Source organism: Brassica rapa, chromosome A08 (genome assembly GCF_000309985.2).
Source record: "Brassica rapa cultivar Chiifu-401-42 chromosome A08, CAAS_Brap_v3.01, whole genome shotgun sequence".
Taxonomy (NCBI): Eukaryota; Viridiplantae; Streptophyta; class Magnoliopsida; order Brassicales; family Brassicaceae; genus Brassica; species Brassica rapa.
Genome location: NC_024802.2, coordinates 2,577,047 through 2,686,371, shown reverse-complemented (window position 1 = coordinate 2,686,371; position 109,325 = coordinate 2,577,047). Strand labels below are relative to the sequence as shown.

The following is a 109,325-nucleotide window of genomic DNA, read 5'->3' as shown; positions in this document are numbered from 1 at the left end:
TACCCAACCATCTCAAACAGCGTGAAGCCCAAAGCCTCTATTCCAATAAACAGTAACAAGTTCACTGGAACAAATTTAAAAATTTGTCGCACCATCTCGATCCTTAAATCCATCTAAACCCACTAACCCAATATCTTATGCAAACCTGGAACATAAAACCATCTCCTTCCTCCCCAACCCACTGAAACCCGTAGCATAAAGACTAATATTAAGCTCCATAGTGTCCCAGCAGGAGAATGCAAACAAGTCAAATTAATATACCACAAATATATAATCTGCTGCAGAGGCATTCTCAACCGAGAACCGATGCAATCCTGACAGGCCCCACCTAGACCACTTTTATTCCAAAGCATAACCACTGTTCCATAATCATTGACCCAACCTCCATTAGGAAACCTGAGAACCGTATCCTCGGACCACCACGTTCCATAGAAAAAATTCTCACACAATATTATTATAACTCCAATCTACTTCCTATGAACCTTGCACACGAATGTATAGATGATATGCTTACAAAAAATATACTTATGAATATACGTGATATCACTCATATTACCCTAAGAAGTGATTTTACCCTCTCAAATAAAAGGTTCAATTGTAGTACTTAGTGATCGAATCCGCAGAGAGCTAGGGCACACAATAGACTATAGAAATCAAAATTAAACTAGGCAAACAGTTTAAAAAGCAGTAAATGAATGAAAGCAAGGTGAACAAAGTAGTTGTTCGATTGGTTGATTGAGGTTGTAAACAATTAGAAAAAATAACTATACCTAGGGATTTCTCAATCAAGAGATTCAAAACTACAATTCAAGGATGCTAATGGTTTACAGATTCAATTCTAGAACTTGATTTTAATAAGTAAGCAATCCATCTTTCGCATGCAATTGCTAATCAGATATCTAAGTCAAGTCTCAGCTGTCACTTATTGACTTGGAGCGAGCGTCGATCGATGCTATGGCCTGAGCGTCGATCGATGCTTCCTCAGACAAGCATTAACGACCTAATTGATTAAGTTCAACTAGATTCCTAGACCAACTCTCGTATGCGCCTAGGTATCTAATCCACCAGAGTTCGGGTTCCGTTAATTGATTGCACTTTCGTACCTCTCAACTATCCTATGATTCTAGAATTCAAACAATTAGTCAAATTGTCCTGCTATTCTAACTATTCAAGATTCTAGTATTACAAATCATCCTGGTGTAGAGATCTATAGATAATCTATCAATCCTAATTTATTATCAGTTTGACATTATATAGCTCATGAAATCCCTAAACCTAACAAGATGATTACTCATACATAGAATCATTAACACAAATCATAGTCTAACTAATATAATAGATAAAGAAATGAATGATAAAACCAATGGAGTTCCAATCAATCTCTGAAGGAGAATTGATATTCTCTCCAAACCTAAGAAAAAACAATAGAATAGGATAATAGAAAGAGTGTAGCCGTAAAAATGGCTTAGAAATACATAAATAGGATTTATGGTCGTCCATGGGTATTTGGTAACTTTGTGTGGCTTCTAGGCTTCAATCGGTCTTGAAATATGCTTGGCCCACGTTCTGGCATCACTTTCGATCGATGGAAATGTTGTTTCATCGATCAACATTCATGCATCTCCTCGACATCTTCCTCTTGCGAGGTAGACTGACCACTCTTCAGTAAAACGGGCATAACTTCTGCTACAGGATGATGATTGACCTCAAACCAGCGGCATTAGAAATCTAACTCAAATATAAGGTCTCCATCCATAGATAAACATCTGACGCATCTGTGCAGTTCTACACCTCAAAAGGCTCCAAAATCACTGTATTTCTCCAGAACGTACCTGAAACTGTAAATACTCTAAAAAGACTCCAAAACATAATAATAGATATCTTAAAACACTTATATACCATGGTTGAAAGTGGGTAAAATCCATGGTATATCAACTCCCCCAAACTTACTCTTTTGCTTGTCCTCAAGAGAAACATGCGAACAGTCTTTCTGAAAAAGGTTTGAAAACAGCAGGGACTCACATGATTTAAAACTTAGAATTATCACCTCTACAATATTGCAATCCACATCTAAGAAGTCATAATCACAAAAGCACATTATACCATATCCTAGCTTACCAACAAAATTCACCTAGCCAACAACTAAGCAAATCCTGTCTCACATTCCCCTCTACCGACCACATTTCTTAACATAAAAAAATGCAGGCTTTACCTTGGGAGTATCGATCACATGATGCAAGAATTTTCAAACAAGTATCTGGATTTGTAGGTAAAAGTTAGTTCATATATTTTCTCTCTACTAATTTCTCTCTTTAGTCAAAGTCTGTTTCTATTGCAGAATCATTGACCAAAATTGGACAGACTTCCATGAATCAAGCCTTAATGGTGGTTGCCACCAAGTTATATTCACTTCTTTTTGACATATATCCAAAAATTCATGTGAATCGAACCTTGATGATTGCCGCCACCAAGTCCCGTTTGAATTCTTTTTGTTGGAATCCTTATGAACCAAGCCTTAATGGTTGTAGCCACCAAATCTTGTTCGGATTCCACCTAACTAACACCTATTATATATATATATATAATATATATATATATATATTATATATATAATATTTTTTTTTTTCTTTTTTTTCCTTTCTTTTTCGTTTTTTTAACAAATATCTCTTCCTATAAATCTAGGGTCGAAATAAAGAGAGAAAATGTGATAAATCTATACAAGGTTTTACCTTCCAGACTTGTTTGAAGAATCCGATCCCATGCATACCAAGCTCCAAAACAAGCAGTTGTGTCAAGTTTAGTGTTGGAGGTCAGCTTTGGTTCCTTTAAACAATCTCAGCAAGTGTAAAAAGTTGACAGGTTGATCCACTTTAGTATTTTTAGTACTATCTGCAATCAGTAAGTCTAGAATAGTGCTAAAGAGTGGTTAGATAACAAGCAAAAATCTAATAAGTTCATTATCCCCTTCTTGACTCAATAAAAATTTTTTGAAAACATTTGATAAGACTCACAATAAACTAAGTATCAGTAAAGCTCCCCCTGATTTAAATTACACTGTCCCCAGTGTATATCTAGTCGGAGTTATAGTGATAAATAAATCGTAAGTACACAATTTAACAAGTTAGAATGATATACCTGACCAGATTAAGTGTTGATCGATGGAAAGGAGTTACCATCGGGCGCTGCAGGTAATGTATTGTCGAGCGATATCGACATGCTCTCATCGATCGATATGCTAGGAAATCGTACTCAGATCTCTTTTTTGTTTTTAATATTCTAAATAGCTAACTAAACACAATATTAGTATAACTTCCCCCAGACTTAAACAACACTATCTCCAGTGTTATACAATCTAAGATCGGTGGAGAAATAAAACATAAGGACGATATTTAACAAGGAAAATCGGTATACCTGACTTTGATGTGAGTGTCGACTAACACAATTAATTGGCGATCAATACTCTTGAAGCTCTGTCGATCGACAGTTAAGTGGCGAACGTTCGATGCTAGTGATGCTATGTCGATCAATGCTAGTGATACTCTGTCGATCGATGTTGCGCAGCCATCATTGATCATCGTGCAAACTCGTCTTCCTCTTATCTATATCCTTTTTTCTAACATAAATAAAACACTAAAAGTCAGTAAATAATAACATCAATTAATTTTTTTGATGAACAGTATCCTGCTACTGTAGCTTTGCTACAATAATGCGCTACAGTGATGCAGCTACAGTATCATTCGTCGGTTCTGCTACAGTTTTGATCGATTTCTTTGCCAAAATGTCGATCGACGTTTCCGCTACAATGTCGATCACTGCTACAGTGATTTCGTTACTGTTTACTTTTTTTTTTACCTGCGTAAAAAATAAAAACAAAAATCAGTAACAATTTAACATAAACTAAGTGAAATTACCTAATAGTGGGTTGCCTCCCACTCAACGCTTTGTTGTAGTCATTTAGCTTGACTTTGGAGATTTGATTTAGTCCGGATGAGGATGTGTACTTGCTCCAAAAACAAGTCTCAGTGTCTCTCTTCCTCATTTTGTTGATGCAGTTGAGAAAAGCTCTTGCAGAAACTTCTTCTTTCTCTCTCAGCTCTGGATCACATAGCACTCTATCTTTGGTAAAAGGTTCAGAATCTCCTTTGCAGCGCACTCTATACTCAAGACTACCCTCTTGACATGGCAAAGGAACTGCTGATGGGGAATATGCATTTGCATTCATGTTATTTTTCTTCTTTCTATTCTTGGTCCTTCCTCCAGACTTAGACTTTTCATCCTCGCGCTGTTCTGATAGTCGGAGGGTGTCGACCGATGCTGAAGGCTTTGTGTCGATCGATTCTGAAGACTGAGAGTCGTCTGATGCTGAAGGTTTAATGTCGATCGATTTTTATGACTGGATGTCGACCGATGCTGCAATTCTAATGTCGACCGACACTGATTCTGGTATTGCGGGCACGCGATTGGAATCAACTGTAGGTCCTGGATCTTCAAACTTCTCTATGCGTGAAATAAGCTCCTCACTTTTCTTCTTTTCCATGGGATCATAGAAGACAGTTTCATCAACATTAGTCATACACATCTTATTTCTCTTAAGATCATAAATTACCCTACTGTAGCCATAAAGGCTGTTCCAAAAATAAGTGGAGATGTCTTGCCTGATTTGATATCCATAGCATGAAAGTCCACAGGGATAATGCATTCCCTTATCTCCACCATAATATTCTTGATCATGCCTACTGAGTTTACTCGGGAGCTATCTACGAAAGTGAAACTATCTTTAGAAGGTTCCATATTCAGTCTTAATAGCTTAGCAGTGTCTATGGCCATGATGCTGACTGAAGATCCAATATCTCAAAGGGGTTTGGTAAATGGTGGCTATGTATAGAACATGAAATCATAAACTTTCCAGGATCTTGTTCCTTTTTCAGTGTCCTCTTGGGTTTACGGCTGACCTTGTTGAATAGGAGCTCAATATCCTTATCAATCTCTCTGCTCTCAATTTATTTCTTATTGTTTTAAAAAAGATTTTTCTAAGCTTCTTGAATCTTTGTTCGCCATTTTTATATATTACTAGATCGTCTTTCCGCGCTACGCGCGGATAATTGTTCTATAAAATTTCAGTTGAATATGTTATGTGAATATAAGATATTGTAGAACCATTTTCAATTTAAAAACTTATTTTGAATTATAATGGTAGCATATAAAAGCACTTTCAGTGAAGATTCTAAGCTTAGAATTGTATATTATATGTATATATTATACTAATATTTAATTGTAGGATTATTACCTTTACAGAAAATACAAATCAAATGATCAGAAATAAATATTTTGAGTTACACTTTTTGTAAAATTAAGAACCTATAATTAAATATGAATATATTTATACACATATACGTATTTTGAGAAATCTAAGTCTAGAATTCCTATTGGAGATACTCTAAGATAGATGAAATATTTTGTTTGTATACATGCTTGAATAAAAAATCAAATTATTACAAACATATGTATAAAAGATTTTTTTTCCAATAACACGCTTATAAATATCATTCTAAGTTCACGTCATCAGTTTGAAATTAATATCTGAATTTTGTTTTTAAGACTGAAACCATTTTGAATATGTTTGGTTTTGCCGTATTGACTTTAGTAAAACAAAAAAAAAATAATGTAAAATTAATTATAAGCACAATTCTCTTAAATATTTTTGAAGTTTTTTTTTACCAACAGAGTTCCAAAGAGGAAATGTTCAAAATAGATTTAATTAAGGAGGCAAAAGATCATTTTACATTTTTCCCTCACTTGCTCTATAGATATATAAATATAAATAATTATTTTATTTTTATAGTTCTTAAATTATATGTTTTCTAATTTGAATATTTATAAATTTAAATTTTCTTTTTGAAAGGCGAAATGATTTTTTAATTTTTTAATTTTTAATTCTAAATATTTATTTATTTATTTAAAAAGATAATCTCATCTCCAAAATTCATCCCTCAAATCTAGACTCTAAATTTATATTAGTTAACGCTAACAGTATAAATATCTATTTACTCTTTAATAAAACAAATAATAGGATGATTTCTAATCGTGTTATTCATTGGAAACTATTTTGGTGAGAATATTAAAAAGATCAAGCCATACCTCTTTGCCATAAATAACAGATCAAGCCCTATGTGAATCTTTCTTTTTGCAGGATTCGAAGCTGTAGATGGAGCCAAGCAACCCCTTTTTTCTTATCCATGGAACTGGTGGTCGATTCAGTTGGAGCTTTGGTTGTGATTTTGCTGGATTCTTAGACATGGAAGCTACCAGAGGAGATTTGGATTCGGAGGAGAGATGAAACCTCTGCAGCAGCGAGAAAACCTGTTTTGATCAAAACAAATAAACCAGAGTCGAAATTTTTTAATTTGTTTCATACCCTAAAGGCCTGAAAGTTGAGGTGAATATTGTTTAGCTGTTATCGACAAACTTTGGACCTGCATAGAAACTGACCATATAAGAAGCAAAGAGGACAAAGAAAGAAACTATTTGAAATCGATACCACTGAATATGTTGTTTCAAAGGACCTTCACATTGGTTCGTATATATTTTCATCCCTTTCTCCTCTGGAAAAAATGAAGCAAACGTTCTTATGCTCTGGACGGCATCGTTCGATGCATCACTCGCATCCTCGTACGTTATCTGCTAATACCTTTCAATATTTTTCATCAAAGAAAACACATAAAGTTTTGTATCGGAACTATCTCTAGAAAAGGACAAATCAGATATTTGCTTTTGTTACCTTTGCATTTGCATTCAAGTCAGCCATGTATATATGAACGTTAAGCTTGTTTAGCAAAAGCATCGCTAGATCGGTAAAAGATAACCAAACTGAGTAAGGGTAAATGATGATGATAACCTTAATCCACAGAGAGGACGCGTGATCGTCACCAATCCCTATAATCAAATCGTAGCTGTTCCAAGCTCTGCTGTTTCCGACACTCTGCCTCCTGTTGCTGGTTCTCTCAGCGAGTACTTCATTGTTCCTGAATTTTAAGCCATGCTTGAGAATTTATTTGAGACTGATTCCAACAGATATGAAACGCCTCCAGCTCGGAGAGATGCTGTTGAGGCTTTGGCTAATGTAAAAATCCAAAGGTCACTCTCTATTTCTCAGATGAGTTTGAAGCGTTGGAAACCCTAAATCTCCCGTTATTATTTTTTTTTTTACTAACCCATTCATAAATCCCAAAACACGTAAACAAAAAAAAATTATGAAATTCAGGGATTTAGAATATAAAGCCATACCTCTTTGCCATAAATAACAGATCAAGCCCTATGAGGATCTTTCTTTTTGCAGGATTCAAAGCTGTAGATGGAGTCAAGCAACCCCTTTTTTCTTATCCATGGAACTGGTGGTCGATTCAGTTGGAGCTTTAGTGGTGATTTTGCTGGATTTGGAACTTAACATGTTTATTGAAGATGAGAATTTAATTGTAAGCTATATGAAGAGATTGAAACTCTTGTCTTTCTGGTTTGTGTAGGCAGCGAAGAAGTTTAGCTACGTTTCATTTTTTTTCAAAGAAATATGATGTGGATTTTACAAAATGACATGGCAATTTAATAACATATGATTAGTTGATTTAATTGGCTGAGGTGGATAGCCTAAGAAACTTTTATTAGTCCCTTTTAGTATATAATAATAATATATATATATTAGGCCTTTAATCATTAGTAACATCGTGATGTCGTGTAAGACATAAATCAGAGAAGAACAAAAATATTGGCCGATTTGATGCCAAGCTCATTTATATTTCAAATTAATTCATTGAGCCTTTTTAATATTGGGAAAATTTGGAGAAATACACTTATATAAGATTTTAATTTGAAAATTACACTATCATTTAAGTTTTTTGAAAAATACACTTTGGTATATATGAGTTTACTAAAGTAGCCCAGAATATTTAATATTATTATCATATTTATTATCATAATTTATTTAAGAAAATATTACCCTTAGACATACTTCTAAGCCTCCCCATTACACTTTGACATACTTACAGCATGTGAGGTACTTCTAAGCAATGAAAAGTCACCAATACCCTTTGTATTCTAAATCGAGCAAACTAGGACCGGTCATTATCTATTTACTTTTCTCCTTTTTTTCATAATTAAGCACTTTCTTTTTCATTATTTTGCCAAAGCTAATTTTCTCCAAAACTCTAATTTCTTGAACTCATCAAACCGATTGAATTCTCCATTTCCAATTGAGTAGTCTATGTTCTCCTTCTTCCTCAATCAAATCCACCATCAATTATACTGTTTCTCTTCGACATCAATCACGATACGAAACCAGTCGCGTCTACTTGATTGTGTCATAGTCCGGCGAAGATTTGCGGTTGCCAAACCGAATCAATATCTGGCTTCTTCCCCAAAATGACAGGTTTTAACTTTCTTTAATTGTCACAATTTCAGATCTATTACTATGTTGTAAACCCTAAATCTCATCTAATTTCCACTCTACCTTCATGTGGCCGTAGATAACAGCGACACTTCCCGCCGAGATTCCAATCTACCCGAACGACTCTTTGCTACTGACAGATATCCCAGGAGAAGATTGAACATCTACTCCAAACCAAAAAGCATTTGTTGCCTTACACATCTTCTCCAATTTTTGTATTTTTCTCTACTTTTGATGTCTCAAATTCTAAATCTAACTGTTCTTAAATCTCACATCTACTTGAACGGCTCTTCATCACTAACAGGTATCCAAGGAAACAATAGAAGATCTACTTCAGACCCAACATCCTCTATCTCCTTAGGAATGTTCTACGTAACTTTAACCACACGGTTTCTAACCATGACCACACGATCTCTGGCCACGACCACACACTCTCTAGCCATGACCTCAACACTTCTAACTCTGCCCACATCACTACCTCTCTTGACCACACCAAACCTGCATACAAAATTATGTCGTCAACCATTAATCTCTTGACCACACCTTATCCAGAACAAAACGTGTGTGTGTGTTCGAACACTAGCAAGAAGAAACGCATAATACTTACTAACCTCAGCCCTCAGATTTCTCTTTATTATCTTTAATCCAACGGCTATTACGAAAGTCCACCACTCAATAAAGTTACCAATTAATTGCAACAAGAGAACTCTAACTAGTGTTTACCTTTTATAAACTTGGTCGTAACTATTAATACTCACAGGGGTATGATGGGAATCTCAACTCAACACAGAAGGCCAAAAGTACACCACCAGCATAAAGTACCTTAAAGTGTTATATACCCAGCCCAAAGTATGTCTACATGTAATGCTCTCTTTATCTTATATATTAAAACAGAAGTCACAACCTTGATTCATGTGTGATTTTTTTTAAAATGGACCTAATGGACCTATTACTAGAAATTCATGTTACATTTAATATCTAATCCTATCATTTAAATTTTGGGCTTACCAAAAATTTTTATTGGGCTATCAATAATTGGATTTAAACAATAGATGATCCATTGGATTTATAAATATTATAAATTAAATAAATATAATTTAATGTTGTAATACTATACCTCTATATGTTAAATATTTAAATATTTGTTGATGTTAACTTTTAAAATTATAAAGATTTTTTTTTTAATAACAAAAATTATAGTATCTAACAATGATTAATCTTTACTACCTTAAACCAATGAAAATAAATTTTAAACTATATAGTTTATTTTAAAAATTAAAAAAAAAAACTAAAATTTAATTATTTACTCGATAAGATAAATCTATGAAGCGAAAAGTTTAATTCAAAAAAAAAACATTCTAAATTTGGGAAATGTTACAATATCTTTGAATATGACGATAAAATAATATTTTACTAATCTTTATATATATAGTTACGATTTTAATAATGAAATAATAATCCGATAAATATATATATAGAAGAAGATACAAATACATGTGAAAGTTTGAAACAATCTATTCAATGAAAAAATATACAGTAAACTTATTGTATTTTAAAATTTGATAGACACATATATATTATAATATATACCAATTTATAATTGAAAATAAATTATTTATATAAAAATAAATGAAAATAAAAGCCCGCGCGGTTGCGCGGGTTAAGATCTAGTTTAATATTTAAATTAACAGTTTCAACAATAATAAGATATGTTTTTTAAAAGGAAATCTTTATAATATCTATACAATATCTTAAATTTTGAACTGCTTGGAAAAAAACAGGCGACATGTCTTCTTCTCTTCTTTCCGTGCAAGCCATTTTTCTCTAGTTTGATACTTTATTCTTTCTATACCTAAGTGTATTTTGATGGTTTTGTGTGTTCTAGACCTTTGTCTTCGGATTTGGTTTTGATTGTCTAGGTATTGGTAATTTTTTTAGTTTTGATTTTGTAATAAATTTGATTATTTTCACTTCTCACCAAAATAACACTTTCGTTCACCACCACTCTGTAATGCACACTGGTGAAAAATAGAGATTCCAAATAAAAACACTCTAGCAAGAAGTTGATAATGTTCGAAGCTCTGTAATGCACACTTTTCACCTTTGCATCAATACCTGATAATGTTCGAAGCTCATTATCACATACCAACAAAATATCATTCAACACACAAAGAAGCAAGAATCATGTGAGTTTTATTTTGTTTTTGAATTGCACACACTTGATAAACTTTGATGCATGAAAGAGACAGAGAGCTAACATGCCACAAAGCTTTTGAAACAATGGAAAAGAATGGGACGCGGGTTCGAGTTGAGGTAGTGTGTGTTTTAAGTTACAAAAAAAAAATTCTGGAAAAGAAAAGAGAGAGAGAGAGAGAGAGAGAGAGAGAGAGAGAGAGAGAGAGAGAGAGAGAGAGAGAGAGAGAGAGAGAGAGAGAGAGAGAGAGAGAGAGAGAGAGAGAGAGAGAGAGAGAGAGAGAGAGAGAGAGAGAGAGAGAGAGAGAGAGAGAGAGAGAGAGAGAGAGAGAGAGAGAGAGAGAGAGAGAGAGAGAGAGAGAGAGAGAGCTAAGGTTCTAATAATAATCTTATTTTAACTTCGAATTTATATTTTTAATTATTAAAATATATAATCTTGATGAAAATGTCTTTTCACATTTAAAAAAGTGTAGTTTTCAAAAAATAAAAAAAAAAATATTTTTTTTTTCAAATTTCAAACTATTTATAGAGTATTATTCAAATTGTCCCTTTATATTTCACAAATATTATTATTTTAAATTATTTATTTTTATCCTTGTAATTTTATGTCTCACAAATATTTCACATGTAAAAAAATTTAAATTCAATCAGTTTTAGTTCATAACTAAAAATGGGACACGAAACTCTATCTTAATTTGGTTTCCATTCTATATTTGTCATTTTACATCAAAGACAAAAGGAGTGAAAACAAAATCCAAACCGGAGGAGACTAAAAAAAAAAAAGAAATCTAAAAACAATATCCAAACTGAAGCTCAAATGTTACAAAATTATGGGATTCTAAAAACTTCATTCTAAGACTTACTCCACAATCATTTCATGTCCCTATGTGTAGTAGATACGTCAAATCTCGAAGGTAGAAGCAATTCCTGCAACAATACATTTCATTAGTAATCCATCACGTTGTTTCAATCATCAAGAGCAAATGCTGTCTTTAGTTCTTACATGTGTTTCTCATGTATCCAAAACGGCGTTTTCCTCCACTCAACATTTCCCAACTCGAGCAGCTCATATGAACAACCCGTCCTTCTCTTGTAGATCTTAGGCACATTCCACTGCTTCTACCATAATTAAAAATTTCACCGATTGTTCTCGACTTCTCTCCTATGCTTCCTCCTCCATAGTTCCCATTGAACCCTCCATTTAATTCAGCTTTTAATAAGTAACTCATACCACCATTATTCACCCTATAGTTGATTTTGGTTGACAGAACCATTGAGGCTACTGTCACTTTTGTTCAATGACGTGTCATCATCTCTTGAAACTGCCTTATTTGCTTCTGCTCGCACACACCGCTAAGATTAACAATTCTTAAACACTACAAATTTGCCATAGTAGTACCACTATTTCATAATGAATCTGAAATCATGCACTGGCAGAAATGTAGCATTGCAAATTAGAACCACATGATTCGGAGTTAGTTGTACTGTGTAACATTCGACTGCTATATTAGTACTGATAGATGAAGCGACAAAGAAACTGCTGCAAGAGCCAACAGACATAAAGCACTATAGAAGACTCTAAAGCAAGTTGCTTTAAGCAACCAACTTTGAGCAATACGTGTTGATTTATTATTCAAACAGATATTTTCTTTCTCTTCACTGAAACAAAAAAGCTCGTTTTTAAAGAAATAATCATGGAATCGTCCGGAGATTGTCAAACTTACATTCAAATCGGAAAATAAAACTTGGGAGTTAGCCATTTCTTAGAAAATAAGTTTATTTTGTTGTTCGAACATATTGATAAGATGATTCGGAGAGGAGGAGTGCTGACCTTTTTATACCCGCAGATACACCGCCTCACATGAAGAATCTGGAAGCGTTTTGGTGACGAAGACGAAGATCAGATGTGGCGATGAACCCTAAATTATATTCTTCGCGTAAAGGATAATTACGGTTCACTCTATTGGACTGGCCGTCTGGTATAACCATCAAAACATAAGCCTCGATTCTATATTTTATCATCCAAAAGGACCAAAACAAACTGAATTAAGGAATAATTACCTATTTAAACAAAACATTTTTGGTTTTAAGTGGATTCCGGACATCCCTATCCAAATTATAAAACATCTAAAATAATCGATCCAAACTAAATCAAATATCTGAGTCCTGATAATAAAATAGAGTAAAATTGTAGTGAGTTGACATTATACTTCCTATATTTTGTAAATATAATCATTTATTTATTTTCAAAACAAAAAATTATTTTACATTTTTAATCTTATATATTAAAAAAGAAGTAACAACATTGATTCATGTGTGATTTTTTTAAAAATGGACCTAATGGACCTATTCATAAAAATTCATATTACATTTTAGTTTAGACTAATAATAAATATAATTTTTAAAATATTTTAATCATAATATCTTTTGATATCTTTTCATTTTAAATATAAATATATTTTTTTTTAAATTCTAACAAATCTGTTTAAAAAGATTTTTACAAGATCTTCATTTTTCGAAATTATATTTCAATATTTTTGCTAATTTCGAAATTAGTTTAAAATATTATTATACATTAATATATTCAGTTATATAAAATTAAAAATTAAAAAAATCTATAATATTTTATTTATTATATAATCATAATCAATCATATTAAAATAAAATTATTATATTGAGCTAAATATAATAAAATTGTATTAAATTTATATATTTATATATTTTATTTTCGTAATTATAAAATATTTATGTTCAAAAATAAAATTTAATATGTTGGTAAGATGGGTTAACATTATCAAACTATATAATACATGTATAAAAATTAACATGTATTTCTTTAAAGTTAATAATATAAAATCTTTGTAACTACTTTAATCATAATATTTTTTCATTTTAAATATAATATATATTTATATATTATATTTTAAAAATTCTGATAAATCTGTGTAAAATTATTTAAACAATAACTTAATGTATTTTAAGTTATCGTTTAAAAATGAAAATAAATAAATTATATCCTATTTTATCTACTTTATAGTCATGATCATGTTAAAATATAATTATTATGCTAAAATAAATATGATAAAATTATATTCAATTAATAAATTTATAAATTTTATTTTCATAAATATAAACTATTTATTTAAATATAATATGATGATTAACAGCTTAAAATTAACAAACAATATAATACATGTCTAAAAATTAACATATCTTAGACTTTTATATATACAATAATAAATTATCTAAAATGAATAAGCATAAAAATATTGGTAAAAAAAATCCAGTTTTGAAAGACGGATCAGAATTTAGCATAAATTAAATACAAAATAATTTTTAAATATATTTTATCATTAATATATTAATTTACTTAATAACTAAATGCAAATACAATAATATAAATATATAATAAGAAGTGTTATACATACGATTTAAACAATTAATTAATTATAACATGTAAATTATAAAATTACTGTATTTGAAATAGTTATATAAATATTTAAGTATATGATTAACATTAAAAATATATACCACTTATGTTCTAAAACAATAATTTATACACAGAAAAGTGAAAACAAACACCCGTGCGGTTGCACGGGTCAAAATCTAGTGTAACTTTAATTATTAAGTTTATCTTTTACTCTTTCGGTTTCAAAAGAGTGATATTTTATCATTGTTTCTTGTTACACAAATAGTGTCATTTAAGAATTTTAATGAAATTTATACTTATTTTAAGATTAATAGTTAGAAAATATATTAATTTTATATATAATTTTATTTATCTCAGATAATACTGGTTAAATATGTGTAAATAAAAATACATAAATGTATTTCAGTAGTTTTAAAAAACAATTATAGGATAGCTTCTTTTATTATTTTCATCAAAACCAAAAAAACAAAAAAATGCCTAAAAGAAGTTTCATTAAAGAGTAAATATACATTTATACTAATAATTTAATTAATCAAAACTTAAGAGTTAGAGTTAAGAGATGATTTTAGAGGTGATTTTAAAATTCGAAATAATAAATAAATATTTAAAATTTAAAATTTAAAAATAGTTTCAAAATTCATTTTCAAATTCAACAAAACAAATTTAAAATTTTTTGAATTAGAGTGTTAAAAAAATAAATTAAAAAGTTTGAATTAAAAAACATATAATTCGAAACTGTATTAATATTATTTTTTATTATTAATTAATTTATATATATATATATATATATAAAGCAGAGAGTAGGATTTTTTTTAGTTTTTTTTATAAAATATCTTTTGGTCATTATCTCCTTGAAATTCTTTTGGTCAATTTTTTTTTAAAAACAAACGAAGAAATACATTCTGAATAATCAAAAGATTATTATTTAATTTTTTAGTGATATTATTAAAAAAAATTATTAGCTAATCGTGTATTTAAACAAAGAAATTTTAGTATATTTTGTAATATTTAATTTGTCTAAAATATGTCAAAATGGAATTCTATACATGAGTAATATATTAATTATTACATTTGAGCTTTGAAAGACTTGGTCTTAGGCCAAAAAAAAAAAAAAAAAGACTTGGTCTTAGGCTCAACAAAATTTTCACTGGGATTTTATGTGATTTGTTAGATACGAGTTTGGAGGACTGATCCTTCTCACAATCGGAAGTCCCTCACAATCTCTCGCTGGATTACAACGTGAAGTGCATCTACTTACTAATTCAGTTTCTTAACGTTGTTCTCAAACCTTTTTGACGTCAGGAAGCAAACCTTCGGCTTCGGAGAGACCTTTCAAGGATTGTAGTGTTTACCAAAAACGTTTGCAGATTCGAGCTGGTGCTTGGATGAATTGGTGGAGATCATGAGGTGCAGAGTGGAACGAGGGCTATGTTGGAATTGTGTGAGTCCATGTCCAACTCTTTATTATCTGATGAGTACAATATTGTCCACTTTGGGCTTAGGAGACTGGCCCGCATGGATTTACTTTTGGTTTCCATTCCAAAAGGTCTCGTACTATTAGAGTTGGACATCTCTTTATATATTAGATACTCTTTGTCTAATTATCCAATATGGGACTTGAATTGACATCTCTCATTCTCCCCCTCAAGCCAAGGACCACACACCTTGTGTCCTTATCTCTAGCGAATCACCTCGCTGCCTTGTCGCATCTTCGACATTCGACACTCTTAGTCGCAAGGTTACTTTGAGTTGCTTTGAGAATGTTCTTCCCACAATTCCAGGATCTTCTGACTAATCTCTGCCGAACCTCCCTTTCCACCTTGAAGGGTCCCATTCTTACTCGAAGGGTATTTTGGTCTTCTTGCAGATTTCTCGTCAACCTCTCTGATACCAATTGTTGGGATTTATTACGTCCCATGTCCAACTCTATATTCTCTGATACCAATTGTTGGAATTGTGTGAGCCCATGTCCAACTCTTTATTATCCGATGAGTACGATATTGTCCACTTTGGACCTAGGAGGCTGGCCCGCATTGATTTACTTTTGGTTTCTATCCCAAAAGGCTTCGTACTATTAGAGTTTGACATCTCTTTATATATTAGACACTCCTTGTCTAATTATCCAATGTGGAACTTGGATTGACATCTCTCAGGCTAGTCGTCTCAGGCTAGTCGTGATATCTATTTTGTTGTTGAATTTGGAGTCAGAGGAAGTGATCATGGTAGGGCTGGGGTCCATCTTTAGTTGGTAAGACTACCATCGGACGAGCTCTGTTTAGTCATCTCTACTGGCAGTTCCAAGGCAGCATTTTCATTGATAAGACTTAGGAGAATTTAATTTACAACGGCCAAGTCAGACGACTATAACACGCATTTGTGCTTGCAAACACAGTTTCTGGCTGAGGTTTTGGACCAAATCGGACATAAAGATACATTTATATTGGTGCGGTCGAAGAAAGGTTAGGGCATAAGAGAGTTCTTGTCGTTTTTGATGATGTGGATGATCAAGTCCTCTTAAATGGATTGGTGGGGAAAACTACATGGTATGGTCCTAGAAGTAGAATTGTTGTGATTTCAAAAGATAGGGAGCTTATAAGGACCCGCCGAATTAATTTTGATCGCATTTATGAGGTGGGTTCCCCGTCTGAAGAGCTAACTTTCCAGATGTTCTGTCGTCATACTTCTTGATGTGAACAGTGAGTTTCTACTTATTCATCATTTAATTGAGCATGTCCATCTTTGGTCTTTGTTTAAATTTATGATTTTCCCCTCCTAATATTTTTCAGGGTACTAAAAGTGTTTTGGGCATATTTTCGAACTTGTCTTAAATCAAGGATATGTTTTCCATTAGTAAAAAACACATTCGAGGAGATGAAAAACCCTTCGGTTTCTAACGGGGTCTTACGGGAGGATGTAGAAGTTATACTACCTTTACTAGGTTAAGACATATTTAATACATAAAATAATTTTATATAGTTCATCCCGTGCCTTGCGAACATATAAATCAATTTTATTAATCTAAAAAATATTTTTTTAATATTTGATAGGATATGTAATTAAATTTAAATGATGCTAACATACATAGTATATTTTAGTATATTTTAAATATTAATGTCTATTAAATGATGATTTCTACTCATATAGTCGTTTTGATCATTTGTATCATTTATAGAAAAAAAATTTACTGATAACAAAATTTTCATTGTGGGATTAATAGCTCTTAATAGTTTTAGTAATTTATCATTTAAAAAAAATAAGTTGTCAATGTTCGTTCAAAACTTTTATCAAAAAAATTGTTCAAAATAAATTTTGAAACTTAAATATTATATTTTATATGTTTTATAGTTTAATTTAAAATGATATATATATATATATATATATATATATATATATATATATATATATATATATATATATATATATATATATATATATATATATATTAATCTTAATAATTAATTAAATTAGATTTTTTGCTTATATGATTTTGTAATCATTTGTATTTTGTCATAACAAAAATTTTAAACCAAGGATCATAAAATTTGAATGTGATACTTTTAACAGTTTTAGTAATTTATAGTCGTTTGTAAAAATTTAAAATATAACATATACAGAAAAATCTAAATTGTTATTATATAGTAATTGTGGTTGTTAATTTATTTAATAGTTTAAAATTAAACAAATATAATAGAAGATACACTAATTTTTATCTAATATGCATTATTCAAATCATTAATTGTCATATATACTTTAGTCATATTAGACAATTCCGTAAATTTTATTTAAGGAAATAATAAAGTACATTAATGCTGAATTTATTGTTAGTTTAATAAAAACGTATTATATAATTAAATGGACCAGCATATTTTTCTAATGATTCTAAGAATCATCTTAGTGATGACATGTGGCTACAAAAAGAAGTTGCAATGCTTCTCAAATAATATACAGGGGATAGGGTGGTGAAGACCATATGTGACACCAATTTAGATTACTAGAATGGTGGGGTTACTCAATGAGATGCATGCCTTCCAACTTTCGTCCAGAAAATCTTGTTCAACTTAAGTCAATAAATCATGTAATGTCGAACACAATCAAACATATGAAAAACCACTTGAGATTTTTTATTACAGTTTCTTTGAAGTTTCTAAAGCAAATAAAATTTTAAATTATCTATATTTTATTTTATTTTATTTTCTTACTAGTATTAGACAATACACATAACAATGTGAATAAGCTGAATAGTTAACTGAACTTTAGTTATGATCCAGTTATTATATTAGCTTGTTATTTCTTTTTCATGAGAAGAAAATTTTAACCTATAAATAAACTATTAAAATTTGAGATGACAAATAATAATAATTAAAATATTTATTTTAAAAATCAGATGTTCTAACAGTCAAGTGTTTACTTATGATATTTGAAATAATGTTTTTCAGTTCTGAAATTTTTGAAAATAATCAAGACGCTCGAATTATTTACAAGAGAACTATGTTGTAAAGACAACAAGCTCTTGAAAAATTAGGACTATTTTGGAAAAATCGATGTGTAAAATTATTTGATGATTTTTTTCTTGAGATGCATCTTTTTATGTTTTAAGTGGACATCTTTTTAAAATAATCTAGACATTTGTTTCTCTTTTAGACTTGTTCATGTTTATTTCTAATTTATATATTTTTTGCTTACTTTATATTCTTGTTAGATTTTCTTACTTAATGGATTAATCTTAATATAATGAGCAAGAGCCGCACTTATTTTTTTATATCGTTATAATTTTATCGAATGTCTCGAAAATACCATATTTGTTACTAACAAAACAAAAAATAGAGGTAAAACTTGGAATTTCTTTTCAGAATTTGTATTGATAAGAATACAAATAATATATCTTATGAAAGAAAATTAAGATGACAAGCCGATATTATTTTATTCAGAATAGAGGCAATACATTATGATTATATAGAGCAAGCATAAGATGTACTGCATTGCAATATTTAAAGTCACGCTTGAGTTACGGTGTAGCTCTAGACTAATAATGTATGATCACTTCAATATTAATCATCAAACTACCGGATAAAAAGCATACTGAGCCACACCACACATTCCTTCAGGCCACTCCACCATTCTACGGATCCTCATGTAACCTTTCTCACCCCAATTCTCACCCCAAGAGTTTTTAACCAACCAGTACTTGATCCCATCCTCCGTCACCCCGTACCCAACGAGCGCCACTGAATGATTCACATCGATCCCACAGTCCCGCGCATCGAACACCCCCTCTTTGTAATGCCTGAAACTGTCTGTCCTCGCATCAATGTCCACCGAGACAGGCTGTCTCAATACAGCATCGAGCAACGCATTCTCGTTGTTAAATGGGACCCTTTCGTACCCTTTTATCATTATGGCGGGTCTGGCGTCGGAACGGCACTGCCCTGATTTTGCTTGGTATGGGTATTCTGAATCTGAAGATATACCACCGTTTTTTATCATGTAGTCGAAAGCTTGATCAATCCTTCCCGCGTTACAACCATTTGTGCAATCTACAAGTTGTTGTTCCGACAGTGATACGAGGTTGTTGCCAGATATTTTTGTTAAGCCCTCCACCGCTGCTACAGATGAGAATGCCCAACAACTTCCTGCACATAGATATCGATTAGTTCATTTTGATGAAACAGATTACCTAAACAGATAACCCTAACTTGGGGACTAAGTTTTGTATGCAGAATTTATTATTTTTAAAACTGACAAATAATATAGGTATAACTTGGAATATCAGGGCGTATAAAGACTATAATAAATAATCAAAGCAAGCTTACCACATGATCTTTGATTTTTGACAGGCGTTACAGCTCCTTCGATTCTCCAGTCTTTGACAAATAAAAGTTCACTAAAGTTCAATTTCCTAGATGACATCGTTTGATCAACTACTTCGGGTAGTGAAGTAACGTTTATGCCCTGGAGACCACCGGTGTAGGTGGCAAGAAACTCTTCTTTAGTCATATCGGTGAACTCGTTGACACCAAGTTTATAGCTTTGGTTCCCCATATTATTGAAGTTCTCGATAAATATCAAGTTTTTCTTGAACACTTTCAACCTCATCTCTTTCTCGAAGTCATCCTTGTAAACTTTAGAGAACTGAATCATCCATTTCTGGTGGTAATCAAAAATGGGTTGGCCATTCAAAGTGACATGAGATGTGACTTGAAAGATCTTTAAATTAATGGAAATAATGGTTAGAGCCACTAACACAAACCATACTGACACCATTTTAGATTTGTTGTATAATGTGTACAAGGTTTATGTTGTTATGTGGTGAAGAGTAGTTCTATAAATAGCCAGTGCCGGCTCTGGACATGTGCGGATTATGCTTTTTGCACAAAGTTCCATCTTTTGTTGTAATTTTTTTTTTGAGATTTTATATTTTAATATTTTGGAGTTTTGATTTTAGACCCTAAATTTTTCATTTGTATAAGAAAAGATCTCTAAAAAATTTAGTTGTGCATAAGGTCTAAATATGTTTTGGGCCGGGCATGTATATAGTTGTTAACTATATGTAAAGAAAATGGAAGCTGGTGATGATGTCATAGTTTACATTACTTTGCTTAATTATCTTCAGAGAAACAACTTTTTTTTTGAAAAACAACTTATTTTTTTCTTTGCTATCAATGTATATGACTAATATATAATATTTCATCACAATTTCGTTTTTCCAAATAAATAGAAAAATTAAGCTATATTTTATAAATTAGTGTCTGCTGGTGGGTTTTGAGGAAACAAATAAACTGGATAATATTATATATTTTTTATTTTCAGCAGTATAATGAAAGATAAAATATGTATATACCACCTTGAGAAGAAATCATATTTCACTCCAAATAAAGACAAAGAAAAAAGAAATCTATGTTGAACAAAATTAAGAAATAAATCTATATTAGACCAAAAAAAAGAAATTTATGTTGACCAAAAAAGTCTCTATTGACCCAAAAAAGTATACGTTGACCAAAAAAAAAAAGGGAAAGAAATCCATATTAAAAAAAACTGTATTAATCTTTTCTCTATTTTATGTATAATGTGTACAAGGCTTATGTCATGCTGTGGTGACGAATATAATGTCAGCAGTATAATGGAAAACAAAATAAGCATGTACCACCTTAAGAGGAAACCATATTTCACTCGAAATAAACATAAAGAAAAAAGAAATCTATGTTGACCAAATAATTAAGAAATAAATCAATGTTGACCATAAAAAAATCTATGTTGACTAAAAAAAAGAAAGAAATCTATATTGACCAAAAAAAAAGTCTATATTGACCATAAAAAGTCATGAAGAAAGAAATCTATGTTAACCAAAAAAAATTGTATTAATGTTTTCTCTGTTTTTGGTGACATTGATACACAACATCAATTTCATGTATGCCACATTTATTTTCATGTTTGTATATATAAATACTTGTTTTACATAATTAGTATATATTCTTAAGGTTACTTATATATTTAAATGTTTATATAATTATTTTAAATAGAATATTTTATAATTTTCATGCTGTAAATTAATTAATTATTCCACATCATCACATATATATGTTGCCTCTTATTATATATCTTTAAAAATTATTTTATATTTAATTTGTTATGATCTTGACCCGTAATTCAAAGTGCTATATTTTCTATATCAGTTTTTTATGTTTATTCATTTAAGATCAAAATTATTATTATTATTATTATATATATAGATATATGAAATTTTAAGATAAGTTAATTTTATACATGAATTATATAGTTTACTAATGTTAACCCGTTCTACAAACATATTATATTTTTAGCATAAATTTTTAATATTTATGAAAATAAATTATACTAACTTATCAATTTAAAATAATTTTATCATATTTATTTAAATACAATGGTTTTCTTTTAAAATGATAGACATTATTATAAAATAGATAAAATATGATGTTTTTTCATTCTATAAGGATAACGGAATATATATATATATATATAAATATTAATGTATAATAACATTAATTTCATTACTAATTACGAAATTAGTGAAAATATTTATATACAATTTTTGACAATTAAAATATTGTTAATTATATTTTTCAATAGATTTGTTATAATTTTAATATATATATATATATATAACTAAAGATATCAAAACATATTATGATTTAAGTAGTTAAAAATGATTATCTATTATTAGCATTAAAAATACATTTAATAAAAATTCTGCATGATAGTCTAAATAAAAATATCACACATGAAAGAATTCATGACTTCTATTTTAATAGATAAAGTTGTTATAATTATATAAATGTATATAATATATTATTTACAATTTTAATTATTAGACCTTTATAATCTATATTAAAATGTATTTACATAACAATATAAATCCACTATATTGATTTCTATAAAAATTATAGTAAAATGTTTTATATAGTTTATAAATACATAATTGATAAAAAGAAACCGATGAAATATTATATACTCTTTCTATAAACTTTTTCATTTAGTTTTCATAAATAGGTATTTGTAATGTTGTTTGGGTGTTTTGACAATTGATATTAACTATTTTATTAAAATAATAAAAATTATAATCATCAGTCGTAATGTATACATCTGATAGATTTTGGATAGCTATAACTCGAGAACAATGTAAACTCCTTCGATTATCAATGAACAAATGTATTACAGCTTGAGTGTGAATCGATCTAAGCTCTCAAGACGAACTCATATCAAATCACCAGTCTCATCATAGACTGTGAATTAAAGACCCATAACGTCTCTGACAAACAACATCAAGCATAAGAAAATGCAAATGAATTACAGACTCCTTATTTAACTTCAAACTTCAGCTCATTCACAACTCTCTCCAATAACGGCAAAGCCTCTAGTTGATTCAGAAGTTTCAACTTCACTCTTAAATCTTCTAAATTGATTCCAACGGCTCCTGCCACGTCAGCCTCAGCTTCTTGACTTTTCTTCTTCTGGAAGTAAGCTCTTTGATATCTATATCTGAAACTGCCACTTATATGATCAATCAACTACCCACTCCAGTTCTCAAGATGGATTCTCCGTTTCACAAACTTTTTTTGGCTATCATCTGAACTATTCAAAACTTTTTGTCCATGGGTATTTTATGCTTCTCCTGGCTTCCTGTTATAACCATAAGATGTTGTTTGATTTCTGTTTGTTTCAAGGTTAAAAATCAAACCATCTACTTTTGTATATACATATAATCAATGGTGAAGCAATTGATAAAGAGGCCAATCTCATCAATGATTTAGTCACTTGCTTAAGCATTTGTTCACTCTTGGCACAAAACTGGACCTGACCAGAGCTGTTTTAAACTTTAATGCAAAGAAGAATGGTAGAATATTTCTACATAGCTATTTGCATAAACAGTACAATGATGCTTAGAGAACGAGAGTTTTGGTAATGATCTTAAAACACTACGAGGTGTTTTATGTTAATGTTCTCTCACCAATATTTATACAACTCAATTAATTTTATTAGATTCATTCATCATCCTGTGACTGCTTTCGTCTGCATTGCGGTTGACAGACCGCCACTTTGAACTATTCATCCCCTATATAACGTAGGCCACAAGCCATCAATGAAGCACTAGGCTAATCTGTTACTTTGTTGTCTCTTGCTGATTACATTCTCAACAGACAAAAATGACCAGAGCTTGAAACAGCTTAAGAACAGTGAAGTCCTCGCTTATTTTTCTTATACGGACAACTTGATGCAATGGAAAAAAAAGTTTCATCTAGATACATGTTTCAACTTTTAGCACCCAAAACTTTTAATAAATAGAGTACAGTGACTAGGGAAAGAAAGTGAGTTTTGGTCATGATCTTAACACACTACCAGGTGTTTTGAGTTATCACTCAAAACTTGAAGTCAAAAACTCTGATACAGTTATCATCCCAACAAGAAGATAACCTTAGCAAGCTCTGGTTAGTCTCGGACTTTTCAGTTGGTCTCCATGCTAACCGGTTCACAGCTGAGACATGACACATAACCGGTTCCAGCCTAAGAGCAAGACAGCAGTTGCTGTTGTACCTTCGTCCTCAATTTCTTTAATCTTTATGTTCCACAGCTCTATCAGTCCACTCTCCATCCCAACCGCCATGCAGCCGCTCTTATCCTTGTGGTCTGATCCCGTCCAAGCCACGGCAGTAACACTGCTCCCAAACTGAGGCAAGGCAAGAACCTGTTTGATGCGTGCGTCTTTCTCAACGGACCAGATCTTCACAGTCTTGTCTCTTGATGAAGTTGCAAACTGGTGGCCAGTTAGGTTCCATGAACATGCCCAGATGATCCTCTTGTGTGCTTCAATCTTTGCCATGAGTTTGTGACTAACCTCGCCATTGTGTAAATAGAGATGACAAAGAAAATATACAGACTTAGATGACTATAGTGGCACGCAAGAGTAAACCGAGGTTTTACCTGTTCTTTGGATAGAGAACACTGAGAAGTGACGATCTCTGGAGACAGACAAGAGCAGAGAGTCGTCATAAGAGAACTCCAAGTGTGAGATTGCAGACGACCTACATGTCCCAACTTCCCATAGCCATATCTCTGCCATGGCTACAGATTGAGCCTGAACACGTTTGTGGTTCATACTCGGTCAATATTGAGCAGAGGAGATGGAACAAGTGCAAACATATCTGGGGGAGCTTACCTTGCAGGATGAAGCAACAAGGGCTCCGTTGTGGTCACAGCACTTCTCTTCCAGAGGTTCAATTTGTCCATTGAAGCAGATAGAATGCTCAGCGGCTGGTGGCCAGTGACTGGAGGTTGCCACTCCACGGAGTACACCCAATCTTCATGTCCAATGAGAACAGACTCGACTGAGATCTGATAAGTAAACGTCCCTGAGACGAAAACTGGACCTTCAATGTAAGAAGCTAGAGTGATCACTCTTTGCCATGAGCCAACATCACCGAGTAACACAAGCTTCCAAATCCGAATGACTTTGTCCTGTGAAGAACTCACAAGCATGATACTACTGGTGGTTTCTTCTGTTGAGTGTAACGGTAAATAATGAGAAGTCCAAACTCCGGATCCAGTCTGTGTGGCCTTTAAGCTCACAAACAGAAGTAAACTGTCCTGTTCTTTCTCCACAGTAAAGTTTTATTTCGTTGTCCAATCCCCCCATGGCGAGGACAAAACGTCCAGGACTCTGAGGTAACTATTGCTTTTGAGTCAACAGAAAGAGTGCCAGACACAAAACCTTACACTCGTCTGCAGCAAAAGAACAAGAGGACGACGAGTTTAATCAATCAACAGCAGGTTGAGGGAGTTTGAAGTAAGAACCAAGTGTTTACCACTAGACTGAGACGGAAAAGAAACTTCCCAGAGGTTCACAACTCCATCTGAAGCAAACATTGCATCGGTTTCAGAAACCAGATAAGCAGTGATGCAAGTTACACCTTTCTTGTGAGACTGTGGTAGTTGCAGTACATGTCTCCACTGTCGTTTAAACCAAACAGCTCACTTAAATACATAAACTGTTGAGAAACTCAGCTCAGAATGAGAATGAAGGTTTTTTTTACATTGTTATTGACAGTAGAAAGTTCCCAAATAATGATGATTCCATCGGTATCACCTGAGAGCAGATAATGCCGGTCCAAATCCTTGGCTGCAAACAAAATCATATAAATGCATGGATGTTTTTCTCCTACAATCTATAGTTTAAAGTTTAACCTTCCACAGGAACTAAACCACCAAACCGGTAACAGAGACTATAAATAGAAATCTGAATGCCTATGACTTCACAATTTACTAAAAATTTGTTTACTAATTATAGCTATTAAATTACATATAGTCTAAGCTCTCTATTTGATAAAAGTAGCACAGTCATGTTTAATAGATAAAGCCTCCAACATCATAAGTGTCTTCTTTTTCAATCCCTAAATGAATGAAACATTATAAAAACTCTAAACCCAAGTAAGCAAGAAACAGAAAAAAAAAAAAAGAACCTTTGAAAGCAAACTTGGAACTGTGTAACCAATGAGTGCAATTCACAGAAGCTTTGTGACCTGGAAGCGTTGTAAGAATCTGGGCTGTCTGAAAAGAATCAAATTTTGAAGGGTTAATTAATCTTCGAAAGATGAGTGAAGGAGAGAGAGGTTAGGGCAGAAAATAGCAACGGCGTTTTGGGCACCGAAGGAGACAAGACCAGAAGATCCCCAAGAGACGTTGTTGACCACTGATGAGACTGCAAGATAGAAGCTAAACTGTACTCTCTCACATTACCAATCTAGTTAATTGGTTTAGCTGTTTTATTATTTAATCTTCATTTATTTAACTTCAGCAAATAACAAAGAGAAAGACTTGGTCTCCTGACTTGTAGGAGAACAGGCTCAACTCTCTCACGTTGAGTTTTCCTCAACTTCATGTACCTATTTGCTTCCTGTTTTGTAGGAACTAGTGTTCCATCTTTCTCTATTTAAACTAATGAAAAACTAAAAAGAGGTAGTCTAAACTACCCAAAGAAAAGTGTGTGTTCTTAATTTGTCCTTTGGCAAATTCTCTTTGATTTGAAAAGGGACCTTAATTGGTATCAAATCCATATTTCTAGATCAACAATAGATATCTCTTGGCAAGGGACCTATCAACCACTCTGTTGCATCCTGCTCCTATGAACACTCTCTTCGCTGAGGCTTCGGTCTTTCCCGACATCTCTATTTGATTCAAGATTACGACGTTGCTTCTCCGTTTCTGATACTTTAACACGTAATATCTCGCCGGGTTTTTTTGTTATTGTTACTTTTGAGTTCTGAGAGGGAACATCCCGGTGGGCTTTATTATTGGGCCTAATTGCCCAAATTTTAACTGAATGTTATTTAAATTCGGAAATTTTTAAAACATGGATAGGTTTTCTTCAATTACCTTTCCAAATCCAATATAAAGTCCATGGGCATGCTCTTGAATCTGAATCTCATATATCATTCTTCACAACTTTCCAAAAGCCCACACCAAACTAGCAAGTGGGAACTGAAAGTGGACATGGTTAACTAATAAAGCATGGATACTACTATTATATTATTTGTTCGTCCATGTGCAACGTTCTCATTACTATTATTTTATAGTTAATAAAGCTAGAAAGTGTACCGCAGCACATTGACACCGACGAATGAATCGATATGATTTCTTTAACCCTCTCTAGGCTCCTCCATTCAGATCGTAATAGCTAGAGTTTTCTTTCCAAAAAATAAGAGAGGACGATGATGGGCAACTGGAGGAAGAAGAGAGACGACGAAAACGGGTTGGTGTGGAAGCTTTTCGAGGATATCGGAAACGTTGGTCCGGCTTTAGGGCTCGGTGCCGGTTGCGGATTTGGTTTCGGTGCAGGTCTCACGGGAGGATACGGACCAGGACTTCCTAAACTGCAGTTTGGGGTCGGGTTTGGAACTGGATGTGGAATTGGTGTAGGACTTGGCTTTGGTGTCGGAAGAGGCGCCGTGTTCGACCACGCTCGCGCTTTCAATAACGTCGTAGACTATCTCTGGTGGAAGCTTATTGGTTTTGCTCAAGGCCCTTGATTGATTCTATCCAAGCAAGGTCGAGTCCACACATTAAGTTGAGGTTTCCTAATTGCTTGTTCTCTTTGGCGTCGTTTGTTTCTTTCCCTCAGTGTGGTAGATTGTTGCTTAGACGATGATCATGAACTATCTTAATTGACAAGTATTTACTCTCCAACAGTTGTATGCTTAGTTACTTTCAGATTTTCGATGTGAACTGATATGAGAACAAGATGTGGTTTAGTGTCTCCTATGTATTATTGAGAACACAGCCGATTCTATGTCTACATGTCCAGCTATTCATCTGATTTCCGGTTAATAAATCAATTACGTATTGCCATCACATGAATAAATCAATACTATTGCACAAAACAAATACAGTAAAATTAAATCTATATAAATTAGTATCGTTGAAATTATAATTTTTATTAATTTAGCGAAAGGTTAATTAGATCAAAATTTTAGTTTGTGACCAGAAACCTCTTTTAGTTAATCAGGGTATTAGGTTTTTTTCCCTAAAATTTGGAATTAGTTAATCGAATATTAACTTATGAAATTATACTTTTATACCATTCTACACTTGGTTGTTTTCCGGACTCAGCTTGAGTTTCCTGTTGCATTAGAATGCTGATCCTTCGCTTCTTTGATGGTTATGTTTGGTTTTGCAGCGATTTTGTATCTCAACGAGGAAAATAGGAGATGCTTAGAGATGGATACTCAAACACCGTTGTATTTTTTTTTTATCTCTCTTAATAAACATAACGTAAAAGAATGGCGACATAACGTAAAAGAATGGCGACAATGCGATGGAATTGACATGCAACTAATGAAAACAGAGGAGCTTTTCAAGGATAAGAAGTTTCAGCAATGGAAAGGAGAAAATCACATCTCAAACAGAAGCTTCTCCTCCCCGACAAGTACACAAAGAACAAGCTAGAGATTGAGGTAAAAGTAAAACCAAACATTATTTAAGATGAGAATCACGACTGACCTTGAGATTGTTTTCGTTCGATCTACTTGTTCAGAGAAGGGAAGAGAAAGCTTCAAAGGGCTTATCTATGTGGCTGACTCCTGGCATGAGGACTCAGGTAGACACTGGTCTAGGCCTCGGTTTAATTTCGAGCTCGATGGTTAATTGAAGAAGAAATATCATTTCCTCTTGTGGCTTTACCTCTAACTCTGTGGCACAGCCCCTACCATTTCTTGAGAACACAAGGATTACGGAAGAAAATAAGGTGTTGAACTCCTGTGTTACATCGCCGTTTTGTTGGTGCATTGCAACAGCTCGGTGGTCATGGAGGTAAAGACAAATGATCTTGAGTTTGGTTACTTAATACAGAACTAGAACTAGAACTTGACCCCACGTCTATTTTAGTTTTTATAAATAAATATTTCTTTTTCATGATTAATGATAAATATTTTTTACAATATTGCTAATTGTATATTATTATGTTTTAAAAGAAGATTTATATAGTGTGAATGCACTAATTTAATTGATTGTTTCAAACTATCATTTGCAATGCGTTTTCTTCATAATATATACTAGATGATAACTAGCGCGCATGCACGGACTGAGTTTTTATAATAATGTTTGTTTATGAAATAATTTTAACATTTTGCAACACTACAATCTTTATCGATAATAAAATGATGAATACAAATGTTGGTCTCTTAAATATATCATCGTTATTTAAGAGTTAACGTATTACATCTCATTTTAATTATTTTTAAGACTTCATATTCACAAAAGTAAATTAAGTTTTGCGGCTGACACAAATCACCAAAACCAAATAGACAACATTGATTGTATAATGATGAAAGAGGATTATGTTTTCTGCTCTCGATTTGTTTACTATTAACTCTCCATAAGTGATTTCATTTTCTACCTCTACAGAATTGTAGTATTTGTTTCATTGATATGAGTTAAGTTTCTTTTTTAACTTCTTTTATAAATTCAGCGAATTACATAAGTGTCAGTTAAAAAATGGACATCTGTAAAAATTTGTTTCTCTCCATATACATATCTAAGAATCAAAATTCAGAAAAAATACACCGACAAACTATATTAACATGTTAGTATTCAAATCTAATATATCAAGTTGTTATAGAATATAAGTGAAGACTCGAAATATAAATGTTTGTCTAATATATATTCACCAGTTCGGTCTAAAAATCATCTAATTAGAACAACAAAACAAATTACTTATTTCACAAATTCGGGTAATATCTGAATCCGAACGGGTAATATCTGAACCCAAATGGATATCCAAAGATAACCAAACATAAGACTTAACTCTATATTTCTAGTTTATTTATCTCATTTTATTCAAAATATTTATATTAATGATTCTCATTGCTCAAAATTAGATAATATACATATAATTATGGACAAAATCATTTGCTACTCACTTAAAATACATATCAAGTTCTTGTTTCTTGCATTAACAAAAGTTGCATCTAAAATTTCAAAACAACAACTAAATTAGTGTTTTTCTATTTTTAAAGTTTTATCTCCAAACCTATTAATAGTTTAATCTTTTAATTTTTTTTTAAAAAAACAGTTAAGTTAAAATATATTTTAAATACAAAAAACATAAACAATGTATAATTTATTTATGTTTTCTTTAAAATTTAAATATCTGAACCCCCGACCCATAATATCCAAACCCGAACATAAAATACCCGAACCCGACTCGAAGTGTAGAAATACCCGAACGGGTTCTATACCTTTATATTGAAATATCCGATACAAGCCCGAACGTGTATCCGAGCACTCACCCCTATGATATATGATTATTTGTATCTTTTTTAACAAAAAAAAAAAATTAAACCATTGATAACAAATTTTTTAATGTGAGACTTTTACCATTTTTAGTAATTTATAGTCATTTTAAAAAATTCAAATATAACATATAAGAAAAAATGTAATTATTTTTGTTATATGCTTAATGATTGTTTAATTTCTTTTAATAGTATAAAATTAAACAAAAAAGAGAGATATTAGCATTTTTTTAATCAAATATGTATTATTCATAATCATTAATTATCATATATATGTTAATCATATTAGGTAATTCCGTAATTTTTATTTAAGGAAAGAAAACATATTCTTTTGAACACTATTAATTAATTTGATAGTTAGTTTAATAAAAAGCATAATATATGTTTATATGGACCAATTTATTTTTCTAACAATTCTAAGAATTATTTTGGTGATGACACTGGCTACGAAAACATGTTGTAATGCTCCAAGATTAATATATAGGGGATTTATATTAATCGGAAAATATATTAGTAAACTAAAAAGATGAAGAATGACATTTGTATATTGTTTTAGAAAATATGTTTTATCTAATAAGATGAAGAATAATATTTATATAGTATTTCACAAATAGTTTTACTTCTCTACATATAAATATCTTATCATTAATTTGTGAGAAACAATTAAGGGATGATATATGCTTGTTTTAAATGACAAAAGATAACTAATGATGATATTTAGGAATATTTAAAATTTCAGTGGCAGAATCTGTAATTTCTAAGTTGAATGAGGGGGTTATTCCATATAGGTACTTCAACTTTAATAAGATAGATATATGTGTCGTAATTGTAAAATAGCGATGGATTTTAAATGACAAAATATGTTGCTATTTCGAGTGCATTGGTGTTATTTAACTACAGTAAATGATAAATTAATCTTTTGTTGTCTACCATTACAATTCACATATGCACATTTACAAATCTAATACAAAATATACTACTAAAACATGTTATTCTTAAAGAAAAAAACCACTAAGTTACAAATCCTAGTTTTTATCGCTCTTACATCATCTACCGAACATCTTTACAGTTTAAATTGTATTCATAAAAATAACTCTATACAATAAGTTCTAAAACCTCTATGGCCGATTTTTATATTTTTTCAACACCCATATTATAAGATCAAATTATAGTCAAGGTTGAATCGTTTCGAAGAGACTCTGGCTCTAACAGAATCTAATTTACATGGAAAAAGAAAATACCACTACTCATTGCCTCTTTGACAAGAGAATCTACATGCATATTCCTAAATTTGGAGATATGAGATATGTTGAAGTCCGAAAAGCTGTTTCGTAGAAAGCAGAAAAAACTATCTCAGAAGCAAACACGACCAGTCAACTGGTTTCTCAATCATGTCCACTAAATCTGAACAATTTGTTTCTACCTGAATCATGGTGATGTGTAAATTTCGTAAAGAAGACATCACCCAAAAAACTCTATAGCCGATTTTACAATTAAAATAACTTTATACAATATACTCTTCTCACATGTATTCTGTAAATATAGTTTTACATGCATTATGTTTGTAATGGATAGATATTTCTCTAATAGGCATGATCGACTACAAAATTTCTATTTACACTACGCTGAAAATCAATAATTTGTCTCTATTAATTTACAAAGTTCACATTCTAACAAAATCTAAATTCAGTCATGATATAAAAAGTATGTTAAACCAGTGTTACAAATAGATGTTTGTAGGAAATTATTCGTAAAGTTATTCATCAATATCGTATATTGTAGATAGTTTATCATCATTTGTAATAAAATAAAAATTATATGATGATGTATCCAATACCTTTTAAAAAGAACTATTGGTCAACTATTTAAACAAAGGATTCCACGATAACTTATCGTAGTCAATAAATTAGTCTTTTTAATACAAATATGGAGATGATTCTAGTTGATAAAATGAGATGCACTAATCTGGATATGCAGCCCCATGTAGTTCATAAAATGTCAGAAATCCACTTTGGTTGTGGAAACTGGAAAGTTATCATCTCAGGCCAACCAATGAAAGCAAAAAAATCTGTTCTCAAGTCTTCGAGTGTACTTTCTAGTAATATTCCAAGATGGGTAGTGGAATGTGTTGCAATCCTCTTGTTGTCAAGATTTTACTTTATTATTAAATATTACATACATGTTTTGAGAATTGTAAAAACAAGTGAAGTTTTTTCTCTTTATCTATAATATTAAAATGAAAGGAATCTTAAAAAATCTACTTAGAAAAATTGTTGCACCTTTTCATTTTTAAACTAGCCTATTATAACTAACCAGATATTATAACTAAACTTTATTATAGCAACATAATTTATGGGACCCATACTTAAATTAACTTGATCACTACTAATATGTTTTATTTCCTAATCGATCATTTATCTTAACTCAAACAAACACACATAATAGTTAAGTTACAACCTACGTTGCACGGAAGCTTCATCGGACGTCCGCTTCCCGCTTCGGAACCGGAATCGGAATCGGAACCTCGTGGAAGCTTGCGGAATCTCGCTTCCAAAACGTTTCTAAAATATTCTCTTTAAAAACCTGTTGGAAGCTTATGATTTCGTTTTGGAATCACGCTTCCGTTTTAAAAAAAAATACAATGTATATCAATAAAATATAAAACCATAGTTTTAATCTATATAAAATAAAAAAATTAATAATAATGAATATTGAGTTATAAATATACAAATATCAAAAATAATACTATAAATTATCTTTATGCATTGAGATTTTTTATTAAAGATATAGCACATATTGAAACATAGTGTCAATTATTTATGAAGTATTAAAAATAATTAATATAATATTTTTTGTAAACATAATTTATGTGTATTTTTACAATTTTAATATAAAATCATTTCTAAATTATTATAAATGAATAAATGTTTTATTTCAAATTTAAATCATATAATTTTTAGTCCTAATTTTTTAAAAATTTTGCATATATATATATATATATATATATTTATATGGATATACGCTTCCAACACGTACCCGCTTCCTAATATTTTAAAAAATCTCGCTTCTGCGCTTCCTTACGCTTCCGCTTCCACGTACCCGCTTCCGTTTCCATGTAACATAGGTTACAACTCCCCTTAGATACACGTATGAACAAAAAAAGACAAAATACATACGTTAACCTTATTACTAATAAAAATTAAAAAAAGATACGAGTATACAACATGTATTTATTTAACATAAGATATTATCTCTCATATCAATAGGTCTAACTCATTGTATGTTTCTAAACAAAGGAAATAATTTATCTACATTAAAATTGTAATCATATTGATTATTACAAAACTTATAATTTGAAATGCATAACATAAATACAATGTGTTTAGATTATATAACAAATCAAATATTTTATTCTTTTATGTACTATTATAAAGTATATGAGAGGCTTAATTTTTTTTAAAGTATTATAAGATTTTCTGGGTTTTTGTCTGATTAGCCGGTGTTGGTTCACACGTTAATAACGGGGTTTTAGGTTTTATTGGATTTTTAATAGGTTTTCAATAAATTAAAATTTTATGGAAACATATTAGTTGGTAGAATCTCTGATAGAATACTACATAAAGAACATAAGTCAGTCATAATTATATACGGCAACTGGGTTTTGCGGTTTGACCGCGAGTCCAGATTGAATATAAAAATATTGCTAAGATCTTAGGGGAAATTACATGTTTACCACTTTCATGGTACCACTTTTCATTTTTACCACCACTAATGAGACATTTTCAAAAATATCTTCTTCATTAAGTGGCAAAAGACTCTTATGCTCTTGTTATTTATATATGTAATAAATCATTATTTAAATAAAAAATAAAAAAAAATCAAAAATCAAAAAATCAAAAAATCAAAAAAATCAAAAAAAAATCAAAAAAAAAAAAATGTAAAATATGTAAAAAAATTTTATGTTTTCGAATTATACTTTTTGAATTTTTTTTTCGAATTTGTTTTTCGAATTATTTTTTATTTTTTCAAATTTCTTTTTGGAAAACGAAAATTATGTTTGAAACTATTTTTTCTATATTTTTTAAGTATTTATATATTTATTAGAATCATAAATTTCATATTCCAAAAACTCTACCCCACCCCTCAACTCTAAACCCTAAGTCTAGATTAGTTAACCGTAAGGGTATAATTGTATTTTACCCTTCATTAAAAGTGAGGGTAAAAGTGATTAGTGTAAACATGAAAAGTGGTACTATGAATGTGGTATTTGTGGCAATTTCCCAATATCTTATCTCAACTATGTTTTTAATATTTTGAATAAAAATATATTTTGTAATTTGTTTGGGTAATTAGGGTTTTAAATAGTATTTTTAGGATATTCAGTTATTTAGAAATTGAATATGTTTAATATTTGTAATTATATAATTTATATTTTTAAATTCAGGTACCCATTAGTCTCCCTGTTCGGTTTTAATATTTCGGTTCCACAGATATATGATATGATGATATGTTCGGTTATTTATGAAATTCCTTTTAATTTTTGTTTTTTTCAGTTTGGTATGGTTCGGTTCGTAGTTTCGAATGAATGTGTTCTCCAAACCTACACTATCTTATTTATAAATTCATTAATAATGACGTAGGTTTAAAAATAAATCTGCGCTTTCTAAGCGCGGATCAAAATCTAGTTTTGTTTTATGACGAGAGCAAGTGTGACTTAAATGTTACAAATATAACATAAAAGATTATATAAACGTCTAAATAGCAAAAATATATTATTGATTGGTTAAATGTCAATTACCAAAATTATTGCTTCAGATCATGCCACCGCCACGCAGGCAGAAGGACCATTTTGGCTGGCACCTCCTTGGACGAAGGGGCTTGCGGACCACAGGTCCTAACAAAAGAAAATCAAGAGCTTTAGAAAAAAATACGACATTCACAAGAAAGATTATAAAAACCTGGAACTTCAGACCTTCTAATAGCAAAATGTACTTAAGATCTGGATATTTTTAAACTATTTTCAGCAAAAGCAAAAAATTGGAATTTTGGATCTTTAATAAGAAACATAGAAGTGGATTTTCAGATTTTCATATTTTTAAAAATTTATAATGTGAAATTAAATAAACTTATAAGCTAACTAATTGGTGATATATGTGGATGTGAAAGAGTGTCATAATATTCTCTTTCTAGCTAATGGCTCTTAGAATATTAACCTTAAAAGTTTTGAACAAGAATTGAAAACCAACTTTGGACTAGATATATTATGGTTTGGATTAGAATGTGAATCGAATTATGATACCATATTAAATTAGATGCACTTCTAACATAAAATCAATTGTATAATAACTAGGCCTAATAATAACCAGTGGTTACGCGCCCGTCTAAATTTTATTTTAATGTGATTAACTTAAAATTTTGATTTTCTTTAATTATTATCTCAATTTTTAAAAAGTGCTCCATCTAAGGCAATTTTTTTTATTACATCTACGGTTAAAAGTTATCCGTCATTACTAATAAATAGATTGGTCTGACTTTTAATATTTTATTTAAGACTAAGTGAAAATCTGCTTTATGCGCAGGATGAAGATGCATAATGAATATTATATATAAAAATTACTTTTACATGTTATTATTTATTTTGTGTTCATTACTTATTATGAAATAATAAATATATTAAATCATTGAGAGGCGGGTAACTATTATGTATATAATTAAATTGAAATAATCATATAAATCAAAATAAACCTCTTGTTTATTTAAATAATATTATTGGTAAATACAAAAATAATCTTATTTATTTTTTATGTGATATAATTAAATCTAAACGATACTGACATAGATATATAGTATATTTTAGTATGGATATTTATAAATTGAGGCTTCCTACTCATATAATTTTATTAAAATTTGTATATTTGTTCTACCAAAAAAATTAAATCATTAATCACAAAACATATAGTGTGAGATTTTTAATAATTTTAGTAATTTGAAATAGTTTTTTTTTTAAATTCAATGCAAATTTCAAAATTAAAATATTAAGGTCTCAATATATTTGCAATTAAGTTTTTTAAATTAACATATTTATGTATTTTTTATATGGTATATAGTTTAATTTTAGTAAATTATAGTATATATTAAGATAATTTTAATATATATACATATATATATTTAATATGAATATTTAGTAAATGAAACTTCTTATTCATATGATTTATGATGATCATTTGTATTTTGGTATAACAAAAAAAAGTTAAGCCATTGATACAAATTTTTTAATATGAGACTTTTAATAATTTAGTAGTTTATAGTTGTTTAAAAAATTCAAAATATAACATATAAGAAAAACTCTATTTTTATATATGATTAATGTGATTGTTTAGTTTCTTTTAAGAATATAAAATTAAATAAAAATGTTGAAGGATACAAGAATTTTATTATTCAAATCTTTATTATTCAAAACTATTAATTTTCATATATATGTTAATCATATTAGGTAATTGCGTAACTTTTAATTAAGGAAAGAAATGAGAATATTTTTTGTACACTACTAATTAATTTTATATTTAATGTAATAAAAAGTAGAGAAATTCTCTATGATAGTCTTTTTTAAGTTTTTGTCACAAAAAAATAACTTTCAATGAGAAAAAATGACCAAAATAAGTTTTATTAAAGGGTAAAAGTACATTTTTATCCTAGGGTTAACTAATATAGACTTAGGGTTTAGAGTTAACGGGTTGGGTTTTGGAGATAGGGATTCAAATTTAAAAAAATAAAAAATAAATATTAAAATTTTCAAAATAAAAAAGAGCTATTTTGGTCTTTAGGACTATTTTTGTAACAAAAACTTTTAAAAAAACTATTTGAGAGAATTGTCTTAAAAAGTATAATATATGTTTAGATAAACCGACTAATTTTTCTAAAAATTCTAAGAATTATTATAATGATGACACGTGGCTACAGAAAAAATGTTGTAATGCTTCTCAATTACTATAGGAGGGATAAGAAGGAATTATTTCCAACTTCTGATGTTTGACAGTATCTCTAGTACACATGACTTTGAATTGTCATATCTATGTCATACCTATTTGCCATTTGGGCCAGACCACCACACTTGTTGACGGTGTAACAAGCAAATATAACTGTTTGAGCCGTTGGAGAATACATGTGTCAAATTCATGTTTCTTTGACTCAACCTCAAAGATGGGGTTATACTCTCAGGTCTGAGACACTCGTATTTAGAGACTAGCTTAGAGCTGCGAGGTAGACCCGTACCAAACTGCCTCCTCGGCTCTTCTCCAATCTAAAGGGCATGTGTGTGTTAATAATAAATGTCATTAAGTGTTTTAACGAATATTTAGATATAGAGTTCGAAGATTTTCAAACTCATACATCAGCTATTACAAAAAAAGTGGCATATCGTCAAGACAAAGAACTGCTGGATACAAGTGAGAATATATCAAGAATATGTCAGGGTAAAATATAGCTCTTGTTTCCCTATAAAAAAAGAGAGATATAACTCAAAGCGTATTTTGCAATCTTTTTGTTATGAAACATCACTGGCGATCGTCAATTTGACGTGGGGAAACTCACAGGCGACTGTCGTCATCTGATTGCCAATGTATATTTTTGTAGTGTATAAGAAAACTGATATTTTGGCTGCGTTGAACAGACCCAATGCCCCCCCCCCCCTCCCCCCCCAACGTTATCAATTAAGAAAATAAGTGGGGCATTATATGATTAGTTTAGATTATTTGTGCACTGAAGTTTCCCACTATTCAAAACCTAAGAATATAATTGAAAGTTTGTATGACAGTATGATACGACATCTTCATTCGATATGAAATCACATGTTAAAATGGCAAAAAAATAAAGTGTATTTGACAAGTGAGTGAACTACCTGACAAAAACCAAATATTACAAAAACCTAAAATATATCCCACTGTATTATCTTATTTATAGTGCCACTCCCACTCTCATATTTTGTGCATGCATCTCCGAGGCGCACCCTTAAAGCTTTTATATTAAAAACAAAAAAATACACCTTGTTTTGGTGTATAAATACACGCTAAAATTACCACAGCAATACACAATCAATCTACTCATCAATCATTTATTTCATCATCATGGATCGCAAAATCTTTTCGTATTGGTTTATTACCCACCTAGCACTCTTAAGCCTTCTCTTCAACGACGTTGTCTCCTCGTTTCCTTCGGGATATAATGATGGTCCTAAAAATGGTTATAACAATGGTTACAACAATGGTCATAATGGTGGTTATAACAATGGTCACGGTTCTCGCGGATACGGTATGATTAGTAATCTCGACTACCGATTCTATGACCGATCTTGTCCTCGTCTACAGATGATGGTTAAGTCCGGAGTTTGGCGAGCTTTTAAAGATGATTCTCGAATCGCTGCATCGCTTCTCCGTCTCCACTTCCACGATTGTTTTGTCAATGTAAGTTACGCAACGTATTCTTTTCATGCTCACACATATGTAACTGTGGATCATATCAATCATACTCTATATATGACTATATGTATTTTTTGGGACAAATATGACTAGATGTATAAGAACATAAATACGGCATTTTGTGAAACCTGAGAACTAAAAGGCTGGCCATTCAAATTATTTATGTACATAATATAATAATAAACGTTAAAGTGAAAACCATTAGACTAAATGGCTAGTTACTCAAGATTCTGTATAACTGTATTAAACATATTATTATTTTTGCTGAATTTTTGCATTTCATTATTAAACATATTATTTTTTCTGTGATTGTGCTAATAAATAATCAAATTTTGTTGTAGGGTTGTGATGGCTCAATCCTTTTAGATGATTCAGAGGATTTCAAAGGAGAGAAGAACGCTTTGCCAAACAGAAATTCGGTTCGTGGTTTCGACGTAATAGAAGACATCAAAACTGATATTGAGAGTGCTTGTCCCATAACTGTTTCATGCGCAGATATAGTTGCTCTCGCAGCTAGAGAAGCCGTTGTTCTCGTACGTGTGATCTTGAAACCGCTAATATTAATCTAAAATTGTATCAAACTAATACATGCTATATATATTATGGATGTCGATTAGGGATATCATATATATGCTTGGCTTCTTATGTCATGTGCAGACCGGAGGGCCGTACTGGCCGGTGCCGTTGGGGAGAAGGGACTCGTTGACCGCGAGTGAGCAAGCGGCGAATACGAATCTGCCCTCACCGTTTGAGCCGTTGGAAAATATAACAGCCAAGTTTGTGTCTCTGGGACTTGACTTCAAAGATGTTGTCGTCCTCTCAGGTTTGGTTACTTAACGTCGTATATACATAATACTATTATATATACGAGTGTCAAATCCAGCTAGCCCATCTCGTTTAGTTTAAAAGTACACTAGATCTCGATCCGCGCAACCGCGCAGATTTTTGTTTTCATTTATTTTTATATAAATATTTTTATTTCAATTATAAATTGTTATATATTTTAATATATGTGTCTATCAATTTTTAAAACATAATAAGTTTACGGTATATATTTTTTTATTGAATAGATTGTTTCAAACTATTTGTATCTTCTTATATATTTATATATATTTTAGATTATTATTTCATTATTAGAATTGTAACTATATATAAACATTAATAAAATATTATTTTATTGTCATATTCAAAGATATTGTATCATTTCAAAAATTTGAAAAGTTTTTAAAAAAATTTAACTTTTCGCTTCATAGATTTATATTATCGAGTAAATAATTAAATATTTAGTTTTTTTTTTTAAATAAACTATATAGTTTAAAGTTTGTTTTCATTGGTTTAAGGTAGTAAATATTAGTCATTGTTAGATAATATGATTTTTGTAATTAAAAAAAAAATCTTTGTAATTTTAAAAGTTAATATCGATAAATATTTAAATATTTAATATATAGAAGTATAATATTAAAATTTTAAATTATATTTATTTAATTTATATTATCTATAAATCTAATGGATCATCTATTCTTTAAATCTAATTATTGATAATTATTGATAGCCCAATAAAAATTTCTGGTATGCCCAAAATTTAAATGATAAGATTATAGATTAAATGTAACATGACTTTATAGGAATAGATCCATTAGGTCCATTTTAAAAAAAAATCACACATGAATCAAAATTGTGACTTCTGTTTTAATATATAAGATAATTAAAACGAAAGATTTATTTGTGGAAGATGATTACTATTTAATATCTTTTTTTGAAAAAGTAACCAATTTAAATACTCTATCAATATATTCTAGCAAATAAGTAAGTAAAACCGATTGTTTTGTATGTTCTGAAAATACAACAAAATAAAATAGTAAACGATCATTTTATATTCTAGAAATAAATAAGTAAAACCGATTGTTTTGTTACTTTTGTAGTTCATCATCTGGCATATGCATCATTCTTTTAGACTTGCACTATTTTGTAATATGATTTATCTGATGATATACGTGTAGGAGCGCATACTATAGGATTTGCACAATGTTTCGTGTTCAAGCACCGGCTCTTCAACTTCAAGGGCTCAGGACAGCCTGATCCAAACCTAGCTGCCTCCTCAGATCTTCTCTCAAAGCTAACGGACACATGTCCTAATGTAGCCTCATCTAACTCTAACCTTGCTGCTCTTGACGCAGCTAGTGTTGTCAAGTTCGACAATGCTTATTATGTGAACCTCATGAACAACGTTGGACTGCTTGATTCCGATCAAATCCTTATGTCGGATTCCAACGCAGCTGCTTTGGTGAAGTCGTACAGCGAGAATCCGTACTTGTTCTCGAGGGATTTCGCGGTTTCAATGGTTAAAATGGGGAATATTGGAGTTATGACCGGAAGTGATGGAGTGATTAGAGCAAAGTGTGGATTTCCAGGTTAAGTTATATGGACCACTTTGAACGTAAACACTCTATCCAAATCAATCTATAACATATGTAGAACTAATCTAGCTTTAAAAAATATGAATATAATCATATAGACCAATGTCAATGAATAAAGTATGTTCATATATGGTGTAAAATCAGCCTTTTGTATCTATGATGGATCACATAGACAAAAATTACTTGGAGTTGTATGTGGGTTTGTGTGTAGTGGAATATGCCTTTGTCGTGTTTCAAATAAAAAAGGAATATGTATTTGTCTTTGTAATTTTCTAGTACTTGTATCCTAAAAATCAAACTCTCTCACTTGTTGTATAACAAATATGAAATAGTCTTTAATTACTTCTCGAAATGTATATCGTCTTCGATTTGGTTCTATCTGATGGTTATACTGTTGTGAAAGCACCGTAGCCTATTGGTTAAGATTTAAAGGTTTCTACACCCATGTCTGAGATTCGAATCCCAGACTATACAATTTATTGTAGATAACAGAAAATCCAGGTTTCAAGTTCCGGAGAGAGCGTTTTATTAAACAATTATGCAGACTACAGAGGAAAGGTTTGCAAGGGATCTTCAACATGGTGCAAGTAAATCTGGTCAGACGTGGATCTTCATAGGACGGCTCAGGTGATGCAGTTAGGCGTAGGTCTTCATAAGGCAGATAGTATTTTGCCAGTTGTCGAATCGTCTATGTAATCTTTCATATATCATAATTGTAAGATCGTAATAAATCAGCGTTAAAAAAATGGTTATACCGCCATAGTCCTAGACTCATAGTTATCCATATAATTAGGAATCCTTTTCTTTTCCGATTTGTTACATATATTTCTTTAAACTAAAGGGCATGACCGGTTTTTCCGGTATAACCCGCAAACGCAGTTTTTGCGGTTGTTAGCAGTTGTTGACAATTTGTAACAATCACTCAAACCACTCTAAACCGCTTCAAACCATTCTAAGTAGGGGTTATTGGTTGTTGCATTTTAATGGATTTAAAAATCCGAACTAAATCTAGTGTTATTGGTTCTGTGATTTTCAAATCTGTATTAAAATCAGGTGTTATTGGTTTAATGATTCATAAATTCTATATCAAATCAAGTGTTACTCAATCGTACGGATTTACTAATATATTTGATTTTATAATGGATTTGAATGGATTTGTTTGGATTTTTTAGTTAAAAATACAAAGACTTAAATCCGAAGAAAAACCTCCGGATTTGCATATTTTACTTGGATTTATAAATACTATATGGATTTCTAAATCAATCAAAATATATAAACCAATAACACCTCCTAAACCTTTTAAATTCAAAATTTTGTTCCAGCTAGCATTTACGGTTGCAGGAGGGTAAATTGTTTTTCTTTTTTTAGAAACAATATAAATTCAAAAATAAAAACAAAATTTTTAAATTGAAATAATAGAAATACTAAAATATATCTGCTATATTTTAATTTATTTTATAATTTTTTAAGATAAAAATATTTTCTATAACTTTTAAAAACTAAAAAATATTTTTTTATAAATATTTTTTTTACTTATTATAATATTATGATGTTTAGTATTCTTATAATTATATAAAATGTAAATATTTTTAATTTATTATTTTATCGATGTTGTATTCGATGGTTAACCAGTCGTAAGTATCCTGCAAACACACTAATTTCTAACCGCAGTACCAGTCGTATAAATCTCTTAGAACCGCTTAAAACTGCAACCACCCGCATCTGCAAACTTCCGCAACCATTGCGGTGTAACCAGCCAGGGCCTAAGAATCGAAGAATTGCTTGTATATATATACTATGACTTGGATTGGTAACCACTAGATGAATGGAAAAAATGAAAAAAAATAATAAATAAAAATTCATTTGAGGAATTGAAAAAGAAGAAAAGATTTTTTTTTAATTCTATCACAGACAATTTAATGTGTTCACACTAATATTTTTTTAATTAATTCATTTTTTGTTCTTGCATTTTTAACATTTGTATTAAGTGAACTAAAGTTCTCTTCGTACAACTACTCAATAATATCATTTTGAAAGAAAAAAATGATTAAGATTCACAACAACTAAAATGATAGAATCATAAGGTTTTTAGAAATTAATTTTTTGTATTTTGCCAAACTTAGCCATGGTTGAGGCTTATGTACATGAAATCAATAAATAATTGTGATTGGTTATGAATTAAAGAAATTGAGGTAAAAAATACCACACACAAAGTCAGATCTTTAGTTAAACGAAATATTGTTTTTCTTTATGGAGTTTTCATATCAGACCAAAAATTAGAAACATAATCAGACTGCAAAAAAAAAAATAAAAAATCAGAAAACTTTAACTTTTTTTTTTTTGGGAAATCTATTGAAAAATATAATTCAGGTGTTGGGTGAAGAGATCACATTATTTTCCATGCACCTCTAACACTTTTCACTCAATTGTATCGTGTTTTTATTATATTTATCAATAATGTCTTATAAGAAAATACATTATTGGTTTTAGATTACGTCAATTTTGCAACATGCTCAAAAATATTGACACGATTCTCAACCATTTTTATTGGTATTTAAGTATAATCCAATATTTATGTGTGTTAAATAAACCAAGAATATTTATTTTATATTTATTTTATTTTGCTTTATATTAGTCAAAGAAAGTAAGTCTAGGTAAAACATCTGTATCCAATGAACCAAACTGAACTAGATTTGAAAGCAATGTTAAACACAAACTAAACTAATTAAGTACTCTAAACGTTTAATATCCAGATAACCAGATCTGAATCTGATCCAAACTAAAATATTGTGGATACCAAAAATATTTGAGTCGTAATTATATATTTAAATATGTTAATTATTTTAAATTTTACATCTATTAGATATTCAAAAATATGAAAATATCTAAAAATTATCAAAATAATCGCAAGTAAATATCTAAAAATAACAAAAAATATTCAAAATACTGAAAATATTTATTTGTTCTCCATCCAAATATTTAAATTGAACTAATTCTATGTTTTATAATATTTTATTTTAATATTAAGTATATTAGATTTTTGTTAAAAAATATATATATAATTAAAATGGATATCCGAACTCAAATCCGAACCAAACCCGCAATGCTTCGAACGAAATCCAAACCACAATTTGTAAATATTTGAATACGATTTAAATTTTTAACCTTAAAAATCTGAAATCCGAATAAATTAACTGAATCCGAACAGATATATGAATGCTCATCCCGAGAAAAAACTATACAACAAATCCTTTAGTACAACATACAATAAATAATCTAATAAACAATTTTACTGCGCGCTTAGCATGGATTACTACCTACTGAGCTGGAAAACATTCAAACACTTCGGTTGTGTTTTTCGGACTTCAATATCACCTACTTTCCAAGGACGTAGAATGAGATTGCGGATTCGTTAGCTAGAAATGCACGTTCTTTTCATAGATCTTTATCTGTTATTGGTTGTTCTATTCTGGCTAGCTCCCCAGACCACCTCAAGTTTGAGTAATAGAATATCCGTTTGCCGTAAAAAAAAAAGCATGGATTACTACCTAGTAAAATTCTTAATTAAATACAACTTGTTTTAAAAAGCAACGAAGAACTTAATGATGAAAAAACGTAGTTGAAAAAGAAATACGTATTTAACAATCCCGAATTCAAACAAATCACATTTCAAGTATCTTCACTTTAATTTCAGAATTGTTTTTAGGTAAACTGTTAAATTTAATATCAGAATTGATTGCATATATCTATCAGAGAAATACGTTTCTATGAGTTAAAAAGAAGCAATTAAGCATTAAATTAAGCATTAAATGATGGCATGAATTTCTAACAAATCCAAATGGAAGCAACCAACTTTTTAGGTATTACTTGTTGATTACTGGTTGGAGAACATTAATTTAAAATCATTAAATTTTATCCAACGACTTCAAGAGATTATCAAGAGAGAGTTAGTGGAAAAATGAAAAATATATACATCATATACATATATATAAGTCCAAAGAAAAATACATCACTTAAGGTGATTTTAAATGATTTCAATCTATTATTACATATACACATCATCTAGTGGTTAGGTTACACACATCATCTTGTTAGATTACAAGCAAAAACACACATCCAAGAAATATAAACTAAAAATACCGAATTTTATTAGGCTTATAAACTAAAAAGTAGCTGCCAAAAGAACTAAAAATGATATTATATAGTCATTGCAAGTTTGATCAATTTTAAATTATGTTTAAGACAGTAGCTAGCGCATATATTTTTAATGTTTACGAGCATATATATATATAATCGTGAGATCTTGAAACAAGGTCAATCCCATTGAAAAGATTTGAGTTCTGATTTCTAACCTGATGGTGAATCTTTCAGCATTAGATTTGGTTGTTATTGGCTCAAATCTATACTATTATTTGCGAAATAAATTTTTAGAATCGAGCTTTCACGTTAAAAGTTAGAGTAGTTAATATCGTTTATACCCTTAATGAATAAAATGTATAACTAAATTAAAAAATAAAAATGAAATTTTAATTTATTTGATTAGATAATTGATTAAAATTAATAATAGTAAAAATTATCCAAAATTTGAAAATATAATTTAAAAAAATATATAATTTATGTATATATTGTTATCTGAAAAAGTCTTTTACTAAAAAGTTACAAACATGAATTATATAACAAAATATTAATCCAATAAAATTCTTAATTATATAATTAAAATAGAATATTAAATTATCCAAAATCTAAAAATATAATTAAAAAAAGATAATGTATATATATATATATATATTGTATTGTTAACTGAAAAAAAAATTTTAGTAAAAGTGAAAACATAAATTATATAATTATATATTAATCAAATAAAAAAATTTAATTATATAATTAAAAATATAATATTAAGTTATTTTAAGATTTATTTTAGTATAATGAATATAGTATACAAAGAACTTTTCAAAAATTATGAAAATGTTTAAGCCCGCATCGCGGACAAAACACCTAGGGTCCGATTGGTAATGGCTGTAGCTTTAAATATTTTGCTGTAGAAAAAAATCTGTAGACTTTTTGCTGTGGCTTTAGATTTTATTGCTGTAGAATTTTATTGAAGCACTAAAAAATTGCTTTGGATATTTGGCTCTGCAGAGCACTTGTACAGCTGTAGGATATTTTAAGAGCTGTGGTTTCAAAAAAAAATTTAAAGCTTGATTGCTCTGAATTTGGTGCTGTGGAAATAAATAGGGCTGTGGACAGCACCTACAGCAACTACCAATCACCCCCCTAGTTTAAATTTTATTTATCAATATTTATAAAAGTAATAACTCACTAGACATGTTTATTTTTGTCCGATAACATTGTTTTAACTGGTTTTAAATTCTAAATTTGTTATAAAAATTGGTTATAACATTATATATTCATCATAATATTTTAGGTTCAAAATCTGTATTAATCTCTTTCTATCTGTAGGCACACACAGGAATACAATATTCAGTAGTATGCCAAAACATAGGAGTATTTCTACAATGTTACATAATCTGTATTAATCATCCTTAATCATACTCACCAACTGTTATCTATAATTTGTTTACTTCAAAGGTTCTGCTACAGCATTCAATTGAATTTAACCAAAACATGCACCCCCAAAAAATGATCTCACTACAGTTGAAAAAAACGACCTTATTAAAAAAATAAAAAAAAACAGATCGTAAGTTTAACAAAACGTAATAAATAAAGACAATAAATACGTGGCAGAAAAATGATCTCATCACTACCCCCATTTTCAGATTCAAAATTCAATTTCTTTAACTGTTTCACTTCTCATGTGATCTATTTGCTCTCTCTCTCTCTCTTCTCTACACTCTCTACAAATTAGAACTTTGATAGCATTTACTCTGTTTCTTCAACAAAGTTACTTCCTTTTCTTTCGCCGGAGATCATGGGCGGCTGCACCTCCAAACCCTCTACCTCCGGCAGACCTGATAACCCTTTCTTCCCCGGCAACGACTACCCCCTAATTGACAATTCTACCCCCACCAATCCCACCCCTTCCGCCGCAAAGGCCTCTCCTTTCTTCCCCTTCTACACTCCCAGCCCTGCCCGCCACCGCCGCAACAAGAGCCGTGACGTCACCGGCGGAGAGAGCAAGAGCGTGACGAGCACGCCGCTCCGTCAATTACGGCGCGCGTTCAACCCTCCCTCTCCGGCGAAACACATCCGCGCGGCGCTACGGCGGAGGAAGGGCAAAAAGGAGGCCGCTTTATCGGCGGAAGCGACGGAGGCTCCGCCGCAGGAGGAGGGAGAGGAAGTAGGGCTGGACAAAAGGTTTGGTTTTGCAAGGGATTTGCACAGTAGAGTGGAGTTGGGCGATGAGATTGGTCGAGGGCATTTTGGGTATACTTGCTCTGCTAAGTTCAGGAAAGGTGAGCTCAAAGGTCAAGTGGTTGCTGTTAAGATCATCCCCAAATCTAAGGTATAAATAAAAATAAACTCTTTTTTTTATTACTACAAAACATAATTGTTTTATGATTCATTTTTGAGGGTAGATGACAAGTGCAATAGCTATAGAAGATGTGAGAAGGGAAGTGAAGATTCTACAGGCTTTATCTGGACATAAGAATCTGGTCCAGTTCTATGATGCATTTGAGGACAATGCTAACGTCTACATTGCCATGGAGTAAGCAAACTTTGTTACCTGATGAATCAATTTAATTTAAAGAATTAAAGTATACTTGAGTTTTGCAGGCTATGTGAAGGCGGTGAACTACTTGACAGAATACTAGCAAGGTGTGTGCTAAAGCTTTTGGAAACATATGGTTAAGAGATTGGTTCTGAAGTTTTATATTGTTTTTTCTGTAGGGGAGGGAAGTACTCAGAGGATGATGCAAAACCAGTGATTATACAAATACTAAACGTTGTAGCTTTTTGTCATCTCCACGGAGTTGTTCATAGAGATCTTAAACCAGAGGTGAGTCACCGTTTTTTTTTTTGTGTGAACCAGAAAGAAGATTATCTGTTTAATGTTTTCTTTGATCATCAGAACTTCTTGTACACTTCCAAGGAGGAGAACTCTCAGCTTAAAGCCATAGACTTTGGCTTATCAGATTTTGTCAAACCAGGTTCGTAACCATATTTAACTATGTCAACTATTCCATCCGGTTCATTTTATATGTAGTTATAATTTTTTTTCAAACAGATTAAAAAATCATTTAATTTCATCTTTTACCCTTAATTAATACATTATTTTGTTTTATTATGTTAATTAAAGAGCTAAAAAAATAGAGATAAAATTGGAAAAATTAGCAATTAAATGCATTGAAAACATACATTTAAAATGAAACAAATTTTAAATTCTAGAACGACAACTAATCTGAAAAAGAGGGAGTATTTCTTTTTATTATGGATAATAAACTAAAAAATGGTCTTTTGTGTTCTTTAATTTGAAAGATGAGAGACTAAACGATATAGTTGGAAGTGCATACTACGTAGCACCTGAAGTTCTACACAGATCATACACAACAGAAGCAGATGTATGGAGCATTGGAGTCATAGCATACATTCTACTATGTGGTAGCCGTCCGTTTTGGGCAAGAACAGAATCTGGAATCTTCAGAGCGGTTCTTAAAGCTGACCCTAGTTTCGATGAAGCTCCTTGGCCCTTCTTGTCCTCTGAAGCTAAAGACTTTGTTAAGCGGTTATTGTTTAAGGATCCCAGGAGAAGAATGTCAGCTTCCCAAGCCTTGAGTCAGTTCCTTTATATAATCTCACAGCTCTTTATAGATTTGTGTTTTTTTTTCTCTCGGTAGTCACAGTTGCTTTTTTATATTTTTACAGTGCATCCTTGGATCCGTGGTTATGATAGGGATATGAATGTACCGTTTGATATCTTGATCTTTAGGCAGATGAAGGCCTACTTGCGGTCTTCTTCATTGCGCAAAGCTGCTTTGAGGGTATGTTTTTAAGCACTGAAGAACATTGTCTGAAGACTAGTTTCTCACTATTGTGTTCTTTCTTTCTACAGGCATTGTCCAAGACACTAATCACTGATGAGATTATTTACCTGAAAACTCAATTTTCTTTCCTCTCACCGAACAAAGATGGCTTCATCACTTTGGGAAGCATTAGATCGGCACTCTCAAGCAATGCCACAGATGAAATGAAGGAGACTCGAATCCCAGAGTTTCTTGCTTTGGTAAAGAAACGTTTAGTAGATACTATAAACGGTTTTGGTTGTATACTGCCTCTTATCAATGACTTGTCATTTGTACAGCTAAATGGGCTACAACACAGAGGAATGGACTTTGAAGAGTTTTGTGCAGCGGCAATAAACGTTCATCAGCATGAGTCGCTTGATTGTTGGGAGGAGAGCATTCGTCATGCTTATGAGCTGTTTGAAAGGAATGGAAACAGAGCTATCGTTATTGAAGAACTCGCATCTGTAAGTTAAGCAGTGTTTGCTTTCTTTGCCTATTAAAGATGACAACATGTTGTTTTCTGAGTATGCAGGAACTTGGGGTTGGACCAGCTATAACAGTACATTCGGTTCTACATGATTGGATAAGACACACAGATGGGAAGCTGAGCTTCTTTGGGTTTGCTAAACTCTTACATGGTGTCTCTGTTCGGCCCTCGGTTAAAACTACACGGTGAAGAACCAACACACTGACAAAGCCAAAAGAGAGGATGTCAACATCTTTACTTTGATTCTTTGGTTCAGTAGTGAGAATTGTAAAAGGGAATATAAAGAGAAGTTGTACGAAGACTTGTTGTAATAAAAATAGTAACCACAGTGACTCTCACTCTCTGTGTGAAGTCAAGAGAAAGATAAAAGAGGGAATTTTATCCACAGTGACTCTCACTCTCTTTGTGTCTCTGTTGAGTCGGTTTATCTCCAAACACACATCCAGCAGAAATATACAAAAAGGCATTCATTGATTAATGAAAGAATCATGTGAGATTTTGGACTACAAAAAGAACATAATATTGAACTACAGAATAATACAAACTCAAACTCTTATCAGTACCGAAGCTTGAACATGTTTGAGTTGTATCAGTTTGTTCTCATCTGAGAGGCAGAACTCATCCAAGATCAAACAAGACTTTCCTCAAAGTACATACTAACACGTAGTACCTCGTAAATTTGCCGCAACAAAAAACTTATACAGAATAGCACTCATATTTCTTTACTTAAAAAAAACATTGAAGTCCCAAAAGACAACAGTGAAAGATATAAAAGAACAATTTCATTAAAGATTTTGAAACTGAACATAATACAAACTCGAGCTATTATCATTACCGAAGCTGAACCTGTTTCAGTTGAATCAGTTTTCTCTCACACGACAGTGAAAAGTGTAGAATCCATTGATTAAAGAAAGAATCATATGATTATGGACTACAAAAATACAAATATTTGAACTGAACTAAGAAAAATAATACAACTGAAACTCTTATCAGTTATATCATTACCGAAGCTGAACCTGTTTGAGTTGCATCAGTTTTCTCTTATCTGATTTAAAAAGAAAAACTGATCCAAGATCAAACAGGACTCTCCTCAAATATAACATACGAACTAGTCAGTACCTAGTAATCATTGACTGATCATCATAATCATAATCATCATAATCACATGAGAAGAGAAGCCACAAACTCAGCATCAAGGTCGGCCAAACCTTCAAAAATTGTATCCAAATCAAGATTAGCTAGATCAAGATCAAGCAGGTTTTGATCATTCAATCCTCCTCCTGCAGCAGCAGCAGGTGATAACAGAGCGTTCATGTTGTTGCTGCAATAATTTTCAGAAACAGCCTCAATCTGATGATGATGATCATCCTCACCATGAGGAGTTGCTGATAAAGAAGCAGCGTTGTTGTTGTTGAAGAAACTGTCACAAACAGCGATGATCTGATCATTACTCATGTCCTCCATCTTCTCAAGCGAACCTTCTCTTTGATCAAAATCAATAGCTTCATCCTCACGCAACCTCTCCGCAGCCTTCCACAGTATCTGCATGGACTCCATCGCTTCCATGATTTCTTCCCGGCTCTTACCCGCAAGAAGCTCCTCGTCCTCCCACCAGTAGCCGAGACCGAGTTCCTTCCGAGCCATGCAAACAGCGATGTCCTCCCGCATCTCTTTGCTGTCTTCCGGAACAGGAGGAGGAGCGGGCCTTTGACCGGAGAGATACGCAGAGACCACCGAATCAACCGAGGAGTGACCGAAGGAGAAGAAAGAGACGTTGGAGTGGGAAGAAGAAGGAGTTGCTAAGATAGCGATCTGAGCGTCGCCGAGAAGACAGAGCTGTGCGGCCTTACTGAAGAGACCATCTCTTCTCTTCGTGAAAGTTACAGCCTTTGAGCTTTTATCTGTGATCTTCTTAATCTCTGCCTTCCTCTTCGTTCCTCCTCTTTTCACCATTGTCGAAGAAAACGAAACCCTAGTTTTCAATATTACAGAGATTAGACGAGTGTAGAGAAGCTTTAGAACAAAAAGAAAGCAAAGTAAACACTATCTCGATCTATTTGGTCGGTATATATAGGTTACGTTGTTGTAATTAATTTATCCGCTAACCAGTCATTAAAATTAATTAACTTAGACTATTTCCTTTTTTCAGACTACTCAGTAACTAAACATGGATTAACTTACGATATTGCCTTTTTTACAAGTAACATCAAAACCAAGACCGGTTCGATTAAACCTCCTTCATTTACTCATACTAAAGTTGGTTCGACCGTTCGAGTGGTTAAAATAAATAAATTACCGAACCGAACCGGTTCTCTTTTTTTTCCCTGTTCTTTTCTAGGGTTTTTGTATCATCAAAACCCAAACCGGTTCGATTAAACCTTACTCATACCAAAGTTTGGTTCGAGTAATGGAAATAAAATAATTTACCGAACCGATTTTCTTTCCCCAAAAATTGTATTAGCAGCCCCTTATCTTCTTCTTTCTTTTCGTTTCTTCTCCCTAGATTTCGAATAAGGAATTAGGTTTTCTAATCTCTCTCAACATTATTCGAATAAGGAATTAGGAGAATAAGTAACATTAAACCCAGACCAATTTGACTAAACCTAATGATATACTCGTACCAACTCGTACCGGTTTGATTACCGAACAGATTTTCTTCCCCCAGCCACATTGCTACGACAAACTTCGTGAAGGGTACCAGAATGAATCTTGAGATAGTTTTATTATCGAACAGAAGGGTACACAACAGAACCCAAAATTTTATTATCCAAACCCGGACAAGTAAAAACGTGAGATAATTTTTTGGTGAAAGTTTTAATAATAGCATTTACTCATTATCTAAAGTAGGCATGAGCATAAAATACGTAACCCGAAGTTTGAACCAAACCTAAACAAAAATAATTGTTTACCCGATCTGAAATATAAGAAATACCATAATGAATCTTGTAAAGTGGTACAAAATATATCCAAACTCGAAGTGCTATTATCCGAATCCGAATGGATAATAGCACTTTGAGTACCTGAACGCGAAGTCTAACTTAATGTTTTTTGTTTTGTTCAAATAGTTTTATATTTGACAAATATTTTACATGTTTGTTGGAATAACTTATACTCATAAAAATATCAATAATAACATGTTCTATCATATCATGAAATATTAAATTAATTAACTAATAATATTTATTTTATCTTTTTTTTGTAAACAATTTAAACAGGCTCATATAGACTCTGCAAACATAATATTTATTTTATATTATATATATAATATCTAATTTTAAAATAACTATAAAGTATCTTAAAATTAGACTGCAGACTCATATTTTAAAATAACTATAAAGTATCTTAAAATAATATTTATTTTATCATATATATAATATATAATTTTATCACTCTACCTATATGAATTATATTATTATTTATTCGGTGAGGGTTTTGGAGAATTTGTTTCTTACATATGAATCAAAGTACAATTGTATATACATATATAATTTTTATATTAATAAATAAAATATAATTGATTAGATACTTAAATTTATTGTTAATATAAATTTAATATATTCATTTATAAAAGTTGATTAGTTATTTAGTTCTTTAATTTACGCTAAGATATATATTTAATAATAATTAAGTTAGGTATAAGTAGAAATAATAAAAAATCTAGTTAAACGTAATGGTTCAAACTATACTATTTGTAAGTAAATATTTTTTTTTTCATTTTAAATTTTAATAGTATTGATAATATACTAAAATAATTAATAAACAGTTTAAGTGTTTTAAGTTTTGTTTGCAAGATTTAGTGTTTTTTAATTGAGGCAAGCGCATAACAATATGTTGATAAACTTTACATAAAATATATATTAATTGTTAACAATAATTTCCACATAATATTTTAAGATACTTTATAGTTTGATATGGATACTTTAATATATGTGTTTCTATTATATTAGTTGTTAACAATAATTTCCACATAATATATTCGAATATGATCAGAATAACATAGAATAAAAACTTATGCAAATAGTTATATAACCAACAAATCAATACGAATAATAAGGATTAGTTTTTTTGTTATGTATTTGCAATTTTGCAGAACAGAAAAGTAATTTTGTTGCTTTTTTGAATTTTTTTATTTTCCTGTGAACAGTATATAACCCACAAATCAATACTAAAATTAAGAGCTACTTCCAATATGAGATTCCGTTGTTGTAGATTTGCAAACCAGAAACGTAATTCTGTTGTTTTTTTTGAATTTTTTTTACTTTACTTATTAAGTTAATATATGGTCATCAAAAATAGACACTGTGTGTATGAACTTTTGTAATGCATAAAAACAAAAGTGAAACTTTATTAACGTGATGATATTAATCATCATTTTTTACAGAAAACTATCTTTGATACTTGAAACCGTGTGTACAAACTTGATGTCCTTTGATATGTAATTATACTAACAGTTTTGATATCAACGCATACTGTTCGCTTAAAAATGCTGAATTATCTGTTTATCTGTTGAATTAAAAGACATTTCATGGAATCTATATTATTAAAAGAAAAGTACAAAATAGAAATACTCCTTACTTTTACCACTTATTTATATTAGAATGTCATTGAAATATTTATTGAACCTATATTTAAACATGTTTGTCTTTTGTTGTAAAAAAAAAAAAACATGTTTGTCTTTTCCTAATTTAAATAACAGATTTAAGCATTTAATGTCTTTTCAAAATTTAAATAATAGATTTCCTTTATCAAATCATAACCAAAATAAATTTCCTAATATATTCCATATTAACATATTCAATATTTTTAATATTTATAAGTAATAAATAGTAAAATAAAAAAAATCACACATCATAATCAATTTATATAACATATAAATAAAATATAAAATAGTTTGTTCATATATTACTATAATGCTTTCATAATATAAGTCTAATTAGTTATAAATATTGGATTTGTTATATGATACATTGTGATATAATAAAGGATTAAAATCACAAAATATAATTATTCAAAGTAATAAATAAAAATTTTATGTTTAAAAATGTAATATATTTTAATTTATATATATATATATATTATACCATTAGTACAAAGAAAAATATTAAAGTGAAAGCAAATATTTATACGGTCACGGGTCAAGATCTAGAAATAAATAACAACAACAAGATTATTTTTCTTTAACAAATTTATTTTAATTGAAACTATAGTTTCAAATATGTTTATATATTTTATGTATTTGTAAATTTATTTTATTTGTTTTTAAGGAAGCTAAGATTCTGAAATTAGATAAAAATATGACCACCTCTATATTATTTTAATTAGGAAATGTAAAATTTATATCAGAATGTTTTATTAAACTTTTAATTTTTAATTTTTATTATAACTTGCAAAGATTAGTTTTCAATATGAATTTATGTTTCAATATTACAAATGCATCATTTAATATAAACAAAAAAAAACTAAAAACATAAAATAAATATCCGCCCGGGCGGGTCAAGTTCTAGTTTATCATTAATTAAAAAGCATATGATTTAAATAATGCAATGACACAGTTTTGTATATAGTTGTAAAACATAAGAGCACCTTAAAAAAATGACTTATGTTTTAATAGTATAGATATATCAAACTGCTTACAAACTATAGACTAATTATTAGCTATGAATTACAAAAATAATTCTTATCTTGTAATGTACGACATAATAATTAGTGATTAACAGTATCTCCAAAAAATATTTTATAACTTCAAATATAAAATACAAAGTTTTTTTAGAGAAAAATACTTTTAAACTTCAAATACGAAATTTTGCAAATTTTAAAATAGAGTGTTTTTAGATGAGTATACAAACGTGTGATATAGTTAATTATTTTGATTTTAGAGTTGAGATCATTAGAATATATAACTAAACGAATGAGATGAGTCATAAACACAAAATTTAATATCGTTTTCAACATTTGTTACTTTTGGACTAGCCTTGTTGAATTGAACTTAATGGAGTCTTACCTGAAAAATTTGTGAACCTCAAGTAAGGTAGGTTCATGTACAAATCTCATCTAAAGCTATTTGACTATTTGAACTCAAGAAACCATTATTTGAATTCCTTTTATTAGAAATTTCAGTATTTCAACAATTAAAGAAAACTTTAGTTAAAATAGTTAAAGTGTGAGATTTCGAGCACAAAGTCTCAATGCTCCCAAAGTCTCGACAACGATACAATGAATGGGGATATTGTGAACAGTATCACTTTGTTTGATGGCTCAGAGCTAGAACAATAGTCAAAGCTTTTGATCCGGTATTTGCACTATAGCCAAATAATTATGGGATTTTGCAAATCGATTATTACCAATCACATTTCAACAGGAGGCATCAGACTATATTAAAAAAATGCTGTAAATTTAGTAATGACAACAAACGAATTTTACTTTACAATTATTTATAATATAATTTGATAATTTAATTTTATATAAATCATGTTCATTTAAATTTCATGCCATTAATTACAAAGATATCTTCATAAATTAAAATTATTCAAGGTAAATACTATTTTTAATAATTATATTACATTTTCAATGGTTATTAATCTATTTATAAGTTATTTTTTAAAAAATATTTTATTATAAGTTAATTTTTAAAAAATATTTTATTATAGTTATGTCTCAATTTTTATCATTAAAATAGTTTTCTAATTTTTGTATTTATATTTAGGAGGATTTGCCAAAAATGACATACAACTTGATTTTAAATGCAAAGTATATCTCAAATTTGATCAAATGCAATGTAACTCAATATCGTAATGAAATTACAATCATTTTCTTGTGACCAAGCAAAATTTTTTAATAACTTTTACTAATATAACTCGACTAAGTCTTCTGAAGTTAGTTGAAGTTTACTATGAGAAGATATTTAATCTTTAAATAATTTATAAAATTTATAAAATATTTCGATGGAAATAAATTGAAATCATATAATTAAAAAAAATCTAAATGATGTAAATTTATATTTATTAAAATTAAATTGTTTTCAACATAGAAGAATGAATATATGTTTTAAGTCATGGTTTTCCTTGTTTTAGGCTTTGGTAACATAAGTTGTAGTATTGTTTGTTTTTTTTTTTTTTTAGGGTTAGATTTTAGAATCATAATTTTAAAAAATAATCTAAATTTGACATATATGTGTTTAGTTTTGTATATATTTAACATTTTATAAGTTTAACTTATGTTTAATAAAATGTTTGTTGATATATAGTTAGATATTTGATTTTTAGGATTTAGAAGACTTCTCAAGAAGTATTCTCACGAATAGTAAATTTAGGGTTTAAAGGTTCCCTAATAATTAGTCTTTGATATTTTAGGTTAAATATTTTTGGTTTATCTTTCTTTATAAAAATTAAGATATAGATCATTAAGTTTTTGATATATTCATTTCTTGTGTGTTAAAACCAAATAAAAATATAAATTCAAAATCATTGTGATTTGATATTTTTTGTTATTATTTTAGTTGTAATAGTTCTAGTTTCAAATAATATAGAATATATTTTTATTTTTATGTTAAATTCAAATAAATATGTATATTAATCTTATTGTCATTTTCTTCTTCTTATTTAATCATAATTTGTTTTTGAAAACATTCTTTGGTTAAAATCATTTTAACATTTTTAGATATGCTGATTTTTTCAGATCCAAAGACATCAAGCTTTTTTAGCAAACTATTTGGCAGACTTCTCGGAGACTTTTCAGCTGATTTCTTGAACTGATTTCTCAAATAGGCTTCTTGGAATATATCTTGGCAGACTTCTCAGCAGACTTCACATTAATTAATTGGAAAACTAAAACTTAAGCGGAACATTTAAATTTTAAATTAAATTTGACCGTGAATTAGAGGACTTCTAGTATGGTCTTCTAATTTGCGGTCAAATCTCATTGAAAATTTTAGTTCTCTTTTAGGGTTAGGAGACTCTTGTTTTAATAGTTTATATAATATTTTCAATAATATATCCACTTTGTTTCCAATATATTAAAACAATTTGTTTTTTACTTATTTATTTATTTATTCATTCAAGTACTTATAGTCATAAATTGTTGTCTTCATTATAAATATTTTATTAAGATTATGGTTGTGCAACTTAAAGGGGAGGCTTATAATAATATAACACTTGACACAAGTTCAACATAACAAACATAACAATAATTTCATAACACAATAATATAAGTTCCAAAGCATAACAAACATAACAATAAGTTAATAACACATTAATATAAGTTCCAGAGCATAAAGAACATAAATAAGTTCTTAACACAAGATATAGATAGATAGAATACTTTGCTTATTAATTGGTTAATTCCACCAACTCTATGTTCATGTCCATGCTATAACTTTTTCGAGCAATTTCAACAAGTTCAGCATGTGTAAAATCATCACTCAAAAAGAACATTTTCTCTCCTTTGACATTATAAACCACATAATATCACAGATCTTTCATCACCTAGAAACATTAATAAACATGAATGTTTGTAATCTCATAATTATAACTAATTAATTTATGAATTTCATTTAGAAATTTCAATATTGACACATGAATTAACAATTTTTAAAAGTCATTTTAAATATGAGGTAAATGCAATGTTAATTAACATTGACGTACAAAACTTCTAAAGAAGTCTCCTGAGACAAGACTTCTTTTTCGAGGAGACTTCTTTAGAAATCTTTGGCTTAAGTTTTTTTTTTTTTTTTGCAATTACAAATTTACGAAGGAAGACTTCTCAAAAAGTCTTCATTTGCAAAATTTTGACTTATTTTTGTATAAAGAAAATTCTCGATTATATCAGAGAAAACTTCTCTAGAAGTTTTTCCTGATGTAGGTTAGTTTTGCAACTGATCAAAGCTTTGTAGAAATTTAACTTTCTAAAGAACACTTGCAGAGAAGTCTTCTCGGAGAAGACTTCTACTATAACTGTCGCATGAAGTCTACATGTAGCCTTTTATAGAAGTCTGATTTCAAAACCAAAGGTTTGACTAAAATCTCGGAATATAATTAAAGAAGATTTCTCGAGAAATCTTTTAACTAATATTAAATGTTTAATTCCTTATACTAACCTACGCAGACCTCTTGTCAAACTTCAGAGACTTCATGTGACTGTAAGAAGATTTTTCAAGAAGTATTATGGTAGGAGACTTTACTAGAAGTCTATTTTGGAATAGTCAAATTTATGTAAAACTTCGGTCAATTACAAAACTAAACTGCTTATCAGAGAAGACTTCTGTTTATGTGGTTTCACTTTACCACCATCTGAAATGCGTGAAACTTCGATTGGTGGAAGCCAGTCCATGAAGATTCTCCCTTTTCCTATCTCTAGAAGTCTATTCTTATTTTTTTTTGTTTTTCTGTTGGTTATAGGGTGCAATTTCCCTTAAAAAAACTTTATGCCTACACTTTATGAGAAAATGATTAGACTCATACACAAGGCTGTCAAGAACATAATCTCTTTTCTTATGTACAGACCTGATCACAAATTGGAGAGCTTGTTAAGATGTTGGTTTGCATAATTATTTCTCTTCTCATTATAGCTTATCGTAGGTTTTTTATATCTCTCAATCTTTTGTAAATGGTTCCCCACTTTTGATTGATCAATAAAATTGAAATTTCATTAAAAAAAAAGAACTTTATGTCTAAGTTGTTTAACCTATTTAAATATATTGCTAGTATAGTATATTGGCTGGTAAATTAGGGTACTTAGTTGGGTAAAAAAAGCTGATTTAGTATAGTTTAATCCAAAATAAAATTAGTCAGTTTTACATATTTAAATTTATTCATAATTATAGAAAGTATGCCACTGAGTAGAAGTCAGATGGTAGATATATATGGTTGGCATTTCACACAAAATGAGAAATACACGGTTAAATCAGGATATCAGATAGAACGAGTTTATTCAGACAAAGAAAAACCACCAATACTGATTGGACCCACAATTGACGTATTAAAAGCTTTCTGCTGGAAAATACAGTGCCTACCAAAAATAAAACATTTCTTATGGTAATTGGTGTCAGGATGTATATCAGTTAGGAAAAATCTGCGAGCGAGAAGGATACAAGGAGACATATGTTGAGCAAGATGCGGAGCCAATGAAGAATCGATAAACCATGTATTTTTTGAGTGTCCTCCAGCACTTCAGGTTTGGACCCTTTCTACGATACCTTCAAATCCATCCATTTTCCCAACAAATTCCCTCTTTACAAACATGGATCATCTCTTTTGACGATTTCTTCCATAGATGAATTATCATCGGTTTGCATGGATTCTATGGTACATTTGGAAAGGACGGAATAACAAAGTGTTCAGTAATCTGGACATTGATCCCATGGACACACTTAAATTGGCAGAAACAGAATCTACACTTTGGGCTGAGGCACATATATTGGACACACAGACGACAACACCACACATAGAGGCAGCGACCCTACCCTCAATACCAGGAAGATGGTGTTTCACAGGTGGTTCTTGGAAAGATAATGATATTTTCTCTGGACAAGGTTGGTTCAGTACTCTAGCGGATTTTGATGAGTTGATGGGGGCGAGGAATGTTAGGGCTAGTCTCTCCCCTCTTCATGTGGAGATGGAAGCGCTACTATGGACAATGGAATGTATGAGGAACTTACGACAGTTTCAGGTTCTGCAACGGATTGTTCTCAATTGGTGAAGATGGTTTTGGAACCAGAAGAATGACCAGCTTTTGCAAGCTATTTAGAAGATATCAAGACCTTGAAAGGAAGTTTTTTCAGATCAGAGATCATTTATGTACCAAGGACGCAAAACTCAAAGGCGGATAGCCGCCTAGCACGCAGTGTCAGGAAGCAATTGTTTTTCGTCATTCACATAGATGCAGATCTTCCGGTTTGGCTTACAAAGTCAGTATAAGTTTATGACAAAAAAAAATTATTCACATATTTTAAATAACTATAATCATCTAATATAAATATAATATAAAATAAATCATTAATTTAATTAAGTATCTATGGCTAAAATATAACTAAATTTAAATCAAATTGATTTTTTAATTGTATTGAACTGAACAGAAACATATCACTTTTTCTTTGTTAAACAAGATTGTGGAGGTGATTGGTTGCAATGTAGCAAGTGTATTTAGTTTTAATTTTTATCTATGACAAAATTACCAATATGTTTTATCTAATTTTTAAAAACAAAAACTGGCTATAACAACCTTATTTTCTAAAGTATTATTTTATAAGATGTAGAGAAAAAACTATTATTGTACGAATATCAATTAATTTTTATTTTTTTCTCATTAATTCTTACAACTACATTATATACAGTTATATAAAAAAATTACAGATAAAATTCTACAGTAGTTTTCTTTACATCGCCCAACTAATTTTCCATTTTAGTGGTTTTGTCACACAACACAAGTCCACTTTTTTACCACGACTTTGTTAGTGTGCAAACTGTTTTGGTTATTGTGCTTGTGCAACACTCTCATTAAGTTAGATTATATAAGAGCATTTTCATGAGTATCTAAGAGCATGGCCAACACTAAGAAACTTAAGTTGTGTATCTAAGCCATTAATTATTATTATATGTTAACTTTATCAACGAATAAAATTTTAATTTAAAAAAAATTATAACCAATGGAAAAATGTCAAGTGAGTAAATGGAGTTCTAAAGGAGGTTCCAAAGGTTCTCAAAAGAAATATTGTTGCTTAGTATTTTCCTTGTTTTTTATAATATAATAATTATTAGATAATCATCTTTATCAACGGAGATACTATAGGAAAATTATCTATTCTATTAAAAGAAAAAATAGAAAAGGAAGAGAAAGAGTAGAACTCATTTCTCAGAAGAGAAACTGTGAAATCCTAGATACCCAAATCCCACTTGTTCACTTATCGCTAGTCAGATTTTCTAAAAATCTCCAAATTTTATTATTTAACTTAAATTATATTAAATCTATTAGTTTTGTATTTTGAGAACTCTAAAATAGTGCTCTAACCATCAACGTCACTGTATAATGTCAATTATCCCTTGTGTTGTAGCCAAACTCAATGTGTACTTTTAGTTACGTGAGCGTAACTCAATACTTAGAGCATGATTATCCATTGTCCTTAGTTTTAAGTCCTTAGAGTTTTTTATTGTTATTTTTAGATTAGGACATTGTTAAGGACTTTTTGTAAAAATGGTGATTACTGGTGGGATTTTTAGTTGTCTCTTAGTAAATTAATTGTTGAGTTCATGACACAAACTTGTATGACAAGTAATAAAAAGATCCTAAGACAAATTTATAGAAAGCATAGCAGAACCCATGTTTGTTGTGGCGAAAGGTACACAGAAAGGATTCATCTTCTTGTAAGAGATCTTCAGCGCTTACAATAGCATCATTGAAGACCTGTATCACTACCAGATTGTTAGAGATGCAACGATTAGCAAATAATTCCCCAATCTTTGGCTTCAGAGTGTACCTTCATGCCACCCATTGCAGAGCCAATCAAAACTCCACATTTGGCTTTGTTAAACTCAGCCATTACTTCATCAGAAGTTACACCACCATCAGCCAAAGCTTTCTTACCAGCAGTGAGAAGATAGAGCATGAACTTGTCCATCCGTTTGGAAAGCTTTGGAGCAACCCATCCTTCAGTTGAGAATGATTTGATCTCTCCAGCAATTCTCTTATCAAAGGTAAAAAGGAAAGATATTTAAGTACATGGAGACACCCAAAGCTTCCAAGAAAGCCTGATATAATAATATTTGCTTATTACCGTAGGGAACTCGGAACAATCAAAATTCTCAATCTGGCTACCCAAGTCCTCCCACTGAAATACAAGTTTGAATTCAAATTAAAAGTGTGAAACTTTAAGTTCATAAAACATTAACACAGCTCTCTACCATTGCCAAATCTCAAAAAAAAATAAAAATCATTTTCATTGAAGCCACTATGTAAGGGAGATATAAAGATGATGTAATGATACGAGTTTAACCAATCTAAGTCCATCCATCTAACACGAAAAATTTGAATACTAAACTATATATATGATTGAATCTGAAGAAAGCTCAAAACAGAGCAAAACATGGGAAGAGATATACAAACCGATTCGAGATCTGGAGATGAAGAAGATCTCCGTAGACAATAAGAAATCAATCACATTCCAAAAATTAGCAATCTTCATCTCTCATACCTGACACAGAGAAATCAATCAAGCAGCTGCGGAAGGAATCATCCCAGCTTTTCTCGCATACGCAATGATACCACCAGCATCAACCACAGGCCCGACATCACCAATCGCCTTAAGCCTATACTCCTTCCCCGTCATATGATTAATCAAAACATTCTCCCCTTCCCTTAAGATCCTTGCGTACGACTGCGCCACCACCGCCTTTCGTAACCCTAATCTAACATCTCAGCACGAGAATTGCGCTTCTCCTCTTCGGTTAGCTTCACCGAAACTCCAAACCTCTCAGCATGTCGAATCTTCTTCTGAACATCATCCACCGGAGAAGATACATCATCCCCTGCCGCCCACGATCCAACAGCCTTGGTGTCAGGTTCTTCTTTCTTCTCACCACAAACAACAGAGAGAGCCGGAGTCATCGACCTTTCGCGAGAGAAGGAGAAAAGTTGATCCGTCGAGAGAGAGAGAAAGAAACGTGAATGTTTGATGCCACATGTTCCTAAGGACACGACCAAAAAAGTTCTTAACCGGGGACTTTCATCTTTCGTCCCAAGCATTATTAGGCCTTTTTCATTTAATTTAAATCCCAAAAAGGCTAAGATATCGGTCCAGGGACACCGATATTCATGCTCTTATAGTTTACGTGAATATGATCTCTCCTTGTTGAAATTTATGGAGGTGGCGGCAAATCAACAGTTCCAAGAAACAGAAAATTAGACATCCACTGATATTATTCCCTCACACTCATCTTTCTTGTACACTATAAATACTTCTAAACCCTACGCTAAACTTTATCATGATCATCATATTAAATACATATAGAGATTTATATATTCGTGCTACGATTACATAAATCATGGTGATTGCTAAGAACCGCACAGAGCACTACGTAGTATTGGTCCTTGTTCTGATAAATATGGTGGGATCAGTGTTACTAGCCACTGAAGGACGACCGGTCAAGTATAGTTCGACAGCTTTGACCCAGTTAAGAGATTCACCTGTGTACAATGGAAGCGTAATGTCTAAGCTTAAACCAGTTGAGTCATCTGCACAAGATGTTTCTTGGCTAGCCACGGTGAAGCAGTCCGGACCAAGCCCAGGGGTTGGTCATCATCGAGCCAAAGGATACAAGACCTTTGGACGAGTCAGAGACGAATCTGGTCCTAGTCCTGGTGTTGGACACTAAAGAACAAGGCCTACAAATTTAAATTATAAGAATATATATGCAGATATAATAACTTTACCATGTTTTAGTAGCCTTTAAGATGTAACCTTCTTCCAATTTTTATGTTTTTCTCCTTTTACTCTTATCTTGTCTCTATTCTCTACGTAATAATCATATAACCAAGCTTTTATTATGTTTTCTACATATTTCCTAACGACAATTTGACAGAGGTATTCAACACAACGATATGCATTGCGATTTGCCTAAGAGAATTCTTCTTTAGTTTCAAGCAAAATGCAAATATTACAATTGAGCAGAAAATGAGATTTTGGCAAAAAAAATGTGATTTTGAGGTTGTGACAGAAAAAATGTAATTTGACAGTGTCAACAGGAAAGATGTATTTGCAATTTAGTGAGAAAATACGATTAGGCAGTTCTGGAAGAAAATATAAATTTGTAGTTTTGGCATGAAAATGAGGGTTTGCAGTTTTTTAGGAGAAATGCAATTTTTGGTAGGAGGAAAAATATGATTATTTAAATTTTGGGGAAAGTGTGATATTTGTGACAGAAAGTGTGATATTTGTGACAGAAAATGTAATTTTATTATTTTGGCGAAAAAATTTATTTATATCATAATTATTTATTTATCTTAAACTTGGATCTAAATATTTTATTTGGACATGAATGAATTTCTCGTTTGTTATTTTTGACAAGTTCATCATTATTCAGATGCACCAATTAGTTTTATCTGAATGATATATAATTTTTGACTAAAATTTTAAAATGTATTTGGTTGAATCATTTGGATGATGTTCATTTTGTGTCAAAGTGAACATCATCAATTCTCATCTTTGTGACTATTCGGATAGATAAACGAACATACCCTAAGCTGAGTGCTAGAAGGATTCAAACTAAAGATGGAGGAAAGCCATTAAATCCGTACGACCACTTGTTGAGACTGGGGGGCCACTACTGGTCAATAACTGCAAGCTTGCAACGTAGTGTGAGCTATCCTTAAATTTGATGTAGGTAAAACTCTTAATTATTTATGTTCCCAAAGATTTGATAATTTCAGGAAGCCAAATACAGTACGTCTAATCCGTAGTATAAGTAAGAAAATGCATGTAATGATGATATTATATGGTCACTGTATATATTAATATCTTGATATTAATACAACCACATGTTACAACCTTTGAGATTAAAGTTCGTAAATCTTGTGAGTTGTAAGAAAAAAACACCAGCAAAGATGGCAAGCAAAATTTGGAAAATGATGGCAAGCAAAATTTGGATTTGAAAATTTTGGAAAATGACACAAATCTTTCCATTGTGGAAAAAGGCAAAAGTTTTAGGCCCTTTAGATTTTAATTAAAAAAATTTAAAAGATTTTCACACTAAAAAAATTGAAGTTTTACATGAAAACAACAGAAATTAAAAATAAGAAAATACAACAATAGAGAAAATTATCTATGGGCTCGAATAAAAATAGTTCGAATGACCTAACTCACAAAAAGCACAGACCAACAACTTCTGAAACCTTAGAGCTCCACTTGAGACAGAACCCATGCACACACCCGCTCGGAACGAGGATCACCAAGGCCACCATGAAGCTAAAAGGACTGGAAACACCAGAAAGATTGGTACAAGAGCACATCTACAGAACATCTACCTGAAAGAACACAAAACAACAAATCGAAACGGAGCACTACGAATGGGAAGACTCGTCGAGAGGAGGAAGGAGGTGGTGTTGCTGATCCGATCAGAACCTCATGAGGACACAAACAAGGAAAGAGACATGAAGTCCAAGAGGAAGCATAGACCAATATCTCGTCCTCCAAAGAACTGGATGCATGACCGTCGCTGAAGAGCCACCACCTACTTGAAACCAGAAACATCAAGAGCAAACGAGCACTGCCTCATGAAACCATCGAGAGGCCCTTTGAAACTCAAAGATGAAGCGCCGGCCAAAAAATAAAAGGGGAGAGACCCCCTTCGCACCGACACCGGTGAGAGCAGCAAACACGTGAGGAATCGAAATTGGAACTGAAAAGTTTTGTGATTTAGAGAGAGGTTGGAGAGAAACTAGAAAAGATAGAATTTTTACTTAATAAAATTTAGGGCCCCTTATTTATTTAATTCATTACTAGTTGAGTGTTATAAATATCTGCATACATATATTTGGAGTTTGATAAGTCTTATAATTTTTTCTTCATTTTAGTTTGGACTCATCTTATAAACTTCAGTTATAAACACATTCATGATATCTTCCATTTTAGTTGTTTGTAAACATACCAGATATTTTTATGAAGAGACCATTTTTAAAAAAAAATGTTGTTGACAAAAAAAAATTCTTAGTTATTGTAAAAAAATTGTTTTAGGACCCTAAAAATTTTCTCGGGGCAGTGAAGTTTTCTCATCTCCATAAAATAGTACGAACAGAATTAACTATTCATATCTTTGTCATAAGATTTTTTTTTTTTGCGTATAGGTTTTGTAGTAGGCTGGAACACTAGTTATTTTGGTTATTTATTTGTGATAACGCAATGGATCATTATACTACTAATTTCACTTTTCTAATAAAAAACAAGTTTACATTTAAGTTTTTATAAATCTATGAATTATTAATCGTTCGTTATAAGTTACAACGTATACTATTCTTCTTCAGAGATATCTAGAACTTAATGTATTCAACCATGTGGTTATCCAATGTTTAATTAAAGTGTACATGTTGTAAAAAGAACCTTTCCATACTCTCTCTCTCAGTCTTATCTTTCTTTCGTAGGCGACCATAAGTCTATTCTTCTTTCGCATGTGTCTTCCTTCCATTATATTCTTATATTCCCGGTTTCTTGATTTCATTGTTCTGGTGATGCTATGTTGAGGTAGTTCTTGGTTGTTTTAGCACCGGTGTTTCATTGGTTTTGTGTTGAATCGTTTCACTGGTTCATCCCTTCATTCTAAAGCTTACCTAGCTCCAGTTTTTGGAGTGGGCGATTGCCGAGGTTTATGGAGAGTCTGATGCGCCTCTGATCGTAGATCCGAGCCAGAATAATGCAACCATGGTCGAGCTGAATCAAAGTGATACTTATCTAGCTGAGCTGGATAATCTGAATAATCAAGAAAGCTGGAATGACATTATCCTAGACGAGCCTAGCTGGACTAACACTCACCTGGACGAGCTGAACAAGTTGGTTCGATCTTCTGAGCTGGTTCGACCACCCGAGCTGGTTTGGTCCCCCGATTTCCAACCATTGACCATGATTGTTTCTTATGTTCAAACAAGTGAAGACTCAAGGCCAAAGGTGTTTTATCAGTCCAAAAACGTTCAGGAAAGATTGGGCCTTATTATTTTCACTCCATCAACAAAATAGACTTCTTTGGGCTGAGAAAATGATCCAAACAAATTCACTTTATTTTGGATGAAGCTAAAATTCGACCAGGTCCTATATCAAAATGTTTCTGATCCATTCTCATTAAGAATACCAAAGGGAAGTCAGCAAGAAAGTCTTAGTCGTGCATGGGAAAAAGAATTCCACAAAAATCATTAATTTCGGTCTTTAGTCAAAGTCTTCATTTCTAGTTTTTATGTTTCTTGTTTTTAGCACAATAATTCTTGTTTTCTACAACCTGTAACCTATTTAATCAGGCCTAAGAGCCACGAAATAAATCATTCATTTTCCTTTTTTATTTGAATTTATCTCTTTGTTCTTTGCTTAGAACACTTTTCGTTTCTTGGTGAAATTTTCTCAGAGTAAACAAATATTTCTTTTGTTGGACTTGTGCGTCACATAAAGCAACAATCGAAATCTGGTAGTATCAAGAGACTTTCTGCTCCTCTTGTGTCACCATTCAATCCATCAGTTCTCATTCAAAACGTCTGAGTTCATATCCAAGTCCGGCTGAGTGATCATTCCCTAATTTGGGTGTATCAAGTGGTATCAGAGCCACTCAACCAGTACTATCTATTCATTTTCTCATATTCTATTTTCTAAACACTTCTTCTTCTACTTTCTATTTCAAATCTGGGCCACTACCTTTTCTATTGTCATCTAAACAAAAAAAGATCGATTAAAAGAAAAGAAACAAAGTTTGATTTTGGCTATGTGGTGGAAGAGAAATTCTGCTGGCTGAGAAGAAATCTAACCTTGGAGTGGTTAACAGGGATTTCACAAATCAAATCTCTTATCTTTCTATTTTTTGTTAATCCCTTGTTACTTGGAGATTCCATTAGGTTACTTTGATTTGTTCTCTTAAAACATTGAGAAAAGACATTTGAGTGACCACTAAATTTCTGAGAGAAACACTTGTGTGAATGAGATTAAACACTTGAGAGTGTAAAGATTTTTATCTATTAACCTTTTGTGTTGAGTATTTTCAGGGATAAGATGTTTGGTCTTCACATGAAAAATAGCAAAGCAACATCCCAACGACAAGCTATTTTTCAATCTTCATATGAGAAGCCTAACAAGAGGTGCAGAGAGCAGTTTAAACCATCTAGAGATGAAGCTGATCAAAGGAAGCTTTTCCGCCATTTTGATGTGAGTTTTGTTACAACTTTGAGAAGGAAATGATTAAAGGACTTAAGGACGTCAGCAAGAACCAAATGATGAGCACAACCACATGTACACTTGTAGCTGAACAACCAATATTCATAAGTGAAAAATCCAAAGGTAAATCTGAAAACAACCTTGAAGAGCGAAATTTTTTTTCAGATTCTTTACCCATTTTTAATGAATATGATGAAGAGCTGATGGACAGTTTGATGATTTGTGAGGATACTTGTGATCTTCTTTTTCTTGAATCTGATTTGGTGATTAATAATGAACAGACTATTGCAGAACTAACCTTTTTGCAACCGGAGCATTCGAATAGTCTTATTCTATTTTCACAGGAATTTGAGGAAGAGCCATTCGACTACTCACATCAAGAACCGCTTCTTGGCACAAGGAAACCCTTGGAAGACTCAAGGCCAAAGGTGTTTTATCAGTCCAAAGACGTTCATGAAAGATTGGGTCTTATTATTTTCATTGCATAAACAAAACACACTTCTTTGGGCCGAGAAAATGATCCAAACAAATTCAATTTGTTTTGGATGAAGCTAAAATTTGACCATGTCCTATATCAAAATGTTTCAGATCCATACTCATCATGAATACCAAGGGGGAGTCAGCAAGGAAGTCTTGGTCGTGCATGAGAAAAAAAATTCAACAAAAATCATTAATTCCGGTCTTTAGTCAATGTCTTCATTTCTAGTTTCTATGTTTCTTGTTTTTAGCACAATCATTCTTGTTTTCCACAACTTATAACCTATATAATCAGGCATAAGAGTCACGAAATAAATCATTCATTTTCCCCTTTATTTGAGTTTATCTCTTTGTTCTTTTCTTAGAACGCTTTTTGTTTCTTAGTGAGGTTATCTCCGAGCAAACAAATCTTTCTTTTGTTGGACTTGTGAGTCACATCAAGCAACGATCGAAATCTGGTAGTATCAAGAGACTTTCCACCCCTCTTGTGCCACCATTCAATCCATCAGTTCTCATTCAAACCGTCTGAGTTCATATCCAAGTTCGACTGAGTGATCATTCCATAATTTGGGTGTAACAGACTCCATGTGGCCTGAGGGGTATGCCTTTCCTCAGTGGATCAGTTGACATTGTGCATATCCAGTGCCATGGGTAGGGCGACTTGCTTATGGTATTGTTGCCTTGTTATAGCTTGGCAGGTCATGGTGCTTCTACTAGTTTCAACAAGCTGTGGCCGTTCTATGCCCAATTTTTCTGCATCTCTGTTCAAGGGTGAGTGTGGCTTCCTCAGACTTGCTTTTTCTTGACTGGTTCCTGACGTCTTAGAAGATTGTACAAGTGGTTCTGGAGCAATTTTATGAGGTTTATGTTGTATATCCATTCTTCTACTACATTTTGCGTGTTAAAAGCCGGTGACGGTTACAAGAATCGAAGCGTTCATCGAGAGCTAGCCATTCCGAAAACAATATAGGGTCCGACTGGTGACCATTCTGGAAACAAGAGGAACGAATAGGAAAGGAATGTAGAAGAATATAATCGCAGGAATGAAAGGTAATGGTTGTTCCATCCCATATTTAACAAGGAATCAATTTGTTCTTTATTTCTCTACAAAAAAAAAGAATGGTAGGGAATGAGAAGGAAAAAAATTTCCTTATGAATGGTGATTTTTGTAAGGAATGTTAGGAAATACATTTGTTCCTCGTCGTTCCTTGGTCACCATTCATACCCATAATGATTTTCAGCATCCGAGTAAAAGAGGTGAACCTCATGTCGTGGTGGTCATCGCTGAGGGTTGAGAACGATAGTCAATTTCTAAGAAGTTTAAAATTGGATTAACGTGCCGAGTTTAGGCGAAGCCAGTTTAGTCATAAAATGACTTGAAATTTTTTTGTTCAGGTCGATCTTGTAACCGAAACCGAATTCCCAGGTTGATTTTAATATAATTTCTATAAAAAAAACATGTGATTGTCCTCTCTCGGCTTTTTAAAGCACACAATACTTCATATGTATATTAAATTTACGATACACTTGAATTAGTACTTTTTTTTTTGATAATCCAGGTATCTGGACCTCTCACTGACTATTCTACTGCGTCCAACTGGAACTGGCGAGGAAGGTCCTGTAGGCCAAACGGAAACCATGTTAAATCCGCTGTGGCCGGGACTCGAACTCGTGATGACGGGCACCTTAACCGAGGTTCGTTTACCACCAGATCACGAGGCCCGGTTACTTGAATTAGTACTTATATCATCGATTTGCATCTTCGTCTTATATTTGTTAAAGGATGTGCGTCTTCTATTGCTTTATCGATAGTTATGGAGTATCGCAATGGCCTTGCATACTTATATCCCATTACATGCCCTAATATATGTGGTTATAATTAGCTGGCAGTTTAAGCAGATTTGGACCATTCCGTAATTGGCTCCAACCTCTTAAAATAGGGTTTTTATTTAGACTTTTGGGTTAAATCAAACTAGTCCCTCTCACATATAGGCACGCCAAAAGCTCTCACATGTGTGTTTTACATTCAATATCGAAAACTTTTTGACCGGAATTTCTTTTCGTATAAAAACGACAACTAGTGTTTCTCGTAGTGGATGATTGATTTAATATCATAGCCTTTGTTTAAACCTATTTTATTGGATTATAATTACAAGATAAACATGCTTACATTTACATGCATGCACAAACCTCGTCTAGTTTCATCTTTATCACATTAAAACTCGAAAAGAAAAATGAAAACCCCAATGTTAAAAAACAAAAGAAACCTTGGAACTCATCCGACAGTGTCAGTAATTGTTAGGAATTTTGGGAATAATTCATATTTTACTTTGGCATATTTTATGTTTTGGTAAGAAAAAATATGAATAAATTAGTAAAAGACACAAAAGAAGAAGAAAGGAGATGAGCTGGGAAGCACGTGTGAAGGAGAGAGAAGCACGTGCAACAAAGACAGTGCAGGGTTGACTGGAGACCGTAGGGTCGCGAGAAGTGGGAGACGCACAGTCTCCTTCACACGCCTTTTACGACACCGTTTCTCATTTATCACAAAACTACAAATACTCCTCATTTGAAATGAGTGAATAAATTCAGTGTAGTTTATAGTTAGAAAAGGATATACCGAAAAGAAATACTATAGAATAAAAGAAATATCAATAATGGTCCAACCTCTTGTGTAATTGTTGCGTACCTATAGCTTGGGACCAAGCTGGACCCAGTTTTAAACGTTCATGTCCTCGCTGTTCATTAAGATTCTTTGACCTTTGTGACTCATCCAAGTCTCCAGTTAACCAATAAAATAAAATCGTTTTGTAATGTTTGGATTTAATTAACATAATGTTACATAATGCTTGACATAATTTGTAAATTAATCAATACAATCAATCGTATTTGTAATTTTTGGAATTATTTGGCGGAATTTCATACTGCTTGGCATGATTGGTGACCCTAATGACTTTATTTAATTTTCTTCATTTCCCCTTTGTCTTATGAAAAAATTATTCAATCATTCTGCCATTTTTGTAGCTCAATTGACTAAAATTTTGTTTGTGTAAAATGAGTTGGTTAATTATTTGGTTATAAAAATGACAAAAACCATACAAACGTCGTGGGAGCTCTACTAGTGTCAGTCCATATCCTCCCCACTTATTCGATTGGTGTATACCATGTAATTTATTAGGAGTTTGATTAGTCAATTAACGTTAGTTATGCAAACAATGGTATGCAAACGGCAGTACTTTGTTTTTTTTTGTTTCATATTCATTCAGATCGTTTTATTGTTGTTGCATATTTACATGTTACAGCCTGAACATCAAGGATCTATATTTTACATTAAAGGACTCGTCACAACTCACAACCAAGCATCTATTTTCCTATAGAAGAAAAAAACAACTTGGCATGATACTCGAATGCATATTATTTAAATGGACCCAGTCCGTTTATAGATCATGTATAACTCTAAACTAAAAGAAGTAAATGTCATTGTGAAAATCATGAATCTTAGATTATATGCGCATTCATAATTTTATAAAAACATATAATCGTTTATATGTGTAAGACAATATTTCGGTTTCAGTAATTTTCTTTAATCAGGAGATGTAGTTAAATTTGTTATATATTTTTAACTACTTTCTGTTTGCTTTTTCCTTTTATCGCAAGAGAGACGGAGAAAGGCAAAATACAATAATCACGAACTTCTTTAGTTGTTCCCATGCAACCAAGCCAAATGACAGGCAGATACTGTTCTTCTCCTCTTCACTCAGTTTAGTTTAGTTTAAATAAATTAATATTTTTTAAAAAATATAATAAAAATACAAAACAAAATAAATAGAAAGAAAACAGACAATAATACGGTCTAAGTCCATGGATCTTATCCCTCATCCCAAATTTATTTGATTTCGATATTATTGTCTAAGAATATTTGTCTTCATTCGATAACTTATTTATCTCAAAGGATTCTGCAAATTCTTGTACTTGCCGACATTACAATTGTGCAGAAGCAAATTAAAGTTCCAACACAATTTACTGTCTGGATTTTTGTTCCTATTACAATTATTTATCATGCATATTGTACGAACCAATCATAGATGTGTATGTATATATGTATATATATATATACGTATTTGTTCAGGCTTATCTTGATTAGCTTCTAATTAGTCTACAATGTTGTTTTAAGCTATTGTTTATTTGTTATAATGCAGTGACTAGTTCTAGTTAATTGAAAAAATCTAATTAGATGTCAATATTGTCAAAGTCTAGACAAAAGTAACTTTTGAATTCTTAATTAAGACCTAAAGATTGACCTATCAGAAAATTTACTGTTTAGCAAGAGAAACAGAAACTGTAAGAACTGAAAACAGGATAATAAGAGCATCATTAACGCAAGCTCTTAGTGGAGTGCTTAAAGATTTTTGTATTTAAAAAAAAATGAAAATGAAGTAATTATTGAAACACACGGCGCTTAATTAAGCTTCAGAAGAAGCGAAGCTTAGGAGACACGTGTTGCACCATGGGTTATCCGCGTCTCTTTCTCTCTCACTCATGAGGAAACAAAACCGTCTCGTGTTCTCTCTCGACGACTCCGCCTTCGGGTTCTCTCCCTCGACGAAATCGAGAATCGCCGGTGCTCCCCCGTCGTGATCTCTCTCGACGCCTCCGTGATCTCTCCTCGACGCTTCCGTGATCTCTCCTCGCGACGCCTCCGTAATCTCTCTTGACGCCTTCGTGATCTCTCCTCGACGCCTCCGTGAGCTATCGTCGCGATCTCTCTGCGATGCCTCAGTGATCTCTCCTCGTGATCTATCCTCAACGCCTCCGACATGCATCCGACTCCGCCTCCGTGATCTCTCCTCCTGATCCCTCCTCGAAGGTTCTCTCTCCTCGACGAATCAGTGGAAGATGATCTCTGTTCGTGTCTTTCGCTCCTCGACGACTCCGCGGTGAATCTTTCGGCGACTCTCTGTGTCGATCTCCTCCAACTCTCTCTCTCGACGGCTCACCTCGATGAAGAATCACCTCGCATCTCTCTCAGGTCCGGACCTCTCCTCGCCATATCTTTCCTCTCTCTCAGGCCCGAAGCTCTTATCGACGAAAGGTAAAGTTAATAATTTTTCCTTTCATGTCTGAAGCGTTTGTTATTTTGATTAGTCTGCGTTTGAGTCTTTGTTTATATTGCTCGGTTTTACTTAGGTTCATATAGGAATGATTGAATTGATATGTTGTAGCTTCTGTTCTTGTCTGAAATGATATAATTTAGCATCTGCTTTGGAATTTGATCTCAATTGTTTAAGAGTTCAATTATATGATATAGTATCTGGTCTGAGTTGAATCGTGTATCATGTTCGGTTAATCATTTTTGTTTTGTTTCTGTGTGTTTGTCTGTTGAGCTTCACGGATCAAGCATCCCATATTAAGCACCTTGCATTGGAGGGAGAAAATATACAAGTTTCTTAATAAAATTCTTAACACATATTTGTCAATAAAAAAATGATTAAGCACCCCATTAGGGGTGCTTTGGTTAAAGATGCTCTAACTTCCTACGGCGACGTAAACAGTCAAAAAGTTTTTCCATAAAAGACAAAACAGTCAAACTATTTATTTGGTCTTGTAATGATCTATTTTGGTTATATGATTACAGGCTTTGATGTAACAGAAGTAAGTGGGAGCTGTCTTGGTGGGTCCCAGGTTCGTTCCCAGTCTTTCGCATTTTAGTTTGACCAAATTTATTGATTTTATAAATAAAACACAACACACGATCGATATTTATTTTCATATACATATGGTAGATAATAATAAATTCGGTGGTTGTGGCTACTGAATACAAGTATACAAATCTTGACCAAGTGAAAATACAAATACAAACACACAACTGGTGATACAATCATCAATTATGAGTATAGACATCTATATACGAAAATACATTAACGATTTCGTTTTGTAGTATCGTCATATCAAAACCAAAGACATACTTGGATTTAGATGTCTTAAGCTTCACTTCTAAGATTATGTAATCCATCTCTTTTCAAATAAATAGATTTTTTTCACTTTTTATATCTTATTAATAAAATAAATTTAGTTAGTTTTTTTTAAAGTAAAATAGTTACATTATTCTTAATATTAACAATTTTTAATAAATCAATACTAGTTTTAAAAGCTTATGTGTAGAAACCTATATTTATCCATTAACTAATAAATTCAAAAGTTATTTTTTTACATATTAAAATGGATAAGAACAAAAAATTATCTTTACAAAATAAATTTTTAATTTTAACTTTTGGTAACGAAAAATTTTCCAGCATAAAATGACTTGACAAAAAAAAACAATTTGCGAATTTTCTCAACTTTGTTCATATGTGTGAAAAACAAATCCAGATATTTAAACGTAAGCCTGTGAGTAGGAGTACAAATGAAATAATTTACGGTGGCTAAATGGTTGAAAATTGTTTAACAAACAAATATAAGAATAATGTTTGAACAACTTATAATAATATTATCAATGCAAAATGCTATTGTTTTCTTTTGTCATCGCAAAATGATATTGGTATTAACGAAGAAATAATAAACAACAAAATCTATACTATTAAAAGGGAAGCACTCTTAAAAAATCTACTTATAAAAAATTGTTGGACCCTTTTTTTTTTTGGTCTTCCTTATATATTATATGTTATCCCTAATTCCCTATTTAATCTCACTTTGTTATCAGCAAAATAAATATTATTATTTGGGCTTTGAGCGTTTAATTTAAAAAATATAATTTAACTGATACAATCCATTCAGAAAATAAAATTATAAATCCAATTAATTTTTGTTACAAAAAAAAAATTAACCAAATTAACTTTAGACCCATTTTTTTACAAAATCCCAAATTCTGAAGACCATTTTATACATAAATACATATAAATGTAACATTATTTAAATTGTATGGATTTCTAATAATAAAATATCTGTCACAAACTGATTTTTTTTAAAAAAATATATATAATAGTTTGATAGAAAATTAAAAAAAAATAATACTTGCTACACTATTTTGGTAGATTGATAATTAATATATTTATAAATAAACTTAACAATATTTGTTAAAAGAAATTTTTTATACAAGTCAAATGTATATTAATATATCAAAAATTTATAACACAAAAAACAAATTATATTTTTCTCAGTGGGTTAATAACGGTCTTTTTGATTTTCAGATACTTTTACTATATTCATTTTATTATATTCTATCTCACTATATATGAGTTATTAGATTTTACGGTTCGACCACAAGTCTGATTCGGATATGAAAACTCAATAAAAACATTGTACCGAACTGAAATAATAATAATAGAACAGCTTTTAAATATTTTAGATATCTAATAATAAATATAAATTCATTTAATATTTGAGTTTATGATCACCAAAAAAATATCCGCGCTTCTTAAGCGCGGGTCAAAATCTAGTAAGTGATTAAGACTTAACAAAAAAATTTATTGGTGCGATTCTATTACTCAACAAAATGTAGACAGTAAATACCATTTAACATCTCAACGTATAAAACAAAATGAAACCATAAGATAGATAATATATTCGACACTGCTTATGTTTTAAATGCTGAGATTGTGTTGACAAGAAAAAAAAAATACTGAAATTGTTACTTTTAGAATTTTTACACTTTACAAAAAAAATAAACAAAAACGGAATGTTAATATCATTTTTTATTTAGTAAGCTGTAAAATTTTCTTGATTTAACTTAATATGTTTATTCTGTCAAATCGAGCACACAAAAAAAAATTCAACTCTTTTGTATTTAATTTCTGAAATTTCCTTTCATTGATTTATAGATCTTACTTAATATTTATTACATAAAAATAATATAAACATCAATTTTCATAACAAATTATTGTTGTTTAACAGCTGGTATCAAAAATGGACAATTATATTGTCTCCATATTTTATGCGAAGTTCATAACATTTTATAAAAACAACTAATTTTATCAAACCGAATAGATAAAATGTTTAAAATTTAAATTCACCAGATGAGAACTAACCAACAAAGTTATAAAAGCCACACGTGTGGCGCATACCCTGCGCAGATAAGGTCTCCTCCTTCCTTCGTCTTCCTTCTCTCAAATTCCAAAAAAAGAAAAACAAATCCTAAAAGCTCAGAAAAAAAACTTCCAAAAATGCCGGGGAACTTAGAACCGTTGGATCTCGGAATCCAAATACCTTACCATTTCAGATGCCCAATCTCATTGGAGCTTATGACCGATCCAGTAACCGTCTCAACCGGTCAGACTTACGACCGCACAAGCATCGAGTCATGGATCGCCACCGGAAACACCAGTTGCCCCGTCACACGCCTCCCTCTCTCCGACTTCACTCTCATCCCTAACCACACTCTCCGCCGTCTAATCCAAGAATGGTGCGTCGCCAACCGCTCCAGCGGCGTCGAACGGATTCCCACGCCGAAACAGCCGGCGGATCCGATATCCGTCCGGTCTCTCCTCAGCCAAGCTTCCGCAATTTCGGGAACTCACGTCTCCGTCCGCTCACGCGCCGCCGCGATTCGTCGTCTCAGGGGATTGGCTAGAGATAGCGAGAAGAATCGCGTTTTGATCGCCGGTCATAACGCGAGGGAGATTCTCGTGAGGATTTTGTTCGCTGACGTGGACGTTGGAGTCGAAACGTCGTCGTCCGAGGTTGTTACCGAGTCCCTCGCGCTTCTGGTTATGTTTCATATGACGGAGGGAGAGTGCGAGTCCATCTCCTCGGATCCGGGTCGGGTCGGGTTTATGACCCGGTTACTGTTCGATTCATCGATTGAGAACCGGGTCAACGCCGCGGCGTTGGTAGAGATGGTGTTGACCGGATCCAAATCTACGGATCTGAAAATGATAATCTCCGGGTCGGGTTCGGTTTTCGAAGGCGTGATGGATCTTTTGAGAAGTTCGGTTTCATCGCGGCGAGCTTTGAAGATCGGAATCAAAGCGCTCTTCGCTCTCTGCCTCGTGAAACAAACGCGCCACCTCGCTATCTCCGCCGGAGCCCCGGGGACTTTAATCGACCGCTTAGCGGCGGACTTCGATAGGTGCGATACGGAGAGGGGTTTAGCGACGGTGGAGCTTCTCTGCCGGCTGCCGGAAGGATGCGCGGCGTTCGGAGAGCACGCTTTGACGGTGCCGCTTCTTGTGAAGACGATTTTGAGAGTGTCGGATAGAGCGACGGAGTATGCGGCGGGAGCGTTGTTGGCTCTGTGCACGGCGGAGGAAAGGTGTAGAGACGAGGCTGCGGCGGCGGGATTGGTGACGCAGTTGCTGCTTCTGGTGCAGAGTGATTGTACGGAGAGAGCGAAGAGGAAAGCTCAGATGCTTTTGAAGCTTCTCAGAGATTCATGGCCGGACGATACTCTTGTGAACTCCGACGAGTTCGGTCGTAGCGAAGTGGCGCCGTTTTGATTTTTTTAGTTTTCTTTTCAAACAAGTAATTTATTATTTTTGTTAGAGATTTTAAAGTAGTCTTAATCATGTAATTAATTTTTAAAACATTTTTTGTTTATCAAAAGTTCTTTTTCTTCTTGATTATCTGTCTTTGCAAGTTTTTAAAGTTGGAAAGGTTGTTGAAAAGCAAATGAAAGCTATACGACGACCAAAAAGAAGTGGAGGTTACAAGTAATCTTTTATATGCTAATCTATTTCCATAACGATAAATATTAAAACCAAGATGAAAAGTATGACTGCAACTCGATATCAAATCATAAAAAAAAAATTGAATGATACAATTTATACATAAGGCAATGGTCTTGATATGAAATCAAATAAAGAAACTTTGATACTTCTTTTTGTCAACCAAATTTCATTTAAATAAGCCCAATGAACTAAAACCCATTTAGAGAGAAGTAGTGTTGATCGAGTCGTGACCATCTCCATGATAGCATCTTGTTGCTCTACAAGACACGCGTCATAACACACTTCCTTTATGCACGAAGCAGCAATCTCGACCGTTGTGAAGCTTTCATCCTATAGGAAAACTATGTAATCGATCATTTGTCTCTATCACCTCTTCACAACAGCAAGAGGGGCTATGCCTCAACAATGGAAGCTTCGGTGCTCCTTAACTCCAACACCAATTAAACATAATCTCTTCTATCATCATTTTTTCTCTTAACCAATTTTCCTTTTCTAGTGATGAGAAGTGAGCCGCCGTCTCAGATAATTTTAATACACAAAATTTGTTTCCGTTGCACTAAAATTGACAGATTGAACAACACAAAATTGACTTTATAATATATAGTAAATTATTTATTGATAAGACACATACGAAATCTGCTCCGATTTTAGTTTGAAAATCATAACAAAATTAGTCAAAACAAAAAAAAGATCTGACAAAATGGTCAAGTTGATCATAAGAAGGAAAATTTTACATGAAGCACACAAAAGAATAAAAAAAAAAGAGTATCATTGCTTTGATATATCTTAGTTCTTACTACTTGTTGATATGGTTTTTAGTAGTTTTCTAGGTTTTTGTAGTCTTTTATCTATGTTTTCGGATATTATAGGTGTTTGGATGTTATTTGAGACTTTGGTGAAGCTTTACATGGATTTCAAGAAATTTTCGCGATAATTTGAAGCAGTAGGAGCAAATGGCAGTTGAGGATCAATTGATTGAGAATCGTAACATTAATGGATCAATCGATCCGTCTTACCCGAACTCGATCAATGGTACTTATGGATCAATCGATCCGCGAGCGAGAAGTGAAGAGATCTATCAGACAAGAACTGAATCGATTGATCTCATTGTTTGATTGATTGATCTGACGCGTATGAGCTAGACTGAAATTTTCCTTTTCCTTTTTCCTGTTTTGGTTTTGCCCTTTTTCCAAAGTAGCCCATTATCTATAAACACCTCTTAAGACAAAAAATAGAGAATTAAGCTTTACTTTTAAGAAAATTATTATGTTTTTTAGTTGAAGGGAGAAGATATATTATTTTCTGAACCCCAGTTGCTTCTCTGTATCTAATAATGTTATCTAAATTGATTTGTGTTCCTGCTTTCATGTCTGAGATAGTTTCATTATTAGGTTGAAGGGTTGTTGAAGGGATTTAGATTGAATGTTTAGGGTTGATAGTTTGGAGAATTTTCATTAGATTTTTTACATGGAATGTTCTTTATGCTTGATTGGGCCAATTAGTTTATTGATCTTAGGTTGATTAGATACATCAAAAGTTGATTTTATTGCCTGAAACAAATCCTTGTGAGCAAGTGTCCTTAACCAATGAGAGTTGATGTTATTGTGCTATGTGAATATATCAAAACTCAAACTTAATACATGTCTAATCTCATAGGCTCAACGAGAGTTAGTTCTCTATGTTGCTAAACATTGTAATTGGAGACACATGAGTGGAAAGATTATACAACTATGTTTTGAGTTCACAAATGGTTCTTTGTTAACTCCTTGCTAGACATTGTAATTGGAGCCACAAGAGTGGAAATATTATACAAATATGTTTTGAGTTCACGAATGGTTTTTCGTTAACTTCCTAAAAAAATACTTGCATTAATAATCTGATTTTCTACAAATTACCAGATGCATAGCGCTTTTTTTTTATCGTTTACATAATTTTTTTTATCTATTATATTTTTTGTTTAGTTACAAACCCATCTATGTTTCTTTTAGCTTGATTTGAAATGAGAATTGAAGTATGTATCTAGTCATTTAAATTCTCAAACCCATCTATATTTTACTATGCATTTGCAGTTAGTTTATTGGGTTAAATCTCGAGTGATCATGTTTCAACCTTATTTTATAGGTTTTTGAGATTTATTTTTTAAAGACATTTAAATTTGTTCTCTCTTTTTTTGACCTCACTTTCATCGTTTTAGTACCTTGGACACTGAAGTCTGAAGATACGGGTGTTGTTGATGGATCTTTGACTGCAGAAACAAGATCCAAGCCTCCCAGAGAACATGTAAGAAGGACCATTTCTCCATTTCTATGCCTATGTCAAGATTAAATCATGTATCATTCTCTATTTGTGCCTAATATAAGGCAATCTTTTGATATCATATCAAATAAGAAACACTTTAAGAACTTCTAAGGTTTCCTCACACGCTCATCATTCTTTTGAATTGTTTTTTTCCAATTGATATTTTTTTTGAAGTTACATTTGAGTTTTCTCTATTTGTAATCAACATCAGAAGAAGAATTGTTTTTACGTTTCAAAATTTCATCGACTAACTTGAGAAGTAAAACTGAAAAGAAAAGATAAAAGTTGTTTCGTTAAAGTTAAAAATACATATAAATATGTATAGCTAAATATTATAAAAAGCAAACATATACGTAACTCTAGAGGATTCATCAGTTCCTTGCAAAGTAGCTGTTGGAGCGTTGTTGTCTGAAAGAGGGAAAGAACATCAACCAACACTTCCTGTGGTGAGAAGCTTGCTTTCTGATGCGTTGAGGATTGATCCGACAAACAGAAAAGCTTGGTATTACTTAGGTCTGGTTCATAAGTACGATGAACGTATAGCTGATGCTACTGATTGCTTCCAATCTATGCTTGAAGAATCTGATCCTATTGAAAGCTTCTCAACCAATCTTTAATATCATTCCACAAACTCATTGCTACAAATATTTAATATTTTCTTTTGTAACTAAATATTTAATATTTATATGTTCATTTTTACATAGCCTTCGTTGCAATAAGAACTAAGAAGCACTACAAGTGGAGAAACTTTAATGTACCCATTTTTATTAACACTTTTCCGATAAGAAGATTTACAGTCCAATATTGCTTTCCCACCTACCATCGGTCCTCAAACAACAACAGAGGTCCGTGAAAACACATATGTAAAAACTTATTGCTTATGGGTCCAAGGTGTATTTCTTGACATATAATTATACCACACATTAAAACAATGATACTTTAGAAAGACATTTAGAGTTATTTGTCAAAAGACAGAGTTATTAATTATTAGTCATTTACATCCACATTATCACCATTCTCTGGAGAGAACAAAGCTACAGATGCACTGTCTGGCTGATGTACAAGCTGTTGCAAGGCTATATCTAATCATTCACCAATGATGTGCACACCTTTTATCTTGATCTTTTTCCCAGCCGGGTCTATCAGTTACACAGTTTAAGTCGTGATTGGTATGATTTGATTATATTTTTTAAAACCGAATTAACTGATTATTGACTCAAACCGAACTTAGCCGGTAACCATTTAAAAAAAAAATAGATTGAAATTGAACGTAAACTTAAAATTTTGGTTAACGTCAACAATTTTGGTTTAGTCAGACCTAAAATATGTGATTTTCTTTGGTGAAGAAGTAAAAATTAAAATAATTACTTGTGTAAGTATTTAATGTTTTAAATATTCGGAAATTCAGACAAAGAGAGAGTACGTAGTAAATGAGAGATAATATCCCACAGTGTGAAGCTATTGTTTTAACTTTTAAATAGAAAAAGGATTTACTGTTCAGACATGTTTAATCATCTACACAGTAACACAGACATCTACATTCTACTTATGCATGTAAAAACATGAGTTTTTTTTTGACCTTTTCAATCATCAACTGAAGTTTCATACCTTCAGATATTGGATGTTGAAAATGGGCTTAATCCTTTGTGAAGGCATAAAAATTAAAATGTCTGGACGGAATTGTTAATGGCCCAATCTGACATACCGACCTAATCAATTCCAACCTAAAGATATTATTTAGCAAAAAATACAACCATACACATGAAAATAGTTACATTATCTTTCATTTTATTTAATTCAATGATTACCTCCAAAAAGATGTCCGTTGACTTCTCAAAATTCTTATGAGTCTTCTCATCCTCTATGCTTCAAAAATCTCTCTATATATGTAGTCATAAGCTTATCTAAATACTCACCTCATCATTTCTTCAAAACCAATGGCTTCACTTCTCCTTCTCCTTCTTTCACTCTCACTTGTCAGTTTCACTCTACCTACCGGAGACACCCACATCACCAAGAGAAAATCCTTCGAAATCATCATTGGAGGCGGTGGCAATCCACCGCCGTCACCTTCACCAGAACCGGAACCTGAACCAGAAGATTGCTCTCCACCACCTCCTCCTCCTCCATGCCCTCCACCACCACAACTTCCACCGCCGCAGCGGCAACGTGCACCGCCAAAACCGCCGCCAAAGTCGCGGGGGCAGCCACCGTTGCCGCTACTTGGCTTTGAGAGCCCACTACTAAAGAAAGTGTTCCCAGTCCTCAAAGCTTTCCAGAAACTAGTTACACGCGATCCAATGCATATTCTTAAGACTTGGGAAGGCACCGACATTTGCAACAAATACAAATACCTGGGACTTGAATGCGCAATCTTCCCGAATACAACTGATAAGGCACTCGCGAGCATCCAGTTTAACGGTTTTAACTTCGGTGGCGATAAACTCGTGTTACATAACTTCCTCGACAAGCTAGACACAGTCACGATCTTTCACGCAAACTCCAACGACTTCTTAGGCTCTGTGCCTGAAGTCACCAACTTAAAATACTTATTCGAGCTCGACCTAAGCAACAACAAACTCACAGGAGACTTCCCAGCTTCTGTCTTGAAAGCCAAAAATCTCACGTTTCTTGATCTCAGGTTCAATACTTTCTCAGGCTGTGTTCCTCCTCAGGTCTTTAATCTTGATCTCGACGTCTTGTTCATCAACAACAACAATCTTGTTCAGACGCTTCCATCCAATCTTGGCTCCATCACTGCTCTTTATCTCACATTCGCCAACAACAGGTTAGCTTTCAGATTTAAGTTTTTAAGTTTCTTTTATTTTGGTAAATAATCCAGTTGAGTTAATTAGTGGGCAAATTATTTAGATAACACCAAAAGAATTTACGATAAATATCACATAAATAACATTAGTTAAAAAGTAAAATGAATCATTATTTCAAACTCTTGAACTTTGACTCTAAAAAATATCTCTAAAATACTAAATATAAACACTGATCAATAAATCCAAACTCAAATTGAAAAAAATATAATTTATAATTTAACTAATGTTATATTTTGGTATATTTTGTGTTATTTTAAAAATAAAATAAATTTTATTGTTTTCTTTGGATATTTTTATTAATTGTTGTACCGGTTAATTTCAAGATTGTTTTTGTGTCCCTACTTACAGCTACTATAGTCTGTGTTTTGGTAGGTAGCTAAATTATTTATTTTTATCTTTTTTTGGTGATGTGACTTAGGTTCACGGGTCCAATTCCCGCCAGCATAGGCAACATAAAGTTCCTACAAGAAGTCCTTTTCTTGAATAACAGTCTAACCGGGTGCTTGCCATACCAAATTGGAAAGCTAAACCAAGCCACCGTTTTTGATGTTGGGTTTAACCAGCTAACCGGTCTAATACCATACTCTTTCGGTTGCTTAGCCAAGATGGAACAACTCAATTTAGCCAGAAACAAATTCTATGGAACAATACCAGAGATTGTATGCGAGCTTTCTTCTCTTAAAAACCTTTCTCTCTCTTATAATTACTTCACTCAGGCCGGTCCAAAATGTAGAGAACTCATCAAGAGAAACATTCTCGACGTTCGTATGAACTGTATACTTGATCTTCCAAACCAGAAAACGGCATCGGAATGTTCTACCTTCTTCATGCAGAGACAAACATGTCCTGATCCCAAATCTATGTATCTGATCCCTTGTGGTAAGAATCCAAACGGCGTTAAACTGGATCAAGAACGATTGGAAGCGAAAGAAGCTCAAGCTTCTTCTCCGGTGTCGTATGGGGTACTTAACCCGGACGGGGTTCGGAACCGATAACCTTTTCAATATCATGTTATATATGCTTATAATATATGGTTTGATGTATTTGTGGTTTCCAAGTACAAATGAATAAATGCATTGGTTGTGAAGTTACGGATCATCCCCTAAACATTATATGTATCTTTCATCGTTGTTTAGTCCATTTTCATTTCTGTGAATACCACTTTAAACGTTCCTCTATTTTTCAACATTTTAAGCATCTTCTGCATTTGTAGTAAACTTTCTTCTTTTAGTGTATTGGATTCTCATTCTTATGAACCATGCAGTATCTCCGTTAACTTATCCACTCCATATATATAAACACTTTCAGTACTACCAATCAGTTTTATATCTTAGAATTGAGGTCCATTATTATACCTTTGTTTTTTTGTTTCCAACATGTAGAATCTAGACAAAATTCTAATTTTCTATCACTTTTTGAATAAAGAAGCTGCAATGCATGGTGACAAGTTGGCCCACTATTCTCAATATGTAATGGAGAAAAGAAAAGACAAAGATGATGCATCAATTATCACAAATCCTCTCACCATCTAACATGTATCTATGTTCTTTTATTTATGTTTTGGAGCTGCGTGGATTTACTCAAGCTGTGTGGTTTCTTTTTGTGTGAAAATGAGATTGCGATGATACTTCTCTAATATTTGGCAACTAGTGTAAAAAGAAACAAGTTGAACCATGTGTTATTATAAAATAAAGGGCACACCACGTTAATTTTTTTTTGTAAATTACCAAAGCCTTTGTTCATGGAAGTTGCCTCCGATGGCTCAGTCTTGCTTACTATCCACACTCTCCATTAGCCTGCAAAATATATTGTTAATTTTTATTAACTGCAGAATTTACACAACGTTCAGATTTAAAAAAAAAAAACAAATCAAGAAAACGACCTTGCAAGCTGCAAAATTATCGCAACCGCATATCAAATTGCCGTTTGAAACATCAACAGCTTGCGGAGCTCCTCCACCATCACTTCTCTGAATCAGAGACAAACAAAATGTTACTTAGGGAGTTCATCTAGTGGATAAAATCTTAAATTATCTATTATGGATCTGAGGAACATGGGCTCAATTTCCGTTGGGAGGAGTCTATTCTCTTAAAAAAGGCTAACTTAAAATGGTTAAAGATAAATACTATTATATACTATAAATACCTTGTAGAAATCGACTGCTATGAAGTTAGGCCATCTTTGTCCTGCGGCTCGGTAACATGCCTTGATGGATTCAAGAAGAGGAGCAGAGTTTTGTCTACATGCTACTACCAAGTCCGGAGCATCTGGAAAATGGTTAACAAGTACAAGAGATTTCGATTTATCGCTCATTGGGGCTGATTGAGCTCTGTTAGGACACGCTCCTACCTTCAATCCTCCATTTCCATCTACGAATATTTTTCAAAACATTAAGATAAATATGTTCATACAATATGTTATGCATTACATATTCATATAGGGACACTCACATTGGTTCTCAACCATGTACTTCCACTGATATGCGATTCCTTCGGTTGCTTCTTTACTTCTATCGGATGTGAAAACTAGCAACCTTTGGTTTTGTTGTATCATGTGGTCAAGCGTTGGCCAGTCCCCTCCAATTTTGGGCATTCTAGTAACTGGAAACATGAACTTTTGTAGCCCTGCCGCATTAAAAACTTTTGTGAGGCCCTTGGGAGATTTCACATAGTCTTCTATAATAATCGTTACGACTTCATCCTTGTTATTCTCCAGAAACACTTGTATCTCCCTTAGAACGTTAACCGCTGGTTGCTGCCATTGTACACACACACAAACAAATTACAAACGTTTTCGTGTAGAATACGTAGAAGAAAATAACGTATACAAACTTACGAAGGCGGTGAAATTAAAACACGTTCCATCGAAAGAGTGACAAAGCCAGATATCGTTTTCAAAGTCGTACATGTCGAGCATAAACCCTCTTACACCGTTCTGCAATAGTAATCATCATAACCACACACAAAAAAACATAAACACTGCTTTAGCCAAATCTTAACTACCAGGTCTTCCACACATTTGGATGATTAATAAGAGATTCACACTTCCCAAGAAAATATTAAAAATGGTTTGTTTACTAAAGTTTGAAACTTTGTAATGAATTTGGAGGGAAGGACTCTTACCGCGAGTTGGCTTGTGACCGAATCTTGTTGATTAGTAGGAGCCAAAATTACAGAACCGGTTTTTGACACTTGCCCCAATCTTGCAAACGAGTTGTGTGTAGTTAACCATGCGTACTTGTTGAAAGGCAATCCCTTTACCTTTTTTTTATAAACAATTGGTTTTATCAATATTTAAACGATAATTGGACCATATAAATGATTATAAATTGATAAAAGTGAAGTGTAAACCTTTGAGATGGGGTTGATGGGTTGGGTTCGAGAGCATCTGGGTCTCAAATTATTGTTGGCTAGACATGTTTCACAGTGTAATCCAGCGTCACAGTTGTCGTTTAGTATACATGTTTTTCCTTCCTACGATCCACAACCAAATAAATCAAGAAAAAATAAATTAACGATTATGTTTTTTTTTTCAAAATCCATTTATCAAATTAAGATCATTACACGACCCATTTCTTAGTTCTTGATGATTAGCAACATGGAGACAAAGATCCTCTGTTTCTTTTGTCGGAACAGAGGACATACACAAAGGGAAGTGTTGTAGATTTGATGAGATTTGCTTACCTGGAGAGCAGAGGAAATCTCAAAAAGGAAAGAGGACTGAATCAGGAGAACGATGAGAAGGAAGACCAACCTTTGCAACATTGTTTCCTTCCACAAAAAGAAATGAAAACCGTAAATTAAAAGAAGAAGAGGCAAAGTAGCTACTTCTTCACCACTCTAGTGTTCTTTTGCGTGAAGATTCTTATGAATAGCAAGAAACAAATTAATAAAAGTTGAGAGAACAAAAGGGCAGAATAAGCTGAGCATTTTAAGGATAACAAAATAGTAAACGGAAGTGCGCGCGTGTGTCGGTGAAAGACTTTATGATAACAAAAGCTGCAAAGGTAGGTGGTTGGTTTGCGTTTTTTTCTTCCATAGCTTCTTTGTTTGATTTATTATTTGTGAAGAAATATATCTCTCATGTTCCTGTATTTTATGCGCCATATGTATACCATTGGCCTAGAACTCTCCAGCTGGTGCTGACTCTTAAAAAAAAAGCATTGTGGGTTTCTTCAGTAGGTCTATATTTCCATATTTGGTTATTGAGTATTGTTAATCACAAGAAATAGTCATACTCATACCACACTGATTTGCTCTTAGCATTTAATTGGGACTAATACGTTTTCCTATAATTGGTTTAATCATAAGAGTGATTTTTTTTTTAATTTCTATTTTTTGAAAAATAAGTTTCTTCTCCACATTTAAGGCTAGCTAATTGGTGTTCAAAAGAAGAAAAAAGGCTAGCTAATTGTTCGGACTTGAGTTTGGGAAGACATATTCGACAAGGCTTCTAACTAATTGAGGATATTACTAATTTGGTTTAGTTATGGTTATGAATAATGAGCAATGTAAGATCAATTATGAAGTTGAAATGGAGATGCTAAAAGAACAGAATAAAACTTTTAAAATAATAATATAAAATAACTTATTGGTTTTTCTTCTTGCAAATTTTGTAAAAAAATACAATAAATATAGTGGGAAGATGTTTTTGTCAAAAAAAAAAATGATAATGGGAAGTTAATGAAATGGGGGCTCGTCTTGACGAAATTAAAAGGCAAATGTTTTCTCGATTAGAAAGTTTGCAACGCAACCACATACCTTATGCTGTACTGGCTCCTGATGGACAATTTACAAAACCATATTTCTAGGATAACCATATATACTATATCCCATCTAGAATCTAGATTATCATTTAACCCCTTACAGTGAAAATATACAGTATAAAACTTTTAGTATATGGAATTACAGAATGTAAATGCTAAACGTAAGAAGGAATGGATGAAATAAATTGAAGGATATGTATGAAAAGTAGAATAAATTATTGATACATTTCTCACTAAGTTGGTAATGAAGTATTGTTCTTTGAATTTTGTTTATTTTTGTATGAAAACGATGGAAACATTGTTCCATTTCAGTCAATATAAATAGTAAATTTATTTTATAGAATTCGTGGAATAAAACTATTTCATACCATTCCACATTTTCTAAAGAAAGTGATAATATGACTTCAACGAGTATTTATTTATACATATAAAAAGATGCATACAATAAATCAAAAATCTAACAGAAAATGTATGCAGTTGAGATTCGATATAACAGGGTGTATACACATGTGATGTGAGTGACCCTACCAGTTATGTAAATCATTTGGTTGAAATTGCATTATTTATTTACTTTTAATTTAATTCGATGTATATTTTATTTTTAAAACTAATATTTGCTTTCAAACTTAAATTAGGATAATCTTAATCTATTAAAACTGAAGTACTACCAACTTGAATAAGGGATGAAGAAGGTGGGTTAAGCTGAAATTAAGATATGAATAAATAAAAGATTGGATGATTGAGAGTAAATACTTAATAGTTATAACTCCAACGAATCGGAGAGTTGCAGCAATCAATCGGCAACACCATGGAGAAGTGGAAGAGGCTAAACGATATCAACAGTCATTGGGTGAAGAAGGAGCGTTGGGCTTATGGCTACACCAAAATATTAATAGGCCATACTCAGCCCGTGTAAATTCTATTCTGCGTAAAGGAAAGTATACGTGGCAAATAAAAGCTTTCTCATTGGTTGAAATTAATAATCCTACGTGTACACTTTATATGTTGAACATATTTGGCTTTTAATATTGTAAGATATCACATATTTCATCGAGTTTAGCATATTTTTAACATACCAAAGGAAAACATATTTTTTTTGCAGAAGAATCGCTGTAATACATTTCACATGGCGAGTTTCTTCCTTGAACCAAAGCTGCTCCACTGAAATCTTGCCTCAAGAAGCTGGGAACACCATTTCCTCCCATCTATGTTTCAGATTGGAATAGAAGAAGAGTAAGATGAAGAAATGACTATAAAAAAACAAGTTATATTCAACATCAAACTAGATAACGGTTGAAGAAGAATGGAAGAGAAGGGAGTTTCAGACTCAACTTACGTGCTGCTCATGTTTGTATCTAACAGGTCACATAGAACTTTTTAACCGTTCGAAAGAGCATAGCACCAAAACCTAGACCGATGTTTCTTTTTTCTTTTTCTTTTTTTCTCTTTGAACATCAATTAGTGATTAAAACACTTTATGCTTAACATATTCTTCAATACCGAATTTCAACAACTCTAAATGACTAATTATGAACAACATTACACCCTTAAATAATTAATTCTGAACAATATTTATATAACAAATATCGTGGGCTTATAAGAAAATGAGCATGCTTATAAGTTATAAGAAGGTTCGTACTGATTAGATGAATATGGAAGGCTTGTGTTGTCCTATTTTGTTTTTTCAAACTATTACGTATGTTGTTTAAATTAAGCGCACTATTAATATAAGCATATTTTGAGTTTTTTTTTTTGTTTTTTGGGTATAAATGTTAAGATATTTTGAGTTATTGTTATGAAAACAGTCCATAACGCACTTACGAAGGCAGCGTTGTCTGATTTGGGTTTAAGACATGGTATTTTCCAACAGGTACGCATACCTTAATACCTATAATTAAATTTGCCATGATTTCGTAATCAGTAACTAAAAAATATCAATACACTTTTAGAAATTTACATCCTATAACGAGGGCCTCACTATTATGACTCTTTCAACCATGTTTAGAGTGAGAATTGAGTTTTTCGAGTTGTTCTTATTATACTTTGTCTGAACATTAATCATTCATCGCCATTACATAAAATATCAAAACACATACGACTCGACATTAACAACACATACATACTTTTAAATTTTAATATTTAACTAGATTTATTTTGTTATAACAAATTTTGATATAAATTAGTATTTTGTGATTTTTTACATTATTATGTTACAAAGTTGAATTATATAAAAGAATTAATTTTTAAAAAATTATATAATTCATGAATTATTTTATTTGGAATTTTGTATAAATCTTATGTAATTCTCTCTTACGCATTGGTATTTTACATGGACCACGAAAAACCAAACCAAAATCAACTCAAAAATACTGGTTCACGTCGGGTCCAGAAAAAATACGTATTTTTTTTGGAAATGTGGGTCTCTGTTCACGTCTGAAACCTATCCAAAACCGGTTGGGAGCCAAAGTACCCAAAATGTTTGTGTATATTATTTATATTTGTGTATTTTGGATATGTTTTTGGTATACATATATTTTTGAGTTTTTGGTTTGAATTTCAGGTTATAGTTTTTTATTTCGAGTAAAAATTCAAATTTTAAAAATATATTTTTGGGTAGTCAGATACAATTTTGGGTATTTTTTTGTTCCACGGCCAGATTTCAAGTACAATTTTAGGTCTTTTGAATATTTTCTGATTTTCGGGTATTCGTTTAGATTTTGGATATCTTTTGTGTTTCGAGTATTTTTTTATGTTTATCGAGTTATATTTGAGTCTTAAATATCTGAACGGATCTATACCCGTTACATACAAAAAATAATATTTATTTTATAGGTATTTGAATTATGGAGTCGAAACCATCCATATCCGAAAAACCGATCCGAACCCAAATATTTTTTTCAAAATACCTAATTAGGTAACAAAATTCATTGATTTGTTTTATAAAATTTTGGGTGGAAAATACTCTTCAGGTTTGATCAATAATGTTTAATAGGACATGAGTCATTTATATTTTAAAAGTTGATCTCGTAAAGAAATTTTGATCTAATGGAGGAGGATGATATATATGACAATGACCCTACGTATTGAAATTTTGGTGCCATTTATATGTATATATGTTAAATTGAAGGAAGTTGATTTAAGTAAAATAACCATTTGAAAATTTCATATATGTAGTCATGATCTTATTAAAATGGGTGAGATTTATTTAAATCTTAGAAGATATTATTTTGTTGCTATATAATAGAAGATAGTTAATAATATTTAGTTGTATACAAGAGGTTAGACTAAAAAATAAATAGGTGCAACAACTTTGTGTAAGTAAATTTTTTAAGACTCCTTCCCTTTTAATAGTATTGATCAGTAACATAACAAACAATAGCAAATAGCAAAGACTTTAAGTTTTCAGGTTATAATTACATAATGGTTGTTATACCTTGCCTCTTCGCCTCTCTTCCCTTGACTCTTAAGAAATTCTCAGCATCACTTGAGAACATACTCATCTGCACGCACCCTAACAAGGTGAAGCAGAGCTTGTTATTAGATGTACCCAAAGCCATGGTGAAGAAGCCTCCTCGGGCCAACCGGTTTGAAAGCATCAGACTCAAGTAAAACAAACACTATACAAAACTAAAATAGATCATCTACAATCACTGGAAAGAATTGTAACACACATCACAATCAAATAAATATGACAACACTATAAAATAAATACACTAAATATCGTACCAACTTTACTTAAATAAATAACTCATGAAAGCCAAATCAATAGGAAAAATAATTAACAAAAGTATAAAATATTATTTATTCTTACTTTAGATTTTCTTCAGTGTCAAATTGAAATGGAAATCAAATTGAAAAAAATATAAACCATTACAATTCCATAATTTTTGAATTTTTATTTTTTAATTTAATAATTTTGTGTTCTAGAACAAAAAATCAATGTTAGTGGTCTTTTTTTTTTGTAAATTATGTTAGTGGTCTTTTCAACTAAAACCAACAAATTTAATAAAATTTACAACTTGATCTTAGAATAAAAACATATTAGATTTATTATTTTCAGTATAAAGTAAATTTGCAAATATTATATAAAATTAAAATATATTTTAACAGAAAATAGTTTTAGTGTAAACTCACTCGTCCGTAGAGCAAACCAACCCCTAATAATGTATAATTAAGGCTGCAACTAGATTGTAAATATTTGGAATGTAATGATGTGGAATGGCCGATTCCATTAATTTCATAAAAAAATTTACCATTTGACATGAATGGAATGAAATACTCATTCCATCAATTCCAAAAGTAAATAGAGAAAATACAAAGAGAATCATTCCATAACAAATTTGATCATGAATGAGTGGAATGAATTTCATTCCATTTTTTGTTGTATTTCATTTCTACCATTCTATTTATTTTAAATTCCTTAAATTCTATATTTGTTTACCAGTTACACCCTAAATACTTTTCTTGGGAAGGTTTTTTTTTTCTTTTAAAATTTTCATGGTAATACAGAACATACGCCAGTGGTGCACACTGTCATTTTCTTTTCAGTTTTGAGTTATAAAAAAAACTCTTTATATTGTTTCACAATTTTTTTTTGATAACCGAATATCCTGGTTTCACTGAAGTGGTCCAGACTAGAGACCGAAGCGACTAAAGACTTAGTTTGCGCTGGTTACCATGTGGGTCACCATAAACGGTCTTTAGTTTCGGACACTGGGGTTCCACATGTGAATTCTTCAGTGGCCGGAATTCGGATATGGGTGGTGGAACTTACAGGCGTGAGCCTTTTACCACAAGAGCTAGAAGACCCGGTTGTTGTTCCACGAATAACACATTGTCATTGTGATTATCGTTCCAAACAGCCAGTTCATTCATATTTGTACCAAATTTTAGAATAATCAAAGTTTCAATGATATCTCCAACAATATCAAACAATAACCATAAATGTTTGAAGCTAGTGAGAACCGTTACAAACATCTGCTTCTAACTATGTTAACTATTTTTTTTTCAAAACTGTTCAGTTTTACCAAAAATATTATACTTTCAAATCATTTGAAAAATTAGGCATGCTATTTTTAACCAAACAGAACTCGCCAAACCGAACCAAAATTTCAGTTAACTCAGTTAGTTTGGTAATGAATTCGGTTCAGTTTGACAGGTATGTAAAAAAAAAAAAAAACAATTTTGGTTCGGTTTGGTAATCGGTTACTAGAATAAGATTCTTAACCAAATTTTGAACCGGATTAACCAAAATTTCAAATCAAATTAAATGAAATTACTTGGATTTTTAATCGAAATATAATTATAACCAAAAGTTTTGGTTAATTTCGGTAAAAAATTAATAACTGAATTATCCAAATACCGAATCGAATCGAATTTTCTCGATTCAATTCGAAGATATTTTGGTGGTACCGAACTATCTGAGCCCTTTTTTAACAACTAACTATCTGAACCCTTATGCATAGAAAAATCACACAGAAAAACAATCATGTTTAAAAAAAAAATTTAACAAAATCACATAATAAAAACATACGCAAAATAATCAACCAAAACCGTGTGAAAGTCTGTGAATAGTAGTAGCTTCCCCGTTAGTATTTGAATATTGATATTTTGTAGTCTCGTCTCTCTGCTTTGGCGAGACTTTTGCTTTATATGTTTTGTACTTCTATTCTACTAACCGTATCCCGTTTGTTATGATTTTTTTACTCTTTTTTGGTTTGGTTTCTGAGGATTTTATGTATTTTGACGGTTTTGGTAACTCATAGGTTGATAGTTTGTGTTTTTCCAAACAGTTTTTTTTTAACGTCCGATTAATTATGTTATTTCAACAATGAAAAATATTAACTAGACGATTCTACAGCCGATAATTCTACCATCATATGAGAATGCACGTCTGACTGCATCGCTTCGAGCCGTCCTATGAAATCCATGTTCGATGATATGTCATTGCACCATGCTGAAGACCTCTTGTAACCATTTTTCTCCATGATCTGGATAATTTGCATTTTCTGGAGTTTGAACCCCATACCTTCTGGTGTAACAGTATTAATGAACCTTTAGTCAAACCATTAGACTAAGAGGGCTTCCACATTCCAAACAATTTTAGTTTTGTTTTCCTTAAAACCCTATTTTTATCAATCATGATTTTGAGAAAATGGATTCGCTAAAATATAAGGAAACCAGATTTTGTAATTAACTTACCTATTTTCAAGCAAAAACCAAAAACCATGTTTTCTTGGTTTTTTTAACAGAACTTGGGTTATGTATTTTTCTTATTAAAATATTTGTATATTTATGTATTAATATAATAAAGAAAATTAGAGTGATAAATAGTAAGTTCCAAATCACTAAAGTGGAATAAATATTTTACATTTAAAATCTAATATGAAAACATAAAAATTCTTATACCAAGGAACAAAATTCATATAATTATTTTATTTTGAAATTAAAATAAATAATTATAAGAATTTTGGTGCATAGTATAATTTTTTTTAAATTTTCATATTAGATTTTAGATTTATAATATCTTATTTAACTTTAATGATAATATATAGATAGTTATTTTTTAGTAATGTCACATTTATTAAAATAATTTACTGATAAATCATATTGAAAAACATAATTAGATAAATAAAAAATCTAATTTACAAGAACCAAAGATTTACAGAATAATCAAATAACTAATATCTCAAAATCAAAATCAAAATATTGCCATAAACTAATATCCAAAAAAATATTGCTAATGTATTATATATTTACTACATTGTAATTCCAAATTTTACTTAAGAACCTACCTATTAGTTGTATGTTTTGATTACATAAATTTTATACATTTTTACCATACTTTTAAAAAGTATATTATTGTAATTATGTTAACATATTCATTGTCTATAGTTAAATATACTTTAAAAGTACAGGTATTGATATTTATTTTGTAAAACTGGAATTTAATAATTTTTATTCATTCTTAACAGATAAAATATAATTTTATTTTATTTAATTTGTTTTGAAAGTTTAATTAGTTATCAATTTTGTTTAACATTGTAAATTAAAATATCTTTTGGTCATTTTCTTATTTGAGACTATTTTCTGAAAATAAACTAAAAAATATTGTCCTCAGAAATTTTTAATAAAAACTAAAAACTAAAATCTAAATAAACAATCATTACCCCATTCATGTATTCTATATGGTACTAAAGAAAGATAGTTTTTTCAAATAAAAAAAAAGAGATATTATTAAGAGTTTATTGACTGAATAGCCATATTTCAGTATGGAATTTGGTGGGTAACACTGACTTTGACATAATTAAATGTCAGATTTTTGGTCATATTCTCTTCGGTTTTGCCCCTTCACGTAACAAATTGTCAGTTACAATTTCTAAAGTAAACAACGTTGTTGTCTTTTGTGGTACATAATTAACGTATATGATGTAAGAGAATGATGTGACATGAATAGAAAACAATTGTACGCGTTACACAACTTCTGTTAACGTAACAGACAAAGAAATTACCTGAATTACTATGTTATATAGTAAAATAGTATATATATCACGAAATAAACTGAACCCTATCAAATAAGAATTAAATCATACATGGAAATGCAGACTTTAATCTTGTAGCTGCTTTCCTGTGTTTGCATGTACCTTAATCTGCATGATAATATAGTTGAGTGTGTTAAGGTCTACATTTTACCATATCAGATTCCGACATACAATGAATGGAAATTCAGAGAATTTAAGAGTAGTAAAACATCTTACATAATAGGCAATGTGATTTTGTTTTACCGCCGTAATGGTGCCGTCTTACTCACGCCTTTTGTCACCTATCAAGCCTTCGATAATGATCGATTTCTCCACAAACTCAACAAGAATGTAATCGGTGGCGTCCTAATCGCTCAAATATGAAGATGAATCTATTGACCTTTCCATATTTTATCATACCACGTCTTTCTTTTAGAATTACTAATTATTAATTTAGATTATAATTTTTTTGCAGGTTTTACCGGTTGAATGAAATGGTAGGATGTCAATATTATAGAAAAGACACAATGTGTATCGTTATATTAGGGAAATTGGCTACTTCATGAATTATGCTTTTTTTTTCTTGGTTATACATACATATTTTCCTATTATTTAAAAGGAAATTGCATCTTATAACCAAACAAAAAACTCAAATTAGCTAAGTAACCAAAATCTTCTTCTCTCTCTTCCTTTCCCTTCCTATCTCTCTCATCCCTCTCTCTCAAAATCTAATTTTGGTTTTTTTCTTGGTTATTTCACAAATTCTCCCTTATTTAAAAGTTTGATTTAAAAAAAAAGAAGATATTATTAAAAGGTTGAAATATTTTTCAAGATGAGCTAGCGAATGAATGGATCCGGAAATGAAAACACCGTGAAACGAGGGGACGAGTGTCTGTGAATAAACTTGTTGTGCATTGACTTTGAAGCAAAACCTGAAATATCGACGAAACATGTATTAATTCACTTTTCTCAACCAACCTTTTTCTATCCAAATCAAAACAACATTTAAACCATTTCCTTCCCTGAAACTACTTTCTTTTTCTTCTCCTAACAGTAACAGAGACTCTCGTTTTCATGGGTGTTTTCTCGAATCTCCGAGGACCCAGAATCGGAGCTACCCACGATGAACTGCCCGTAGCTAATACCTCTTCATCCTCTTCCTCTTCTCCCACTTTATCTATAAAGCGAAAGCTGTCGAGTTTATTACCAATCTGCGTGGCTCTAGTAGTCATCGCCGAGATCTGCTTTCTGGGTCGTCTCGACAAAGTCTCCTTAGTCAACACGTTGACCGATTTCTTCGCCCAGTCTCCCCCGAGTAGACCCGACCAGAACATCGAGTTGATGTCGGAGAGCTGCGAGGAGTGGTTGACGAGACAAGACTCGGTGACTTTCTCTAGAGATTTCAATAAAGATCCAATCTTTGTCTACGGTGGTCAAAAGGTAAAGCCTTTGTTTGTTTAGAGATTTGTGTCAACAAAGACCGAACACATGTTTCAAGTAGTTTGCCTCTCCAAAATGTCAGGACTTTCAATCATGTTCCATAGATTGTACATTTGGAGATAGCTCAGGTAGAGCACCAGACGCTTCCTTTGGATTAGGTAATCAACCTGGAAGTCTTAGTATACTCCGTTCCATGGAATCAGCTCAGTACTATCCGGAGAACGATATCTCACAGGCACGACGGTGGGTAAGCACTTTCTTCAGCACATTTTATTTTACATGTTATTAATGGACTGACTTTTTTTTATATATATGTTCTTGTTTGGTTCATCAGGAGTGGTTATGATATTGTGATGACCACTAGTCTTTCATCAGATGTTCCTGTTGGGTATTTTTCATGGGCTGAGTATGATATCATGGCTCCGGTTCAGCCCAAGACCGAGAAGGCTGTAGCTGCTGCTTTTATTTCCAACTGTGGTGCTCCGAATTTTCGACTGAAAGCACTTGAAGCCCTGATGAAGAGTAGCATCAAGATTGATTCTTATGGTGGTTGTCATAGGAACCGTGATGGAGAAGGTATGTATGTAAGGCTAATTGTTCAACTTGAAAGATTTTGATGTGATTTGTTTTCTTTTTTTACAATTGTTGATGTAGTTGACAAGGTTGAAGCTCTTAAGCGTTACAAGTTTAGTTTGGCTTTTGAGAACACTAACGAGGAGGATTATGTCACTGAGAAGTTCTTCCAGTCTCTAGTTGCTGGTATGTTTTTGCTCCCATAAGTATTTAACTAGAGCGTTTAAGCCTGCGGTTTTGAATCGAACCCAACCAAAATTTTCGGTTAGTTTGGTTCAGTTCGACAGGTTTGTAAGAAAAAACTTTGGTTTTTGGTTCGGTAATTGGTTAACTCGATTTTTCAAAAAAACAAATTTGTTAACAATAATTAACTAATATTTTGAACCGAAATTACCTGAATTTAACCGAATCTAACCAAATTTTTAACTGAAATATAATCGAAACCAAAAACTTCGGTTAGTTTCAGTAATTTGTTTTGAAACCGCTCTACCCAAATACCAAATCAAACTTTTTCCGGTTCAGTTCGGTGAGATTTTGGTCGAACTAGCCAAAGCGAACTATCCGAACCCGCATGCCTATGAACATTATATAAACTAAGCAATTTGTTAAACATTTCCTCTCAGGATCTGTACCCGTGGTTGTTGGTGCTCCGAATATAGATGAATTTGCGCCAGCTTCAGATTCATTCCTTCACATTAAGAGTATGGAAGATGTGGAGCCAGTTGCTAAGAAGATGAAGTATCTGGCTGCTAACCCTGCTGCTTATAATCAGACACTAAGGTCTGTTTCCCCCCTTCAATGAGTGTGAATGTGTGTAATAACTTCTTGAAAAACTTCATGCGTCTGTTTTGATTTTAGATGGAAGTATGAGGGTCCTTCAGATTCTTTCAAGGCACTTGTTGACATGGCTGCTGTACATTCTTCCTGTCGTCTCTGCATATTCCTAGCCACAAGGATCCAAGAACAAGAAGAGAAAAGTCCTAGTTTCAAGAAACGACCTTGCAAGTGCAACAGGGGAGGATCAGACACAGTTTATCATGTTTTTGTAAGAGAAAGAGGCCGCTTTGAGATGGAGTCAATCTTTCTGAGGTAAACAAAGTTTACTCTTAACTGCTCACTTGATCAAACACATGATATATGAAACCGTCCTTGTCCAATCCCCAGGGGTAAACATCTGACTCTGGAAGCTCTGGAATCTGCGGTTGTCGCCAAGTTCAAGTCTTTAAAACATGAGCCGGTGTGGAAGAAGGAAAGGCCTCCAAGCTTAAAAGGAGACAACGAGCTTAGAGTACACAGGATTTACCCGCTTGGCCTCACGCAGAGACAAGCTTTGTACAAGTTCAAATTCGAGGGAAACTCCAGTCTAAGTACTCACATTCAACACAACCCTTGTGCTAAATTCGAGGTTGTCTTTGTGTAGTTTCATTACAAACACATAACTGACTGAAACTGCTCCGCAGTCTTGAAAGTTCAATAGAGATTACAAAGCAGGCAGTAATGAAGAAAAATTCAGCAGGTAATCAAAGCAAAATTTAAATTGCGTGTTTAAGAAGAAACCAAACAAAATTTATGAGACGTCGTAGAATGTGAGATGTTTCTCTCTTGTATATTTAAGTTTAGCTCATAATAACAATACGTCGAGCTTAGTAACATGGGCAGCTTGTGATCCGAGTGGAGATATTAAGTTGGTGGGACTTTGGACCAATTTGTGTGGACCTCGTAGTTGCGAGGTTATATGCTAGGCTTGCCCAATTCTAAATTGGCTTTGCCAGTGTCTTCTTCGCTACGAGAGGACCGAGGTTTCAATTTGGACTGTCATCTTTTAAAATTGATTTTGTTATCTCACCTACATAGTTCCGAGTTCCGTAATGGTCGATGTTTTTTTTCTCTCACGAAACTGAGAAGAACATGTTGTGACAGATTTGAAAAGAAATATATCAACAGATATGATAAACAATAAAAAATACATAAATTTAATATGGTTCATCTTTAAGGCTACGTTCACTGACGGGTAAGAAAATACTTTATTGACAGAGGTAAATTTTTTACAGTACAATTCATACTAGAGTTAAAACCATATAGACAAACATAACATTCTTTTTTTCTTTTTTTTGAAGCACATACGTTCTTTTTTTTTGGATGTATGTGCTTCATAATTCTTTTCCCCGGTCAACCGATTAATATAATGTATGTGCTTCACAACTTTCCAATAAAAAAAGAAAAAAGAATGTATGTGCTTCACAACTTTCATAATTCATACTAGAATGTATGTGCTTCATAACTTTCCAATATTCTCGGTTGACATGGATACGTCGATTCGTGACTTTTGGATCGGGCGATTGACGTCAACTTGCAGATTCAAGACATATTTCAACAAATCTTCATTTTTTACTTGAATCCTCCAAAATTAGATGCACATGAATGCACTTTTTCGTTCTCAAAATATAAATGTAGCAATTTTCTCTTTGCCATTCTGTCAGACCAGATGTCAAATGTCCCGTCAGACCAGATGCTCTTCAGAGTCAGATGCTCTCACTTGGACTAAGTGCTCTTTTGAGCCAGATGTCCCTCAGGGCCAGACTTAACACTTTGAGACATTCAACAACTCAAGAAAATTCTTGAACTTGCTGTGTGAAACCGGCTTAGTAAACATATATGTAAGATATATTATCGGCTGTTTCTACTTTTTTCACTTAAATCCTCTTCTCATCTCTCAGAAAATGGTATCTTACATCGTGTTTGGTTCTCTCGTGATGAACGTAATTTTTGGCTAAACAAATAACACTCAACCTATCACAGAACACAGTAGCATGATCATGATGAAGACCAAGATCACTGAACAGTCCTCTCACCCATATTCTTTCATTAGCAGCTTCTGTCAGTGCTATATACTCTGACTCAATAGTAGACAAAGTCACAAACGATTGAAAAGTCACTTTTCAGCTCACAATAGAACCACCTCAAGTGAATACAAAACCAGTCATAGATTTCATGCTGTCCCCATCTCCTACATAATCAGAATTAGACTAGCATGTAACCAAGTCCGAATTCTTGGCCCCATTGACGAGACCAACATCAGATTTACCCTTAAGATATTGGGAATCTTCTTCACAACTATCCATTGCTCCTTTCCTGGCTGAACCATAAACTTGCTCACCACACTTACTGCATGTGCAAGATCTAGTCTTCTACGGACTATACCATACATCAGACTTCCTACAATTCTAGCATAAGAAATTCGTGACATATATTCTTTTTCCTCTTCAGATATATCACCATACATGGTAGGATGAAATTTTTTGGCATATGGAGTATCGATAGGTTTAACATTAAGCATCTCAAATCTTGTCAGAACCTTCTCATTGTAGGTCTTCTGTGATAAACTTGTTTTCCTTCATATCCTTGAAGATCTCAATCCCTAAAATCTTCTTTATTGCATCCAAATTCTTCATCTCAAGCTTAGAACTCAGTAGCTTTTTCAGCTTGTGAACATCACACATCTTATTTGCACCTATCATCATATCATCCACATAAGCACCAAGTAGATATGCGAAACAGCCTCCACATTACTCATGTAAATACAAAAAAAATTGTCTTTTGTTTGGTGAGGACAATAATTGATGGTTATGTCTTGACAAAAGCCTATGAGATTTCACGAAACAAAAAAAACAACAACAGTGACTAAACCAATAACGCAACAAAACACTTGTGAAGCACATACATTCTTTTTTCTTTTCTTTTTTGTACCTTAGATCACCCACAATGAGGGTTTCTCTTGTAGTCTCTCAACATTACAAAAATAAAAAAAAATAGAAAGAAGGATAAAGAACATAGAAAATCAAATGATAATTTTTTTTATTGGAGAAGAAACTCTCTGTCAATAGTGAGAGACCCCAAAACATGTGTCAACATATAAATAGCCATATTTCTTTTATATTTAAATTTTAATTGCATAATAAAATTATATTAATATTAAATATATGAAATATCCATTTGAGAGATTATGCCATGATCTTAGGCTCTAAAGAATTGTATTATTATTTTATTTTATTTCTTTTGCTTAAAGATTTCTCTAGAAAATTATTTTATCCAGATCTTTCTTGCCAAAGAGTTTGCACCTCATCAATGGTTTATTACTCACTATATTCCTCATCAAGCTGCCTACAATCCATCCTGCAAATACCAAACACGGTTCTCCTTATCTCCTCCCACATAATCGACAACATTGATATAAAACCACATATGACCTTGATATTCTTACCTTACATACAAACATGCAGTTGTTGAATGACATAGTTTCCAGTTTCCACCTCTCATGGTTTCAATTCTTTTGCTAGCTGCTTCGTCTCTTGGTAGCTCCACATCTCCGCCCAAACATTCCAAAACATTCTTAATCTCATGCCTCAACTTTTGAGTTCACTTCTATTAAAAAAAAACATAAATAATGTACATATACAAAGTTAAATAGTTAATGACAGACAAATTAGATTCACCTGAAACTAATGTGGTTCAAGGGGCTGAGAGATTATATCATTTAGAAGAACAAATCAAAACTTAATAATCTATACAAAACAAAAGCAAAAATCTAGGACTTGGTTCTTTTGGCATCTCTGGTTTGAGTAGAAGAACAAATACAAACTTCAAAGAGAAAAGCAAATCAGAGAGCTGGGATGATGAGTAAAGCATACACGATCAGTGCATGGTATAAAATCTTGAGCTGTCTATGTTCCGCCACTTGAGCTTTTAGTTCCGCCATTTCAGCAGGAGTTGTAGCATTTTGGGTCTCCAAAGCTTCAATCCGCCCATCCTTGTTCCTTAACGGCTACATAATCACGGGATCAGTAAGCAACACTTGCGAAGAAGAAGTAAAGGCGGCTTGACGACCCAGCCTGACTAAACAACTTTTTTGACTTTGGAACAGCCCAAAACAATTATAAAAATATTAATTTCATTTTTTAAAAAAATTGTCTAAATGAAAATTTAAATTTGTTTATAAATGTAATAATCTTTTTAAAAATAAAATAAATTTATATAGTAAATTGTTTATATTAAATAATTTTAAAATAAATTTTAATAAATTTAAAATCGTTTATATATATATATATTGTAAAATTATTTCTATAAAATAATTTTAAAATATATTTTAAGAAATAAAAATTTAAAATCCTTTATATGTATAAAATAAGACAGTTTTAAAATAAACTTAATAATTTCAAATTAAAATGGTTTATATATATAATAAAAATTGGTATATAGTATATATATAAAATTAAAATTGTTTATATATATATAACTTGAAATTTTTTTATAAATTATTAAAAAACTGAAATTTTTTTTTGAAAACTTGAAAAACTTTTTGTAGATTGTAAAAATAGTTTTAAATTTAATAAAACAACAAAATAAATTAACAAACCACAATAATCACAATTCACAACCTAAAACTATCCAAACCAAGAAAATCACAACATAACACAAAATCTAACATATAAATCCTAAAACTATTCATCCTAACACAAATCTAAGATCCAAACCTAAAATTATCAAAATTAACATCCAAAAATAACATAAATCAAATAAGGAAAAGTGAGAGATGACTCACATGATTTTTGGAGGAATTTGGGGGGGGGGGGGGGGTGGGGGGGGGGGGGGGGGGTGGGGGGGTTGGGGGTTGTTCATCAATTTAGAGAAGGAGAATCGGGGGAGAGTTTAGAGAGAGAGAGAGAGGCTAAATAAGGGAGAAGAAGAAAAATACGGTTTTATCTTGAAATTCAAGTTTATTTATCCTGAAAGATTTTGTGAACTGATAAACTATAAGGGTAAACTAGGTGTTATTTATCGTGATAATGTCACTGATGATACCCTTGAGTTGCGTGTGTGTGTTCTAGAGGATGTGGAGAAACAGGAATGGTCAAAGTGTGCCTACATTTTGAGGGGCGATAACTTCTTCAAACAGGAATGGTCAAACCGTCAAAGTATGCCTACACTTTGAGAGGTGATAAATTCTACCCGAAGTACGTTTCGGTTATAGGAGTGACTTCGACGGGTGAAATCATTTTTTCGATGGTTAATTATACATCCAAAAAAACGTTTTATGTTTTCTACTTTAATCCTGAAAGGAAAACTCTTAAACGTTGTGAAATCCAAGGTTTCAGAGAATACCTTGAAACGTCCACGCCCAACTGTCCTAGGAGAGTAGACCTCTTTGCTGACCATGTAGAGGATCTTAATGTTAACGATCCAAAATTACTCAAGTCAAGCATATATGCTCCATACGTGTATACAGAAGACTCAGAAGAAGAAGAAACATAAAATGATGAACGTGGTTTTAGTTGTTTTTTTGGTAAAAAAAAAGAAGAAGAAGAAAGCAGATGATGAAAGGAAAGAAGAAGATGAAGGAGAAAGATGAAGGTAGGAGAAGGAAACCAAGAAACCAAGAAACAAGAGGAGTAGAAGATAGAACCGATCTTTGAAGATAGCAACTTTAGTTATTTACCCTCTTTTATCTATGCGTTTATCCACTTTTAGTAATGTACCCTCTTTATAACTACTTTAATAAATCACGTTTTCTTTTAAATATTGATCTTTCTTTCAGTTTCTAAAATGCTAATGAATATACAAAACAGTGATGCTAATGCTGCAAAAACATGCGGAGTCATACTTTCCTTCTCTGAAATACTTCAACAGGAGAGTAGCCTAAAAGATCCTTTGCTTTTGAGGAATCAAAAGTTCTGCTGCAAGAGAGCAACCCAACTCTAAAAGGTGTTAGCTGTGGTACTTTCATCCCATATCGTTGATATCTTGCATATTTACATTGTTTTATCCATTCATCCATGAGCATTTTCATCATATAGATTAGGATTTAGCCATGTCTAGGTTGCATTTTGCATTCATTGTCCTTATTAGGTGTTGGAGTGTGCCATGGAGTGATTTGAGATGTTTGGGAGCATTGTGATCCAAAAGGAGGTGAAAGATGAGAATGGATGGAGCCTTTAGAGAAATCTCCTGTTGCTAAGATTTTGTGGAGACACAGAAAATTGAGTTAGCTTTCTAATGGAAGTGGTTTCAAGTCATTTGGAGATGTAATGAAGGAGTTATGATCAATTTACTAGAGGCATATCCATCCTGGTCGAGCATCGCAGAGTGACCTCTCAGAGCGACCTACCGAGGTCGCTCCCAGCCAGAGCGACCAGCCAGAGCGACTAGCTCAAGTCACTCCCAGCCAGAGCGACCAGCCAGAGCGACCAGCTCAAGTCACTCGCGTTTTGACGCGCTGAGACACGAAAAAACGCGTCGGGAGTGACCTCCTGGAGCGACTATGCTAGGTCACTCCGGGTGTTTTGCTTGGACGATTTTTTATGTTATTTCAGGGACCTTTTGGTCATTTGTTTTGATGTTTTACACTTTCTAAACCTAAGTTAAGTACTTTTGTAAGCCATTGGAGGCAAAATAATCTCTTTTCTAGAGGAGAACTAGTAAAAAACCTCTTTTGATTCAGATTTCATTGCTTTCATCTTGTGTTCTTGTTGAATTCTTATCTATTTCTCTACATGGTTAATTTAGAATCCAATATGGGTTTAAGAGGAATCATGGAGATTAGTGAGTAATCACCTTTTGAATTCATGGGTTAGGGAGATTAAGGGTGATTAGGTTAGAGCTAGGATGTTTTAGTGTAGATCATTCATATTTCCTTGCTAGTAGAGTAATCATAATGCATCTTCTGAGTTGGCCACTCAGTTGTTGATCCTTAGGCATTTCTCACCCGAAAGGTGTTCGATGAAATGCCCGAGACAACTCTCCTAGGCTTTTAGTATACTTTGCCAAAGACATTTGTTGTTAAAGGTGCTAAGATAGCTAATAGACTTGTTAGTAATGATTGCTTTCATATTATTCAACCAAAGACATTTGATGTTTGAGATGTGTTAGCAAATGAGCATTCATCTAGACATAGAGCTTGCTTAGAATTGTGTCTAGGCTTAAGGTTGATAGTTTGATTGATCATTTGCCATCCTTAGTTCGATACTTGATCACCCAAGGTCTAATTCCTATGCCCATGAATTCTCTTTTCCCTTAGTCAAGAAAGTATCATTCTGTTATCGCTTTTTAGTTTTATTCATAGTTTAAAACTCATCTAAATCATTGGTTGCACTTAGATTAAGTGAATACTTGCATTCTCAGTGGTTTGATATCCCTCAGAACTGGTTCGACAATCTTTTATACTACAACATTTGTCTTAGGAGCCTTGAAAACTCCTAACATCAAATTGGCGCCGTTGCCAAATTCTGAGTAGATTTCAACATTGAGATTTAGTCACTTGCTTGAGACTAAGTCATTTTTATTTTCTTTTGTTACTGATTCTTCTTCACCTCCCTTTAATCTACAGGTATATGCACTTGAGGAGCAGGGGTCCATCAAACCTAGTTCCAAGAGTGCAGATATCAGAGCTTTAGAGAGAGAGTGTGCTAGAAAGAGAAGAGAAGAAGAGCAACAGGCTCAATTGCAGAGATTGCACACTGATATGGGAGACATACATCAGCATGATGCAGGCGTAAATGGCGCTAATAACAATGCTCCAGCTAACCAACAGCGAGCAGCTCGACCCATTGGCACTTACGACCGTCCCAACATTCATGGTCATAGATTGGGAATCCGAGCACCCGCTGTGGCAGCCAACAACTTTGAGATCAAGTCAGGACTCCTCAATGTGATCGAGAACAACAAGTATCATGGCTTGGCACTAGAAGACCCATTTGATCACTTGGACAGGTTGGACAGCTACTGTGGGTTGTCAAAAACCAATGGTGTGTCCGAAGATGCCTTAAAGCTCAAGCTATTCCCTTTCTCTTTGGGAGATAAGGCACGTCAGTGGGAGAAGTCTCTACCCAGCGACTCCATCACCACTTGGGATGACTGCAAGAAAGCATTTTTGGAGAAGTTCTTCTCTATTTCAAGAACTGCTAAGCTGAGAAGCGAGATTTCCAGCTTTCAACAGAAGAACTTGGAAAGTTTCAGTGAAGCCTGGGAGAGATTCAAGGGCTACCAAGCTCAATGCCCACACCATGGCTTCTCTAAGGAGAGCTTGCTGAGCACATTCTACCGTGGTGCTCTTCCTAAGTACAGAGCCAGACTGGATACAGCTAGCAATGGGTTCTTCTTGGGGAGAACTGAGGAAGATGCAGAAGAGCTGGTTGACAACATGGTAAAGAGTGATGCAGTCTACAGGGGAGACCACGACAGAGGTAGTAGAACAGATGATAAGCAGACGAGGAAAGAGATCAAAGCTTTGGAAGACAAGATCGACCTACTCATTGCTGAAAAAGCAACCCAAGAGCAGCTGAAGTTTGTTGGTAACTCCAAGCAGGAAGATCCACTTGCTGTCAATGAGGTTGAGGGTTTGGAAGGTCAAGAGGAGTTGTGTTTCATTAACAACAATGGTAGCTGGTACAAAAAGGAGCCCAACTTTCAGTACAACAACTACCAACAGAAATCCTATCCAAACAACCAACAGAGTGGTTATCCGCCAAAAAACAACCAGCAAGGCAGCTATCAGCCTCAGCAAAACCCCTCGTCTGGTTCCTCTGCTCCTCAAGAGAGCAGCACTGATACCTTACTGAAACAAATCTTGGAGTCTCAGACTAGAAGTGAGAAGCATGTTGGTTATGAGTTGAAGAACCTTCATACCAAGATTGATGGGAGCTACAATGAGCTCAACAACAAATTCTCACACTTTGCTTCTACAGTCAGGAATTTAGAGAATCAGTTTGCTTCCATGAACACTCACTAGAATCGCCAGCAAGGATCTCTACCTGGAAAGTCTGACCAAAATCCCAAGGAGGCCAAAGCTATCACCCTTAGGAGTGGTAAGCAGTTACCTCCTAAAACCCTCACCAAGGATGCTGAGAAACTAGGTGAGGGGGTTGCCATCAACATAGATGATGAAGTGGTGATTGTTGATGAGAAGATCAATGACGAGATCTTGGAAAAGATAGTGGAAGCCAAAGGTAAAGGAAAGGTTGGGGAAGAGAAGAAGACAGTAAAGGATGGTGAAGTTGTTACTCCAGCAAGTGAAAGTTCTTTTGTTCCTCCTCCTTATGAACCCAAACTTCCATTCCCTGGTAGATTCAAGAAGCAGCTGCTAGAGAAGTACAAGGCTCTGTTTGAGAAGCAAATGAGTGAAGCTCAGGTTGCAATGCCCATCATCGATGCTTTCATGTTGATTCCTCAATACAGCAAGTTCCTGAAAGATGTTGTAGCTGCAAAGAAGAAGGAGATGGAAGGCATGATGATTCTTACCCATGAGTGCAATGCCATCATCCAGAGGCTTGATGTTCCAGAGAAATTAGAGGATCCAGGAAGCTTCACACTACCTTGTGCTCTTGGACCTATGGTATTTGAGAAAAGTCTCTGCGATTTGGGAGCTAGTGTCAGCTTGATGCCTTTGTCTGTTGCAAAGAAGCTTGGATTCACTCAGTACAAGAAGTGTAGACTCTCTCTGGTGTTAGCTGATCGTTCAGTGAAGTATCCTGTGGGTATCTTAGAGGACCTCCCTGTGAAGATTGGAAGGTATGAGATACCTACAGATTTTGTGGTGCTTGAGATGGGTGAGGAGGCTCAAGACCCATTGATTCTAGGAAGACCATTCTTAGCTACAGCGGGAGCTATTGTTAATGTGAAGGAAGGCACGATTGATCTCCATTTGGGTAAAGAGAACATCCTCCACTTTGACATCAAGGAGAAAATGAGAAACCAACTGTGTTCGGGCAAGCCTTCTACATTGAAGAGATGGCCACTCCTGCTGATGAGCATCTTGAAGAGTTACCACCTGAGGATGACGAGAAGGGAGCATCTCCCTCTACTCATTCCCTATAGAAGGTAAACCACCACACTCCCTTGTATATACCATTTTATTTTTGCATATTAGTCTTCTTTTCGGTATCTCTCTCTACTTGACAACACAGAGACTGTGTAACTCAAGTTTGGGGGAGGTACCAAGTATTTGATCATGTTTGCTTTGATGTTGTTTCATTGATTCATGCATTGCATACCTATTTGCATATAAAAAAAAAAAAAAAAATCATTTAGTTTGCATCATTTGCATTTCTAGGAGAGTCTAGAGCATATAGGTTGCATTCACTTGCATTGGGAGCAATGATTTTAAATGCCT

The 109,325-nt window shown here is 32.3% G+C and overlaps 11 protein-coding genes, 3 long non-coding RNA genes and 1 other non-coding gene across 16 annotated transcripts; 7 read left to right on the top strand and 8 right to left on the bottom strand.

Moving 5' to 3' along the window:
- Positions 1-8,647: 8,647 nt before the first annotated feature.
- On the bottom strand, positions 8,648-9,408 carry LOC103832935. The gene is made up of 2 exons (XR_626063.3): positions 9,049-9,408; positions 8,648-8,935 (listed from the first exon to the last, which is right to left on the bottom strand). It is a non-coding gene; the product is annotated as an uncharacterized LOC103832935 (long non-coding RNA).
- A 9,548-nt stretch (positions 9,409-18,956) lies between these two features.
- Positions 18,957-20,379, bottom strand: LOC103832933 (ervatamin-B). The gene is made up of 2 exons (XM_009109044.3): positions 19,871-20,379; positions 18,957-19,690 (listed from the first exon to the last, which is right to left on the bottom strand). Exons 1-2 carry the CDS (start codon positions 20,319-20,321, stop codon positions 19,116-19,118), a joined length of 1,026 nt encoding a protein of 341 aa, XP_009107292.1. The 5' UTR covers positions 20,322-20,379; the 3' UTR covers positions 18,957-19,115.
- A 3,351-nt stretch (positions 20,380-23,730) lies between these two features.
- LOC103833234 (elongator complex protein 2) lies at positions 23,731-25,723 on the bottom strand. Its single transcript, XM_033277509.1, is given in 6 exon segments — positions 23,731-24,108; positions 24,111-24,477; positions 24,535-24,666; positions 24,786-25,087; positions 25,394-25,538; positions 25,622-25,723. Coding segments are annotated over 6 exon segments (1,206 nt in total). The 3' UTR covers positions 23,731-23,950.
- A 969-nt stretch (positions 25,724-26,692) lies between these two features.
- On the top strand, positions 26,693-29,385 carry LOC103832932 (protein TRIGALACTOSYLDIACYLGLYCEROL 5, chloroplastic). Its single transcript, XM_033277590.1, has one exon. The coding sequence runs from the start codon at positions 27,296-27,298 to the stop codon at positions 27,611-27,613; it is 318 nt and encodes a 105-aa protein (XP_033133481.1). The 5' UTR covers positions 26,693-27,295; the 3' UTR covers positions 27,614-29,385.
- A 7,531-nt stretch (positions 29,386-36,916) lies between these two features.
- LOC103832931 (peroxidase 10) lies at positions 36,917-41,606 on the top strand. Its single transcript, XM_009109042.3, has 4 exons — positions 36,917-38,832; positions 39,189-39,380; positions 39,505-39,670; positions 40,848-41,606. The coding sequence occupies exons 1-4, from the start codon at positions 38,497-38,499 to the stop codon at positions 41,261-41,263; spliced, it is 1,110 nt and encodes a 369-aa protein (XP_009107290.1). The 5' UTR covers positions 36,917-38,496; the 3' UTR covers positions 41,264-41,606.
- A 678-nt stretch (positions 41,607-42,284) lies between these two features.
- On the bottom strand, positions 42,285-45,856 carry LOC117127437. The gene is made up of 2 exons (XR_004450448.1): positions 44,813-45,856; positions 42,285-44,581 (listed from the first exon to the last, which is right to left on the bottom strand). It is a non-coding gene; the product is annotated as an uncharacterized LOC117127437 (long non-coding RNA).
- An 828-nt stretch (positions 45,857-46,684) lies between these two features.
- Positions 46,685-50,114, top strand: LOC103832930 (CDPK-related kinase 8). The gene is made up of 10 exons (XM_009109040.3): positions 46,685-47,727; positions 47,801-47,931; positions 48,000-48,041; positions 48,114-48,222; positions 48,295-48,373; positions 48,702-48,998; positions 49,089-49,204; positions 49,276-49,446; positions 49,525-49,692; positions 49,761-50,114. The coding sequence occupies exons 1-10, from the start codon at positions 47,194-47,196 to the stop codon at positions 49,902-49,904; spliced, it is 1,791 nt and encodes a 596-aa protein (XP_009107288.2). The 5' UTR covers positions 46,685-47,193; the 3' UTR covers positions 49,905-50,114.
- Positions 50,115-50,876: 762 nt separating this feature from the next.
- On the bottom strand, positions 50,877-51,668 carry LOC103833233 (agamous-like MADS-box protein AGL97). The gene has a single exon (XM_009109330.3). It carries the CDS (start codon positions 51,666-51,668, stop codon positions 50,877-50,879), a length of 792 nt encoding a protein of 263 aa, XP_009107578.2.
- A 10,513-nt stretch (positions 51,669-62,181) lies between these two features.
- On the top strand, positions 62,182-74,442 carry LOC103832928 (precursor of CEP16). Its single transcript, XM_033277593.1, has one exon. The coding sequence runs from the start codon at positions 63,746-63,748 to the stop codon at positions 64,073-64,075; it is 330 nt and encodes a 109-aa protein (XP_033133484.1). The 5' UTR covers positions 62,182-63,745; the 3' UTR covers positions 64,076-74,442.
- A 1,728-nt stretch (positions 74,443-76,170) lies between these two features.
- Positions 76,171-78,635, top strand: LOC103832926 (U-box domain-containing protein 26). Its single transcript, XM_009109037.3, has one exon. It carries the CDS (start codon positions 77,091-77,093, stop codon positions 78,507-78,509), a length of 1,419 nt encoding a protein of 472 aa, XP_009107285.1. The 5' UTR covers positions 76,171-77,090; the 3' UTR covers positions 78,510-78,635.
- A 4,217-nt stretch (positions 78,636-82,852) lies between these two features.
- Positions 82,853-85,054, top strand: LOC103832924 (uncharacterized protein At4g06744). Its single transcript, XM_009109036.3, has 2 exons — positions 82,853-83,826; positions 84,285-85,054. The coding sequence occupies exons 1-2, from the start codon at positions 82,976-82,978 to the stop codon at positions 84,859-84,861; spliced, it is 1,428 nt and encodes a 475-aa protein (XP_009107284.1). The 5' UTR covers positions 82,853-82,975; the 3' UTR covers positions 84,862-85,054.
- Positions 85,055-85,429: 375 nt separating this feature from the next.
- LOC103832923 (PI-PLC X domain-containing protein At5g67130) lies at positions 85,430-87,930 on the bottom strand. Of its 2 annotated transcripts, XM_009109035.3 has the most exons (8): positions 87,550-87,630; positions 87,217-87,339; positions 86,989-87,126; positions 86,702-86,800; positions 86,317-86,620; positions 86,012-86,235; positions 85,749-85,835; positions 85,430-85,662 (listed from the first exon to the last, which is right to left on the bottom strand). In XM_009109035.3, the coding sequence occupies exons 1-8, from the start codon at positions 87,628-87,630 to the stop codon at positions 85,642-85,644; spliced, it is 1,077 nt and encodes a 358-aa protein (XP_009107283.2). In that variant the 3' UTR covers positions 85,430-85,641. The 2 variants fall into 2 exon arrangements, with proteins under 2 accessions (XP_009107283.2, XP_009107282.2); XM_009109034.3 differs by lacking the exon at positions 85,430-85,662 and having other exon boundaries at positions 85,671-85,835; positions 87,550-87,930.
- A 286-nt stretch (positions 87,931-88,216) lies between these two features.
- Positions 88,217-99,695, top strand: LOC103832922 (putative fucosyltransferase-like protein). Its single transcript, XM_009109033.3, has 7 exons — positions 88,217-97,591; positions 97,674-97,834; positions 97,926-98,167; positions 98,246-98,350; positions 98,788-98,944; positions 99,023-99,253; positions 99,329-99,695. The coding sequence occupies exons 1-7, from the start codon at positions 97,226-97,228 to the stop codon at positions 99,582-99,584; spliced, it is 1,518 nt and encodes a 505-aa protein (XP_009107281.1). The 5' UTR covers positions 88,217-97,225; the 3' UTR covers positions 99,585-99,695.
- Positions 99,696-102,178: 2,483 nt separating this feature from the next.
- On the bottom strand, positions 102,179-103,740 carry LOC108869366. The gene is made up of 2 exons (XR_004449894.1): positions 102,426-103,740; positions 102,179-102,337 (listed from the first exon to the last, which is right to left on the bottom strand). It is a non-coding gene; the product is annotated as an uncharacterized LOC108869366 (long non-coding RNA).
- Positions 103,741-107,120: 3,380 nt separating this feature from the next.
- LOC117127630 lies at positions 107,121-107,227 on the bottom strand. Its single transcript, XR_004450650.1, has one exon. It is a non-coding gene; the product is annotated as a small nucleolar RNA R71 (small nucleolar RNA).
- Positions 107,228-109,325: the final 2,098 nt, after the last annotated feature.

Excerpts from the sequence above, each read along its gene's own strand:
- LOC103832933 (XM_009109044.3), bottom strand. The coding sequence starts at position 20,321 with ATGGTGTCAGTATGGTTTGTGTTAGTGGCTCTAACCATTATTTCCATT. Across the intron at positions 19,691-19,870 it reads CAAAAATCAAAGATCATGTG|GAAGTTGTTGGGCATTCTCA; the intron begins GTAAGCTTGCTT and ends ATCTATGTGCAG.
- LOC103832932 (XM_033277590.1), top strand. The coding sequence starts at position 27,296 with ATGATGGGCAACTGGAGGAAGAAGAGAGACGACGAAAACGGGTTGGTG.
- LOC103832931 (XM_009109042.3), top strand. The coding sequence starts at position 38,497 with ATGGATCGCAAAATCTTTTCGTATTGGTTTATTACCCACCTAGCACTC. Across the intron at positions 38,833-39,188 it reads TCCACGATTGTTTTGTCAAT|GGTTGTGATGGCTCAATCCT; the intron begins GTAAGTTACGCA and ends ATTTTGTTGTAG. Across the intron at positions 39,671-40,847 it reads AGATGTTGTCGTCCTCTCAG|GAGCGCATACTATAGGATTT; the intron begins GTTTGGTTACTT and ends ATATACGTGTAG.
- LOC103832930 (XM_009109040.3), top strand. The coding sequence starts at position 47,194 with ATGGGCGGCTGCACCTCCAAACCCTCTACCTCCGGCAGACCTGATAAC. Across the intron at positions 47,932-47,999 it reads AACGTCTACATTGCCATGGA|GCTATGTGAAGGCGGTGAAC; the intron begins GTAAGCAAACTT and ends TGAGTTTTGCAG. Across the intron at positions 49,693-49,760 it reads TTATTGAAGAACTCGCATCT|GAACTTGGGGTTGGACCAGC; the intron begins GTAAGTTAAGCA and ends CTGAGTATGCAG.
- LOC103833233 (XM_009109330.3), bottom strand. The coding sequence starts at position 51,668 with ATGGTGAAAAGAGGAGGAACGAAGAGGAAGGCAGAGATTAAGAAGATC.
- LOC103832928 (XM_033277593.1), top strand. The coding sequence starts at position 63,746 with ATGGTGATTGCTAAGAACCGCACAGAGCACTACGTAGTATTGGTCCTT.
- LOC103832926 (XM_009109037.3), top strand. The coding sequence starts at position 77,091 with ATGAGAACTAACCAACAAAGTTATAAAAGCCACACGTGTGGCGCATAC.
- LOC103832924 (XM_009109036.3), top strand. The coding sequence starts at position 82,976 with ATGGCTTCACTTCTCCTTCTCCTTCTTTCACTCTCACTTGTCAGTTTC. Across the intron at positions 83,827-84,284 it reads CTCACATTCGCCAACAACAG|GTTCACGGGTCCAATTCCCG; the intron begins GTTAGCTTTCAG and ends GATGTGACTTAG.
- LOC103832923 (XM_009109034.3), bottom strand. The coding sequence starts at position 87,630 with ATGTTGCAAAGGTTGGTCTTCCTTCTCATCGTTCTCCTGATTCAGTCC. Across the intron at positions 87,340-87,549 it reads AGATTTCCTCTGCTCTCCAG|GAAGGAAAAACATGTATACT; the intron begins GTAAGCAAATCT and ends TGTGGATCGTAG. Across the intron at positions 86,236-86,316 it reads GTACATGGTTGAGAACCAAT|ATGGAAATGGAGGATTGAAG; the intron begins GTGAGTGTCCCT and ends AAATATTCGTAG.
- LOC103832922 (XM_009109033.3), top strand. The coding sequence starts at position 97,226 with ATGGGTGTTTTCTCGAATCTCCGAGGACCCAGAATCGGAGCTACCCAC. Across the intron at positions 97,835-97,925 it reads GATATCTCACAGGCACGACG|GAGTGGTTATGATATTGTGA; the intron begins GTGGGTAAGCAC and ends TTGGTTCATCAG. Across the intron at positions 98,945-99,022 it reads GCTTATAATCAGACACTAAG|ATGGAAGTATGAGGGTCCTT; the intron begins GTCTGTTTCCCC and ends TTTTGATTTTAG.